At 37.4% G+C, this 144,179-nt stretch overlaps 1 protein-coding gene across 1 annotated transcript; it reads right to left on the bottom strand.

Moving 5' to 3' along the window:
• Positions 1 to 54,024: 54,024 nt before the first annotated feature.
• LOC150076000 (EF-hand domain-containing family member C2-like) lies at positions 54,025 to 139,274 on the bottom strand. The gene is made up of 8 exons (XM_090387229.1): positions 139,161 to 139,274; positions 114,592 to 114,696; positions 110,924 to 111,062; positions 103,606 to 103,768; positions 84,016 to 84,158; positions 73,272 to 73,471; positions 65,036 to 65,163; positions 54,025 to 54,226 (listed from the first exon to the last, which is right to left on the bottom strand). Exons 1-8 carry the CDS (start codon positions 139,272 to 139,274, stop codon positions 54,025 to 54,027), a joined length of 1,194 nt encoding a protein of 397 aa, XP_090243355.1.
• Positions 139,275 to 144,179: the final 4,905 nt, after the last annotated feature.

The following is a 144,179-nucleotide window of genomic DNA, read 5'->3' as shown; positions in this document are numbered from 1 at the left end:
GTTTTTTTTTTTTTTTGTGTTCTTCAGGGTTGCTGTCACTTTTTTTTTTTTTTTTTTGTTGTTGTTTCGTGTTTTACAGTGACATTGTTTTTTTTTTTTTCTTTTGCACCACGAGAAAATCTAAATATATATATATATATTATTTTTTAAAATTTTTTTTTATTATTATTTTTTTATTTATTTTTTTTTTCTCTCTCTCTCTCCTCTGGAGTGGGCCCCTAGAAGAATCTGGCCCACCTTTTGGCAACATCAGGTGGATCAGAGTCTCGTATTGAGACAGTACGTGTTTAGCTGGGACTGGCCCACCTTCCCGTGGTGTGGACGAGTACCCAGAATCATCTGTCCAGGTGACTGATGCTTCTGGTAGCCAAGTGGCCAGAACAGAACAGAACACACACAAAATACACACAAACCGACGTCATACACATTTCTGGCCCATTTGTAGAGATACTGATCTTCACAGAGATACGAGGCGGAGTTGAACTAATGTTCTAGGAGCCACCCCTTACAAAAACACATGTCCACATATAGACCCCACCAGATCCTGAGATGGTGCCTGATTTCTTCACCTTCTCTGCGCCTTACACACACACACACACACACACACACACACACACACACACACACACACACACACACACACACACACACACACACACACACACACACACACACACAGACAGACAGACAGACATCCTCCTCGGCAAATGATGTCCTTTTCCAGAAAGCCTGCAAACATTTCACAAGTTATGCATTATTTTAGGCTGTGATGTGTTGGAAAATCGTCCTTTTCAGTTCTCCCAAGCCACAGGACTTCAGTTACTTTGTGCCCATTGGTTTGCTGTTCTAGTCTGGAGAATGATTTTTGTTTAAATACAATTTAATTTGCAATTAAAATTAATAAGATTAACAAATTTAATTGACAATACTACACTAAGCTAATACACTGGTGTGCAAAACTTAAGGACCAACACTATTTCTAAAGGTTACAACTGCAAAATCCTTAACTTAAGGTACTCTTTAGTGATGAGAGTATAGTCTCAGCAGCTATTCTGGACATCCGCTAATCTGGCGAGAGGTTGGCATGTGGTATCGTCCCGCAAACATCACTGAAAGGGATCGATATGGCGGTCGAGGTGTTCTCATCTGGGAAGGCGTTATCTTGGATGGAAGTACACAACTCCAGATACTAGAAGGGAGTACTGTAACCAGTGCACACTACTGTACTGAGGTAATCCTTCCCCATGTGGGTCTGTTCCGAGGTGCCATTGGCCCCGAGTTCGTGTTTATGGATGATAACACCACATCCCATCGCACTGCAGCTGTTGATATGATTTTGGAAAGTGAGGAGATTGTTCGTATGGATTGGCCTGCCCCTTTCTGGCGATCTAAATTCCATCGAACACATATGGGTCGCTCTTGGGAGACGCTTAGCGGCACGTCCTCACCCACAAGAAAATGCTCACCAGCTGAAGATGGCGCTGAGAGAGGAATGGACGATGTCGACGTTACCGCAAGAACTTATCAACATTGTTCTAAGTATGGACAGGCGATGCAAAGCTTGCATCGACATTAGTGGGGGGCATATATCTTACTGAGGACCACCTCTTCCCTTTGTTCCATCTTTGGCAGCCAGTGCTATGTTGCCATTTTTGAATAAAGTCCCTCTGTACCGTTTTGTTTCTGTTGTTGTGTCGGTGTTGTTTCCTTCATGATTTCTATACCTCACGAGGTTCCTTTGATATGCTTTTCCCATATCTAGGCCACTGGATATGGGAAAAGCATATCAAAGCATATCATATGAGAAGCTACAGGTAAAAACCTGACTGGCCCTTTAATTTTGCATATCAGTATACATTCATAAATGTAGTGATATGTATTATGCTATCTAGTTTTACATTATACCTTACTCTGTCAAGTTTAAGATATATATTCTGCTATACTGTAGCAATCACAATGTTAAATTAGTGATATCCTTAGCTAAACAGAAAAAAGATATATGCCCATCAAATGATTAGAAACTTTGAGCTACTTATTTATCACAATTAAAACCCTACTATTTTTCTGCACTATTGGTTATGTGCTACAATACGTGCCAAAACACTGATACAATAGTGGTAAGAGTAGTGAGCCGTAACTTCCAAAATCACTAGCTAAATTTAAAATATAAGCTAAAAAATGTGACCAAGACTCTTTAATCTATTTGTAAAACACAATTTAATATGTCAATTAATCAAGTTGGTAAAAATTTCCAAAAAACTTCTGTTTGCATGAGCTTAAAATTTCTGTGCCCTGGTATTTATAATCTCGTTTAAAGACTACAATAACCTTAAAGAAGGAAAGAAAATCCTGTACACCCTCTCCCACCTTCAACTTATTTTATACAGTAGAAACTTCAGCTGTTTGCGAAATGAAGCCAAAATTGAGCTTTTCAGAAAATGGATTTCTTCTGTGGCGAAAGAAGAGTACAAAGACACATACCAAACAGATGGAAAAATAATATATTGCAACACGTGCAATAAAGAGGTACGTAAATTAATTAATATATATAATATCGGTGTAGATACACCAGAGACAACTCTTAAAGAACAACTACGATATTAGTGTTAAAGGCATCATTTCGTCTGTATCTCATATTGTGTTCTTCCTTCACAACGAGTTGCCAACGTATAGCAATACCTCGAACAAGTGAAGCTTCACTAATAGAGAAGACTATTGTTACTTATTCTCAGTGAGTACCACCACCCAGACGGCACCGTTTCAAAGCTAGTTGGCTTTTCATCGGTGGGTGGGCAGGTATTGCAAGTGAAACGTTACTTATTCGAGGTAGTGCAATTCATGGCAACTCGTTTTGAAGGAAGAGCACAATATGAGATACAGACGAAATGATGCCTTTCACACTACTATCGTAGTTGTTCTTTAAGAGTTATCTATGGTGTATCTACACCAATATTATATAGAATCTTAAACTCTTAAATATTATACCTTGTTGCATTTAGTTTATTTAAGCAAATTAATTAATTACCTGGTAATAGATCGATCATAATTTTTATTTTTGGATGCTTCGATATATGGGCATTCCATATATAGTGTGTTGTCTGACACTCCAGGTGATGTCACCTGACCTCAGAAACAATCCAACACATCATGCAGGATGCAAGGTGATCACCCAAATGTAGTACACTCATAGATATGACCAGGGGCGGCTCGTCCATAGGCAATGCAGCACCCCTAGCTATTTAAATCTAGATATACAGTAAACACAGTTATATGAAATTCTGTGAAGAACAATGCAACGCAATGAATATTAACAGGCCTGCATATAGTATGCACATCCTCTATCTCCAGTAATCATTTCAATAATAAACGAATAAAAACACGAAATCGTTTCCAACTTTGAAGTTTAATTGACTGTAGGCATCACTGTGCCCAGGCAGTGACACATTTTACATTCATGTGAATATCTGGTAGTTGGTTGCCATTGGCAACTTGCTAATATACTTTTTTATAGGTGAAACCAATCAAAGTCACTGTAAAGCGCGCAGTGCAGTTTTCATTGTTGATCATGATGGGTGTGTAGCCACAATGTCGGTGTCTTTTTGTTATTCGCCCAAATTCCCATTAAGTAACTAAATAAAATCAGTGTTAAGTCAATACTCAACATTCAACAGTGTAATTATGTAATTACAGTTTAATTGCGAATTGAGCTTGAACTTGGTAAGTTGAAGTTATATTATGAGCTGATGTGTAAGTAAAACATTATTTCTACGACATACGATTTTATGAAATTTAATTCAATCATGGCCTCCATGCTTCACCATGAAGTAAATCGCGTGACAGTGAATAAACTTCAGCAACTTAGTTTTTCACAATCATCTCTCCAAGAAAAAAATGCGATTAAAAACGAAGGCCACCCCATACCAAAGATTCAAATTTCTCAGCGGGAAATAAGTAATAATAAGAAATATATTCGCAGTTTTAAAACTGAATGGTACCAAAGGAAAAAGTTGCTTTGTGATCGTGAAGTTAAAAATGCATTGTTTTGTTATCCCTGTTTACTATTCTTTTTTTTTTTTTTTTTTTTTTTTTATGAAAACCCCAAACACGAAACGTATTAAAACGTATAGTACAGTACTTAGTACCGTGCATGGGTTGAAGGAGAAGTATGGGGGGAGGGGGCTGCCAGAAACTTTGCTCTAGAAACATGGGTTTCACCACTTCAAGCCTCCAATAAGCAAAGTGGTGGTATTTCACCGGTTGATGAAAGTCATCTACCACCTTTAACGTGGACAAAAAGTGGCTTTACAGACATAAACAGCATGAAAGAAAAAAAACTCTAAAACATGAGAGTTCGAAGAAACATATTGATAATGTGATTTCACAATCACTTTTAGGAAGTGCCCACCAAATATGGAGGATGCAGAAAGGTCAGGGAATGACCACCACATATCCCCGGAGCAATATGGCCTTAGTTGCTAATGCTCCTAAAAACCAAATAACAAACAAACAAATAAACAATGTGCTATCATCAGCAAAACTATGGATAGGATTTCCAGTCAATGGAAGGTGATTAATATACAAGAGAAAAAGAGTGGGGGAAACAACTGAACCTTGGGGGAAACCAGCATTAGTGGAGAAGTTAGACGACAGAGAGCCATCTACAATCACACTCAGTGAGCGACCAATTGCAAAAAACAGTTGGCAAACCATAAGTTAGAAGTTTGTTTAGAAGACCTTTAGGCCAAACACGATTGAAAGCCTTTGAGATGTCAAGAGCAACTGCTTGTGTTTCACCGAACATTGAATTTGTCCAAAAATGGGTAACATAGGCCAGAATATCACCAGTGGATCGACGCCGACAAAATCCATTCTGAAGATCGTTGATCAGATGGAAGGTTTCTAGGTAGTTTAAGGGTTGGCGGTTAATTGATTTTTCAGTTACTTTAGAAAGAGTAGAAGTAATTGCAATGGTAAGATGGGAGGGATTTGTCACCCTTTTTAGGAACTGGCTGGATATGAGCAAATTTTCAAGCAGAAGGAAAAACACCTTTGGAATAAGAAAGTGAAAAAAGGCAGCAAAGAATAGTAGTAAGTTCAGCAGCACAGGTGTTGAGAACAGGTGGAGAAATACCATCAGGACCTGGAGCTTTCTTAGCATCAAGTTTCGTCAAAATCCGTCTGACATCCTTTTGAAGAAAGATCACAGGAGGCATTGAATGGAGCGTGTTGGGAATGGTAGAAGTTGTTTTACAAAGATCATTAATACATGAGTTGAAAGAAAAATGGGATTCTAGCAGGTCAGCTTTACCTTGGCTGAAGTGACAACAAAACCATCTCGTTTTGACAGAGGTGGGAGCAGAGATGGGCAAAAGTTGTGGCCAATAGCTTTGGCAAGAGACCAGAATGCTTGGCTACCATTAGGGCAAGAAGCAAGTTTTCTATTCTTAGCCTGTTCAAAATCAAGTCTGGACTGATTAATAACTGATTTACAATTGTTACGAGCTTTGGTGTAGGCAGAAAAATAAACTGAAGAATTAGAAACAAGCCAATTACAAAATGCAACTTTCTTCTCTTGAACAGCCTTAGCACAGTTATTGGAAAACCAAGGTTTAGATAAAGGACAAGGTTTTAAATTGGAGTGTGGAATAAAGGATTCAATTTCTACAAGAATAATTTCACTGACATGATCTGAGCAAATATTGACACCAGAAGTTTTGAAACAGTAATCCAACCAAGGAAAAGAAAAATCTCGCAGCTGATGCCATTTTGTATTCTTGTAATGGCAAACAACATGAGGTTGGGAATAGCCATGAGATAAAGGCTCCGTTGGAGAAGAGACAATCACCAAGTTGTGATTGAGTTGAGAAGACAGAGAGCGGTAATCAATGGATACTGCTCATCGTGGACTAATGTTATTAGTGGAGTCCCTCAGGGTTCAGTGTTGGGTCCATTGTTGTTTTCTGTATTTATAAATGATACTGATGATGGTATATCAGGCTTAATGTCCAAGTTTGCACACAATACAAAGGTTAGCAAGGTTGTTAAGGACACTACTGACGCTATGCTGCTGCAACAGGATTTGGAAAGGTTGTGCAGATGGGCTGAGAGGTGGCAAATGAAGTTTAACATTGATAAATGTAAAGTACTACATATGGGAAACAGCAACCCCAGAGCAACGTATCAACTCTGTTTTACTACACTGACAGTGGTAGAGAATGAAAAGGACCTGGGGGTAACTGTGCAGGCAGATATGAAGTTCTCCGAGCAGTGCAGATGGGCTGCAAAAGTAGCTCATGGTGTCTTGTCAATGATATACAGAAATTTTTCTAGCAGGGATAAGGAGGTGATTATTCTCTTGTATAAGGCAATGGTCAGGCCACACCTTGAGTACTGTATACAGGTCTGGAGGCCTCATTTCAAGAAGAATATAGAGCTGCTGGAATGAGTACAGAGAAGAGCAACAAGATTAGTGAATGGAACAAAGGGTTGCTCTTACGAAGAAAGGCTTAAGTTTTACAAATTACAGTGTCTGGAGACTAGGCACCGCCGAGGTGATCTGATAGAGGTGTATATAGCATTAAATGGTTTGAACATGCTCAATGCTGATGGGATACTTCCTTTTGCTCAGAATAATCACTTGAGAGGGCATAAATTCAAATTGAGGAAAGACAGATGTAGGATAGATGTGCAGAAATTTGCCTTTAGCCAGCGGGTAGTTGGTTGGTGGAACGACTTCCATCCCTTGTTGTCAAAGTTGATAGCCTAAATAAATTTAAGGCTCAGCTGGACAGGTATTTCGAACGAACGGAGGGGTAGAAGTGGAAGTTTTTTTTTTTTTTTTTTTTTTTTGGCTGATGCTGTATAAGCTTGCTTTCTTGCATCATATGCCTCTACTAATGCTAATGCTAATGTTTATGCCATATCACTCTGTAATATGTAATGAATATATGACATCATTAACCTTTTGGTCCCTGACTGACATCCCCTGGTCCTGTTCCACCTGTCTTTATTACACAATGTACATCCTGTTTCTCTGACAATTGTGTCATCTAGAATTATAATTTCTTGGGTGACCAGCACTTTCTTTCTCTGGTGTCCCATCCCTGAAGCCAGATGCAACGAGTAAAGGTTCTAGCATTGAGTTGGACAGGTGTCCGATGAGCTTCGTAATTTAACTTATTCCAATTTTTTTTTTTAAATTGTTTAACCGAGTTCAACTTAATATATTTTAGGTATGGTTCTTAAAATTCTATTTGCTTTATTGCTTTCAATTTTTGTTTTTCCTATTGTTCTACCATCTTCTATGCTTGGAGACCTATACTAAGAACACATTACTGTTTTCTGAATACATTGTTGATAAAGTTATTTTTTATATATATATAGTGTATATACATATGCAAAAACAGAATAAGAGACACATAAAGAGAGTAGACAAAATTAGGGAAGGTAAACGAGCAGAATGAATGAGAGAGAGAGAGAGAGAGAGAGAGAGAGAGAGAGAGAGAGAGAGAGAGAGAGTTTTATTAATCTGTGCTTTTATGTCTGCATTAAAGTATGTAAGTTCTTTTTTGAACTGTAAAGATGAAAAAATTGAACTTTATCACAAGAAACTTTAAAAGATCCTGTAAAACTTCCAGCACAAAAGAAAGAATTTAAGCACCAATTTATTTTCATTTCCACCTGCAAATCATCAGTTACGAGTTGACATGAGAAACCATGCATTGGTCTGCTACCAAGAATGCCTATCCTTTTTTCTGTCTTCAATGGATAACATCAACATTCATTTCCATGCAGTTTGCAATATTTTCTTATGCTAGGTCACATTTTTATGACAGTAGAGATCTAGGCCATTTCCCATTTCTGTTAGCATCAAAGTACTACTGCAGAATATCAACTGGAGTTGAACCTGGGAGTAGTTCACATTCAGTGGAAAATTTTAAAATTGACAACTCAGTAAGGACCTTGAAAAATAGCTAAAGAATAAAATCCTTAAACATTTGTGAACAAAAAAAAAAAAAAAAAAAAACCACTAATTATAGATCAAACAATTCAAACCACAAAAACTAGACAACAAACAAAGCACAAAAAGAGCTTTGAATTGTTTGAACTTTTTTGCACTATGTTTGCCTTTTGTCACTGGTGTTCTTTGGTGGACACAGTTCACTCTCTGTATATTTTTGATGAGTGATTATGGAATAGTAAATAGATCAAATAAAATTCCTTCCATACATTTCCATCCACAGAAAGTGGTCAACTGGAAATTTTCTTTTGTGCAATTCTACTGACATCTACAATAGCCAACTTTCTTTTTGCCATCTTTAAAAACAGTAAGCAATTCTTTTAAAAAGGATTTCTGTTATTTAGTGTTATCACTTTGTTTGGTGGTGTGCACTATGTACATAGTGCACTAGTACCTCAAAAGTATTGTAGGATGCTTATTACCAGTACATGATTTCAAAACATATAATAGAAATTACATAAATACTCTTTACTGTACAAGAGAAATTAAACAGTACTGTTGTACAAGTCCTTCATGAGGAGAAGACAGGCCAGAGAATTAACCCAAATTTGGGAAATCTTAATTGCTCATAAAAAAATGTTTAATAAAGATGATACTATAAAATTATGGGAGTTGCTATAAAGTAAATTGTATTTTGTATAAAGGTTACAGTTTACTCATATAACCACTTAAAAATTGATGATGTTTCTGAATGCAATGTTGAATTCTATGGAGATATTAGGTTTGAGGAGGTGGCTAGGAAGATTGAAGACATCAAGCTGGAATGTGAGTACGAATTCTAGAAGCTTCCCACAGTGGGAGCCCACTTTGTCAGTGGAGGAGGAGGAGCATCAAAGGGCAGAGATAGGCAGTTGGTGTTCATTCCAATGAGGACCTCTGCAGAAGCTAACAGGGGGAGGGTCAATTGAAGATACTGGATGGTGTCATTCGTATCCTCATGCAGTCTAGCATAGATAGAGATCAGGTGGAGACAGCCCAGTTTTCTGAAAATTTGGGCACAAGTGCCAAGCAGATGAATTGAGAGTTGATTTTGGTGACAGCGATAATTGCAGCCCAAGGGGTGTCTGTAGAACATTTTATGATCCTGTAATTTCTGGGGTATCCCTGGACTTTTAAAAATTGGGAATATGCTCCTGAAGAAGGATTATGTCAATATTTTGTTCTTCTGCGAGGAGTTTGATCTGGTCAACAACAATTCTGGACTGCTGGGCATTTATTTGAAGGAACTGGAGCTCTGAGTGAGGGATTCTATTAAGGCATAGGGCTGTAATTTGTTTTTTGTTGGATGAAATGCTTAGTTTTTAAGTAACTGGCCAAGTGGAATCTTAGATGGAATGAAAGTACTCCAGCTTGGCAGACTTGCAATTGCAACTGTATGCAGATCAGATCTTGGCTATGATTTGGGCATTCCTTATATTCATGGCCCTTCTGTGCTCAGTGTCCAAAGGTAGATTCAGTTTGGATACAGGTGTGAGTAGAGTGCCCAAAGTGGAGACACTTGAAGGCATGGAGCAGCCATTGATTCAGGGGAACATTTCCTGGAATCAGCCATTGATTCTAGGAAGTGTTCCTAGAATCAGTGGCTGCTCCGCACCAAATAAACTATTCTGCAGCTTTTAGCTACTCTAGGTCTTGGGCGATAGTTCAGGCTCCAATTGCATGCTGTATTGGACTTAGATTTTGTGGAGTATTTAAGTGAGAGGTCTTCCCTGGGAACATATTCTTGTAGATTTTGCTGGCAAAGCTCCTCAATAAGATTTTCAGGGAGGAGCACCTTATCAACATCAAGGAGGACAATGGCTGGTCCCTTTCTCCTAGGGGCTTCAGCTTTCATTCCAATGTTTTTAACCCCTGGGTACTATATTTGGGCCTCCTCTCTGGTCACAGTTTCTATGATGATTACAGGGTTCCTGGTTTTCCTTATACTCTTGTTACTAACCTTTTGCATCTGGGATTTAAGTTTGGACATAACAGTTTGCTTAACTGCCTTGCTGGTGTCAATAGGGAAATCTTCAGTAGGTCGGATGATGACCAGGTTTTGTTATCTGAGAGCAGGTAGATGATCCTTGATGTTTGTGATGGTTTATTTGGGGTTGGAGTTCTCAGAAAAAGAGCAGGGGCACTGTAGCATTTGATTTTTCTGTTTCCATTCATCAAGCAAGTAAAAGATCTATCTGTGCCCTGTAGTACTCATTATTTTGGGCCAAGACAATAATGGCCACGAGGCAGTGTATTGTGTCTGTAAACTGCATGCATTCTGTGGCCAGTTTTTTTGTTTTGAGGAATGAAAAACCATGAATACTTGATGAAACCAACTAATTCTGCCATTGAGAAAAAAGTTACTGTTGAAATGTCATTTGAATTCAGAATGCATTTCAGAATTTTTATTTTTAATGCTATTTCAAAGTAGAGAAAATTTCTGAACACCCTCATTCTTTAACCATATCAACTCTGACTAACACCCCGCCATCACATCATAAGGTTACAGACCTTGTAGCATAATAATTTTGTTACTTAAAATACTTGTTTCCACTTTTTTTTTTTTTTGCACTTTTAATAGGAACCACTTTTCGTGAGGAATGATACCCATAAAACACACTTCACCTAAGTCTGCTACTATCAGTATATGTATTCTACTTCATTTTTGAAGTAAGTTTCACATTTGTTCTATTTGATGCAGATGATATAGTTTTGCTAGTTACTACTAAGCCGAGGTGCCTCCGTAGCCAGGTGGGAAGGAGCTGCAGTGCATAGCACGCTTCTTGATTAGACCGGGGTTCGAGCCCATCACCACCAAATATGGAGGATGCGGAAATGACCACTGCATATCCCGGAGCAATATAGCCTTAGTTGCTAATGCTCCTAAAAACCAAATAACAAACAAACAAACTACTAAGCCTAAATTACAAATACAGTTGCATTTCATATTGCAAAAAATTCTAAAAATATTTACCTGAAAAATCTGCTTAAACTTAAAATGCTTCATTTTAAATTAAGTTACATCTGAAATACTGTATACCAGTATATTTTGTGCTACCAACTAAAAATGCTTCATTATTTTTTAAAATTTATTTTTATTTATTTTTATTAATATAATTATTAATTTTTTTTAAAGTTTATTCCAATAATTGATTAATCTTTGGCTGAATGCAAATTTTCACATCTCTATTCTGCAACTATCCTTTTCCAATTTAAATTTATGCCTTTTGTATTTCATCCCAGAAACAGTAAGGATGCCATCAACATACTTGCCCTTTTAAAGCCTTATAGATGTCAATCACATCACTTCATACACGGTCCTCCATGTATGGTTAGGTCACTCCATATATGCATAGTTTCTAGAGACTATAATATACAGAATCCCAGTATTTCTTGGTAAGAATATCCTTTTGTGCCCCAACTAATCTTGCTGCTTATATCTTAGCCCTTTTAACATATCTATGTCCTTCCTAAAATGAGGTTTCCCAGTTGGGAAACCTCATTTTAGGAAGGACATAGATATGTTATATGATATGCAGTATTTCAGATGTAGTCTAACCATTGCCTTATACAACAGGATAATTACCTCTTTGTTCCTGCTGGAAAAGTTCCTGTATATAATTGATAAAACTCCGTGAGCTGTTCTAGCAGATTGTTTGCATTGCAAAGAGAATTTCATGTAAGATTGTACAACAATTACTCCTAGATCTTTTTCATACTCCACTACATTGAGTTTGGTATGTTATTCTAGGATTACTGTTATCCAGATGATGCCATTCTTGGATTACTGCTATCCACATGGTATTATTCTTGAATTACTGCCATCTAAATGCAGTATCTTGCATTTATTATTGTTAAACCCCAATTGTTATTTTACAGCCCATCTGCTTAATTTATCCAGAGCCCTCTTGAAGGAGCATACCCTGATTACTATCATTACCCACTGTGCCCATCACAGTACAGGGCCCAACACTGACCTCTGCAGAACTCCTCTTGTCAATTTTGGGGGGAAGGGAGGGAGGGAAACAATTTATAATTTTGACACTATGTGTAAAATCCTATACTTCTGACCACATCAGAGCCAGGAACTGATATGAAACAAGAATGATGCAGCATCACATCTGACACATTCCAGATTCATGAATAGGCACAATATGGCTCAGGAGGCCCTTGTGCCAAAAATCCTCAATTACAACAACAACACATTCCAGACTAGTACCATCCACGTCTCTATTCATAAGCAAGTTGTTTTTAGTTTTAGTGTAGTCAGCAACTACACTAACAACAACCTGCTCAATGTCATAATGAAGTAAGGTTTCTAATATTTTAAGAGTATGGATACACAGACACATGTATAACACATTCTTGTTTATTAAAATATCTTTAATCAAGTGCTGGTTATGCTCAAGTTTCTTGCAATGCAAGCATCTGACAGGTGACCGACTTTGTATTTTATTTATGGGAAAAGTTTTTGGATAATTCTGTTTGCAATTGACTACTATATCATGTTTTCTTAATAGATTTCCATACTAGTTTATCTATTTTTTTGGTAGAAAAAAATGCAAAGTTTTACAAATGTTATTTAAAAAAACAAAAAAAAATTAATTAAAGTCACAGTCATAAATTATACACATGAAACTAAGAGTCACTTACATTTACCATTGCAGAAAACAGTTAAGAGCATGAAATTTAATTATGCATGAGTATATATTTCTACTTATTACATACGTAATCAGAAATATGCAGCAACTTTTATTAATTTGGCTGGAAAAAAACAAACATTACAGCAAACATGTGACTATTTGGCCCTTCTATTTTCAAGTTGATAAAATTGCATATGCCCACATATATACTTATATATGTAGAATTTAGAATTTAACTTACCATATAAAAATTCAATAGTTTTACATAACAAAAGCACTGAAAAACTGGAAAATTTATTACTTATTCACAACCAAAGCTCTACAGGAAAATAATTACAAGGGCTGGAGGGAAAAAACAGCTCTTATGTGATTTTATGTTCACTTGTTTTCAGCTAATTATTCTGGGAAAGTCATAAAATATTCTCTCCCAAGGCTGAGGCTATGCTTTATTCAGAAAGTTAGACAGTGTAATTGCTACATTTACTTGAATTAAAATGGCTTGACACCACTTTTTTTAAATCCACAGAATTTTATTTGTTACTTCTAGGAAAGGGACTAAAATAATAATGCCATTTCTTGGAAATAGACTAAACTAATAATGACACTTCTAGGAAAGAGACAAACTAGAATGGCAACCATTCAATGAAATCAAAAAATCAGAGTGGTAGCGATGAGGTGCAATGCACCAGAGTAAACTGAAAGTTGAAACTGTGAAAACTGTAAAATATAACTTAAAAAAACAACTGGAGTAAAACTAGGTGTATATTTAGGAAGGCAGAGAAAGTTTTGGTCATTAAATTTCAACAAAAAAAAAGTGTAAAACTTTTTCTCACATGTCACCTGATTGGTCTTACACAACCAGTGCTAAATTAAGTGTTTTATCAGTTTAATAACTTACTGAATTAGTCATTATTTTATATAAATAAATTTATTAAAAAAAAGTTGAAATCATAAATACAAAATTGATCTAAAAGTACAAAAAAGTGTAAATAATTTGTTTCATACTTAAATTTTCATAAATATTAATTATGCTTCCTCAGATATGTACAAGTTTATTATTACCAGGACAGGCTGGATAATATGCTTCCTCAAAAATTTTGAACATTATGCTTCAGTATTTTCTTCTTTGCCAAAGCTGCCATATGTTATATCTTCAATAAATTTAATGTATCTAATCCTGCTAAGTGCTTTAACCTTTATAATTCCTATCCAGTTGATATCCAGCTGTTAAGAAATATGAAAATATGAAATTTATTTTTTCAGAATAGAGGCAGAGAATGTACCAATAAAAATTTTTAAGTTTCAGTATATTTAATATTAAAATGGTTATTTTGCCTTATCATCAAATGAACTACTGATCTGGAAGGATTGTTGAGAAAAGAAAAGAAGGATGATATTTTCTTGAGAAAAGTTCAGATAACTATCCAGGTGGTGTGTACTCAAGAGGTGAGGTTATAACTTTTCTGTGTATATCACAACACTAAAATATAAAGGTCTGGCTAATTTCTAGATACCAGTTTTCCATGATATCTAAATCAGTGTACCTAATCTTAATGGTACTATTATTCATATATAGTTTTTAACCCTCCATTCATCACAGATTGGAAAAAGATGATCATATGGAATTTATTAGAATCTTTTAGAAGCTTTTAGCATCAGCACTAGTTGAGGCATATGATGCAAGAAAGCAAGCTTATATTATATAGCATCAGCCAAAAAAAAACCTTCCCATTACACCCATGCATTCACTCCAAATGTTTGTCTAGTTCAGCCTTAATTTTATTTAAGCTATCAACTTCCACAACAACAGATGGAAGTCTGTTCCAGTAATCAACTACCCACTGGCTAAAGGCAAACGTCCACATCTATTCTACAACTGTCTTTCCTCAATTTGTATCTATGTTCAATCAGGTTCTTAATCTGAGCAAGCAGAAGTATCCCATCAGCACTGAGCCTGCTTAAACCATTCAAGGCCTTATACATCTCAATCAGATCACCTCGCAGGTACCTAGTCTCCAGATTCTGGAACTTGCAGAACTCAAGCCCCTCTCTTGGTAAGAGCACCCCATTTGTTCCTCTCACCATTCTTGTTGCCCTTCTCTGCACTCATTGTAGAAACTCTACATCCTTCCTAAAATGAGGCTTCCAGACCTGTACGCAGTACTCAGAGTGTGGCCTGACTATTGCCTTATACAAGGGCATAATTTACCTCCTTGTCTTTATTAGCAAAGTTCCTATATATCATTGACAAAACTCCATGACCTGGTCTGGCAGATCGTCTTCACTGCTCAGAGAACTTCATATCTGACTGTACAATTATCCCCAGAGCTTTTTCATTCTCTACCACCCTGAGTGTGGTACCATACAGTTGGTACATTTCTCTTGGGTTACTGCTACCCATATGCAGTACTTTGCATTTGTCAATGTTAAACTGTGTTCCCCTCACCAATCTTGCTACCACTTCTCAGCCCATTTGCCTAACTTTTCTAGATCCTAATGCAGTAGCAAACTGTCTTTACTGTCACTAACAACCCTGCCAACCTTTGTATCATCTGCAAACTTGGACATTGTCTGATATACTTTCATCGATATCATTGATAAATACACAAAACAGCAATAGGCCCAGCACCGTACCCTGGAGGACTCCACTAATAACATTAGTCCACATAGAGCAGTGTCCATTTATTACCACTTTCTCCCATCTCCCACTCAACCATCCCTTTTATCCATTGCAGCAACTTGCCCTTAATGCCATACTGCTCCAATTTGTAAAGCAGTCTTCCATGTGCAACAGTATCAAAAGCTTTCCTGAAATCTAAGTATATCATATAAAACTTATTTTTTGCATTCAGTTCCTTTGTAACCACATCGTAGTATTCAATCAAATTGGTCAGACAAGACTTCCCCTTAACAAACCCATGCTGTGGCTGAACTATTACTGCAGTCTTGTCTAGGTGATCCTGCATCACTTCTTTAACCAGTGATTCCATTATTTTTCCTGGAACAGAAGTTAAACTACCAGGTCTATAATTATTTGTGTCGCCCTTTGAACCCATTTTGTGAATTGGGGATACATTTGCACATCTCCAGTCCATGGGGGACCTCCCCTGAATCTAAGGATGATCTCATAATTATGGCTAAAGGTTTGCTAACTTCCTTCACTGCCTCCTTCAATATAACTAGATAGATTCCATTCACCCCAGGTGCCTTTTTTATGTTTAACTCCAACGATTTCTCCTCCACTTTGCTTTTTCTCTCCGTTATTACAAAATAATTACTCCCTGTTAGAGGTTAGTAAACTTCTGTCCTCCTCTTCCTTAGAAAATGCAAAATACTCATTCAGTTTATCAGCTATCTGACCAGGATCATCAACAGTCAAATCACCAATATCAAGTGCACCAATCTCATTTATCCCCTTCCTCCTAGAGTTTACGTAAGTAAAGAAGTCTTTGTTGTTTTTCTTTGCATCCTTTGCCAAGGATTTATTGTAATCAGCTTGTTTGTTATTTGGTTTTTAGGAGCATTAACAACTAAGGCCATATTGCTCCAGGGATATGCAGTGGTCATTCCCTGATCTTTCCGCATCCTCCATATTTGGTGGGCACGGGCTTGAACCCCGGTGTAATCAAGAAGCGTGTGCTACGCACTGCTGCTCCTGCCCACCTGGCTACTGTAATCAGTCTTGGCTTGCCTAACCTCTTACTTGATTACAGACTAGCTTATATCTGCCATAGGCTTTTGTGTCACCTGATAATTTACATGCATCCACACATTTTTCTTTTCTGCCACGACCCTCATTAGTTCAACTGACATTCATTTAGGTCTAAATATTAAATAGTATTTCTTAGTTGGTATGAAAAGCCTAGTAGCTTCCAAGATTAATTCCTTGAAAGCTTCCCATACAGAATTCGTTGTTTTAAACATTCAGTTGATCCCAATGTAGTCATCTTTATGAAAACAAAAACCCTTCCCTTTACCCTTGATGGTAGTTACATCTTTAAGTAAATCACACATCAGTACACTGTGATCACTGTCACCTATTGGTTCCTTTATCAGCAAATTTTTAATGCCTGAATATTTGCTGCTGATAATCAGATCACGAGAAGAGTATTACTCCTTCTGATTGCCCTGAAAACATGTTGCTATAGAAAACAATCCTCCAATAAATCCACAAAAGTCTTGCTAGCATGCGAGTGATCAACCCACAAATTCCAGTCAATATCTGGACAGTTAAAAACCCCCATTACAAGACATTCTGATTTACTGGCCCACTCTATTTTTCTGCCCAATTGTTCATTCTACTCATCAGAGTCATTAGGCCTATGACACACTCCAACTCTTATTTTTCCTTTCACGGTGTTTATGTCACACCAAACTGACTCAACACTGCCCTGTTCATCCATATCAACTGGATGCACTTCCTAATATTTTATGTGTTAGCATTAGTAGAGGCATACAATGTGACAAAAAGCAAGCTTATGCAGCATCAGCCAAAAAACAACCCTCCCATTTCACCACTCCATTCGTTCCAAATGCCCATCCAGCTCAGCCTTAAATTTATTTAGGCTATCAACTTCCACAACAAAAGATGGAAGTCTTTCCACCAATCAATCAATCGCTGGCTAATGACAAATTTCCACACATCTACTCTGCAACTGTCTTTCCTCAATTTGAATCAATCCCTCACTCATGTTCTTAATCTGAGCAAGAGGAAGAATCCCAATAGCATTCAGCTTGCTCAATCCATCAAGGCCTTACACACCTCAATAAGATCACCTCGCAGGCAGGTGCCTACTCTCCAGGCACTGCATTTTGCAGAACTTAAGCCTTTCTTAGTAAGAGCACCCATTTATTCCCCTCACCAATCTTGTTGCCCTTCTTTCTACTTGTTCTAGTAACTCTACATCATTCCTAAAATGAGGCCTCTAGACCTGTACACAGTACTCTAGATGTGGCCTGATCATTGCCTTGTATAACGGAATATTCACCTCACAGTTCCTACTAGCAAAATTCCTATATATCATTGACAAGACTCCATGACCTGCCCTGGCAGCCCCTTTGCACTGGTCAGAGAACTTCATATTTGACTGCACAATTACCCCCAGGTCTTTTTCACTTTCCACTTCCCTGAGTGTAGTACCAAACAGTTGGTACATTTCTCTTCGGTTATTGCTACCCATATGCAGTACTTCGCATTTGTCAATGTTAAACTTCAGTTGCCACTTCTTCACCCATTTGCCCAACTTATCTAGACCCAGTTGGAGTAGCATACTGTCTTTACTGTCTTTAACAACCCTGCCAACCTTTGTATCATCTGCAAACTTGGACATTAATCATGATATACCTTCATCAATATCACTGGCGAATACACAAAACTACAATAGACCCAGAACCGAATCCTGCGGAACTCCATTAATAACATTTTTCCATGAAGAGCAGTGTCCATTGATTACCACTCTCTGTCGTCTCCCACTCAACCACCCCTTTATCCATTGTAACTATAATTTGCTGCTATGGATAAGGGGATGGTTGAGTGGCAGAAGACAGAGAGTGGTAATCAATGGACACTGCTCAACATGGACTAATGTTATTAGTGGAGTTCCTCAGGGTTCAGTGTTGGGTCCGTTGTTGTTTTCGGTGTTTATGAATATTGATGATGGTATATCAAGTTTAATGTCCAAGTTTGCAGATGATACAAAGGTTGGCAGGGTTGTTAAGGACACTACTGACGCTATGCTGCTGCAATAGGATCTGGAAAGGTTGAACAGATGGGCTGAGAGGTGGCAAATGAAGTTTAACACTGACAAATGTAAAGTACTACATATGGGAAACTAACTCCAGAGCAACGTATCAACTCTGTTGTACTACACTGACAGTGGTGGAGAATGAAAAGGACCTGAGGGTAATTGTGCAGGCAGATATGAAGTTCTCTGAGCAGTGCAGACGAGCTGCAAGAGTAGCTCATGGTGTCTTGTCAATGATATACAGGAAATTTTCTAGCAGGGATAAGGAGGTGATTATTCCCTTGTATAAGGCAATGGTTAGGCCACATCGTGAGTACTGTATACAGGTCTGGAGGCCTCATTTCAAGAAGGATGTAGAGCAGCTGGAACGGGTACAGAGAAGGGCAACAAGATTAGTGAATGGAACAAAGGGTTGCTCTTACGAAGAAAGGCTTAAGTTTTGCAAATTACAGAGTCTGGAGACTAGGCACCGGCGAGGTGATCTGATAGAGGTGTATAAGGCTTTGAATGGTTTGAGCATGCTCAATGCCAATGGGATTCTTCCTCTTGCTCAGAATAATCACCTCAGAGGGCATAAATTCAAATTGAGGAAGGACGGAGGTCGGATAGATGTGCGGAAATTTGCCTTTGGCCAGTGGGTGGTTGGTTGGTGGAACCGACTTCCATCACTTGTTGTTGAAGTTGATAGCCTAAACAAATTTAAGGCTCAACTGGACAGGTATTTCGAATGAACGGAGGGGTGAAATGGGAGTGGTGTGTGTTTTTTTTTTTTTTTTGGCTGATGCTGAATAAGCTTGCTTTCTTGCATCATATGCCTCTACTAATGCTAATGCTAACAACTTACCCTTAATGCCATACATCTCCAATTTTTACAGCAATCTTACATGCAACAGTATCAAAAGCTTTCCTAAAATCCAAGTATATGATAAAATTATTTTCGACATTCAGTTCCTTTGAGAAGTATCCAATATAATCTTTGTGAAGTATCCAATCAAATTGGTCAGACAAGACCTCCCTTTAACAAACTCACGCTGTGTCTTAACTGTTACTGCCGTCATGTCAAGATGATCTTGCAATGCTTCTTTTACCAATGACTGCATTATTTTCCCCCGAACAGATGTTAAACTAACAGGTCTATAATTATTTGCATCACCCTTTGAACCCCATTTGTGAATTGGTGATACATTTGCACACCTCCAGTCCATGGGGACCTCCCCTGAGTTCAAGGAAGCTCTCATAATTATGTCTAAGGGTTTGCTTACTTCCTTTGTTGCCTCCTTTAATATAACTGGATAGATCCTACCCACCCCAGATGTTTAACTTCAACAAATTCTCCTCCACTTTGCTCTCAGTTATTACAAAATCACTTAGCTCCCTGTTAGAGTTTGATAAACTTCTGGCATTGCACTCATTGAATAACTCCTCATGTGTGAATGTAGATGCAAAATACTCATTCAGTTTATCAGCTACCTGAGCATGATCATCAATAGTCAACCCATTCATGTTAAGTGGTCCAATCTGATTCATCCCTTTCCTTCTAGATATACGTCAGTAAAGAATTCTTTGCTGTTTTTCTTTGCATCCTTTGCTAAAGATTTCTCGTAATCTGCCTTTGCCTTCCTAATCTCCTTTGTGACTTGGTTACAGACCAGCTTATATCTATCATAGGCTTCCATGTCACCCATTAATTTATATGTATCCCACTATATTTCTTAGTTGGTATGTAAAGCCTAGTAGCTTATAAGATAAGTTCTTTGAATGCTTCCCATTTTGAATTTGCTGTTGGTAACATCATCAGTTGGTCCCACGGCAGATATGAAGTTCTCTGAGCAATGTAGATGGGCTGCAAGAGAAGCTCATGGTGTCTTGTCAATGATATACAGGAATTTTTCTAGCAGGGATAAGGAGGTGATTATTCCCTTGTATAAGGCAATGGTCAGGCCACACCTTGAGTACTGTATACAGGTCTGGAGGCTTCATTTCAAGAAGGATGTAGAGCTGCTGGAACGAGTGCAGAGAAGGGCAACAAGATTAGTGAATGGAACAAAGGGTTGCTCTTACGAAGAAAGGCTTAAGTTTTGCAAATTACAGTGTCTTGAGACTAGGCACCGGTGAGGTGATCTGATAGAGGTGTATAAAGCTTTTAATGCTTTGAGCATGCTCAAAGCTGATGGGATTCTTCCTCTTGCTCAGAATAATCATCTGAGAGGGCATAAATTCAAATTGAGGAAAGACAGGTGTAGGATGGATGTGTGGAAATTTGCCTTTAGCCAGTGGGTAGTTACTTGTTGTAAGAGACTTCCATCCCTTGTTGTGGAAGTTGATAGCCTAAATAAATTTAAGGCTCAGCTGGACATGTATTTCGAACGAACAGAGGAGTGAAGTGGAAGAGTGTTTTTTTTTTTTTTTTTTTTTTTGCTGATGCTGTATAAGATTGCTTTCTTGCATCATATGCCTCTACTAATGCTAATGCTAAAAACTATTAAAATGACAATTTTAATAGTGTTTAGGTGTAAATGGATGTCAGATGAACTAATGAGACATATGGCAAAGAATAAAAATGCATGGGATACATATAAATTAACATGTGACAGAGAAGCCTATGATAGATATAAGCTGGTCTGTAACCAAGTCACAAAAGCGGTTAGGCAGGCGAAGGCAGATTACTAGAAATCTTTGGCAAAGGATGCAAAAAGTTCTTTACTTATGTAAACTCTAGAAGGAAGGGGATGAATCAGATTGGTCCACTTGATATCGATGGTTCAACTGTTGATGATCCTGCTCAGGTAGCTAACAAACTAAATGAATATTTTGCATCGACATTCACACATGAGTAGTTATTCAGTGAGGAAAATGCCAGAGGTGTATTCAACTCTGGCAGTAAGCTAGATAATCTTGTAATAACTGAGAGTAAAGTGGAGGAGAAATTGTTGAAGATAAACACAAGAAAGGCACCTGGGGTGGATGGGATCTATCCAGTTATATTAAAGGATGCAGCAAAGGAAGTAAGCACACCCTTAGCCATAATTATGAGAGCTTTTTTGAACTCAGGGGAGGTACCCATAGACTGGAGATGTGCAAATGTGACCCCAATTCACAAAGGAGAATCAAAGGCTGACACAAGTAATTATAGACCTGTGAGTTTAACCTCTCTTCCAGGAAAATTAAAGGATGCACTGGTTAAAGAAGCACTGCAGGATCATCTAGACAAGACTTCAGTTATAGCTAGGACACAGCATGGTTTTGTTAAGGGAAAGTCTTGCCTGACCAATTTGATTGGATATTATGATGCAGTAAAATGTCCCACTGTATAGAATTTAAATACCGTCTCAGACCATTGTAGTCGCCTTTACGAAAGCTATAACCCTTCCCTTTACCCCTGATGGTAGTTACCTCTTTGAGTAAATCCCACTTCAGCACACTGTGATCACTGCCACCTAGTGGTTCCTTTATCAGCAGATTCTTAATGCATAAAGAATAACTACTGATAATCAAATCAAGAGTATTACTGCCTCTAGTTGCCTCCTGAACATGCTGATGTAGAAAACAATCATCCAATAAATCCACAAAAGCTTTGCTAGTGTGTGAGTGACCAACCCACAAATTCCAGTCAACATCTGCGAAATTAAAATCCCCCATTATAAGACACTCTGATTTACTGGCCCACTCTATTTCCCTGTACAGTTTCTTATTATACTCATCAGAGTCATTAGGCGAATAGCACACTCCTACTCTCAATTTTGATCTCCCAATGCTTATGTCACACCAAACTGACTCAACACTGCACTGTCCAGCAATGTCGACTGGCTTCACTTCTTATGTATTTCTTAACTAATAGCCTAACCCCTCCTCTCTTCCTATCCTGTCTATCCTTTCTGTAGACGTTGTACTCCCCAAATTCCAGTTCTGCATTCCTTATTTCTGTGTGACACAACGTCTGATATCCCAACAATTTCTGCCTTTGATGCTTTGAGCAATACCTCAAATTCATAAAATTTATTTACCAAACTGCTAGCATTGGTGTACACACAAGTATAGCATTAGCATTAGTAGAGGCATATGATGCAAGAAAGCAAGCTTATGCGGCATCAGCCAAAAAAAAAAAAAAAAAACACAACCACTACTCCCATTTCACCCCTCAGTTCGTTCAAAGTACTGTCCAGCTGAGCCTTAAATTTGTTTAGGCTATCAACTTCAACAACAAGTGATGGAAGTCTATTCCACAAACCAACTGCCCGCTGGCTAAAGGCAAATTTCCGCACATCTATCCGACATCCGTCCTTCCTCAATTTGAATTTATGCCCTCTCAAGTGATTATTCTGAGCAAGAGAAAGAATCCCATCGGCATTGAGCATGCTCAAGCCATTCAAAGCCTTATACACCTCTATCAGATCACCTCGCCGATGCCTAGTCTTCAGACTCTGTAATTTGCAAAACTTAAGCCTTTCTTCGTAAGAGCAACCCTTTGTTCCATTCACTAATCTTGTTGCCCTTCTCTGTACTCGTTCCAACAGCTCTACATCCTTCTTGAAATGAGGCCTCCAGACCTGTATACAGTACTCAAGGTGTGGCCTGACCAATGCCTTATACAAGAGAATAATCATATCCCTATTCCTGCTAGAATAATTCCTGTATATCATTCACAAGACACCATAAGCTACTCTTGCAGCTCGTCTGCACTGCTCAGAGAACTTCATATCTGCCTGCACAATTATCCCCAAGTCCTTTTTATTCTCTACCACTGTCAGCGTAGTACCACAGAGTTAATACGTTGATCTGGTGTTACTGTACCCATATGTAGTACTTTACATTTGCCAATGTTAAACTTCATTTGCCACCTCTCAGCCCATCTGCTCAACCTTTCCAGATCCTGTTGCAGCAGCATTGCATCAGTAGTGCCTTTAACAACCCTGCCAACCTTTGTATCGTCTGCAAACTTGGACATTAAACTTGATATACCATCATCAATATCATTTATAAATACAGAAAACAACAATGGATCCAACACTGAACCCTGAGGAACTCCACTAATAACATTAGTCCACGTTGAGCAGTGTCCATTGATTACAACTCTCTGTCTTCTGCCACTCAACCATCCCTTTATCCATAGCAGCAATTTGCCTCCAATTTGTGCAGCAGTCTTCCATGCGCAACAGTATCAAAAGCCTTTCTAAGATCTAAATATATAATATCAAAGTTATTCCCTGCATCCAGTTCTTTTGTGACTACATCATAGTATCCAATCAAATTGGTCAGACAAGACCTGCCCTTAACAAAACCATGCTGTGTCTGAGCTATAACTGAATTCTTCTCCAGATGATCCTGCAGTTCTTCTTTAACCAGTGCCTCCATTAATTTTCCTGGAACCGAAGTGAAACCAACAGGTCTCTAATTACTTTGAACCTCCTTTGTGAATTGGACAGCTTTGAACAACCTTTGAACCTCCTTTGAACAGCCTTTGAACCTCCTTTGTGAATTGGGGTTACATTTGCACATCTCCAGTCTATGGGTGCCACCCCTGAGTCCAAAGAAGCTCTCATAATTATGGCTAGGGGTTTTCTTACTTCCTTTGCTGCCTCCTTTAATATAACTGGATAGATCCCATCCACCCCGGGTGCCTTTTTTATGTTTATCCTCAACGATTTCTCCTCCACTTTCCTCTCAGTTATTAGAAAATCATCTAGCTCGCTGCCAATGTTTACTTCACCTATGACATTCCCCTTCCTGAATAACTCCTCATGTGTGAATGTAGATGCAAAATACTTGTTTAGATTGTTAGCCACCTGAGCAGGATCCTCAACTGTTGAACCATCAACATCCAGTTGACCAATCTGATTCATCCCTTTCCTTCTTGAGTTTAAATAGGTAAAGAACTCTTTTCTGTTTTTCTTTGCATCCTTTACCAAGGATTTCTCATAATCTGCCTTTGCCTGCCTAATCTCCTTTGTGACTTGGTTACAGACCAACTTATATCTATCATAGGCTTCCATGTCACCCATTAATTTGTATGTATCCCATGCATTTTTCTTCTCTGCCATATGTCTCATTAGTTCATCTGACAACCATTTAGGCCTGAAACTTGAACAATATTTCTTGGTTGGTATGTAAAGCCTGGTAGCTTCCAAGATTAGTTCCTTGAATGCTTCCCATTTTGAATTTGCTGTTGGTAACATCATCAGTTGGTCCCACTGTATAGAATTTAAATACTGTCTCAGATCATCATAGTCGCCTTTATGAAAGCAAAATCCTTCCCTTTACCTCTGATGGTAGTTACCTCCTTGAGTAAATCCCACTTCAGCACACTGTGATCACTGCACCTAGTGGTTCCTTTATCTGAAGATTCTTAATGCATGAAGAATCACTACTGATAATCAGATCAAGAGTATTACTCACTCTAGTTGCCTCCCGAACATGCTGGTGTAGAAAACAATCATCCAATAAATCCAGAAAAGCCTTGCTAGTGTGTGAGTGACCAACCCACAAATTCCAGTCAATATCTGGAAAATTAAAATCCCCCATTATAAGACTCTCTGATTTACTGGCCCATTCTATTTCCCTGTACAGTATCTTATTATACTCATCAGGGTCATTAGGCCTATAGCACACTCCTACTCTCAATTTTGATCTCCCAATGCTTATGTCACACCAAACTGACTCGACACTGCACTCTCCAGCGATGTCCACTGGCTTCACTTCCTTGGATTTTATGTATTTCTTAACTAATAGCATAACCCCTCCTCCCTTCCTATCCTGTCTATCCTTTCTGTAGACGTTGTACTCACAAAATTCCAGTTCTGCATTCCTTATACCTGTGTGACACCACGTCTCTGATGTCCTAACAATATCTGCCTTTGATGTTTTGAGCAATACCTCAAATTCATCAAATTTATTTACTGAACTCCTAGCATTGGTGTACACGCAAGTATACATGCATCTATTTCTATTCTTAGCTACCCTAACACAACCCATGTGTTTACTTGTACCGCAATGACTTCCAGCAGTCTCTGAAATATCCTGCATCTTGTTTTTCAGGCTTCTGTTCATTCCAATAGAAGCAGTGCAGGAATCTCTTTCACCTCTGCCAGTGGCTACTGTTAATCTATTCATCTTTGTCTCCCCCCAGCTAGCAGTTTTCCGACCCACCTAACACTGCCTCGATAGCATCAGCAAATATCCTTGCACCCTTTCTATTTAAGTGTATCCCATCCCTGTAGAAGCAATCTCTCCTGTTAACAAGTACAGTCCAGGCTGAAAAAAATTCTACCCCTTGAGCCTTGCACAATCTTTCCAGGGTCGAATTGATCGACAAGGCTCTCATCATATACTCCCTCCTATCGTGTCTGTGCAGAATTGCAGACACTTTCAAATTCAACCCTACTTCACGGCTTTTTTTCAACAGTGACCTGTACTTGTTAAGTAATTCCGCTGGTCTCCTACTCTTAATATCATTAGTGCCAACGTGTACAACTTATATCACCTTTTGTGCCCTTAAAAGATGATATCCGCTTTACAACGTCATCAACCTTTGCCCCTGGCAGACATACCCTGGTCCTGTTCCACCTATCATTTTTACAAAGCATGTTCCCCGTTTCCCTGACAATAGAGTCACCAACAACTACTAGCACCTGTTCTATACATGCACCTGTTCCTATTCTTAGCTACCCTAACACAACCCATGTGTTTACTTGTACCGCAATGACTCCCAGCAGTCTCTGAAATATCCTGCATCATGTTTTCCAGGTGTCTGCTCATTCCAATAGAAGCAGTGCAAGAATCACTTTCACCTCTGCCAGTGGCTACTGTTAATCTATTATTTTTTATTATTATTCTATATATTTAAGTCTAACCTATCTAGTACGTAGTTAACACAACATGTCCATTCCCACAATCATAATCAACTGACTGATTCAGCTATTACTATAATTAAATTGGACTCTAATTATAAAATTCTTCAAAATGAAGATTTAGTTATTGAATGGTTTCGTCGACACATGTCATTGAACGTGTTAAACACAAAACTCCCAATCAACCTCTCTCCTATTTGGGACTTGCCACAAATAAAGTTCCCACGTGCACTGAATTGCATCTAGGGTAATAGTTCTTCTCATTAATAATGTTCGCATTTCTCTTCTCACAAAGCTAACTGAAGACGAATATCAAAAGTTGCTCATGCACAACTATTGGCTTTTTATTAATAATTAATCTATTCAAGGTTATTCCCACCTTTACAATTTTAATTGACAACCGTGGAATGGAATGTACATTTCTTTCTTACGTGTATATTTTAATGAGTTTAAATTAATTCCATGTTTAATTTTTAAATTTAAATTGAACCACGACTTCAGTGATTTAGTACAAGTAAGTCTCTCACTCTTATTAGTTATGTGTCTTCTATAACTCATCACATCCAAGCAGATTCATTAAGAGATGAGTGCTGTAAATTAAGTGATGCTACTTTAATATATATATACTATACAGTGTATTGCACTTTCTTTTGTGCCTGTTTTTCTTTCACTATTTGTTGTGTCACATCTTAGAGCACTACCTTCTGACATTACTCAATGTCAATTATTTTGAGTTTCACTAAACAATGGAGCAATCATTTATATCATTTTTTCCATCTTGTTTTATTTAACATTATTTTTTAAATTTAGAAATGAAGTCATATTCATCTTGTTTATCTTAAATTTCCATTAACAGAGGTAATTCAGCTACTTAAAATTATCCTTCTTAATTGCAAAATACTCACACTAATAGGTGTTGGAGAACAAATATCTGCTGGATTATTTCTCCAATCTAATGAATGAACCACATCAGAATAGTCTATTTTACCCTCATTATTTAATGGGATGCTGAAATAAATCAATAAAATTATTAGAAAAAGTGCAATAAATAGAGTAGTAGTTAAAAAGAATGATAAACATAAAATGTCTTGCCTTGTTGAAAGGAAATATACGAATAATACTGTATATAAATACAATAGTAATTACACAACAGAAAAATACTTTTTTTTATTTAATTTAGAAAGAAAGAAGAGAGAGAGAGAGAAAAAAGAAAAATCTGTAACAAAAAAGAAATATCAATTAATTGGTTGATTGGTTGTTTCAGAGTAAATGTTGAAGCAACCAAGGATATAAGGCACCTGTATATCATGTCTCTACGTTGCATGTATTCCATTGTTGGTTTGGTTCTGTTTGCAAGATTAAAACTATGTAACAAGGGTTACATAGTTTTTCAACTAACTTGACCATGGAGTGAAAAAAAGCCTGTAAATATTCTTCCCATTCAACAGGAATTGAACCAGGCATTTTTGAAATATGGAATAATTTCTAATAGCTCTTAAGGTATTATTAAGAGCTATTAAAAGGACATTAAGCTGTTATCCCAGCTAAATCTGTTAATGTTCTCACCCCCATTAATACATAATGCCAAATCAATTGGCATTTAAAGTTAATCACTTTTTGGTGTGACTGAAGTACAGTGAAAAACTTAATTTGTTAAAAAAGAATTATAATAATTATATAACATCAGCCAAAAGGTCATTTCATTCTTGTAATACAAATTAATAGAATTTTAACTGACGGCAGTGTTTAGTATATAATTAAAGCCAAAGAACCGTAAGAAAATTACTAGAAATAACATAACAATTTTGGATAATGTAATTGGCTAGGCCATCATAATCAGAATAGTTGGCTATTCTGATTAGGTCATCTACTAGTCAGCTAAGATTTTATCTTGATGTTAGTTTGCCAAATGTGTAATATATTATTAACTTAGAATGAGTAGTTTTGGAGCAGAAACAAGATTTATTCATGAAACACTCTTAAAGGCAAAGCAAGAAGTTATACATATAAATGAAATGTCCCTCTTTCTCTCTCACACACACACACACACACACACACACACACACACACACACACACACACACACACACACACACACACACAGTAATTAAAAAGTAACTTTACTACTCCAATCATTTATAACAACTTAATTGGTTGCATGAAAAAAAACAAATGATGTGAAAACTAAAAGAAATATATGAAATTTGTTTTTCATTGGTTTTCAGTTGTGTTTATTGCATCAGAGGCACAGCTGTGGGAAAGCAGAAATGACAGGTTCCACAGAGGCAGAGAAAGTAGAATATATATTTTAATTTTAGGAAATTAAAAGCACAGTAAAAGTTTTGTACATAGTTCAACAGAAGTCGTACTAGTGAACTTTCTGCATATGAATGACACAGAAATTTTCAGTAAACTGGATTGTGAAAAAAACTGGTTGTTTTATTATGAGCAATGAAATAGCAGAATAAATGAGACAGGAATTTCTTGAAAGGCTGAAAAAATCTATGCACTATACTAACTGTAAACTATTTATTTGATCAGTTATATATATATATATATATTCTGGAGAAGCTATTAGGGTTTCCACAACCACCTGTTTAAAAAGTGGCAGATTGGAGGCGACAACTAAGACTGTACAAATATAGTGTTATATTCAATTACGGAGAGTGATAGAGAAACAAAAAAACGTTCTATGTTGACATATTGGCGCAACTTGAAAATGACAAACACACTCAATCATGTTTCAAGTGGCAAGTGTACCTTCCATGTTATTGGAAAAGTGAACAGTCATAACATTAGAAAGTGGGGTAGTGAAAAGAATAATGGGTACAACTGATGTCTTCTGTGCAATGAATTCAACAAAAGATGAATGTGCTCATGAAATTTCTGTTACCACAAATCAATGACCCTGAATAAAAAGTTTTAAAAAAGATGGTGATCTCACTATTAACTGAAAAAGTGAGAGATTTCTAAATCAGCAATCAAGAGTGACGGATCAGTGGTGACCATCTTGGGAGAGGGGGAGAGCCTCCTTATTCACAAATCTAATCCCACTTGATTTCTTTTCATGGAGTTTCATAAAATATGCAGTTTATACCTGCCAGATTACCACAACAGACCAGTTAAGTGAAGGAAAGTATTACTATTGTTATCAGCCAAATAGCTCCAGACACGATTCAGAAAGTGTTGGAGGCAATTGAAGTGTTTGCTGTATCACCTCCAGCACCCATATTAGGCAAGTATAAACTTGGTTTCTCTTCATTGTTATGTCATTTGTTTTCCTGTAGAAAATAAAATTATAAATTTTGAAGTTGCAAAGCTGCTATTTATTAACTTTTCTATATACTGTATATTGTACAGGTGGTCTGTGATATATGTGGATCTATTAAATCCTTAGCAAAGCTTATTATCTTAGTACTCACCTTTATTGATTTTTCCATATGCCTGGTTAGTGTTGTGTATTCTAAATTCTGATAATCTCATTAATGGTGATATTAGTTTTACGAGAAATGCTGATAGGTTGGTAAAAGTTGATTTTTTTTGTATGAAATTATGGGCTGCATGGGGTGATTTATTTTATGTAGTTTAACTGTCCCAAACATATGTGGTAGGATGTTATTCCGAATACCTACGTTTTGTAAGGTGTGCGTAGATCAATTTATTTTTGGGCCCTAAGCGTCTGAGGAGATTATCGGATTGATTTTTTTTAGTCTAGTGATTGTATTTTATAGGTATCCTCATCAGAAAGAATCTCTTGGATTTTTTTTTTTTTTGACGTATGTGGATTTATCTAAAATTACTATTGTGTCACCCTTATCTGTTTCTGAATGATGATGATGTTGTTGTCTCTCCTGAATTTTTGGAGGATCATTAACTGTTGTGTATTCATGTTGGGGCATGTTGTAATGTTTGAATTAATAATCCTGTTTGTTTTGTGCATTAAGCGATTCTTATCAGGATGATTCTTATTAATAGCAAAATTGAACCTGTATTCGAGGGCAGATAATTGTGTAGGTGTGAAAGATTTCAAAGAGAGGTTTACAACTGATGTTGGTTGGGATTTATGTGTTCTGCATGTGAGTGTATTCCATTTTTTATTGTGTCTCCGGTTTATTGTGTGTTGTTTTGTTCTAAAAATTTAGCCCATGTATCCTGTGACATGTCTTTTTAACAAAAATTTGTAATAGTGGATTTTATTAGTAAATTGTATTTTTAAATTCATGTCTTACTATAGCTAATGAGGTCTGATGTATGATGTAAGGATATTTTTTACATTTTTCTCATGTATATATAAGAGCAAATTTTGGAATTACATCATAATCAAGGCATTTCTTAAGGAATTAATATATAATTTACTAGTAAAATATTTGATGAGAATTTTGGAGTATTCATAAGTTTTGTTTAACATTAATGCATCCATGTGGTTGAAATAAAAGTAATTTGGAATACATTTAATGAGTACTAAGATAATAAGCTTTGCTAAGGATTTAATAGATAATCAAACAGTACTTCAAGCTTAAGCTGTACAATTAATCAACATGTGGATCTGTATTTATATCACTATAATAAGGTGAAAATAATAGGTGGTTCAAGATAATTCACTAAGTCTACCTATTCCATACTCATGCAATAAAAGTGAGTGAGAAGAAGAAAGCCTAGTGATTAACCTTGGGGCACTTATTGTTTTCCTCCTTTCTATAGTGAATTTCCACCCATATTATTACTTACATCATTATGACTCACACTTAAGGCAGCCTGGTCTACAGTTAAAAAAATATATTATATTCACAAAAGTATTTTTATTATTCACCAATTTATTTTTCTGTATTCAAAGTATTACCAGTACAGGAAAATAAGAATAAAATTTACATATGTGAAGTTTTAAAAATTAATTTTATAACAATAATATCATAAGTATAAAAAACGATTTTTTAAAAATACATTCAGTCTGATTTGAATTTATTAATAATAAGTTCCAACTCAGTTCTTCTAATTATGCAAACAAAAAAATATTCATTACACAGTCAATCTGCTTCCCAAAGCACACCAATGCTCTGGGAAGCAGATTGACTGTGGATTCACAAATATCTGTGTACAGTGTCTTTTTTGGTGATTTAAGCATTTTTAATATCTTTCATCTTTAAAAATGGCTAACAAAAAAAAAAAAAAAAGAAGAAGGTATATTCATGTTGATGAATTATAGAATAGAACCTGTTCTATACTCATTGATAAACGAAAACATCTTTCCTTTTATCAACTGATAAAAGAAAAGGTCAGTGCCTAGTGATCACACTGTAAAGAAACAAAAAAGAAAGGCTGTTATCTCCTGATTTATGAACAGCATGCATTCCTCACAACTGGTTCATAAACTAAGTCCTTTATAACAGTGTGTAGAGTAGTTTCGCCACTTGTCACTAATTTGGACAGGTCTTGTTCGAATCCAGCCTGTGACTTCAGTTAATTGCTCTCAGGCAGAGGAAGTAGAGACAAAGTTTAAGTGACTTGAATGTAACGTGATAGTCAGTGCCAGATGCACCAGTATGAGTATCTTGGAAACTGTAATCCCCTGAAGTTTTTCCTAAAAACAGTGTCTCAGGTGTATTGAAATTGGTCAAGTTACCTAATAACATACAGTCAACAGCAATCTCTTGGTCAGAAACAGCTAGTTAATGAGAGGCAGCTATTAGGAGCTGATAACAGAATGGCAGGATAACATAATGGCTATAGTCAGTCAAACAACAACAAAGTACAAGCAAGTACTTACTGTATCTTGTCACATATGGATATTGCAGCCTGTGACCAAACTAGATTCCATTCTTGTCAGCAAAAGACAAGATGGTAATGTTAGAGTCAGCTTAGGATCACCAATGTTGGACAGTGAAGATTGCAAAAACATTGCCTGTTCTGAAGAATCCTGGTTTCTGCTATCTCTCTCTCAGATGGGAAGACTAGAATATGGGGAAAACAGCATGATTCCATGGACCCATCCTAGCAGGTGCTAGAAGTGTAGGATGGTAGTGGAGATATAATGGCATAGGGATGTTTTTGTAATGTACATTGGGGTCCCTTGACACCAGTGAAACAAATTTTGAATGCTACAGGTTATCTGAAAATTGTTTTTTGATCAGGTGAATCCCTTCAAGGCTGCAGTCATCCATCTGTGAATAGATTCTTCTAACAGGATAATATGCCACATACAAGAACACGAGGGTGAATTCCTACTGTGGTGTCCTCTCCAATCACTTGAGCACTTGTGGGATGACTTGGACACAAGCTCTCTGGAGTACAAATTTGCAACTGCATTCCTGTGGCATGCTTTTGATACGTCATTTAGTCCACCCCACAACAAATCCAGGCCGTTTTGAGAGCTAAAGGGGAACCTATTCACTATTTGATAGATGTAATAATAATAGTAATTGAGTTATGTGATGCAAGAAAGCAAGTGCATGAGCTTATGTAGCATCAGCCAAAAAACCAATTTCGTACATCCATTCACTCTAAAAAAAGTTTGTCCAGTTCCTCCTTGAATTTATTTAAGCTATCAACTTCCACGACGATAGATGAAAGTTTGTTCTAGCAATTAACCATCAGCTGGCTAAAGGCAAATTTCTGCACATCTATTCTACAACTGTCTTTCCTCAATTTGAATTTATGCCCCCTCAGGCTCATAATCTGAGCAAGCAGAAAAATCCCAACAGAATTCAGTTTGCTCAACCCATTTAAGGCCTTATACACCTCAATCAGATCACCTTGCAGGTACCTAGTCTCCAGCTGCTGTAATTTGCAGAATTTAAGCCTTTCTTGGTAAGAGGACCCATTCATTCCACTCACCAATCTTGTTGCCCTACTCTGTACACACTCAAACAACTCTACATCCTTCCTAAAATGAGGCCTACAGACCTGTATGCAATACTCAAGACATGGCCTGACCATTGCCTTATACAAAGGGACAATCACCTCCTTTTTCTCTACAAGCAAAATTCCTGTATATCATTGACAATACCCCATGACCTGCTATGGCAGCCTGTCTGCATTGCTTAGAAAACTTCATCTCTGACTACACAATTACTCCTAGATCTTTTTTCATTTTCTACCACCCTAAGTGCAGTACCACACAGTTGATACATTTTCCTGAGATTACTTCTACCCATATGCAGTACAGTTGGTCCTCGTATAACACGTGTTTACATTACACGAATTCGATCATACATGATTTATAAATAGGGGAACGATATCTTATATAACACGAACCGAATTCGCTTATGCACGATTCGCCTTTGTGTTTACAAGAAATGGCAGTCGAACGCGGAATCACCCCAACCGAACGCAACACGATAGGAATGAAGAAGATTCTGAAAATGTATTTATGTGTTTTATATCAGTGAAGGGGAAACACATTTCACCATAATAACATAAAAACCAACACAATTCCAGCTATCGATATAATCACAAATGCAATTAGATGGAGTTTACTACCAGTTTATAACAGATTCCACTAGCAGAAACGAAACTGGAAATTGTTTTTATTGTTTTATGGTAGTAACCTCCAGAAATGTGCTTTAGTAAAATGTAGGGTGTTAATAGTAATCTCGGCCTTTACGGTGTTGTTTATTCAGTTGCTATACGTGCGCAGCTTTGTTTATGTGTATTAAGCGTGCCTCCTCGTTTTGTAATTGCGCTTTATTCCCTAAAAATTAGTAAAATACTTAAAAGGGGTGAAAAGGAAGCGTCCTGGCGAAGACACTGCAGATTCAGAGAGAAAAAGAAAAGCAATATCGATAAACAGAGGCGGACTGGATCAAAAATTCTTACCCGGGAAAATTTATAGTGGCCTCATACTACGGTTTATGGCCAAAATCACACCGGCCTCCGGCCCACCGGGGTTTCCCGGGTAAGGCTTATGGCCAGTCTGCCTCTGTCGATAGAGAAAAAAATATGAAATTGTGAAATGCTTTGAGCGAAATGAAAAACCATGTGATATTGCACATGCTACAGACCTAAATGAGGCAATGCCGAGAATTACAAAGAATGTGGAGAAAATAAAAACAACTTTCATAGCGGGAACAACTCAAAGTGTAATTAAAATCCATTAGATTAAGACAAGAATTGGAAGAGATGGAACGGCTGTCATCTGTTTGGATAGAAAATCAAACAAAAAACAAGTTTTCTTACGATAGAAGCAAAAGCATTAGCAATATTTTATTACTTAATAGTCGTAATAAAATACGTAAGTATTTTATTACGACTATTTTATTTAATATAATAAATTTTTTACGAATAAAATACGTATTTTATTCGTAAAAAATACTTTTTAGTATTAAAAAATACTAAAAATACTTTATTTATTTATTATATTATAATAAAATATAATATTATATTTTTTATTACGTATTTTAATCGTTATAAAATACGTAAGTATTTTATAACGATTAAAATTACCCGATTATTTATTGTGTTTGGTAATGTTTTGGTTCCAAATGTTTGTTCAATCTTGGGTGGTCGGCACCTAACCCCACTTTTCCCATAGAGCCTGTTGTTTATATTGCATGATTTTGCATTGCACGAGGGTTTCTAGGAACACAACTATCGTGCTATACGAGGACAGACTGTACTTTGCATTTGTCAATGTTAAAACTTCAGTTGCCACTTCTCAGTCCATCTGCCCAAATTTTTTTGATCCTGTTGCAGTAGCATACTGCCATTACTGTCATTAACAACCCTGCCAACCCTGTATCAACTGCAAACTTCGACATTAGGCCTGATATACCTTCATTAATATCACTGATAAATATACAAAAATAACACCGAACCCTGGGGGACTCCACTAATAACATTAGTCCACGAAGAGCAGCATCCACTGATTACCACTCTCTGTTTTCCCCACTCAACAACCCTTTTATCCTTTTTAGCACCTTACCCTTAATACCACACTGCTCCAATTTGTATAGTAGTCTTACATGTGCAACTGTTAAAAGCTTTCCTGAAATCCAAGTATATGATATCAAAATTATTTTTGGCATTCACAATTTTACAATCATAGTATCCAATCAAATTTGTCAAACAAGACTTTCCCTTAACAAATCCATGCTGTGTCTGAATTATTACTGCAGTCTTGTCTAGATGATTCTGCAATGCATCTTTAACAAGTGACTCCATTATTTTCCCCAGAACAGAAGTTAAACTAACTGGTCTGTAATTACATGTGTCATCCTTAGATCTCCCTTTGTGAATTGGGGATACATTTGCACATCTCCAGTCCGTGGGGACTTCCTCTGAGTCCAAGGATGCTCTCATAATTATGGCTAAGCATTTGCTTACTTCCTTTACTGCCTCCTTTAATATAACTGGATAGATCCCATCCACCCCAGGTATGTTTAACTTCAATTTCTCCTCCATTCTGCTCTCAGTTATTACAAAATCATTAAGTGGCATTTTCCTCCCTTAATAACTCCTCATGTGTGAATGTAGATGCAATATAACTAATAATGAAGTGGCTACCAAGTGCATACAATACATGCATATACAGGGTTATTCACTACCAGTGCTACAAACTTGCAGGAGGTGTAGGGGGCACAAAGACGAATCGGAATCACATAGCATTTCAGGGTCCGAAATGCCTTCATCATGTGGGAGGTCGCGTGAACAAGTGCATACAATACATGCATATACAGGGTTATTCACTACCAGTGCTACAAACTTGCAGGAGGTGTAGGGGGCACAAAGACGAATCGGAATCACATAGCATTTCAGGGTCCGAAATGCCTTCATCATGTGGGAGGTCGCGTGAACAAAGAAGCAAAGAAAAAGAACAGAAACAGCAACTCATTAGTGTAACAGAAATCATTTTAATGACAAGTTTTACATTGGCAAAAAGCCATGCTACAGAAGGTGTTTGAAAGTTTGACCAGAAGCAGTCACACAGGCTTCACACGTCGCTGCATGGAATCCCTAATGTTCTGGAAGATTCCTGGCGTGTCTCGAATCTCCCCGGCAGCTACAGAGATACAAGTGATGAGGTCTTCAACTGAATCAACGGGGGTCTCATACACCAATGTCTTCATTTGACACCAGCAGAAGAAGTCCAGGCATGATAGGTCCGGCGATCTAGCAGGCCAATGAACCGGACCACCATGACCTATCCAATGCTGTCCAAATGTAACGTTTAGGTGTTGGCGGACATCATTGGTGTAATGTGGGGGAGCCCCATCATGCTGGAACCACATTGAGTGGCGCAACGACTGAGGAACATGTGCTTCTTCAATAAGTTTGGGCAGGACTTGCTGTAGAAAGATCAAGTATGCCCTACCATCCAGACGAGGGGGCAGAAGGTACGGTCCAATGAGGTGGTCTACAACAATGCCGGCCCAAACATTGACAGAGAAACGGTGTTGAGTTGCACATGTTCGCGTACCATGGGGGTTCTCCAAAGCCCATAAATGGGCATTATGTTGATTGAAGGTTCCCTCTCTTGTGAAACTTGCCTCGTCCGTGAACAATATGGACTCAGCAAATGCGATGTCTGCCGCACTCTGTTGAAGAAACCAAGTAGCAAAAGTCCTCCGGAGTGGATAATCCGCAGGCTCCAATGATTGGACGCGTTGCAGATGGTATGAACTCATTTGGTTTGTTGACAGTATCCTTCATACAGTGGAATAGGAAATACCCAATCGTTGGTCTATCGCTTGAGTACTCGTACTCGGATTGCCTTCTGCAAGACGTAGGACATTCTCCTCATTGTCTGGTGTCCTCGTCGTTCACTCTCGATTCATGGTACCTCTCATGAAACAACTAGTCTCACGTAACGTAACCTTCTGTGCACACGTGCGAAAATCATATGATGAGGAGCATGCCTGTGTGGGAAACGTCCCTGTTATAGGCGCAGAGCAGCGCGCCCATTATAGTCTGCAGCTCCATATGCGAGGTGCATATTGGCCAGTTCAACGTTTGAATACTCGTCCATCCTACTGCCTCAGAAATTGGTTCGCAAATGCTGACTTCCAGTGGGATTGCTGTTCACGCGACCTCCCGTTCAACGTCCTCTACCGCATGACGACGGCATTTCGGACCCTGTAATGCTATGTGATTCCGATTCGTCTTTGTGTCCCCTACACCTCCTGCAAGTTTGTCACACTGGTAGTGAATCACCCTGTATATAGAACACCATTAATCCAGACTTGACGGGACTGCACTCTGTCTGGATCAATCGGAAGCTATCCTCAACGTACCAGTTTTTATTTTAAAGTTACTAAATAATAAAGTTTTAACTAAATTGGTTTTTATATTAAATTAATAAAACAATATTTTAAAGTAAAAATTATAAAAAGTAAAAGAATATGGTAAGTAAATAAAATACTGTAAAAAGCAATAAAGTTTTAATGTAGAACACTAAATATTACACAAAATTAAACACAAAAATATTACAACACAAAACAAATAACTATTTTCGAGAAGTTTACTTGGAATAATCCTCAATGTTTTTTTGCTTTAATTTTGAAACTCGCTTTCGGGCCACACGATCTCGCAGACACTTCAAGGTTGATGTGTCATCCTGTCTCTTGAAATAAATCAGTAGCAGCTTCTCCAGTATTCTGGTTGCTTCAGTGTGACTCGCGCTAGTTGTTTCCTCACACACTTCATCATTGGAGTTGTCGTCTTCATTAGCTTGCACGATGTCTTCCTCAGTGAGCATCTACTGTCCTAGATCATTATCAGTGCCTCCGTAGCCAGGTGGGCAGGAGCGCAGTGCGTAGCACATGCTTCTTGATTAGACCGGGGTTCGAGCCCGTGACCACTAAATACAGAGGATGCGGAAAGGTCAGGGAATGACCACTGCATATCCCCGGAGCAATATGACCTTAGTTGCTAATGCTCCTAAAAACCAAATAACAAACAACAGATCATTAGCAACAGATCATAGCAACATTATCCATGGGGCAATGTCTTCATTTGTTATATATCTGAACAACCCCCTAAACATTGAAAGGACTGAACAAAATCATTATCATCCTTGTCATCATCAGGATCCAAAGAAATATCCATTTCTTCCTGAAATATTTCCATTAGAACATCAGGCCAAAGTTTTTTCCAGCATTTGATAAGGGTAGTCTTGTCAGTTTCATCCCAAGCTGCAGCAGAAAAATAAATGACTGTCTTTATGTTGACATTTTTAAGAAGGTCCATAAAGTTTGATTTTTCTTCAAGCGCCTCTTGTTGTTCTAACAGGTGATTTAAATGATTTAAATTTAGTAGTATAACATTATTTTGTGATTTTCTGATTAATTTGGTGTATTTATTCTTTACTCGGCCTTGTAATTGCATAAAAGTATCGGTAAAGGTTTCCACGTGTTTCAACTCCGCTAACCGTTCGTAATTTTCCCGCCTTTGTGATACGATATACCGTACTAGATAGCGTTAGTTGAACTTCGTTAGCAGTTAAATTGTACGTTTAAATAAATACATATAACGACTTAGATTACAAACGTAATATAATTAATTTTATTTAACATAATTAATTATACATATAACCACTTAGGTTACGTAACATAAATAATTAGTAAAAACAAATAATTAATACATAACTTGATACGAAAGTTATATAAAGGGATTTCGCAGATAACACTCGTTACTGAAACGTAAATATTTCGTAGATAACACTCGTTACTGAAACGTAAATATTCCGTAGATAACACTCGTTACTGAAACATAAATATAGCGTTATAACTGTGTTTGGATACAAGTTTAGGATTTAATTTTGTACAGAAATTGAAATTTTATTGAAAGTAAATCTAAATCATGACTCAAACCAGAGCAGCAAAGCAAAGGGCTCAAGCTAATGGGAATGCTGTGGACCAGGGGAGAACTGAGGGGGGCAGTTGTCCTCTGAATCACAGCCTTGTAAGATGCACTATTTGCTTGATGTTTGCGGAGCAGTCAAGTATGGGACATGATACTGCCATGGGGGATGTCTTTGTGTGTGTGCGATGCAAGGAGTGTAAGGAGATAAGGCGACAACTCAGCGTTGTTATGGGCCTATATGAGAGCTTGAAGGATAGGGTGGATGCCCTCGAAGGATTACAAGTGAGGGGCCCATCAAGCTCTCAGCTGCCCACACCAATGCCAGAGCTTGCACTTGGTCATCGCGGAACACAGCGGCAACCCCCAAGGCAGAATGCGCTGGTCCCAAAGGAACTAGTAGTTGTTGGTGACTCTATTGTCAGGGAAACGGGAAACATGCTTTGTAAAAAGGATAGGTGGAATAGGACCAGGGTATGTCTGCCAGGGGCAAAAGTTGATGACGTTGTAGAGCGGATATCATCTTTTAAGGGCACAAAAGGTGATATAGTTGTACACGTTGGCACTAATGACATTAAGAGTAGGAGACCGGCGGAATTACTTGACAAGTACAGGTCACTGATGAAAAAAAGCCGTGAATTAGGGTTGAAATTGAAAGTGTCTGCAATTCTGCCCAGACACGATAGGAGGGAGTATATGATGAGAGCCCTGTCAATCAATTCGGCCCTGGAAAGATTGTGCAGGGCTCAAGGGGTAGAATTTTTTTCAGCCTGGTCTGTACTTGTTAACAGGAGAGACTGCTTCTACAGGGATGGGATACACTTAAATAGAAAGGGTGCAAGAATGTTTGCTGATGCTATCGAGGCAATGTTAGGTGGGTCGGAAAACTGCTAGATTGGGGGGATACAAGGACTAATAGATTAACAGTAGCCACTGGCAGAGGTGAAAGTGATTCTTGCACTGCTTCTATTGGAATGAGCCGCAGCCTGGAAAATAAGATGCAGGATATTTCAGAGACTGCTGGGAATCATTGGGGTACAAGTAAACACATGGGTTGTGTTAGGGTAGCTAAGAAAAAGAACAGGTGCATGTATACTTGTGTGTACACCAATGCTAGGAGTTTAGTAAATAAATTTGATGAATTTGAGGTATTGCTCAAAACATCAAAGGCAGATATTGTGGGGATTTCAGAGACGTGGTGTCACACAGATATAAGAAATGCAGAACTGGAATTTGGGGAGTACAATGTCTACAGAAAGGATAGACAGGATAGGAAGGGAGGAGGGGTTATGCTATTAGTTAAAAAACACATAAAATCCAAGGAAGTGAAGCCAGTCGACATCGCTGGACAGTGCAGTGTCGAGTCAGTTTGGTGTGACATAAGCATTGGGAGATCAAAATTGAGAGTAGGAGTGTGCTATAGGCCTAATGACTCTGATGAGTATAATAAGAAACTGTTCGGAGAAATAGAGTGGGCCAGTAAATCAGAGAGTCTTATAATGGGGGATTTTAATTTCCCAGATATTGACTGGAATTTGGGGGCTGGTCACTCACACAGTAGCAAGGCTTTTGTGGATTTATTGGATGATTGTTTTCTACATCAGCATGTTCGGGAGGCAACTAGAGGGAGTAATACTCTTGATTTGATTATCAGTAGTGATTCTTCATGCATTAAGAATCTGCAGATAAATGAACCACTTGGTGGCAGTGATCACAGTGTGCTGAAGTGGGAGTTACTCAAAGAGGTAACTACCATTAGGGGTAAAGGGAAGGGGTATTGCTTTCGTAAAGGCGACTACAATGGACTGAGACAGTATTTAAATTCTATACAGTGGGATCAACTGATGATATTGCCAACAGCAAATTCAAAATGGGAAGCATTCAAAGAACTTATTGTGGAAGCTACTAGGCTTTACATACCAACTAAGAAATATTGTTCAAGGTTTAGGCCTAAATGGTTGTCAGATGAACTAATAAGGCATATGGCAGAGAAGAAAAATGCATGGGATACATACAAATTAACACGTGACACGGACGCCTATGATAGATACAAGTTGATCTGTAACCAAGTTACAAAGGAGGTTAGGCAGGCGAAGGCAGATTACGAGAGATCCTTGGCAAGGGATGCGAAGAAAAACAGCAAAGAGTTCTTTACTTATGTAAACTCTAGAAGGAAGGGGATGAATCAGATTGGTCCACTTGAGATCGATGGGTCAACTGTTGATGACCCTGCTCGGGTAGCTAACAAACTAAATGAATATTTTGCATCGACATTCACACATGAGGAGTTATTCAGCGAGGGGAATGCCAGAGGTGTATTCAACTCTAGCAGTAAGCTAGAGAATCTTGTAATAACTGAGAGCAAAGTGGAGGAGAAATTGTTGAAGATAAACACAAGAAAGGCACCTGGGGTGGATGGGATCTATCCAGTTATATTAAAGGAGGCAGCAAAGGAGGTAAGCAAACCCTTAGCCATAATTATGAGAGCTTCCCTGGACTCAGGGGAGGTACCCATTGACTGGAGATGTGCAAATGTGACCCCAATTCACAAAGGGGGATCAAAGGCTGACACAAGTAATTATAGACCTGTGAGTTTAACTTCTGTTCCCGGAAAATTAATGGAGGCACTGGTGAAAGAAGCACTGCAGGATCATCTAGACAAGACTTCAGTTATAGCTAGGACACAGCATGGTTTTGTTAAGGGGAAGTCTTGCCTGACCAATTTGATTGGATACTATGATGCAGTCACAAAAGAACTGGATGCAGGGAATAACTTTGATATTATATACTTGGATCTTAGAAAGGCTTTTGATACTGTTGCACATGGAAGACTGCTGCACAAATTGGAGCAGTGTGGCATTGGAGGCAAGTTGCTGCTATGGATAAAGGGGTGGTTGAGGGGGAGAAGACAGAGAGTGGTAATCAATGGACACTGCTCATCGTGGACTAATGTTATTAGTGGAGTCCCTCAGGGTTCAGTATTGGGGCCTTTATTGTTTTCTGTATTTATAAATGATATTGATGATGGTATATCAGGCTTAATGTCCAAGTTTGCAGACGATACGAAGGTTGGCAGGGTTGTCAAGGACACTACTGACACTATGCTGCTGCAACAGGATTTGGAAAGGTTGAGCAGATGGGCTTCGAGGTGGCAAATGAAGTTTAACATTGACAAATGTAAAGTACTACATATGGGAAACAGCAACCCCAGAGCAACGTATCAACTCTGTGGTACTACACTGACAGTGGTAGAGAATGAAAGGGACCTGGGGGTGGTGGTGCAGGCAGATATGAAGTTCTCTGAGCAGTGCAGACGAGCTGCAAGAGTAGCTCATGGTGTATTGTCAATGATATATAGGAATTTTTCTAGCAGGGATAAGGAGGTGATTATTCCCTTGTATAAGGCAATGGTCAGGCCACACCTAGAGTACTGTATACAGGCCTGGAGGCCTCATTTCAGGAAGGATGTAGAGCTGCTGGAACGAGTACAGAGAAGGGCAACTAGATTGGTGAATGGGACAAAGGGGTTCTCTTACGAAGAAAGGCTTAAGTTTTGCAAATTACAGTGTCTGGAAACTAGGTACCAGCGGGGTGATCTGATAGAGGTGTACAAAGCCTTGAATGGTTTGAGCATGCTCAATGCTGATGGGATTCTTCCTCTAGCTCAGAAAAATCACCTGAGAGGGCATAAATTCAAATTGAGGAAAGACAGATGTAGGATAGATGTGCGGAAATTTGCCTTTAGCCAGCGGGTGGTTGGTGGGTGGAACAGACTTCCATCCCTTGTCGTGGAAGTTGATAGCCTAAATAAGTTTAAGGGTCAGCTGGACAGGTATTTCGAACGAACAGAGGGGTGAAGTGGAAGTGGTTATTTTTATTTATTTATGTTACTTTTTTTTTTTTTTTTTTTTTTTTTTTTTGGCTGATGCTGCATAAGCTTGCTTTCTTGCATCAAATGCCTCTACTAATGCTAATGCTAAAAATGCTAACAGTGCTATTATCAACTTCTTTCTGTAACTTCTTTCGCAGCCTCTATAACTCCTTGATCAATAGGCTGTAACAGTGCAGTAACATTGGGTGGCAAAAATTTTACAGTTACTGCTTAGTATACATGCACCCTTTATCCCTGCTCTTCTTGTTTACAATGATGTCATTAATATAAACTTAGCTAGGTGAGTTCATGCTTGTAAATATATCGTATAATTTTCAGAAAACTCATGTCAGTTATTTTTATAATCATTTCCAAAATTTTTTTGTCGATAGTTAGAATTTCTCCCCTGACGGAAAATCCAGTCCAGATTAACATGATTCTACTGTGTGTGTGTGTGTGTGTGTGTGTGTGTGTGTGTGTGTGTGTGTGTGTGTGTGTGTGTGTGTGTGTGTGTGTGTGTTGTTATTGTTATTTGGTTTTTAGGAGCATTAGCAACTGAGGCCATATTGCTCCGGGGTACATTATGAATTATAAATATTATAGAGTGATCTATAATAATATTTATAATATTATTATAGATCACTATAATAATAATACAGAGTGATCAAAAAAACTCTATACACGAATGATGTACTACTGAAATATTACTATTTCTTATGACAAATCTATTAATTATAAAAATATAAAAGGAATTTTATCTTTAAAATAAACATAGAAAATGGCTTTCAATACATTTCAAACAAATACTGGCTACTAAAAGCTTAAGCATGAGGGAAAGGGGATAAGCTGAACAGGCACTGAGGGTCAATGAAAATTAAAAATTATCTTGGCCATTTTCCAAGGAGGGACTGCTTTCTCTATGGTATATTAGGGATTTTCAAAGATGCATATTAAAGTTTTGATCACCCTTATATATATATATATATATTTCATTAAAAAAAATTATCAAAAAATGAATGATACCACTTACTCATTAACAAATCTTCTCACAATGTCTTTTGGCAGTGGAATAGGATAAGCACGGAATGCAATATAAAACTGTGAAGGTGGTAGAGAGCCAGTTCTTTAAACAAAAAATAAAGAGAAAAATGAAGTCAGGTTACTAAATGTGATATCCTTTTTCTAATATAACATGATGTAATGATATACCTAAGTATACATGAAATATTGTAATAACATTAATTTATTGTGCATTATCAAAACCATTCTTGAATATATGCTGCCCTACAATTAATGTCTGCATACCCCTCTGTATCAACAGATATGTCCAGCTATCAAGCTGGACATATCCTACCCAAATACCATATGTCAGACAACTTAAAATATGATCATAGGCCTTTGAGGAAACAATTGTAAATGCAAGATGCACACTCAATGGAGCTAACAGACATCAAGAGCAGAATGATGATTGGTTACCACGTAAACATTCAATCTGTATGTGACATTTTAATAGCACTGAATATTCCCAGGTCAACAACTGGTGATTTTATCTGCAAACGGAAGCTGAGTGATGCTGAAACTGTCATGAAATGACCTGGAACACCTCCGAAGCTGATCGCAACAGGAGAGCCCTGCAAAGAATTGAGTGACAATGTCGATCAGCTAGGAAGTCAGATTAACATTGCCATGGCACACACACACACACACACACACACACACACACACACACACACACACACACACACACACACACACACACACACACACACACACACAGACTCTCAGTGAAACAATTGGGACACATATCAGTACCAGTAAAGAGTGCAGTATGCTGCATGACATTGGTTGCCACTGTTGGGCAGAAGTCCACAAGCCACTAAACACTCTGACTAATGTCAAATGCTGTCTAGCTTGGTGTAAGGCCAGCTGTTCTTGGAGTGATGAATCACAGTACTGTGGTGATTGTGCCTGAGTATGGCAGCTGCCTGGAGAATGCTACCTACTGAACTGTATTGTCTCAACAATGAAATTTGGTGGAGGCAGAGTGATTGGTTGGGGTGTTTTTCATGATTTGGCCTGAGATCATTGGTTGTTATGGACAAAATAATGAATGCCGAGGTCTATAAATTTGTCTGGACAATAATGCATTAATTACATTGTGGCAGGGCAGCACATCAGGGAAGGACGATACCTGTATCAGCATGACAATGCTTCATGTCATACTGCTTGCATTATGGACTGATTTGACGACACAAAATCAAAAAGTTAGACTTGCTAGCCCAGAGTCCTGACCTAAATCCTATAGACAACCGCTGGGATGAACTGTATCATTGTTTGCATGTGAGGAGTGAATGCCCAAAAAACAGAGCCAAAATGTTTACTGCTTTGAAGGCTGAATGGAGAAAAATACTGGACATTTATAAAAAACTGGTGGAGAGATTTCCATGGAGACTAGAGGTTGTCAAAAAAGCTAAAGGTTTCAGCATGCTATAGTTTTCTTGAAATAAAGGTTATTTGTAGATATGCAAGAATCCAGATATTAATGGTAGAGCAGTGTATGCCTTAGTACAATCTCAAATTTTAGTTTTGCATCTGCAAAGACAAACATGTATCATTCAAAAAGTCACAACAAGGAATCAAGGTTGTGATGTTAACCAGAATTTTATTTAATTTTTTTAAAAATTTTTGTTATAAAATTATGCAATTAAACAAGATTTCAAACTTCATTGAGAGTTTTGAAAATTAGTTACTTGAATATTATGGCATGCAGATCACAATGTATAGTTTAATGAGTTCAGTGTATATACAGACCATTTGTTGATAGGCGGGATAAAATCATGCTGTGAATGTTATTTTTTTTTTAAATTTCTTTTTGAAAAAAAAAAAAAAAGAAAACGAAGATGTAAATGAGAAAGATTATCACTGGGAATACAGTTTAGATATAGGTAAATTAATCACTGAACAACTTATTTTCAACAAATAAATTATGCAGACAATTTATGCAAGATATATTGCATATAGTCTTATAAGCAATTAATGTAGCAGAACAATGGGGATTGTGATGCACTTGTATTTAATAGTATAATGTATATTTTAAATTATCTAGAGTACGGTTCTTACACTATGAGTTGTGATCCCCCGCCCAAGGGGATGTGAGCAACTTAGAAAGGACTTACAAATTTTTTTCAAAATTTTTCAAACACATTAAATGAAGAAACTTCTATAAAGGAAGAAAGTGGAAGTGGTGGAAGAAAAGAAACAGTTTGGCATTGCGAGACATGCTCAGAACTACAGAACAACATTCCAAAGCTGGATCAGTTATAATGTGTCAAAAACATTCCCAGGGGCTCACATCTGGTGAGTATGGGCTTGGCACACCCAGGGTCCTGAGCTGGATATCATCATTCTTCTCTTTCTTGGTGATTTCCTTCTACTTTTGTCTCTCTCTTTCTCTCTCTCTCTCTTAGGGTAACTTGGGAATTATTTTTTGGCTGGTGCAACATAAGTCTCAGGTCAGTTGAAGTGTATTTTACCTGTTTATTTTTACTGTGTATATCTGTTCAGAAATTTTTTTTTCTCTTTTTTAAACATACTTTGTAGTCATTAGTTATTTATTCTAAGTGAATTACAGTTCCTTGATTTTATATGGAAACAAAATTAAGGAAGCAGTAATTATCTAGAGAGGAGAAACGGAAAATTTAGTCATTTGTTATTCCTAATGATCTTTACCTACTGGTGGGTGGATACTCTCCCTCCATCAAAAGGATTGTCAACAGCATGAAAGAAAGAAAGAATCAAAATGTAGGTGCAGTGAGTTCTGCTATAACCCAGTACATGTGTTCCTAAAAATCTCCGCATTATGGCACTATGAGCATTAAGAACAACAGGACTTATGGGAAAAATAGGGTTAAGGGCACTAAAAAAAAAAAAAAGTTCAGTGTGGTAAGTAAAACACAAAAAAGTTATAAACCCAATAAAATTGCTAACACAGGTTTAAACATCTTAAATTTCTAATAAATAAATAAATATTACAGTAAATATAGCACTGTAATATATATGTACTAATTGGCATTTCTGTTCACTGACATTTTTCTTTTATTTTTTGGATTGTAAAATTTAAAACAGCAAAAAAGATAAGCAATCACTAGTGATGAAGAGGGCATGCACAAATTGCACAAGTGAGATATGCAGTAAAAACTTAATGTAATTAGTAGTAGTAGTAGTAGTAGTAGCATATGATGCAATAAAGCAAGCGTATGAGCTTATGCAATATCAGCCAAAAAAAAAAAAAAAAAAAATTACAAAACAATCCCCTCTAAATATCTGTCCAGTTCCTACTTAAATTTATTTCACCTATCAACTTCCACAATGACAGATGAAAGTTTGTTCCAGCAATTAACCACCCGCTGGCTAAAGGCAAATTTCCGCACATCTACTCTACATCTGTCCTTCCTCAATTTCAATTTATGCCCCCTTTAGGTTTGTAATCTGAACAAGTGGAAGAATCCCATCAGAATTCAGCATACTCAACCCATTCAAGGCCTTATACACCTCAATCAGATCACCTTGCAGGTGCCTAGTCTCCAGCTGCTGCAATTTGCAGAACTTAAGCCTCTCTTGGTAAGAGGATCCCTTTATTTCCCTCACCAATCTTGTTGCCCTTCTCTGTACATCCTCAAGCAAATCTACATCCTTCCTAAAATGAGGTCTCCAGACCTGCATGCAGTACTCAAAGCGTGGCCTGACCATTGCCTTATACAGAGGGACAATCACCTCCGTTTCCCTGCTAACAAAATTCCTGTATATCATTGACAACACCCCATGACCTGCCCTGGCACCCTGTATGTATTGCTCAGAAAACTTCATATCTGACTGCACAATTACTCCCAGGTCTTTTTCATTTCAAGTGTAGTATCACACAGTTGGTACATTTCTCTGGGGTTACTTCTATCCATATGCAGTACTTTGCATTTTTCAATGTTAAACTTCAGTCTCCACTTCTCAGCCCATCTGCCCAAATTTTCTAGATCCTGTTGCAGTAACACACTGCCATCTGTCATTAACAACCCTGCCAACCTTTGTATCGTCTGCAAACTTCGATAATAAGCCTGATATACCTTCATCAATATCACTGATAAATATACAAAACAACAGTGGACCCAACACCGAACCCTGTGGGACTCCACTAATAACATTAGTCCATAAAGAGCAGCACCCATTGATTACCACCCTCTGTTTTCTCGCACTCAACCATCCTTTTATCCATTATAGTAACTTACCCTTAATACCATTCTGCTCCAATTTGTACAGTAGTCTTCCATGCGCAACAGTGTCAAAAGCTTTCCTAAAATCCAAGTATATGATATCAAAATTATTTTTTGCATCCAGTTCCTTTGTAAGCACATCATAATAACCAATCGGATTTGTCAGACAAGACTTTCCCTTAACAAACCCATGCTGTGTCGGAATTATTGCTGCAGTCTTGTCTAGATGATCCTGCAATGCATTTTTAACCAGTGGCTCCATTATTTTACCCGGAAAAGAAGTTAAACTAACTGGTCTGTAATTACTCGTGTCGCCCTTCGATCCCCCTTTGTGAATTGGGGACACATTTGCACATCTCCATTCCATGGGGACTTCACCTGAGTCCAAGGATGCTCTCATAATTATGGCTAAGGGTTTGCTTACTTCCTTTGCCACCTCCTTTAATATAACTGGATAGATCCCATCCACCCCAGGTGCCTTTCTTATGTTTAACTTCAACAATTTCTCCTCCACTTTGTTCTCAGTTATTACAAAATCATTAAGCACCCTGTTACAATTTTATAACCTTGTGGCACTTTCAAACCTTAATAACTCCTCATGTGTGAATGTAGATGCAAAATACTCATTCAGTTTGTTTGCTATCTGATCAGGATCATCAACAGTAGAACCATCGATATCAAGTGGACCAATCAGATTCATCCCCTTCCTTTTAGAGTTTATATAAGTAAAGAAATCCTTGCTGTTTTTCTTAGCATCCTTTGCCAAAGATTTCTCGCAATCTGCCTTCGCCTGCCTAACCTCCTTTGTGACTTGATTACAGACTAGCTTATATATATCATAGGCATCTGTGTCGCCTGATAATTTATATGCATCCCATGCATTTTTCTTCTCTGCCATAAGTCTCGTTAGTTCATTTGACAACCATTTAGGCCTAAACCTTGAACAATATTTCTTAATAGGTATGAAACGTTTATTAAAACGTTTAAGCTTCCTATTAAAAATGGGAATGAACAGCAGACTCCGAAAATTTATTTATGTTTTTTATACGATTGAAGATTTCATGGAATGGGAAACACATTTCACCATAATAATGTAAAACCCCACAGAATTCCAGCTGTCGGTATTATCGCAAATGCAATAAGATCGAGTTTATACCGTTTATAATTAGATTGCACTAACAGAAAAGCTCCATAAATGGGACCTGCAAATTGTTTTTATTGTTTTATGATAGTGACCTCCAAAAATGTTCACCTCTGTTCACACTATCACACCTCATGAAATTTCTATTGAAACTGAAAAATGCGAGCTCCTGGAAACATGAGTTGTCAATATCTTGTGAATACAGCGAATGACAACAGTGTGTCTCCAATCAATACAACTACAGTAAATGGGAAATACAGCTCTCACACATTCGACGTTTGACATTTTTTAAGCTTCATAAACTTGTAAGTATTGCTAGGCAGGTCGCTATGTTCAGCTTGGTGCTGGGTTTTGCATTCACCTGGTATTACTTTTAGCCAAAATAGCGCATGAGCCAACATTAAAATCGCATTATACTCGCATTGATCCCTAATATATCAGTGGCATTGGAGCAAATTTGTTTTGCCAAAATGTGTCTTATAGCAGAACTGACTGTATATGTTTCCATCCAGTGTAGGGCTAGGCAGCTAGCTCCATGCTGTTTTTCATCTCACAAGAGCTTTCTGCATGAGACAACACCTTTTACTTTTCCTCCTCATATCAGACTAAAACTCTTCAAAGAGGCAGTTTTCATCCAACAACACAGAGGCCTAATCAGCCTTCCATTATCACCTTCCCCTTGGAGGTGATTTAAACTAAACCATGTAGAGAAGCTTGAATGGACTTCAGACCCTTACCGGAAGATTCAAATTAAACCTGACCCACTGAGGTTAGTCAGATGGCCCTGTGGAATTTGACTGCAGTGCTATTCGAACAATGGAATCTATTGGACTGTTCTTTGTCTGGACCATCATGCTCCACAAAGGACCTTGCTTTGTGTTCTGATTATGCTGTGCAATATGCATGTTACTGGACAAATTAACATATGAATGCAGCCATTTTATTTTTTAAAATGTAATACGCCTAATTCTGTTTTTGCACATACTTTTTTTACATGAATTTGATTTAACACGAATTCAAAATAAATATTTTATACTCTTTTTATGCGAGTCATTTTGATTTAACATGATTTCTATGAATTTTTTTTTGCCTAAATTCTAAGAAAAATTTATTTATTTGTGGCATATTAGTATCATTTCTATATTACACGCACAATAGATTGGATAACAGCTAGTTTGTGCGTTTTGAAACGCGTGCTTTTGTTTACCAATGTGTATATCTAGGTATCTATGAATCATCAATGTTTTTATTGAATTTGGTGCACATCTACGGTATTCTTGCATTGTATCTTCGGAAGACATTTAGTAGTAAGCTCTATTTCAGAGTGAAAGAATCTTTAGTGAAATTTATGCACATATAAATTTATTAATTTTGCCGATAGTCAATAAATTGTAAGTTTACAAATTTTTCATACCTTTTTTTATTAATTATAACTGAAATATTTTTCGGTAGCCCTTTTATAATTTCGAATAATTCACCTATTACCAAAATGAAAAGGAAAGCGATTTCTTTGGAACTTAAAATTCAAATTTTAGATCGTCTTGCAACTGGACAAGGGGCTACATCTGTAGAAAAGCATTTTGGTGTACATGAAGCTACCGTAAGAACTATTAAGAAAAATGAAGCTGCAATTAGGAAGTCGGTATGTTCTGGAATAAAAGTAAGTGTTAATTCATCATCATATACAAGAGATACTGTCAAGGAAAAAATGGAAAAGGCTCTGGTAATATGGATAGCAGATCAGTCACAAAAAAGAGTACCAGTAGATGGAAATGCCATCAAGCAAACAGCACTAAGAATTTACAGACAGATTAAAGAAAAGGAGCCAAGCACTTCATCTCAGCTAAACAGAAAGTATGAATTTTCTGCGAGTACAGGTTGAATGACAGGGTTTCTTAAAAGGAATGCTTTTCATAATATAAAAATTGAAGGTGAAACTGTATCTGCAGATGAATCGGCTGCTAAAGTATTTCTACAGGAACTTGCAAAAATTATTGAAGATGGAGGATACACTCCTGATCAAGTGTGGAATACAGATGAAACTGGTTTCTTCTGGAAATTAATGCCAAACAGAACGTATGTAGCCAAATTGCAGAAAACTGCTGGTGGTTTTAAGGTAGCTAAGGATCGTGTGACCTTATTATTTTCCTCCAACGCTTCAGGAGATCGTATGTTGAAACCACTGCTGGTAAATCAAGCCCTAAACCCACGTTCAATGAAAGGTGTAGATATCAATAAACTGCCTGTTCACTGGATGGCAAACAAGAAGGCCTGGGTGACCACTGCTATCTTTACAGAATGGTTCAACAAATGTTTCGTCCCAGAAGTTAGACGTTATATGAATTTGAAAGGTCTCGAATTTAAAGTTCTTCTGATTCTTGACAATGCACCCGGCCATCCTGTCTTGGAACACCCAAACGTACAAATTTTATTTATGCCACCTAATACTACATCTTTGATACAACCGTTAGACCAAGGTATAATTGCGACAATTAAAACATACTACGTAAAACGAACATTCCAACACGTTTTGGACAAACTGAATAATGAAACACTAACAGTCATTGATGTGTGGAAGAAATTCTCAATTATCGATTGTATCAATCAAGTTGGATTAGCGTTAACTGAATTAAAACCAACAACTTTAAATGCATGTTGGAAAGCGGTTTGGCCACAATGTGTAAAAAGCAAAGATCCCATCATCCTTAATACGACCGAATTTCCCAACATCATTACAATGGCACACAAAATTGGTGGAGAAAGATTCGATGATCTATCGTTTGAAGATATTGATGAATTGTTAACCGACAAAGCCCTAAGCGAAGATGAAATATTAGAGGTTGTCCTTGGGACTCCTTATCCCACAGAATGTAGTGATAATGAAGAAAAAGATCCTGTTCTAAATGCAGATTTAATAAAAGAAGGTCTGGAACTGGCCAGAAAATTAGGTAATCATTTTGTCAAACGTGACCCTAATGAGGGACATGCTGGGAAGTTTCAATGTGAACTGAAGTTGTTGACAGCCTCCTACAGAGAATTATATAATGGCCTAACCAAAACACGAACACAACGATTAATAACTGAATTTGTTCGTAAAACCGGTGAAACATCATCACCAGAGGAGACTTGTGCTGATTTTGCTCAAGAGATCACAGAAAGAATTTCATTAATAGAGGAAGAAGACGATGTCCACAACATTTCTAGTGATAGCAGTGATATTCCAGTCATGCGCAAACATATGCGCCGTTTATTATCAGAAAGTGAAAATGAATAAAATCTTGTTATGTATAAAACAGATTTTTTTTGTTCATGAAGAATTTTTTTCATTTCATATGCATACAAATTTACTTTAATACATTTTCATTACATATTATTACATGTGCATTTTGTTGAAATAAAATAATAAGCTTAAAAGGAATATTTTTATGTGTTTTTTTTAAATTATTTTTACTGATTTTTTAGATCCGGAACCAATCTTCTTTTCTTCCATAAATACAATGTCTTTTTTTTACACGAATTTTTTTTACACATATTTTTCAGGAACGTACTAACGTGTAAAAACAGAATTAGGTGTACTTATGTATGGATGCTGATTTCAACTTCATTAAGCCTAAATCAGTATCCACATATAAACAGTGATATTTGCATTTGTTTGAGCTTTTATTGTATTCTTTATACATATTTAATAATATTACTGCACTGTTTAACTAATGCATGACCTATGTGTCTACATCTCTTCTGTCTTGGATTTGAAATTAATAAATAACTCTATGTTCATAAATCATGAAATAAGGCTACTATCCATCCATTCAGAAAATCAACCACTTGCTCTTTACCATGTGCAATCCTGATCTCCCTGCTTCTAAAGGATGTGAGTTTGTTTTAATTTTGGAAAGTAGGAGGGAGGGGTCTCACTGTATTTTCTGTGTGTTAAATGACAAAGCAGCTAAGGATATGATGCAGTGGTATATTGTGTCTAAAATAGCACATATTCTTTAGTTGGTTTGCCCGTTGGATGAAAACCTGAGTTTACAGGAGATAAGCCATGCAACCCTTTCTTAAGACTGACTACCTCAGCCACCACATGAAAAAAGCGAATAAAAGTTCCTCTAGAGATGAGATTTGAACTCAGACTTTCCATATGTTGTAGAAGAACAATGATTGCAGCCATTGTGCTAACCATGGAGGTGCAGGATATGAGCCTAAATGTAGCTACTGTTAGTAATTTGTTAATTTTAGACTCTAATTTTAGTAGTTTTATTACCAGTTTAAGGTAGAGCATGACTTAGTTATTCAGCTTCTGAAGAAGGCAAGAGAGCTGCTGCAATTCAAGGCTTTGATTCAAATTAAATCTGATTCAAAATAGTTTTTTGAATTACATTTCATATATTTCATGAGCAATATGCATATAACAAATGCTTGGTTAGCTGTTCATTTCTTCTACTATTTTTCTGTAGCAAAGATGATAAACCACTGATACTGGTACCAATGTTTGACCATTGTTGTTAGATTTTTGCCACCCATTTTTGCTTAATAAACACTCATTCACCTGAAACAGATATAATAAAGCACAGATATCTTATCCTTAAGTACCATCTCATATAATTGCAAGAAAGAAATAATTTAAGATGGTGCTTAAGCAGAGCTCTGAGTTTTTCATAATACATAAATATCAGAAAAAACTAATGTAATTCTTAAATAATTAAACATGATAACAGAAACTACTTTACTTCTCAGGATCATAATGTTCAAATGTTAACTGAAGCTTTTCAAAATCACTGAATCCTTTTTTCCTTAATTCTGTTTGAAGAAATGAAATATAAAATGCCATTGGCACTCTTTTATCATCATTTTCAGCATAATAACGTCCCACTGTCAACATTTCATTTTCTATAAGTTTCTCAGGAATGTTCTGAAGAATAATCTCCCTAAAAGAGTGAATTAAAAAAAAAAAAGTATGCCTCTGGAGAGGAAATGCATATGAAATTTATGAGGATAGCATTATTTAAGATTTAACACTACTTAAAAAATGAATTAAAAAAAAAAAAAAAAACAGGCATAGCTACATAACTTACAAAAAAGGCATAGTACATTTAAACAGGAATAGCATTCAAAAAATAAATATGGAGTTTCAAATGGTAAAAAAATAATGAAAATATAAAAACTAAATAAGAATAAGTAAACTAGTATGAATAAACATTTCATTAAGTATGTGTATACTTATTCTTATTTATTAATATTATTATTTTTTAGCATTGAAAACTCTGTAAACATTCAGAATTGGAGACATGTTTATATAAACTTCTTTTTTTTTCATTATTTTCAGGTCCTCAATTGATTCTGGAACTCATGTTTTGAAACATGTAACATATATAAAACATATATAAAACACGTTTTTGTTCATGAAGAAAGAAAATTGTTTACAAATATGAGGTACAACCCACATTGCAATATAGGAATGATAGAAACAATGACAGTTTTGTTTGAGGGAAAAACTGATGTAATCCTTAAAGCTGTGAATTTTTAATGAAAAATGTGATGAGCATAAAGAACAAATTCTTTTTGTTCAGAAATGTGGATTCCTGAAGGACAGTGTTAGTTCAAACTAAATAAAAAAAATAATAAAGGCAGATGGAGGACCATAACAAAAGAGGATGCACCGCTTGCTTTATGAATGTTATTGAGATATTTTACAAGATATTTTCTGTAGAACTCATTCTAGAATGTCAATTTTGTCAGACTACAATTTACTATGGTTTGCTAATGTTCATTATCATGATATATTACATCAGCATTAGCAAGGGCACACGATGCAAGAAAACAAGCTTATATAGCATCAGCCAATGCACGCACACACGCATGCACACGCACGTATGCACGCACGTGCACACACACACACACGCACATACACACACATATAGCCTTCTCATTTCACCATCCACTCACTCCAAATGTTTGTCCAGTTCTGCCTTGAATCTGTTTAAGCTACCAACTTCTACAATGATAGATGGAAGTTTTTTCCAGCAATCAACTACCCGCTGGCTAAATGCAAACTTCCGCACATCTATCCCACAACTGTCTTTCCTCAATTTGAATTTATGCCCACCTCTCAGATGATTATTCTGAGCAAGAGGAAGAATCCCATCAGCATTGAGCATGCTCAAACCATTCAAGATTTTATTCACCTCGATCAGATCACCTCCAGGTGCCTAGTCTCCAGACACTGTAATTTGCAAAACTTAAGCCTTTCTTCGTAAGAGCAACCCTTTTTCCATTCACTAATCTTGTAGCCAATGATATACAGAAAAATTCCTGTATATCATTGACAAGACACCATGAGCTACTCTTGCAGACTGTCTGCACTGCTCAGAAAACTTCATATCTGCCTGCACAATTACTCCAGGTCCTTTTCATTCTCTGCCACTGTGTGTAGTACCACAGAGTTGATACGTTGCTCTGGGGTTGCTGTTTCCCATACGAAGTACTTTACATTTGTCAATGTTAAACTTTATTTGCCACCTCTCAGCCCATCTGCTCAACCTTTCCAGATCCTGTTGCAGCAGCATAGCATCAGTAGTGTCCTTAACAATCCTCTGACCTTTGTATTGTCCGAAAACTTGAACATTAAGTCTGATATACCATCATCAATATCATTGATGAATACAGAAAACAACAATGGACCCAACACTGAACCCAGGGGGACTCCACTAATAACAATAGTCCACGAAGAGCAGTGTTCATTGATTACCACTCTCTGTCTTCTCCCACTCAACCATCCTTTTATCCATAGCAGCAATTTGCCTCCAGTGTCACTCTGCTCCAATTTGCGCAGCAGTCTTCCATGTGCAACAGTATCAAAAGCCTTTCTAAGATCCAAATATATGATATAAAAATTATTCTTTATATCCAGTTCCTTTGTCACTACATCATAGTATCCAATCAAATTGATCAGACAAGACTTTATTAAACATATATATGAATATTATGTTCTATGTAAGGTTATTTAGTTAAGAGACATATATATTCTCTGGAACCAGCAATTCTGAAAGTTTAAATTATTACTGCTGTACACTGTGAAAGAAGAAGATGAAAATGGAGGAAGGAAAAGGAAAGATTCTAAATGAGTGAGTAGAGTGTCACCTCAAGTTTTTAGAAGCTAGCAATAACACCATATCAGAATGTGACTGTTCATTTTCATAGTAAGGATAATGAGTTAAAATGGAGGAATAAATTTCCTGAAATGATGAGCATAATAAGTTATGGGATATAATAAGATAATGATGAACATAAGAAAAGAGAATGTTGATATGAACTTGCTCTATCATTTTCCTTTATATAAATAAACGTTCTTTTTACTTATGCTGAATAAAAGCAGAAACAAACTTATTACATTATATGCCTGCTCAAGCATAAATTTTGAACAAGCAATGGCTGGTATGAAGAGATAACACTTTAAGTAAAATGCTGAAAACCAAAAGGTCTACTCCAGGTATCGTTTTTCTAAAGAGAGGAATGTTGGGTTGTCCACACTGAAAGGAGGTAAGAAATTTATATTGTTATCAATGATTTGCATGGGGAGCCATAGTATAAAAGATTGTTCTGAAGATTGCAAAATTTGGTTTCAAATGTGGCCATCTTAAAGGAGTAACATAGGGTATTTAAAGAAGTGCATGGAAATATAATTTCGGAGATATTTAAATGTGTCTAGTTTGTGAGATAATATTTTTGTCTGTGGTAGAAAAATTATTTGTTTAGATATAAGTAAGCTTAAAGGTGGCCACCATATCCTTTTATAAGCTGTTAGAACACACCTTTTATTTTTTGTTAGAGAGGTATCAAATTGATAAAAACAAAAGTTCAAAAAAGAGTTTCAAAAAGATTCCTCATGCAAAGAGGAATCTTTTTGAAATAGAAAAATTTACCATTATTTTTTTGACAAACATATTTCACTCTCATAAATACTGTGTTATTTTGTCGCTAATACTGTGTTATTTTATTGAATTTTGGAAGGCAGGAAGAATGTTATGAAAAAACTTTGCATTCTGTTTTCTGATATGTAAGTGAATTAGCATCACAAATCAGAGCATAGTTTTAGTATTAGTATTAATAGTGGCAAATTATGCAGGAAAGCAAACTTATACAGCATCAGCAAAAAAATAAACAAAAAAACCAATACTTCTCAAATCACCCATCCATCCCTTATAAAAGTTTGTCTCATTATTCCTTGAATTCCTCCTGAAAACCCCAAAATGTTTGCATTTGATGACTTGAATTTATTTATTATTTACTATGCTCCTGGCATTAATTTATTTATTATTATTAATATTATTATAATATTTATTATATTATTATTTTTTTTTTTTGCTATGCTCCTAGCATTAATGCAGATGCAAGTAAACATGTTGTTGCTGTTTGAAGTTTTACGGTGCAACGGCAACTAAAAGCCATTTAGCTGTGCAAAACAATAGTAGAAGATATCGGGTGTTATTAAAAGTGAGATGTGTATTTTGTGGGATTTAAACACTATATTCTGTCATAGCATTTTATCTTTTTTAGAAAAGTGAAAACTGCATTAATGTCAGACCTGTTTTCTAAAATTTGTTGCAAAGAAAGAATGATTTGGGCCGCATGCCTTGATAAGAATGTGGTTTGCCATACTCCATTATAGAGAGGGCAGTCAACTGTGATATGCTGGACTGTTACATGAGCATGGCAGTTCAGACAGAAAGGCGGATCTGAGGAAGAAAGAAGATAAAAGTGAGTAAGGTGCGTATGTCCTACTCGAAGTCTTGAAAGCGTGACTTCTTCCTTTCGGTTCAAGCGGAAGCTAGATGGCCAAGACTGGAGATCCGATTTAATCTGAAGGAGTTTGTTGCCTTCTTGGTTTTTCCAGATGGTTTGCCAGTGATCCATACTTCTTATTATTATAAAACTTTTATAGTTAGTGAAAGGGATTTTGAAAGAAGGATCAACTAGTTCCCTAGTAGATTTGGTTGCATGGTCAGCAAGTAAACATGAAACTGTTTTTATTATTAGTAATCTTAACAAAGCTCATGTATTTGTTTTTTCCACTAGTGACACCAACAAGTCTTGAAATCCCAGACACCTTGTTTTCCAGCATGTTCTACCCCATAAGCCTTGAACAGTTTCTCCAGTGCTAAACTGACTGATAAGGCTCTTATTATGTACTCCCTCCTATCCTGTCTGGGCTGAATTGCATTCCAATTCTAAAACTCAACTTTTTCTCAACATCACTCTGTACTTGTCAATCTAACATTGCCCCGGGGGCAATGCTGGGGCATCTTCGGAAAGTTTATTCATGCCAGTGAGTAAGAATGCCTTGTTTCTGTGCGAGTCACAGGAGTTATTGTTCTTTCCGTGTGCTCAGAGGCTGACAGCCTATAGCCTGCTACTCATACCTCCGTGAAGTTCGGGGTGGGCAGGTGAGGGGGCTGTTGTTGTTATTTGGTTTTTAGGAGCATTAGCAACTAAGGCCATACTGCTCTGGGAATATGCTGTGGTCATTCCCTGACCTTTCCGCATCCTCCGTATTTGGTAGTCACTGGCTTGAACCCTGGTCTAATCAAGAAGCATGTGCTATGCACTGCTGCTCCTGCCCACCTAGCTACGGAGGCGCCAGGTGAGGGGGAACCCCTTGCCTGGCTGACGTGAGCAGAAGGCATAGGGGGACGAGGTCTCTGTGTTTATTTAAGTTGAGTTTCTTTAAGAACTCAAGAGGGGTAAAATTTCCTCTCCTGAGTTATTTTGGAGCATTTCCGTGCCCTCGGAAATTGCTGTTAAGCCTAAAGTTGACACGAGTCAGCTTTAGGCTTAACCGGGGACCATCACCGGTTAAACTTGGGTGGTGTGAGTTTTAACAACACAGAGGAGAGTATTCTCATGTTTTTAGTAAAATTCGATTTGAGTTGAGTTGCAGATTAAAGGCTCTTTGCTCTCTTACACTTAACTATTTACTTATTGTAAATAGTTGATTGTTTGAAATTTTTGGCATTCAATTTTTAATTGTAAATTTTGAATTTTATATTATACATAACGTCTTCCTCAAGTGAGGTCAATGTGATTGGTGATAAGGAATTATTGGCAGCAACCAGTGAGGTTACAGAAGATGAATGGGAGAAGATTACACAGGAGATATTGACACAAGCCTGAGTTAACTGAAATTGAGGTTTTTACAGGAAGGTAATTGCAAAGAACACCAGTGAAGGCAAGGTAAATTTCAATGCCAGGCCCATCTCAGGAATCTCAAAAGGGAACTAAGAAAAAGAAAAGGAATCAACTGGATATAATTTCCGATGGTGTTAAACAAGGTTTGCAATTGATACAAAGATTGGCAGAGTTGTTAACGACAGTAATGACAGTATGCTACTCCAACTGGATCTAGATAAGTTGGGAAAATAGGCTGAGAAGTGGCAACTGGAGTTTAACATTGACAAATGCAAAGTACTGCATATGGGTAGCAATAACCGAAGAGAAATGTACCAACTGAGTGGTACTACACTCAGGGAAGTGGAAAGTGAAAAAGACCTGTGGGTAATTGTGCAGCCAAATATGAATTTCACTGAGCAGTGCAGACAGGCTGCCAGGGCAGGTCACAGAGTCTGGTGAATGATATATAGGAATTTTGCTAGCAGGGACAGGGAGGTAATAATCCTATTATACACGGCAATGGTCAGGTCAGTGCCCCTAAGAACCTGAGGGAGCACAGTTTCAAATTGAGGAAAGATAGTTGTAGAATAGATGTGTGGTTATGTTGTTATTTGTTGTTGTTATTTTGGTTTTTAGGAGCATTAGCAACTAAGGCCATATTGCTCCGGGAATATGCGGTGGTCATTCCACTGACCTTTCCGCATCCTCCGTATTTGGTGGTGACGGGCTCGAACCCCGGTCTAATCAAGAAGCGTGTGCTACGCACTGCTGCTCCTTCCCACCTGGCTACGGAGGCGCCGATAGATGTGTGGAAATTTGCCTTTAGCCAGTGGGCAGTTGATTGGTGGAACAGGCTTCCATCTCTTGTTGTGGAAGCTAATAGCCTAAAAATTTTAAGGCTGAGCTGGACGAGCATTTGGAATGAATGGAGAGATGAAATCGGAGGGTTTTTTTTTTTCTGGCTGATGCTGCATAAGCTTGCTTTCTTGCATTGTATGCCTCTACTAATGCTAAAGTGGAAAAGATAAGAGTAAGAAAAGCATTAGCAGTAGCAAGGCACATTATGCAAGAAAGCAAGGTTATATAGCATCAGCCCAATAAAAAAAAAAAAAAAAAACGTTATTTCACCCATCCACTCGCTCCAAATGTTTGTCAAGTTCTGCCTTGAATCTGTTTAAGCTATAAACTTCTACAATGATAGATGGAAGTTTGTTCCAGCAATCAACCACCTGCTGGCTAAAGGCAAACTGCCGCACATCTATCCTACAGCCGACTTTCCTCAATGCTGGGGCAATAGAATAATGCCCTCTCAGGCGATTATTCTAAGCAAGAGGAAGAAACCCATCAGCATTGAGCATGCTCAACCTATTCAAGGATTTATACACCTCAATCAGATCATCTTGCAGGTGCTTTTGTAATAGCAACCCTTTGTTCCATTCACTAATCTTGTTGCCCTTCTCTGTACTTGTTTCAAAAGCTCTACGTCGTACTTAAAATGTTGTTATTGTTTGGTTTTTAGGAGTTAGCAACTAAGGCCATATGGCTCCGGGGATATGCGGTGGTCATTCTCTGACCTTTCCAAATCCTCCGTATTTGTGGTCATGGGCTCGAACCCCGGTCTAATCAAGAAGCGTGTGCTATGCACTGCTGCTCCTGCCCATCTGGCTACAGAGGCGCCTTAAAATGAAGCCTCCAGACATGTATACAGTACTCAAGGTGTGGCCTGACCATTGCCTTATACAAGGGGATAATCACCTCTTTATCCCTGCTAGAAAAATTCCTTTATATCATTGACAAGGCACCATAAGCTACTCTTGCAGACCATCTGCACTGCTCAGAAAACTTCATATCTGCTTGCCCCAGATCCTTTTCATTCTCTACCACTGTCAGTGTAGTACCACAGAGTTGATACCTTACTCTGGGGTTACTGTTTCCCATATGTAGTACTTTACATTTGTCATTAGTAAATTAATAAGAGGAGTTTACCTCAATATAGTACGAAAAGCATTGTCAGCTTCAGGAAGGAAGATCGTTTTGAATATTTTCGTTATTCTTTTAATTGCGTTAATTTGAATTTTAATTGTTTTGAATTGATTTTGAATTGTGTTAAATTGATTATTTAATTATTTATATTTTACTTTAATTATTTATATTTTACTTTAATGGACCGGTAAGTTGTCGATTTTTTCGTTTTTTCCGTTTTAATTTCTGGAGGGTATCATACGGAAGTGTTCCACGTACTATATTGAGGTAAACTCCTCTTATTAATTTACTAATATTATTATCAACGTAGAACATATTGAGTATTACAGCTCTGATTCATACTATTTACATTTGTCAATATTAAACTTCATTTACCACCTCTCAGCCCATCTGCTCAACTTTTCTAGATCCTATTGCAACAGCATACTGTCATTAGTGTCATTAACAACCCTGCCAACCTTCGTATTATCTGCAAACTTGGATGTTAAGCCTGATATACCATCATAAATATCATTTATAAATACAAAAAACAACAATGGACCCAACACTGAACCCTGAGGGACTCCACTAATAACATTAGTCCACAAAGAGCAGTGTCCATTGATTACCACTCTCTGGGCGCCTCCGTAGCTAGGTGGGAAGGAGCAGCAGTGCATAGCACACGCTTCTTGATTAGACCAGGGTTCGAGCCCGTCACCACCAAATACAGATGATGCGGAATGGTCAAGGGAATGACCACCGCATATTCCCAGAGCAATATGGCCTTAGTTGCTAATGCTCCTAAAAACCAAATAACAAACAAACAACAACCACTCTCTGTATTCTCCCACACAACCATCCCTTTATCCATAGCAGCAATTTGCCTCCAATGCCACACTGCTTCAATTTGTGCAGCAGTCTTCCATGTGCCACAGTATCAAAGGCCTTTCTAAGATCCAAATATATGATATCAAATTTATTCTTTGCATCCAGTTCCTTTGTGACTACATCATAGTATCCAATCAAATTGGTCAGACAAGACTTCCCCTTAACAAACCCATGCTGTGTCACAGCTATAACTGAAGTCTGTGTCTAGATGATCCTGCAATGCTTTTTTAACCAGTGCCTCCATTAATTTCCCTGGAACAGAAGTTAAACTAACAGGTCTGTAATTACCTGTGTTTCCCTTTGATCCTCCTTTGTGGATTGGGGTCACATTTGCAAATCTGCAGTCCATGGAAGCTCTCATAATTATGGCTAAGGGTTTGCTTACTTCCTTTGCTGCCTCCTTTAATATAACTGGATAGATTCCATCCACCCCAGGTGCCTTTCTTATGTTTATCTTCAACAATTTCTCCTCCTCTTTAGTCTCAGTTATTACAAGATTATCTAGCTTACTGCCAGAGTTGAATACATCTCTGGCATTCCCCTCCCTGAATAACTCCTCATATGTGAATGCAGATGCAGATGCAAAATATTCATTTAGTTTGTTAGCTACCTGAGCAGGATCATCAACAGTTGAACCATCGATATCAAGTGGACCAATCTGATTCATCCCCTTCCTTCTAGAGTTTACATAAGTAAAGAACTCTTTGCTGTTTTTCTTTGCATCCTTTGCCAAAGATTTCTTGTAATCTGCCTTCGCCTGCCTAACCTCCTTTGTGACTTGGTTACAGACCAGCTTATATCTATCATAGCTTCTGTGTCACCTGTTATTTTATATATATCCCATTCATTTTTCTTCTCTGTCACATGTCTAATTAGTTCATCTGACATCAATTTAGGCCTAAATCTTGAACAATATTTCTTAGTTGGTATGAAAAGCCTAGTAGCTTCCAAGATTAATTCTTTGAATGCTTCCCATTTTGAATTTGTTGCTGGTAATCAGTTGATCTCACCATATAGAATTTAAATACTGTCTTAGACCACTGTAGTCACCTTTATGAAAGCAAAAACCCTTCCCTTTACTCCTGATGGTAGTTACCTCTTTGAGTAAATCTCACTTCAGCACACTGTGATCACTGCCACCAATGGTTCCTTTATCTGCAGGTTCTTAATGCATGAAGAATCAATATCTGGGAAATTAAAATCCCCCATTATAAGACTCTCTGAGTCTTATAATGGGGGATTTTAGTTGTTAGTGTGTTAATAAGTTAGTCCTATATACAAAAAGAAAGGTGTCTTGCCTTTCTTTCAAGTGAGCTAACTTCTTTACTTCAGAAGAGCAAAATTAAATAACTTTACGAAAATAACACTATACTAAAATCAACCCCTCTATTAAGTAAATTGCTTTCGAAATCACTCAGGAATCGCTATAGTCACTCGCTTGGCACTCGGGGCCGAGGCTGCTCCTAACTCCTATACTAATACAACTAATTACATTTGTAAAAGACGAGGAAGGTATAGTAGAAGATGATGATAATGATTATAATTTTTAAATGCAGCTGTAAAAGGTAGGAATGTCCCATTTGATGATTTCAAAGAAACAATTTTAAACATGAAAGGTTGAAAAATTTTATAGTTCATAATTAACCTGTTGTGGAAGAGACATGCTTTAACTCACAGCAGCCGCATTACTGGTGCAGGCAATTTTCTTGTGATTATGTTGAATCAGTGAATCGTCAAACTTGGAGGTGAGATAAGAGCCAACAAACTGGTAAATTATGACTATATTACACTATGGTCATCATTCATTATAATATCCGGCAACAAGAATTCTTATGGCAAATGTAATCTAACAAGGACCTGTTAACCTAAATATTTTCAGTTCCTCTGAGCTCTTTATCAAAGTGAAACTAAATGGAATCAACTAAATTAGTAAAATGAATAAAGACAAAATTTTCACTGTTATAAATGATTTCAGACCTAGGAGCCATAGATTTAGGAAGTTTGTTTTTTTTATCCAGAAACTTGTTAATTACTAGAATAAGTTACTTCTTTAGGTAGCTGAAGCTGATAGACTGGGGATATTCAAAGGTGCTGGATAGTTACCCATATGAGGAGGAATCACGTTTGTAATTTATTTTCATTTTTATTTTTATGTATTTATATATTTTATTTTATTATTCTTTTACTGTTTATTTTTTGGCTGATGCAGCAAAATCTTTTGGCTTACTTTCACTATGGCTAATGCTAATATCATTAGCCATATGTTGTAATTTCATAATAACATTACTAATAACACTAATAAATAAAACTAATATATAAAGGACAAGGGTTATCTGACTACAAAACAAAGCAAGGCTAGTTGAATAAAGAGAATCATAGATGGATTCTTTTCAGGTGCCTGTGGTCTAATGGGAGCTGAATATCTGGGCACATTTTTCTGGCAGTTTTGTAATGTTGTAACTGGGATATAACTAGTGGCATCTAATGATGTGTCCATGTCACAGGTTTGATTCATGGAGAACATTTCGAACAATTAAAAAATATATATTTCATTTATTGACTAACTTTTGTGTCATATCATATATGAGAGAAAAAAAAAATAAAGAAAAATGAAAAACAACTGTTTCGGTTATTTTTCCACACAAATTTTTCATATTATTTTGTGTTTAAAATATGTTACAAGTCATTTAAAAAAATTTTTTTGCACATATCATACTTACCTAAACTTTTCATATCTTATTATTCCTTGAGTACTATGAGCCTCAAATTTCTGTTTCATTTCATAAACTTTGTCTAACAGCCAGTTTCTTAGTTTGCTCATTATCAGCTTGATGTTTGAATACGGAAACTGAAAACAGAGCAAGAGAGAAGACATTATAAACAGATGTTATAAAATTAATATCTATAGTAGGGACAGGGAGGTGATAATCCCTGTTTATTCTTATACAGATAACAGGCCCTCTCTGACAGTATAGTGGTTTTGCCTCTTGTCACTCATTTGGAGAGATCTCAGTTTGAATCCTGTCAATGGATGGAGGAATTTGTGAAGGTATCTTCATTTGGGCTTTAGTTAGCCAATCAATCTCAGGTGGAAGGAATAGGTTTTTTCCCTATAAGTTTTTCCCGGTATCTCAGCCCACACAATATACATATCAGCATGTGAAGACACATTTGTATAGGCATAATTCTTCAAACAGGCCTCTGAGGTTGGGTATGTTCATATTGTAGTTTTAAATGTTTTTCACCAACCTTATGTAGAAATAAAACACAAAGAAAACAAAAACTGGAATCTTGATAACTGTATTTATAATAAGTTATATTTGTCTGTATTTACAATAAATTATATTTAACTTTACAACTAAAATATATACATATAAAATATACATTAAAATATACTGGGTTAAGAACAATAAAATACATTAAAATATACTAAATTAAAATCGATAAAACCAAAGCTTTCGAAGGCTCCTGCCTTCTTCTTCAGCGGTATTTTCTTTGTTCTGCGGTGCGTCTTTAAATACCAGCAGGTTCACGGTACTCATCACGTGTTTCATTCCCACGTGTTCCGTTCTCTTGTGTTACGGAATCGGAAGTGGCTCGAGAGTGGGTCATGTGGAACCGTTCATCTCTTCTGAGGATAGTAGCCTCAAAGAGGGGATGGATCCGCATTCCTCTATCTCTATTAATGTTCACTGTGGAACAGATCCGCAAACTCTCAAGCCACTTCCGGTCCAGAACTTATTCGCCCGATCGGTGATGATAGCCTCGTCCGGGGAGATGTGGTGCTGCTTCTCCCAAAAATGCTCGGCCACGGCGGACTTACCATAGTCCGCAGGATAGGAAGATAGAGTATGAATGTGTCACGACGGATCTTACAAAATGTGGCTACCCCCAGAGGATTATAGAAAAATATATTAAAGGAAATCAGAGGAGAGGCAAATCTTTTACGCCAGTATCCACTGCATATATTCCCTACTATCCGGGTCTAACCGATCACATAACTAGAATACTAAGAAATTATCAGACACGTTGTGTGCAGCTTCCGGGGCGGAGGCTGCACACAATCGTGTCACGAGTAAAGGACCCCATTCAAAAAGAGAATGCAAGTGGGGTCGTATACAGTATTAGATGCCTGGATTGTGGGGAGTGTTATGTAGGGGAAACAAAATGCCGTCTCAAAGACCGTCTGGGGGAGCACACTAAGGCAATAAGAAGTGCGGACTATGGTAAGTCCGCCGTGGCCGAGCATTTTTTGGAGAAGCAGCACCACATCTCCCCGGACGAGGCTATCATCACCGATCGGGCGAATAAGTTCTGGGACCGGAAGTGGCTTGAGAGTTTGCGGATCTGTTCCACAGTGAACATTAATAGAGATAGAGGAATGCGGATCCATCCCCTCTTTGAGGCTACTATCCTCAGAAGGGATGAACGGTTCCACATGACCCACTCTCGAGCCACTTCCGATTCCGTAACACAAGAGAACGGAACACGTGGGAATGAAACACGTGATGAGTACCGTGAACCTGCTGGTATTTAAAGACGCACCGCAGAACAAAGAAAATACCACTGAAGAAGAAGGCAGGAGTCTTCGAAAGCTTTGGTTTTATTGATTTTAATTTAGTATATTTTAATGTATTTTATTGTTCTTAACCCAGTATATTTTAATGTATATTTTATATGTATATATTTTAGTTGTAAAGTTAAATATAATTTATTGTAAATACAGACAAATATAACTTATTATAAATACAGTTATCAAGATTCCAGTTTTTGTTTTCTTTGTGTTTTATTTCTACATAAGGTTGGTGAAAAACATTTAAAACTACAATATGTATAGGCATAATGCACAATCATGCAATATATTCCAGTTGCTGATGTTCCTAAAACCCAATGCCATTTCACAGATAGTTTTTTTATATTTTCATCATTTTATTACTGTATACTAGATACAGTAATAAAATTTATTACTGTATATAGCTTAATAATAAAGATGATAGGCCACTATAGCTGGGTGGTAAAATGTGGGACTGCACAAGTAGCTGCACTTTGAGCGACAATGCAATTTTTTGTATTCTCTTTCTATCTTGTGGAGGCCTCTGATCATGTGATCATCTCAGAGAATAAACAGAAAATTTATTTATTTATTATCTATTGTCTGTCATTGCCCAATAAATGTTTATTTAATTTGATGGTTTTTAAGAAGACTAAATAAATGGAGCAACCTCTCTTAATATGCGTATTAGCAGTTCACAGATTGGAAATAAATATCGGAAAGTCTATATAAAGGTGATATGCATGAGCCTCAATTAAGAAACTATTAGAATAATGCTGTTTTGCTCCAATCCAAATATTTCTTATTAGTTAACACTAAAATTAAAAGTTATTCTGGCATATTGTAGTAGGCCAATATACTTCAGAGTTGTTCATCTGATAATTAAGAGTATTCTACAGTAAGCCCAATAATAAATTATTTGTCTGCTGCTTGATGCTATTGGCCTCAAACTAAACTCTTACAAAGGAGTTACATCTGAGTAATTTCTTAATTTCCAATCACAAAAAACATTAAATTGGCATATATTGGATAACGCAAAATAAATTCAGCTGGAAATCACCTTGACCTTGGGTTACTTTCAGATCATGATTAACCTTCCAAGAACATTTTAAGCAAAGTAGGGGAAAGATGTACATGGCACTCTTGAAAATTAAGAAAGAGCTTACAGGGTGGCATGATCCCAAGAAGACAACCCACAACACAATCCAATGATGCTTTATGGCCCTATGGGCATGAAGATGACACAGCCAATACTTTCTTGGCATTAAATACTACATTTATCACAATGTACACAGCTCATAGTAAACAATTTACCATCTCCAGTTTTCTTCACACAAATTACAATTCCTTGGAAGCAGCAAATTTTGCTAAGAAACCATCTCTTCATTGCACTAACAAAGAGTAGAATTAACTCTGTGAACATTTCCTTGTGTTAGGAACATTATACAGGAGGAGAAATTATCTCTAAATACTTCTGAAGACTATCTGGCATGAAAGGTTTTTTTTTCCAGCAGCTCTCTGGGTGTGCTTAATACCCTGAAAATTTATGCAGGAAACCTCTATTAAAACGAAGTATACAGAAAACAGATCAATGAAGAAATAACATGGACTCTTTTCTTGCAAAGTGATCCCAAGAGCAAGAGTTACTCCAACAGGAGTAACCACTATCCAAACAGCAAGCTTTTTCCTTATGAAGTTATAATCCAGAACTATAAAGAACACCTCTGGCAGCAAACTATGAAATTTTAGTTTAAAATAAAAAAGTTTATTTTATATTTCAGTCTTGGAGCCTCCAAGATTGAATCTCCGAACACGAAAGAGCACTCCATTCCGCAGATTCAGAACACTTGGCAATCGCAGAGAACTTCTGGTCATACCAGCACAACCTTGATCTGCGCCGCAACATTGAAATTATTAGCCAATCCCAACACTACCGTCATTGCATCTGGTTGGAATCGCTCCACATTTCCTGTTGTCAAGGTGCCTTTAACTGAAATAAAGGAGGACACATCCATCCCATCATGGAAGCAGTTATCCTCCAGAATGATAAATGTTGGCACATGCATCATACTCAAACAATATAGTTACAGTCACAAGTCTCTACCATTAGCATTACCATTACCATTAATAGAGGCATATGATGCAAGAAAGCAAGCTTATGCAGCATCAGCCAAAAAAAGAAAAAAACTCTCCCATTTCACCCCTCTGTTTGTTCCAAATACCTGTCCAGCTCAGCCTTAAATTTATTTATTTAGACTATCAACTTCCATAACAAAGGATGGAAGTCTGTTCCACCAACCAACTACCCGCTGGCCAAAGGCAAACTTCCGCACATCTATCCTACATCTGTCTTTCCTAAATTCGAATTTATGCTCTCTCAGGAGATTATTCTGAGCAAGTGGAAGAATCCCATCAGCATTGAGCATGCTCAAACCATTCAAAGCTTTATACACCTCAATCAGATCACCTTGCAGGTGCCTAGTCTCCAGACACTAATTTGCAAAATTTAAGCCTTTCTTCGTAAGAGAAACCCGAGACTACTCCCAACAACTGATTGTTACCTGCACCCGTGTCACATGTTACACTTTGCATGATCACCATGGCCGAACACCTGGTATTCTTTATTTTATAATAACGTTCTTTCCCCAACTGAAGAAGGATTACGCAAGTCCAAAAGCATTTGGTAGATTTATCTTATTTTGTTTTATTCACTTAACTTGCCTTTAAATAGTATTCAAGGATTTTTACACAAACCTTGTACTTTCTTTATCCGTCCCTCTGGTGCGACTGAAGTATACAGGCACTCCCCAGCTTATGTAATACTCGACTTATGGAAATTCGACTTTACGTAAGTTTTTTCCAGGCGGTGCAAATTTTAAAAAATCATGGAAACATATTTTGTATCTTGTAGGAATAAATGGAGGTATCATGAAAATATCGTAATGTGAACCCAATAACACATTGATTTTTTTTGGTAATTCGTTCCAAGACCTCACCTCAGAAGTTGAAATTTTTGCTATATAACTAAGCTGTTCATCTCTCTAAAAGGTCAATTTTATAATGGAAATTGCACTACACTTTCATCGTTATCATATGTTCCATTATAAGAATCAATTTTGAATGCCCTTGTGATATTTTTCTAAAACACATTTCTGGAGGACACTATCATAAAACAATAAAAACAGTTTCCACTTTCCGGTTTATTTGGCTTTTCCGTTAGTGCAATCTATTATAAATGGATAGTAAACTCAATCTTATTGTATTTGCGATAATACCAATAACTGGAATTCTGTTGGTTTTTACATTACAGTATTCTGGTGAAAGGAATTCCCCTTCACAGAAATCTTCAATCATAAATAAATTTTCAGAATCTTCTCTTCGTTCCTATTTACTTATTACAATGGTGAAGGGAAAGGGACCAACGGAAAGTGCAAGTGTTGGCAGTGCTAGGAAATGAAACAAAATTGATTTAGAAATGAAGAAGATTAATTAAGAAATATGAAGCAGGACAAATGTAGCATTAGTAGAGGGATATGATGCAAGAAAGCAAGCTTATGCAGCATCAACAAAAAAAAAAAAAATAAATAAATAACTCCCATTTCACCCCTCCGTTCGTTCAAAATACCTGTCCAGCTGAGCCTTAAATTTATTTAAGGCTCAGCTGGACAGGTATTCCACAACAAGGGATGGAAGTCTGTTCCACCAGCCAACTACCCGCTGGCTAAAGGCAAATTTCCGCACATCTATCTTACATCTGTCTTTCCTCAATTTGAATTTATGCCCTCTCGGAAGCAAGAAGTATTTATGAAGATATTAAGGATAAGTACGGCGAACCCCAAGCCAAGTTCATGGCAAGCAACGGGTGGTTTAATAGGTTCAAGCATCACACTAGTTTCGAAAATGTTAAAGTATGTGGTGAAGCTGCAGAATGTGCAGCTTTACCACATCTGTATGTATCTGCAGCTGTAGAATGACCGGTGCCGATTCTGCAGCTACAGAGAAATTTTGTGATGTGTTGGGAAAAAACTCCCTTCTAAATCTCCACAGCCCTAAACTTCCGCAGCGGCATGCTTATCAGCTGAAGAGTTAATTCTGGCAACGATGCTGGAAAGGTAAAACTTGTTCACATGATGCCTGTCTTCTCTCTCTTTTTGTAATTTGTAATTTGGAAATTTTTGTAATATTGTACACTTTTGTCATTTTTCCTGTGCATGAGATAAAAAAATTGAATAAATAATTTTCTTCACATGTTCATTGAACTTTTCTTTTGTGCTTCAATCAAATTCAGCATGAAAAATTCTGACTTACATAGAGTTCCGTGGAAGGCAACCCTTACATAACATTAGCATTAGCAAGGGCACATGATTCAAGAAAGCAAGCTTACATAGCATCAGCCAAAAAAAAAAAAAAAACACACACACACACATACACCCTTCTTCTCATTTCACCCATCCACTCACTCCAAATGTTTGTCTAGTTCTGCCTTGAATCTGTTTAAGCTAACAACTTTTACAACGACAAATGGAAATTTGTTCCAGCAATCAACCACCCGCTGGCTAAAGGCAAACTTCTGTACATCTATCCCACAACTGTCTTTCCTCAATTTGAATTTATGCTCTCTCAGGCGATTATTCTGAGCAAGAGGAAAAACCCATCAGCATTGAGAATGCTCAAACCATTCAAGGCTTTATACACCTCAGAACAAAAGGAAATTATGAGCTACATCCAACTTTTCAGCAACTAACAGAAAACGTCTACATAGAGTCCTCAGAGTAAATCCATTCAAGTTTGAGAGTTTGGATGCCAACCATTCCTTAATTCCATTTTTTGATGTTCAGCTAAAATCACAGTTTGAAATATATGCATCCTGTAAGTGGTTTCATTACAAAAATAAATAGTTAAAATTAACACAGAGTTAATATATTCCATTTAGGACATCACTTGGATTGCTTAATTCTTAAATTATACAGAAAAAATATATACTCCATGTGAAATAAACAAAATAATTATTTTACTGATCTAAACTGATTTGTTTTCTGCATTTATAATACATGAAAATTATATTAAATAATTGTATAATACTCCACACATTTGATATACTAAATAAATTTGCTATATGCTGCTGTTTTCTGAAAATACACTGGGCTTCTGTTTTCAACTCATTCATTAGTTACCATGCCCCTGTCAATGTCAGTTACTTTTCTCACCACATTTGAAAACAGAAACCCAAAATGGGATCACAAACATCCCCAGTAAATTAATGTAGTGCACTGAATGTATTAGGTGCATGGAAAATTTTACATTACAGAAATCAGTAAACTAATTATTTTGACCATAAAGCATTTAGGGCTGAAGCCTCAAGCTATGGAAAAGTCTAGACTTTGTATAAGTATAGTGCAAAAGCATCAATAATACATAGCCAAATCTGAATTAACAGAATGTTAGCAAAATATCTCATATTCATAATATGAGATATAACTTAAAACGATGCCGTTTTGCTAACATTCTGTTAATTCAGATTTGGCTATGTATTATTGATGCTTTTGTCCTATACTTATACTAATTATTTTGTTAATTTCACATAGAAAAGTGTTGTATTAATAGACAATTAGTGTAATTTATTTATTATTAAAAAGTATAAGTTACAGGAGTTAATAACAGATGTTTTTACAGATAACAAAATTTAAAAAGTTTTAAATTACAAATAAATTTTAAAAACAGCTTGAATTACAAATAATTTTTAAAAAAAAAAGTCATATTGTTATATTACTTCATCCAAGTTTCTTGCGACGACTTACTAACTGGTTAAAATAAATTTATTAAAATAAAAGTGATATATACATAAGATAAAACAGAAATAAAATAAGATAAAAGCATTAAAATACAATAAGATAAAAGTATTAAAATATAATATAAAAGTATTAAAATATAATATAATATATAATATTAAAATACATAGTAGCTTTCGAAGTGAAGTGCCTCTTCATCAGCTAATCTGTGAATGGTGTACTTCGGTATACATTGAGAGTTACAATAGCACAAGTCAGCTGGGCATGATCATGTATCACAAGTCTGGTGTTGGTAAAGCAGAATTACATACACGTGATGAGCGCTGGCGATCAATATTTTAACTATCAATATATACCGAAGTACACCATTCGAAAGCTACTATGTATTTTAACACTTTTATCTTATTTTATTTCTGTTTTACCTTATGTATATATCATTTTTATTTTAATAAATTTATTTTAACCAGTTAGTCAGTCATCGCAAGAAACTTGGATGATATAATGCAACCCAATGCACAAGGCCTGTTTTCTAATGTTATATTACTGTCAAAATATAACAATGATAGTTTAGATTATGAGATTATGTAAACAATATTATGGCAATACAGAATTTACCAGATCTGTATGCTCCTCCATATAATTTAAAGTGTAATTATCAGCATCAAAAAGAAAGTAATCCTGGCCTCGTAGTCGAAGAGTTGCCCCTACATAGAGATCCTGAGGTTTATAATATATGGGTGGTCCTGCCTCACCTAATGCAGGAGAATCTGGCCTTTTGATATTACTTCGCTGCATATGCTTACCTTCCATTATTCCTAAAAAAATTAAAAGTGAATTTGGTATTAAAAATAGCATTTCCACACATGGTGGTCCTTATAACAGCCAAGTAATACACCATTGAATAATGAAAATTTTCTTGTTTCTAAAAATAAAATTGGCATCAATCATAATTTTTTTTTTTTTTTTTCAAGGTATAACTACTGTTCTTGATGCTTTAAAACAAGAAAAAAGATCCTCCAAAATTTTGCAGTGTGTTCAAAATTAGTGATCAAAACTAAATATCTAAGATTAATTAACTATTCAGTAATAGTTTTTGCCATTATTATCCCATTTCTTTTTCAAGATTTTGGAGTAAAAATTATAACACAATAAATGAAAAAGTTCAGATTCAGAGAAACTGGCTACCCTCATGCAAGTCTAAAGCAAAGGAAACTAGGCTTGTTCAGCCATGTTTTGACTAAAAAATCAAATATTTACACCTATAGTAAATAGATGCAAATGCTGGAAATAACTAACCTTAATTAAACAAGATCAGATACTGGTTGGTTGGTTGGTTGGTTGGTTGGTTGGTTGGTTGGTTGGTTGGTTGGTTGGTTGGTGGCTGGGAATTTTTTGGAACAGTGACTACTTTGGTTGTAATGCAACAGTTCATAATTTTGAATATTAAATTACCCAAACGTTCTGTTAATTTCAACAACCTTTTCACATAATTTTAAAATCTACCAAAAACTTTTTAGTGTCTAAACAGTTTTGTGCTAAAACTATTTATAAAATATAAATAGTTTTAGCACAATTAATTGATAATTAATTTAATTAATATTTATAATTAAAATATTAATTAAAATTAATATTTTAATAATTTAAAATTTTAATAATTTTAAAATTAATATTAAAACATAAAAGTTAAATACTTTTATGTTTAGTTGCATATTAAAACAAAAAATACTGAAAAATTCTTAATTAAGGCCATTACTTTTGGGAAGCTCGGAGAAAGAATCAGAAATGTCTAATCAGTGTGAACCATCATATGCATTGTTTTTGTATTACAGGTACTGCAGAACAAAGTGATTAACATTCCGAAAAAATAAAAACTGTTACAGCAGGTAACACTTTATACAAATGTAAGGATTATTAATAGAATGCACACCTTGAGCAACACTACTGAAACTATTGCTAAGTGACAACTATCTCTATGCATCAACATATTGCAAAAGCAGGCAGATGAACACATACCTTTCCAATTCATCTGGCATCTGGCAAAGTAGTGCTGCTCCATTCTGCCCTAAGTGCTATAAAGGTGAAACCCATTATAACGCAATGGTCGGGGGGCCAAAGGACTCCTGACCATCTTTGACCCCCCCCACGATGGTCAGGAGGTCCAAAGAATCACATTGCAAATTAAAGGCATTTTTCTAAATTCTAGAAAAATTCTAGAATGATTCTAGCCATTTTTTAGCATTCAAACTTCATACATACTATCAATTTTGCTTGTTTTTTTTTTTTTTTTTGTTTTTTTTTTGTGTGATAACTGAACTACTATGTCTAAAAAAAATCGCACAAAGAATAATAATGGAAATAATATGCAATTGTGTTGTTTCAATCTTTTATTGATACAATGAACAATAAAGTATTTAAAAAACCAATATTCATTAACACGATAAACATACATCTTTTATCAAAAAAAAACTGCTTTTCCACAAGGTTGTATTTACTGTTATGTTTGTGTTTTGAAATTAACTAATGATCGAAATTCTGGGAGAAAAAGAAAAACATAATGCACTTCGCATTTTTTCAACTACTGAGTAGATATAAGCGAACAAACATTTGTAAATTTTACTCATTACTTTCAAGTCTTTCATATTTAAAAAAAAAACTGTAACAAGGGTTGACTGTTTCACATTGCATCTCTTTGTTTCTTTTTAATAAGTTCAATAAGGCATTTTAGCTGTAAAATTGAAAGGAAATCTACCTTTTCTGTTTCAATAAATTTCAGTTCAGTTTGCAAACCAGCAAGTGCCTCCACAATACAAAGTCAACAAGTAAAGTTACAAGTCATTTATTACTGTTTTTATGGAAATTATTATTATTAGCCATGCAGTGCAAGGAAGCCTGAGGCTTATGCTGCACCAGCCAAAAAAAATTTGAGTTACCCATTCAGATAGATAGATAGAGAGAGAGAAAGAGAGAGAGAGAGAGAGAGAGAGAGAGAGAGAGAGAGAGAGAGAGAGAGAGAGAGAGAGAGAGAGAGGAGGAGGAGGAGGTAATCACCAAGGAAGAGAAGAATGATAATATTCAGCTCAGGACCCTGGGTGTGCCAGTAACTAAAAACATGTTTCAACTGACAAAATAAGAGAGCCATGCTTGCATCGCGTTATAAGCAGATTCACATTCTAAAGAATCATGTTTTAACAGGTTTCAGCTATGGCCCACATCGGTGTACATCTCTATAATGTATATATAGTGCTCTTCCAGATGCTATCCAAGTAGAACCCTATAGGGTTCTTCTTGGATAGCATCTGGAAATGTGGATCTGCCTTTCTGGAACATTTCTTCTAAATTAATAATAAGTAGTCACAAAGCATTAAAGCATTCATGGTAAGAAGGAGGGGTCAAAACGTTCTGAGAGCAGAGTATAAAAGACATAGGTACATATTCTGTTTTTTATTTTCAACATACACATCTAAAGTTCAATATACTTATAGGATTTAATCTGCAAGGATTTTAATCCATCAAAAAAAAAAAAAATCTTCAGGTTGGGCATCCAACCATGCTTCCACAGCTGCTTTTAGCTCTTTGCCATCTTTAAAATTACAAAAATGAGACTTATGGTTTCTGAACCAATAATAGTCACTTGGGGTCAGATCTGGACAGTACTGGGGGAAGGGGGGAGATTAATTGTTCAAATTTATATTCATGAATTTTAGCCAGTGTAACTCAGACTTTGTGCACGAGTGCACTGTCACAAAATCTGATGACCTAACTGTCTTATTTCTTGAATTGCAGTTTTTAACTCTGGCATAAGGCACACATAATATTTCTGTTACGGTTTTAGGTGCAAGGTAATCAATTAACAACAATCCTTTTGTGACCCTGAATATTGAGGCCAACATTTTTCCGGCTGATCGTAGGGTCAGAATCCTTTCTGGGTTAGGTGATCCCTTGCCGACCGGGCTAGCCTGGTGGGTAAAGTGCCTGCCTGGCAACCCAAAGGTCGCGGGTTCGAATCCTGCCTCGGGCTTGGATCAAAGTACTGCAAAAACCTTGGGAGCTGCATTATGGCCACAGAAGCCAATGCACTAACCACTAACTACTTGGGAGCTGCATTATGGCCACAGAAGCCGATGCACTAACAACTACCAAAAAAAAAAAAAAAAAAAAAAAGGTGATCCCTTGTGTTTCCACTGCATGCTTTCTAATTTGGATTCATCACCAGTCACCAAATGGTATAAAAATCTATCTGGATTAGCAAGACTTAATTTTAAATTCTCCTTTAATGGCTCTACCTCTGATGTTTCACAATGGAAAGGTTTCTGGGAATTCATCTTAAACAAATTTCGGACATTCCCAAATGCTCATGTATTATTATTAATTATTATTATTAATATCCATATGATGCAAGGAAGCCTGAGGCTTATGCTGCACCAGAGGCCTGAGGCTTATGCTGCACCAGTATTATCATTGAAATGCTTCGATGGGAAATGCAAAGTACTTTTTCATGTTCAGACACTTTTAATTCTTCTGTTTTTTGAATTTTTTCTTCAACAATGAAACTTGTTTCATATGGCTAACTAGACTTGGATCATCCTTAACACATTCACTGCTTATTGATACAAATGTGCAGCACTGGATTTTTAATCCATTTGGAGGGGAACCAGCTTACTTTTAAAACTTTTTCTTGCAATTTGACAGAAGAAAAACCAGATGTTTTTGTCAAGCAGACATCGCTGGAGGCTGATTAATTCAGTCATAATAAGAGGAAAGCTCAAAAATGTCTCTGCTCCTTCCAATCGGGATTGACTTGATCTTGTGGTTTTCAATTCCAAGTCAAAAAGGTTGTTGAAAATCTAGCAGCGAAAGTGTTAAATTTAACATTAGCATTAGTAGAGGCATATGATGCAAGAAAGCAAGCTTATGCAGCATCAGCCAAAAAAAAAAAAAAAAAAAAAAACACTTCCACTTCACCCCTCCGTTCGTTCAAAATACCTGTCCAGCTGAGCCTTAAATTTATTTAGACTATCAACTTCCACAACAATGGATGGAAGTCTCTTACACCAACCAACTACCCGCTGGCTAAAGGCAAATTTCTGCACATCTATCCTATATCTGTCTTTCCTCAATCTCAATTTATGCCCTCCCAGGTGATTATTCTGAGCAAGAGGGAGAATCCCATCAGCATTGAGCATGCTCAAACTATTCAAGGCTTTAAACACCTCTATTGGATCACCTCGCTGGTGCCTAGTCTATAGACACTGTAATTTGCAAAATTTAAGCCTTTCTTCATAAGAGCAAACCTTTGTAGCATTCACTAATCATGTTGCCCTTCTCTGTACTCGTTCCAGCAGCTCTACATCCTTCATGAAATGAGGCGTAGAGACCTGTATACAGTACTCAAGGTGTGGCCTGACCATTACCTTATACAAGGGAATAATCACATCCTTATCCCTGCTAGAAAAATTCCACTAAATCATTGACAAGACAACATGAGCTACACTTGCAGCCCATCTGCATTGCTCAGAGAACTTCATATCTGCCTGCACAATTACCCCCAGGTCCTTTTCATTCTCTACCACTGTCAGTGTAGTAAAACAGAGTTGATACGTTGCTCTGGGGTTGCTGTTTCCCATTTGTAGAACTTTACATTTGTCAATGTTAAACTTCATTTGCCACCTCTCAGCCCATCTGCTCAATCTTTCCAAATCCCGTTGCAGCAGCATAGCATCAGTAGTGTCCTTAACAAGCTGTTAAGTCTGTATCGTCTGCAAACTTGGACATTAAGCTTGATATACCATCATCAATATCATTTATAAATAGAGAAAACAATAATGGACCCAACACTGAACAATGAGGGACTCCACTAATAACATTAGTCCACAATGAGCAGTGTCCATTGATTACCACTCTCTGTCTTCTGCCCCTAACCACCCCTTTATCCACAGCAGCAATTTGCCTCCAATGCCACACTGCTCCAATTTGTGCAGCAGTCTTCCATGTGCAACAGTATCAAAAACCTTTCTAAGATCCAAGTATATAATATCAAAGTTATTCCCTGCATCCAGTTCTTTTGTGACTACATCATAGTATCCGATCAAATTGGTTAAGCAAGACTTCCCCTTAACAAAACCATGCTGTGTCCAAGCTATAACTGAAATCTTGTCTGGATGACTGCACTGCTTCTATTGGAATGAGCAGCAGCCTGGAAAATAAGATGCAGGATATTTCAGAAACTGCTGGGAACCATTGCGGTACAGGTAAACACATGGGTTGTGTTAGGGTAGCTAAGAAAAAGAACAGGTGCATGTATACTTGCATGTACACCAATGCTAGGAGTTTAGTAAATAAATTTGATGAATTTGAGGTATTGCTCAAAACATCGAAGGCAGATATTGTTGGGATATCAGAGACGTGGCGTCACACAGATATAAGGAATGCAGAACTGGAATTTGGGGAGTACAACATCTACAGAAAGAATAGACAGGATAGGAAGGGAGGAGGGGGTTATGCTATTAGTTAAGAAATACATAAAATACAAGGAAGTGAAGCCAGTCGACATCGCTGGACAGTGCAGTGTCGAGTCAGTTTGGTGTGACATAAGCATTGGGAAATCAAAATTGAGAGTAGAAGTGTGCTATAGGCCTAATGACTCTGATGAGTATAATAAGAAACTGTACAGGGAAATAGAGTGGGCCTGTAAATCAGAGAGTCTTATAATGGGAGATTTTAATTTCCCAGATATTGACTGGAATTTGGGGGCTGGTCACTCACACACTAGCAAGGCTTTTGTGGATTTATTGGATGATTGTTATCTACATCAGCATGTTTGGGAGGCAACTAGAGGGAGGAATACTCTTGATTTGATTATCTGCAGTGATTCTTCATGCATTAAGAATCTGCAGATAAATGAACCACTAGGTGGCAGTGATCACAGTGTGCTGAAGTGGGAGTTACTCAAAGAGGTAACTACCATTAGGGGTAAAGGGAAGGGTTATTGCTTTCGTAAAGGCGACTACGATGGACTGAGACAGTATTTAAATTCTGCACAGTGGGACCAACTGATGATGTTACCAACAGCAAATGAAAAATGGGAAGCATTCAAAGAACGTATCTTGGAAGCTACTAGACTTTACATACCAACTAAGAAATATTGTTCAAGGTTTAGGCCTAAATGGATGTCAGATTAACTAATGAGGCATATGGCAGAGAAGAAACATGCATGGGATACATACAAATTAACACATGACACAGAAGCCTATGATAGATACAAGTTAATCTGTAACCAAGTTACAAAGGAGGTTAGGCAGGCGAAGGCAGATTACGAGAAATCTTTGGCAAGGGATGCAAAGAAAAACAGCAAAGAGTTCTTTACTTATGTAAACTCTAGAAGGAAGGGGATGAATCAGATTGGTCCACTTGATATCGATGGGTCAACTGTTGATGATCCTGCTCAGGTAGCTAACAAACTAAATGAATATTTTGCATCGACATTCACACATGAGGAGTTATTTAGTTAGGGGAATGCCAGAGGTGTATTCAACTCTAGCAGTAAGCTAGAGAATCTTGTAATAACTGAGAGTAAAGTGGAGGAGAAATTGTTGAGGATAAACACAAGAAAGGCACCCGGGGTGGATGGGATCTATCCAGTTATATTAAAGGAGGCAGCAGAGGAAGTAAGCAAACCCTTAGCCATAATTATGAGAGCTTCCTTGGACTCAGGGGAGGTACCCACAGACTGGAGATGTGCAAATGTGACCCCAATTCACAAAGGAGGATCAAAGGCTGACACAAGTAATTATAGACCTGTGAGTTTAATTTCTGTTCCAGGAAAATTAATGGAGGCACTGGTTAAAGAAGCACTGCAGGATCATTTAGACAAGACTTCAGTTATAGCTCGGACACAGCATGGTTTTAAAATCTCGTCCTTTATCTAAACCTTGGTTTTCCAATAAATGTGCTAAGGCTGTCCAAGAGAAGAATGTTGCATATCGTAATTGGCTTGTTTCTAATTCTTCAGTTTCATTTTCTGCATACACCAAAGCTCGCAACAATTGTTAAGCAGTTATTAATCAGTCCAAACTAGAGTTTGAACAGGCTATGAGTAGAAAACTTGCTTCTTGCCCTAATGGTAGCCGAGCATTCTGGTCTCTTGCCAAAGCTATTGGCCGCAACTTTTGCCCATCTCTGCTCCCACCTCTGTCCAAACCAGATGGTTCTGTTGTCACTTCAGCCAAGGATAAAGCTGACCTGCTAGCATCCCATTTTTCTTTGAGCTCATGTATTAATGATCTTGGTAAAACACCTCCCACCATTCCTAACACGCTCCATTCAATGCCTCCTGTGGTCTTCCGTCAAAAGGATATCAGAAGGATTTTGATGAATCTTGATGCTAAGGAAGCTCCAGGTCCTGATGGTATTTCTCCACTTGTTCTCAAAACCTGTGCTCCTGAACTTACTCCTATTCTTTGCCGGCTTTTTTCACTTTCTTATTCCAAAGGTGTTTTTCCTTCTGCTTGGAAATTTGCTCATATCCAGCCAGTTCCTAAAAATGGTGACAAATCCCTCCCATCCAATTATCGTCCCATTGCAATACTTCTACTCTTTCTAAAGTAATGGAGAAATCAATTAACTGCCAACTCTTAAACTACCTAGAAACCTTCCGTCTGATCAACGATCGCCAGTATGGATTCCGTCAGTGTCGATCCACTGGTGATATTCTGGCTTATGTTACCCATTTATGGACTAATTCAATGGAAAGGTTCGGTGAAACACAAGTAGTTGCTCTTGACATCTCAAAGGCTTTTGATCTTGTTTGGCATAAAGGTCTTCTAAACAAGCTTCCATCTTATGGTTTGCCAACTGTTTTTAGTAATTGGTTATCCAGTTTTCTCTCTGATCGCTCACTGAGGGTGATGGTAGATGGCTCTCTGTCTTCTAACTTCTCCACTAATGCCGGTGTCCCCCAAGGTTCAGTTCTTTCCCCCACTCTTTTCCTCTTGTATATCAATGACTTTCTTCCATTGACTGGAAATCCTATCCATAGTTTTGCCGATGATAGCACATTGCATTCAACTTTCCATTTTGAGAAACCTTGTCCAGTTCAATCAGCTTCAAGTTCTCGAAAATCTGCTGCCAATTCCTTAAATGCCGATCTTCAGGTAATTCTCCAGTGGGGCAAAGACAACTTAGTTGATTTCAACCCTTCTAAAACTCAATCTTGTCTTATATATGTCACAAAAAGGATTCTTCTGCTCCTATGCTTATCATTAGTGACACTCCGATTTCTAGGCAAAATGATATATCTCTTTTGGGGATTACCCTGACTTCTAATCTCTCTTGGCACAAGCACATTACAAATATTGCTTCCTCTGCATCTAAAAAACTTGGTTTTCTCTTTCGCTCTCGGCGTTACTTTTCTCCCAATCAGCTGCTCACTCTGTATAAATCGCAAATCCGCCCTGCCATGGAATATTGTTCTCACATCTGGGGTGGTGCCCCCAAAACCTCTCTCAGGCTTCTTGATTCCATTCAGAAGAGGGCAGTTAGGTTAATTAATGATTCATCTGTAACAGAGTCTCTCCACTCGCTTTCTCATAGACGCACTGTTTCTGCTGCATGCCTCTTCTACAGATACTTCCGTGGGTACTGTTCTTCTGAATTGGCTTCTATAATTCCCGCTCTCTCTTTCAAAACAGTCCGAACACGTGCCGCCACCAGCCAACATCCATTTACTGTCCAACTTCAAACCCACAGAACCAACTTTTCATCTTCCTCATTTATTCATTCAACTGCCGTTTTCTGGAACAACCTTCCTTCATACGTATTTCCTGAAAATTACAATCTACAGAAGTTCAAGTCCAATATCAACAAATATCTTCTTTCGTCTTCTCAACCTCCAACCCAAGCACGGTACTAAGTACTATAGGTTATAATACCTCTCGTGTTTGGGGTTCTCATAAAAAAAAAAAAAAAAAAAAGGGGAAGTCTTGCTTGACCAATTTGATTGGATACTATGATGCAGTCACAAAGGAACTGGATGCAGGGAATAACTTTGATATTATATACTTGGATCTTAGAAAGGCTTTTGATACTGTTGCACATGGAAGACTGCTGCACAAATTGGAGCACTGTGACATTGGAGGCAATTTGCTGCTGTGGATAAAGGGGTGGCTGAGGGGGAGAAGACAGAGAGTGGTAATCAATGGACACTGCTCGTCGTGGACTAATGTTATTAGTGGAGTTCCTCAGGGCTCAGTGTTGGGTCCATTATTGTTTTCTGTATTTATAAATGATATTGATGATGGTATATCAAGCTTAATGTCCAAGTTTGCAGACGATACAGAGGTAGGCAAGGTTGTCAAGGACATTACTGACACTATGCTGCTGCAACAGGATCTGGAAAGGTTGAGCAGATGGGCTGAAAGGTGGCAAATGAAGTTTAACATTGACAAATGTAAAGTACTACACATGGGAAACAGCAACCCCAGAGCAACGTATCAACTCTGTGGTACTACACTGACAGTGGTAGAGAATGAAAGGGACCTGGGGGTGGTGGTGCAGGCAGATATGAAGTTCTCTGAGCAGTGCAGACGGGCTGCAAGGGTAGCTCATGGTGTCTTGTCAATGATATATAGGAATTTTTCTAGCAGGGATAAGGAGGTGATTATTCCCTTGTATAAGGCAATGTTTAGGCCACACCTAGAGTACTGTATACAGGTCTGGAGGCCTCATTTCAAGAAGGATGTAGAGCTGCTGGAACGAGTACAGAGAAGGGCAACAAGATTAGTGAATGGAACAAAGGGGTGCTCTTATGAAGAAAGGCTTAAGTTTTGCAAATTACAGTGTCTGGAGACTAGGCACCAGCGAGGTGATCTGATAGAGGTGTATAAAGACTTGAATGGTTTTGAAGAATCCCATCAGCATTGAGCATGCTCAATGCTGATGGGATTCTTCCTCTCGCTCAGAATAATCACCTGAGAGGGTATAAATTCAAATTGAGGAAAGACAGATGTAGGATAGACGTGCGGAAATTTGCCTTTAGCCAGCAGGTGGTTGGGTGGTGGAACAGACTTCCATCCCTTGTCGTGGAAGTTGATTGCCTAAATACGTTTAAGGCTCAGCTGGACAGGTATCTCGAACGAACAGAGGGGTGAAGTGGAAGTGGTTTTTTTTTTTTTTTTTTTGGCTGATGCTGCATAAGCTTGTTTTCTTGCATCAAATGCCTCTAGTAATGCTAATGCTAATGCGATATGAATACAAAGTCTTATGATATCATTTCATATGGAATGAAATAAATATTTTATTAAATAAACAATTCTTTAAGTAAAGGAATAGTGCATTTTTTTTTTTTCAAAATTAAATTACATACCTGAGTTCTCTTGTCTTGGTTCATACACCTGGATGGAATCGTCTGACAAATAATAGCTTACCAGAAAGTAACGACTGGCAGTAATGGCATTGTCTGAGACAATGCTAGCTGCATACCTTAATTTGTTGCTGACAAATCCCACTCTACAGAATAAAAAATATAAGAAAAAAAAATGTATCTGTATAAGTCAAGTTGATGCATCCTACTGAAGGAAATGTTATGCTCACAGAAAATAGAACTGTCTTGTTAATGTTGCAAATATGATTGATTAATATGGTTTGTACACTAATATATGAAAAGAAAACAATTCTGAAAGCTATTATTTTAAATAAACATTTAAAACACAGCAGTAGCCACATGTACAGACTAATATTAATCTTATATTAATATTTATTATCAATATCTTTCTATATATTAAAAACGTTTTCCTCTGAGTGATATTTATTTGAACCAATGGGAGAAGAGGGTGGGGAAATTACGTCATTACAAATGTGCAAGTAAATAATTACACTGTTGTCTTCCATTGAAAGACAACTGCCTCCATAACGTTTAACAACCTTGTGCATGAGGTTGGTGAACGTTATGGCATCATTTGATGTTCCATTGTAATATTAGCTGATGAAGAGACCCGATATAGTTTGTACATTTGTAAATAGTTTAGTATTTTATAAATATTTTAAATATTTGTATAGTTTGTAAATGTTTTAGTTTAATATTTTAGTCCTGCTCTTTCGGATGCAACAATATTCCTCATGCATTATGGAACCCAAAGCAAAAGGCCTTTTCCTAAGTGACCTAGGTAAATGCAGGTAAATAATTACATAGTGATATTTATTCAACGTTGAGAATGCCGCATGGTGGGGTTGACAATGGGAGAAGAAGGATGCGGTTCACATGGTACAAGTGGGCAGGGCTATTATGTCACTACAAATACACAGGTAAATAATTACATAGGTCATTTCCTGATTAGATATCGAATAGTGCATTTCAACAGGTGTGTCTTTTACTTAGAAAAGATTTGACTTACGGCATCATACTTCTACATTTTATGTCGAGAAATGTGTGCGGGGGTTGGCGAGCAAAGCAACCAGGGGCGAACACCCCTGGTCAATATTATTAATATTTATCTAATTTTATTTATTAATATTTATGTTACCTTATTCATCAATATTATAAATATTTATCTTATAAACAGACAGGTCAGTGCCATTGCATCATGTTTGTATACAGTGAACTACCAAAGTAGATAAATTGGCATCATTTTAATTATATCTCATATTGTGAAAACCTTCACAATGAGTTGCCCAGGGCAACTTCTATAGGTGACCACTGTAGTCACCTATATGAAAGCAAAACCCCTTCCTTTATCACTAAAGGTAGTTACACCTTTAAGTAAATTCCGCAAAAATACACTGTGATCACTGCCATCTAGTGGTTTTTTTTATCTGCAGATTCGCAATGTATGAATAATCACTGCTGATAATCAGATCAGGAATATTACTTTCTCTCTCTCTGGTTGCCTCTCGAACATGATGCTGTAGAAAACAGTCACCCAATAAATCCACAAGTCTTGCTAGTGTGCGAGTGACCAATCCACAAGTTCCAGTCAATACCTTGAAAGTTATAATCTCCCATTATAAGACATTCTTTCCGTGACCAACATTGCCCGGAATATATCCGGGCAATGTTGCTCAAGAAGCTACAAGATCTCGTTCTAGCTATGTTCAATAGTGTTCCTGGTAATAAGGTAAGTGATTCTATTAAAGTTGCTCAGCTTAACTGCCAACAGTCTATTTTGGTTCTAAATGATTTAGCCAAATATATTTCTGAGAAAAAAATTCCATATTCTTGGTCTACAGGAACTTTATACCTACAAGGTTTGTTGTTTGTTATTTGGTTTTTAGGAGCATTAGCAACTAAGGCCATATTGCTCCAGGGATATGCGGTGGTCATTCCCTGACCTTTCTGCATCCTCCGTATTTGGTGGTCATGGGCTCGACCCCTGGCCTAATCAAGAAGCTTGTGCTATGCACTGCTGCTCCCACCTGGCTAGGGAGGCACCTTGCCTACAAGGGCAAAGTAAAGAGTCTCGCCTTCTGTTATAGGGTTGTTCAGTCCAACACTCATGTTTCTGGTGTTGGAGATCATTCTGTGGCCAGGGTTTGGGAAGCCCTGGTTGTTGTGGATCCTCTAATTACCATACCTAGAGTTAATCAATTATGTTCAACTCATGCAGTGAAACTGATATTCGGGTGACACTCAAGTCAAGTGGACCCAAGTTCGGCAAAATCCGGACAGTCTGTGACAGCCAAATCCTCTGCTTGCACCTTCACGATGGTGGGACTGTTAGTAATCCTGGGTTTAACCCCCATGCACAAGCACAGTGTGGGTGACTACCCAGGTGTGAACCAACGTAAGCAGGGGTCAAGGTGTGGCACCCACACCACATGGAGAATGCCACCCCTCTTTGTTACCAGGCAATACTAGGTGGTAGATGACTCCCATTAATCAGTGCAACACCACCACTTTGCTTATTGGAGGCTTGAAGTGGTAGAATTTATTATTTTTTATTTTATTTTATTATCATTAGCTATATGGTGCAAGGAAGCCTGAGGCTTATGCCGCACCAGCCAAAAAAAAATTCCCTAATTACCCTGAGAGAGAGAGAGAGAGAGAGAGAGAGAGAGAGAGAGAGAGAGAGAGTGTCAAAAGTAGAAGGGAATCACCAAGAAAGAGAAGAATGATGATATCCAGCTCAGAACCCTGGGTGTGCCAAGCCCATACTCACCAGATGTGAGGCCCTGGGGTTAATCCATGTTTAGTCTCCAGAGCTAAGTTCCAGTCAACACTTCCCCATCTCTTAAATCATGCAGTATGACTGATGACTTTTGAGGTTATGATGGACATCATGGCGAGATCCAATCTTCCTTAGATTTCAAGGGTACAGCTCTAAAACAGTGTTCGCAGGCCGGCCACTAGTTAGTACACCGGACTGAACCTATTGGTAACTCTTTAGGAGGCTTCCGGATCAGCTAGTGTATATATCTTGCTACCTTACTCTGCCACATAGTGACTGGAGGGAGTCCGAGTAGTGTGTATATTGGGGCATTGTCAAGGCCACATTATGTCAAGGATCTGGGTATATTCTTACCATGTGTACGCCATATACAAAAATTTTATTACTTCATACAGCATGTCCTGGCCACTTTTTCTTACTATTGAATACCCCATGAATTGTCAAACTAATAGAGTAAGCTTATCTGCGAAAAGATCTAAACCTACCAAACACTTCCTAGTTCATTTCACAAATATACGTGGTCTCAATTCTAATCCTAATTCTCAACGATGTCCATTTCCACTTGCAGTCTGCCAAACCCCATGTACTTTTTCTGACAGAATCTCACTTATTGGTTGATTCAACTACTGCTCATCTCAGTTGCCCAAATTATTTGCTGTAGTAGTAGTATTAGCATTAGCATTAGTAGAGGCATATGATGCAAGAAAGCAAGCTTATTCAGCATCAGCCAAAAAAAAAAAAAAAAAAAAAAAAACACACACACCACTCCCATTTCACCCCTCCGTTCGTTCGAAATACCTGTCCAGTTGAGCTTTAAATTTGTTTAGGCTATCAACTTCAACAACAAGTGATGGAAGTCGGTTCCACCAACCAACCACCCGCTGGCCAAAGGCAAATTTCCGCACATCTATCCGACATCCGTCCTTCCTCAATTTGAATTTATGCCCTCTGAGCTGATTATTCTGAGCAAGATGAAGAATCCCATTGGCATTGAGCATGCTCAAACCATTCAAAGCCTTATACACCTCTATCAGATCACCTCGCCGGTGCCTAGTCTCCAGACTCTGTAATTTGCAAAACTTAAGCCTTTCTTCGTAAGAGCAACCCTTTGTTCCATTCACTAATCTTGTTGCCCTTCTTTGTACCCATTCCAGCAGCTCTACATCCTTCTTGAAATGAGGCCTCCAGACCTGTAAACAGTACTCAAGATGTGGCCTAACCATTGCCTTATACAATGGAATAATCACCTCCTTATCCCTGCTAGAAAAATTCCTGTATATCATTGACAAGACACCATGAGCTACTCTTGCAGCTCTGCACTGCTCAGAGAACTTCATATCTGCCTGCACAATTACCCCCAGGTCCTTTTCATTCTCCACCACTGTCAGTGTAGTACCGCAGAGTTGATACGTTGCTCTGGGGTTATTGTTTCCCATATGTAGTACTTTACATTTGTCAATGTTAAACTTCATTTGCCACCTCTCAGCCCATCTGTTCAACCTTTCCAGATCCTGTTGCAGCAGCATAGCGTCAGTAGTGTCCTTAACAACCCTGCCAACCTTTGTATCATCTGCAAACTTGGGCATTAAACTTGATATCCCATCATCAATATCATTCATAAACACCGAAAACAACAACGGACCCAACACTGAACCCTGAGGAACTCCACTAATAACATTAGTCCACGTTGAGCAGTGTCCATTGATTACCACTCTCTGTCTTCTGCCACTCAACCATCCCCTTATCCATAGCAGCAATTTTGCCTCCAATGCCACACTGCTCCAATTTGTGCAGCAGTCTTCCATGTGCAACAGTATCAAAAGCCTTTCTAAGATCCAAATATATAATATCAAAGTTATTCCCTGCATCCAGTTCTTTTGTGACTACATCATAGTATCCAATCAAATTGGTCAGGCAAGACCTGCCCTTAACAAAACCATGCTGCGTCTGAGCTATAACTGAATTCTTCTCTAGATGATCCTGCAGTGCTTCTTTAACCAGTGACTGCATTATTTTACCCAGAACAGAAGTTAAACTAACTGGTCTGTAATTACTTGTGTCACCCTTCGATCCCCTTTGTGAATTGGGGACACATTTGCACATCTCCAGTCCATGGGGACCTCCCCTGAGTCCAAAGATTTGTACTCATGCGAAAGGAATCTTTATGATTCCTTTCGCCTCAAAGGTGGTAATTGTGTATATGTCCGTTACGATATTCCCTGTCAGAGACTTGGTAATTTGGAATCTCCTTGTTTCGAACTTCTCTACCTTAAAATCTCTCCAACTCAATTCAAATTCATCTGTTGTCTCTACCATTCTCCAAACTCCACTAATCACTTGGAGCTCTTCGACTTCCTCTCTTTGCAACTCTACTTTCTCTAGTCCAACTTTCCTAACAGTGAGGTAATTTTCCTTGATGATTTTAATGTTCAAAACTCCAGCTGGCTTCCGTTTTCTAGTCACACCAACCCAGCTGGTCGAGATGCTGAGGCTTTTGCAGTTACTAATGACCTTGCACAGATTGTTCATTTACCTACAAGAATACTGGACAATCCTAATCATGCAGCCAACATGCTTGATCTTTTTCTCACAAACAACCCTTCTAAGTACACGGTCGAAGTGAGAGGTCATTTGGCACTTCAGATCACAACTTGGTGATTGTCTCTTCTTCAATGGAGCCTTTATCTCATGACCATTCCCAACCTCATGTTGGTTGGCATAACAAGAATACAAAATGGGGTCACCTGCAAGATTTGTTTTATACTTTTCCTTGGTCAGGCTACTGTTTCAAAACTTGTGATGTCAACATTTGCTCAGATTGTGGTCTGTGAAATTATTCTTATAGGAATGGAATCCTTTATCCCACATTTCATTTTAAAATTTCGTCTTTTATCTAAACCTTGGTTTTCCAATAAATGTGCTAAGGCCATTCAGGACAAGAATGTTGCATATCGTAATTGGCTTGTTTCCAATTCTTCAGTTTCATTTTCTGCCTACACCAAAGATCGCAACAATTGTAATGCAGTTATTAATCAATCCAAACTAGATTTTGAACAGGCTAAGAGTAGAAAACTTGCTCCTTGCCCTAATGGTAGTCGAGCATTCTGGTCTCTTGCTAAAGCTATTGACTGCAACTTTTTCCCATCTCTGCTCCCACCTCTGTCAAAACCAGATGGTTCTGTTGTCACTGTGGCCAAGGATAAAGCTGACTTGCTAGCATCCTCATTTTTCTTCCAACTCATGTATTAATGATCTTGGTAAAACACCTCAAACCATTCCCAACATGCTCTAGTCAATGCATGCTGTGGTCTTCTGTCGAAAGGATGTTAGAAGGATTTTGACAAATCTGGATGCTAAGAAAGCTCCAGGTCCCGATGGTATTTTTCCACTTGTTCTTAAAATCTGTGCTCCGGAACTTACTCCTGTTCTTTGCCGCCTTTTTTCACTTTCTTATTCCAAAGGTGTTTTTCCTCCTGCTTGGAAATTTTCTCATATCCAGCACGTCCCTAAAAAGGGTGACAAATCCCTCCCATCCAATTATCATCCCATTGCAATTATTTCTACTCTTTCTAAAGTAATGGTAAAATAAATTAACTGCCAACTCAATCTACCTAGAAACCTTCCGTCTGATCAACGATCACCAGTATGGATTCTGTCAGTGCGATCCACTTGTGATATTCTGGCTTATTATTATTATTATTATTATTATTACTAGCCAAATGGTGCAAGGAAGCCTGAGGCTTATGCTGCAATAGCCAAAAAAAAAATTCTGTTACCCTGAGAGAGAGAGAGAGAGAGAGAGAGAGAGAGAGAGAGAGAGAGAGAGAAGGGAATCACCAAGAAAGAGAAGAATGATGATATCCGGCTAAGGACCCTGAGTGTACCAAGCCCATACTCACCAGATATGAGCCCCTATGGTTATGTTACCCATTTATGGACAAATTCAATGGAAAATTTCGGTGAAACACAAACAGTTGCTCTTGACATCTCAAAGGCTTTCGATCGTGTTTGGAATAAAGGTCTTCTAAACAAGCTTCCATCTTATGGTTTGCCAACTGTTTTTTGCAATTAGTTATCCAGTTTTCTCTCTGATCGCTCACTGAGGGTGATGGTAGATGGCTCTTTGTCTTCTAACTTCTCCAATAATTCTGGTGTCCCCCGAGGTTCAGTTCTTTCCCCCACTCTTTTTCTCTTGTATATTAATGACCTTCTTCCATTGACTGGAATCCTAACCATAGTTTTGCCGATGATAGCACATTGCATTCCATTTTCCATTTTGAGAAACCTTGCCCTGGTCAATCAGCTTCAACTTCTTTAATATCTGCTACCAATTCCTTAAATGCTGATCTCCAGGTAATTCTCCAGTGGGGCAAAGATAATTTAGTTGATTTCAATCCTTCTAAACTCAGTTGTCTTATATCTCGCAAAAAGGATTCTTCTGCTCCTATGCTTATCTTTGGTGACTCTTCGATTTCTAGGCAAATTGATATATCTCTTTTGGGGATTACCCTGACTTCTAATCTCTCTTGGCACAAGCACATATCAAATATTGCTTCCTCTGCATCTAACAAACTTGGTTTTCTCTTTCGCTCTTGCCTTTACTTTTCCTCCAAACAGGTGTTCACTCTGTACAAATCACAAATCCACCCTACCATGGAATATTGTTCCCACATCTGTGGTAGTGTCCCCAAAACCTCTCTCAGGTTTCTAGATTCTATTCAGAAGAGGGCAATTAGGTTAATTAATGACTCATCTCTAACAGAGTCCGTCCACTCACTGTCTCATAGATGTACTCTTTCTGCTGCATGCCTTTTCTACAGATACTTCCATGGGCACTGTCTTTCCGAATTGGTTCCAAAATTCCTGCTCTCTCTCTCTCTCTCTCTTTAAAAACAGTCAGAACACATGCCACCACCATCCAACATCCATTTACTGTCCAACTTCAAACTTGCAGAACCAACTTTTCATCTTCCTTGTTTATTCATTCAACTGCTGTTTTCTGGAACAGCTTTCCTTCATATGTATTCCTGAAAATTACAGTCTACAGAAGTTCAAGTCGAATGTGAACAAATATATTCTTTATTCTTCTCAACCTCCAAACCAAGCACGGTATTAAGTACTATAAGTTCCAATACCTCTCATGTTTGGGGTTTTCATTGAAAAAAAATAAATAAATAAATGTGCTGGCTACTTCTCGGGCTTGTAGGACTATTGCTTTCTCTGTCCTCCAAGTCATTACTGGTAAAGTTCCTATTAAATTTGAAGTGATTTTTAGTTACCTTCAATATTGTAGAAGAGAAGGTATTCCTTCTGTGCTGGATTAATATTATTTAAATTTAGATCTTCCCATAAAGTTGGATATTCAACATATAAGAGATCAATTTCTTTCTGAATGGCAGCTTGACTGGATTAATGGATCTACAGGTCGTACCACTTTTATATTCTTCCCAAAGGTCATTGAAATTAATAAATAAAATTTAGCTTGGTTTTCTCCTGGTCTTTATGCTACTTTTTTGTTTTCTGGTCATGGAATTTTGAATGAAAAATTGTTCTCCTTGGGTCTTGCTCTTCCCCAAATTGTTCCTGTGGTGTGGTGTGGTAGAATCTGCCACTCTCCTAATTTTTGATTGTATTCAGTACATTGACTTTAGGTCTGAATTTCAACTGATCACTGGGGTTTTTCATATTGATGATCGTCCAAAATTGGTAGAGATTTTAGAAAACTAAAATGCTTTTTCCATGTTTTTGGAAAAAATCTTCACACATAAGAGATTGGCTTCTCTGGATTTATAGTTCTGTCTTTTCTTTGCTTTGGATTTAAAGCTACTGTTTTTCAGCACTGTTGCTTGTTTGATAAAATTTTGGTTGCTCTGGTTTGGTTGCTTGGGGTGCTGTTTTTCTTTTTTCATGTTTTTGTTGTCCCCCTCTTGCTTTTTTTTTTTTTAATGAAATGTGTGGTTCTGGTTATTGTCAACAGCTCTGGATCGAGTATAATGAGTATATATCTGAGTAATCGAGTATACACGATGTATATAATGATTTGAGTTAAATCTTGCTATTATTATTAATGAATTCTTGAACTAAGCTTCTCTGTAATTAATGTAAAAAATTGTTTGTTTTTGTTGTCTAATGTGGGTGGCAGTAAACTTTTATCTTGTTGAATTATTGTTTAATGTTAAATTATTTTGTACAATTATTTAAATGTATTTTGATAATTACTTGATGTTTTGTGTGGTAATTCTAGCTTATTATTAGTAGTATCTATGTAAGCTTCTTTTGCATTCCTCAATTAGTGCTGTGAATAATGGGAATTGAATATTGCAGTTTCTGCGCCTTACATGGTTCCAACTGTAAACTACGATAATATCGTGAACTGTCTTCTAAGGGTTATAAAATTACTATGTTGTTAATAATGTAAATATTATTTTGTTGTCTCTGCGGGTTGCAGAGAGCCATTTCGTTTGTTGGCTAATTGTATTTTGTTAATTCACCTTGTTTCGTTTGTAAATTATATATGATACATTACTTTAAATTGTAATGTTCTTAATAATGTAAATATCATCCTGTTGTTTCTGTAGGTTACGGAGGGCCATTGTGTTTAGTTGGCTAATTGTATTTAGCTAATTCACCTTGTTCTGTTGATGAATTGTTCATGCTAATTATTTTTAGCTGGTGATTCGGGGTTTTAGTGGTTATTTCACCCATAGCTTGGGTCATATATCTTTGGCAGCAGGGGTTCTGTTGTCTTAATAACTTTAATAGTTGTTTAAACTTGAACTTATTTAAAATGATTTTATGCGAGTTACCGCATAAAGGGTTTTAGATTTCATGACCTGTTTTATCGTTTAACATCTATTTGATTGTTTGTGCTTATAGTTTCAGATGAACTTGTATATTATTAGCATTAGCATTAGTAGAGGCATATGATGAAAGAAAGCAAGCTTATGCAGCACCAGCCAAAAAAAAAAACAAAAAACTTCCACTTCACCCCTCCATTCGTTTAAAATACCTGTCCAGCTCAGCCTTAAATTTATTTAGGCTATCAACTTCCAAAACAAGGGATGGAAGTCTGTTCCACCAAACAACTACCCACTGGCTAAAGACAAATTTCCACACATCTATCCTACATCTGTCTTTCCTCAATTTGAATTTATGCCCTCTCAGGTGACTATTCTGAGCAAGAGGAAGGATCCCATCAGCATTGAGCATGCTCAAACCATTCAAGGCATTATTAGCATTAGCATTAGCATTAGTAGAGGCATTTGATGCAAGAAAGCAAGCTTATGCAGCATCAGCCAAAAAAAAAAAAAAAAAAAAAAAAAAAAAAGTAACATAAATAAATAAAAATAACCACTTCCACTTCACCCCTCTGTTCGTTCGAAATACCTGTCCAGCTGAGCCTTAAACTTATTTAGGCTATCAACTTCCACGACAAGGGATGGAAGTCTGTTCCACCCACCAACCACCCGCTGGCTAAAGGCAAATTTCCGCACATCTATCCTACATCTGTCTTTCCTCAATTTAAATTTATGCCCTCTCAGGTGATTTTTCTGAGCTAGAGGAAGAATCCCATCAGCATTGAGCATGCTCAAACCATTCAAGGCTTTGTACACCTCTATCAGATCACCCCGCTGGTGCCTAGTTTCCAGACACTGTAATTTGCAAAACTTAAGCCTTTCTTCGTAAGAGAACCCCTTTGTCCCATTCACCAATCTAGTTGCCCTTCTCTGTACTCGTTCCAGCAACTCTACATCCTTCCTGAAATGAGGCCTCCAGGCCTGTATACAGTACTCTAGGTGTGGCCTGACCATTGCCTTATACAAGGGAATAATCACCTCCTTATCCCTGCTAGAAAAATTCCTATATATCATTGACAATACACCATGAGCTACTCTTGCAGCTCGTCTGCACTGCTCAGAGAACTTCATATCTGCCTGCACCACCACCCCCAGGTCCCTTTCATTCTCTACCACTGTCAGTGTAGTACCACAGAGTTGATACGTTGCTCTGGGGTTGCTGTTTCCCATGTGTAGTACTTTACATTTGTCAATGTTAAACTTCATTTGCCACCTCGAAGCCCATCTGCTCAACCTTTCCAAATCCTGTTGCAGAAGCATAGTGTCAGTAGTGTCCTTGACAACCCTGCCAACCTTCGTATCGTCTGCAAACTTGGACATTAAGCCTGATATACCATCATCAATATCATTTATAAATACAGAAAACAATAAAGGCCCCAATACTGAACCCTGAGGGACTCCACTAATAACATCAGTCCACGATGAGCAGTGTCCATTGATTACCACTCTCTGTCTTCTCCCCCTCAACCACCCCTTTATCCATAGCAGCAACTTGCCTCCAATGCCACACTGCTCCAATTTGTGCAGCAGTCTTCCATGTGCAACAGTATCAAAAGCCTTTCTAAGATCCAAGTATATAATATCAAAGTTATTCCCTGCATCCAGTTCTTTTGTGACTGCATCATAGTATCCAATCAAATTGGTCAGGCAAGACTTCCCCTTAACAAAACCATGCTGTGTCCTAGCTATAACTGACGTCTTGTCTAGATGATTCTGCAGTGCTTCTTTCACCAGTGCCTCCATTAATTTTCCGGGAACAGAAGTTAAACTCACAGGTCTATAATTACTTGTGTCAGCCTTTGATCCCCCTTTGTGAATTGGGGTCACATTTGCACATCTCCAGTCAATGGGTACCTCCCCTGAGTCCAAGGAAGCTCTCATAATTATGTCTAAGGGTTTGCTTACCTCCTTTGCTGCCTCCTTTAATATAACTGGATAGATCCCATCCACCCCAGGTGCCTTTCTTGTGTTTATCTTCAACAATTTCTCCTCCACTTTGCTCTCAGTTATTACAAGATTCTCTAGCTTACTGCTAGAGTTGAATACACCTCTGGCATTCCCCTCGCTGAATAACTCCTCATGTGTGAATGTCGATGCAAAATATTCATTTAGTTTGTTAGCTACCCGAGCAGGGTCATCAACAGTTGACCCATCGATCTCAAGTGGACCAATCTGATTCATCCCCTTCCTTCTAGAGTTTACATAAGTAAAGAACTCTTTGCTGTTTTTCTTCGCATCCCTTGCCAAGGATCTCTCGTAATCTGCCTTCGCCTGCCTAACCTCCTTTGTAACTTGGTTACAGATCAACTTGTATCTATCATAGGCGTCCGTGTCACGTGTTAATTTGTATGTATCCCATGCATTTTTCTTCTCTGCCATATGCCTCATTAGTTCATCTGACAACCATTTAGGCCTAAACCTTGAACAATATTTCTTAGTTGGTATGTAAAGCCTAGTAGCTTCCACGATAAGTTCTTTGAATGCTTCCCATTTTGAATTTGCTGTTGGCAATATCATCAGTTGATCCCACTGTATAGAATTTAAATACTGTCTCAGTCCATTGTAGTCGCCTTTACGAAAGCAATACCCCTTCCCTTTACCCCTAATGGTAGTTACCTCTTTGAGTAACTCCCACTTCAGCACACTGTGATCACTGCCACCAAGTGGTTCATTTATCTGCAGATTCTTAATGCATGAAGAAATGCATTATACACCTCTATCAGATCACCTCGCAGGTGCCTAGTCTCTATACACTGTAATTTGCAAAACTTAAGCCTTTCTTCGTAAGAGCAACTCTTTGTTCCATTCACTAATCTTGTTGCACTTCTCTGTACTCGTTCCAACAGTTCTACATCCTTCTTGAAATGAATCCTCCAGACCTGTATACAGTACTCAAGGTGTGGCCTAACCATTGTCTTATACAAGGGAATAATCACCTCCTTATCCCTGCTAGAAAAATTCCTGTATATCATTGACAAGACACCACGAGATAGCTACTCTTGCAGCCCGTCTGCACTGCTCAGAGAACTTCATATCTGACTGCACAATTACCTCCAGGTCCTTTTCATTCTGTACCACTGTCAGTGTAGTACAACAGAGTTGATACATTGCTCTGGGGTTGCTGTTTCCCATATGTAGTACTTTACATTTGTCAATGTTAAACTTCATTTGCCACATCTCAGCCCATTTGCTCAACCTTTCCATATCCTGTTGCAGCAGCGTAGCGTCAGTAGTGTCCTTAACAACCCTGCCAACCTTTGTATCGTCTGCAAACTTGGACATTAAGCTTGATATACCATCATCAATATTATTTATAAATACAGAAAACAATAATGGACCCAACACTGAACCCTGAGGGACTCCACTAATAATGTTATTCCATGATGAGCAGTATCCATTGATTACCACTCTCTGTCTTCTCCCCCTCAACCACCCCTTTATCCATAGCAGCAATTTGCCTCCAATGCCACACTGCTCCAATTTGTGCAGCAGTCTTTCATGTGCAACAGTATCAAAAGCCTTTCTAACATCCAAGTATATAATATCAAAGTTATTCCCTGAATCCAGCTCTTTTGTGACTGCATCATAGTATCCAATCAAATTGGTCAGGCAAGACTTCCCCTTAACAAAACCATGCTGGGTCTGAGCTATAACTGAAGTCTTGTCTAGATGATCCTGTAGTGCTTCTTTAACCAATGCCTCCATTAAATTTCCTAGAACTTAAGTTAAACTAACAGGTCTATAATTACTTGTGTCAGCCTTTGATTCTCCTTTGTTTGTTTGTTTGTTTGTTTGTTATTTGGTTTTTAGGAGCATTAGCAACTAAGGCCATATTGCTCCGGAATATGCGGTGGTCATTCCCTGACCTTTCCGCATCCTCCGTATTTGGTGGTGACGGGCTCGAACCCTGGTCTAATCAAGAAGCGTGTGCTACGCACTGCTGCTCCTTCCCACCTGGCTACGGAGGCGCCTTCCTCCTTTGTGAATTGATGTCACATTTGCACACCTCGTCTATGAATACTTCCCCTGAGTCCAAGGAAGCTCTCATAATTATGGCTAAGGGTTTGCTTCCTTCCTTTGCTGGCTCCTTTAATATAACTGGGTAGATTCCATCCACCCCAGGTGCCTTTCTTGTGTTTACCTTCAACAATTTCTCCTCCACTTTACTCTCAGTTATTACAAGATTATCTAGCTTAGTGCCAGAGTTGAATACATCTCTGGCATTCCCCTCGCTGAATAACTCCTCATGTGTGAATGTCGATGCAAAATATTCATTTAGTTTGTTGAGCAGGATCATCAAAAGTTGAACCATCGATATCAAGTGGACCAATCTGATTCATCCCCTTCCTTCTAGAGTTTACAAAGTAAAGAACTCTTTGCTGTTTTTGTTTGCATCCATTGCCAAAGATTTCTCACAATCTGCCTTTGCCTGCCTAACCTCCTTTGTGACTTGGTTACAGACCAGCTTATATCTATCACAGGCTTCTGTGTAATGTGTTAATTTATATGTATCCCATGCATTTTTCTTCTCTGCCATGTGTCTCATTAGTTAATCTGACATCCATTTAGGCCTAAATCTTGAAAAATATTTCTTAGCTGGTATGTAAAGCCTAGTAGTTTCCAAGATAAGTTCTTTTAATCCTTCTCATTGGTCCTACTGTATAGTATTCTACTGTATAGAATAGTTGGTCCTACTGTATAGAATTTAAATACTGTCTCAGATCATCGTAGTCGCTTTTACGAAAGCAATAACCCTTCCCTTTATCCCTGATGGTAGTTACCTCTCTGAGTAAATCCCATTTCAGCACACTGGGATCTCTGCCACCTAATGGTTCCTTTATCTGCAGATTCTTAATGCATGAAGAATCACTACTGATAATCAAATCAAGAGTATTACTCCCTCTAGTTGCCTCTCGAACATGTTGATGTAGAAAACAATCATCCAATAAATCCACAAAAGCCTTGCTAGTGTGTGAGTGACCAACCCACAAATTCCAGTCAATATCTGGGAAATTAAAATCCCCCATTATAAGACTCTCTGATTTACTGGCCCATTCTATTTCCCTGTACAGTATCTTATTATACTCATCAGAGTCATTAGGCCTATAGCACACTCCTGCTCTCAATTTTGATCTCCCAATGCTTATGTCACACCAAACTGAGTCAACACTGCACTGTCCAGCGATGTCCACTGGCTTCACTTCCTTGGATTTTATGTATTTCTTAACTAATAGCATAACCCCTCCTCCCTTCCTATCCTGTCTATCCTTTCTGTAGACGTTGTACTCCCCAAATTCCAGTTCTGCATTCCTTATATCTGTGTGACACTACATATCCGCCTTTGATGCTTTGAGCAATACCTCAAATTCATCAAATTTATTTACCAAACTCCTAGCATTAGTGTACACACACAAGTATACATGCACCTGTTCTTATTCTTAGCTACCCTAACACAACCCATGTGTTTACTTGTACCGCAATGACTCCTAGCAGTGTCTGAAATATCCTGCATCTTGTTTTCGAGGCTTCTGCTCATTCCAATAGAAGCAGTGCAAGAATCACTTTCACCTCTGCCTACGGCTACTGTTAAACTATTAGTCCTTGTATTCCCCCAAGCTATCAGTTTTCCAATCCACCTAACACTGCCTCGATAGCATCAGCAAATATTCTTGCACCCTTTCTATTTAAGTGTATCCCTTCATTGTAGAAGCAGTCTCTCCTGTTAAGAAGAGAAGTTGTAGAAGAATTATAGAAGTTGTCGTGGCTGTTTAGTAATTTGCCATCAGTACTGGTTGAGGATTCTCAACATTAGTGTTTTCTTCTTGTTTTGTTTGGATGTTTCTGTCGTGACAGCCTGTATTATGTTGGCTGGCTTGACCCTGATCCTAGTTTGTGGTGTCGGGTTGTGTTCAGACTATCACTTGTTAAAATGCAAAATACTTCTTGATTATTATTTTAAGTTAAATTTTAAGTTGCCTATGGACTTGCTCTCTGATTGTGTCTTGGGTTTTGGAAGTGGTATTAGATTAATTACCTTGTTATGTGTTGTTACCTTGCATTAATCGTGTTGTAGTTGGGGGTTTTGCTAATTAATTGGCTGTTTTAGTTGTAAGTTTTTCAAGGTTTTGTAATCTTATTGATTTCCAGTCTTTTGATTGGTTATTGGTATGATTCTTGCCTTGTTGTTTTTGGAGTTTTAAATTTGATTTTAAGTCATTACCTGTCCTAATGGTTGATATTATCACTGGGTTTATCATGATTACTGGGTAAAATTGATTGTATGTATGTATAACTGTTGATATTTAGTTTTTAATTATATGTTCCTTGTAGTCTTCTTACTTTTCTCTTTTATCTTCTTCTTCTTATATTTCTAGAGGATATCTCTATTCCTCTTCTCTCCTGTTCCTTTTTCTTCATCCTGTCTGCCCTTTTCCCTTCTTCCTTTCTAAATTATTATTATGTGTCTCTTGATAGTAGAACCTGGCTGCTTCCTCGTGGGATGGGAGTCAGGGGATAGGGGAGCCTTTGTTCTCCTGCCCCCTGACTGCTAAATGCCAGGTGCCAGCTTACAACATATAACAAAACAAACATTAATATACACATAAAGATACAAACATTTCATTAGATCTCTTCTTTTTTTTTTTAATGCTGGCCTTGGCACTTTGCCGTTAGATGACTCGGTGGTATATAGGGGAAACCCTGGTTACCGCCTTTACTTTGAAGAATACTTTGAATACTTTGTACTTTGTCCTTTCTGTACACATTGTACTCCCCATATTCCAATTCTGCATTCTTTATATCTGTGTGACACCACAACTCTGATATCCCAACAACATCCACCTTTGATCTTGACCAGCACTTCAAATTCATCAAATTTATTTATTATACTCCCAGCATTGTTGTACATGAATGTATACATGCACCTGTTCTTACTCTTAGTTACCCTAACACAACCCATGTATTTACTTGTTCTATGATGACTCCCAGCAGCTCTTGAAATCTCCAGCAATCTGCTCTCCAGGCTGCTGCTGCTCATTACAATAGAAGAAGTGCAAGAATCAGTTATGCCTCTGCTAGCAGCTACTGTTAATCTTTTAGTCTGTGAATCCACCCTCCCCCAACAAGCTAACAGTTTTTCCTAACACTGCCTCGATAGCATTAGCAAATATTCTTGCACCCTTTCTATTTAAATAAATCCCATCCCTGTAGAAGCAGTCTCACCTGTTAGCAAGCACAGACTATGCTGAAAAAAATTCTACCCCCATGAGCCTTGCACAATCTCTCCAGGACCAAATTGACTGACAAGGCTCTCATCGTATACTTCCTCCCTATCGTGTCTGAGCAGAATCGCAGACACTTTCAAATTTAACCCTAACTCGCAACTTTTTTTCAACATTGACCTGTACTTCTTAAGTGAATCTGCAGATCTCTTATTCTTAAGGTCATTAGTACCAACGAGTACAATATCGCCTTTTGTGCCCTTAAAAGATATCTGCTCTGCACTGTCATCGACTTTTGCCCCTGGCAGACATAACCTAGGTAGTGGAGCATGCTTGGAAGTGAGAAATCATTAATTAACTTGTCTATCCTCCTTTGGATAGAATCTAGGTAGTGCCATCAAAGGAAGCATTGGTGGCATCACTCCAGATATGAAACAATATTCCACGGTTAGGGTAGATTTGAGATTTGTACAGAGTCACTAGTTGCATATAAAAAAAAGCAGTGCTGAGAACATAAAAGAAAACCCAGTTTTTTAATGCAGAGGAAGCAATATTTGTGATGTGCTTATGCCAGGAGAAATTAGAAGTCTGGGATTACCTTGACTTCTAACCTCAGAGATATGTAATCCTGCCTAGAAATCTTACTTGTTTAAGATGAGCACGAGAGCAGCAGATTATTTTTTGTGAGAAATAAAGTTTTAGAAGGAAAAAGTAAACAAGTTTTCTTCTGCTATTAGCACTGAAGGAACTGGTAGATATTGGTAAAATTATATCTGTTTTTGAAGATGCTCATGACAGTAGTACTATCATCTGCACTTTGTCATGATGTATAGTACATGCACAGGAGGAAAAATAAGAGCAGATAAAAGAACAGGATCTTGTATATAGCAGCATTAGTTGAGAAGTTCTAAGACAGAGTGCGCCACCATTACATGTAGTGAGCAGTCATACAGAGAACTGGCATTCCAACTGCAAAAATCAGACATACAATTGGAGCTTATTTAGAAGGCTTTTATGTTAAATACAATCAGAAGCATCTGAAGTATAAGTAAGCACCTATTTTAGTTACTCCAAATGTTTCCATGGAATGTGTCCATAAATGAGCATGTGGATTGACAATGACAGAATACATATTGACAATGACAGAATACATATTGACAATAATTAATGTGATGGAAAGTTTCAAGACAAAACTGTATGGGACAATAAAGGTCTGCCAGCCTTTTTTAGGAAGTGTCTGTATATGAGCACATTTACAAGCAGAAACAGAAACACCAGTGAAAAAAGATTACATAAGAAGCACACAGCTAATAGCTTTGGCAAGAGAACAGAAAGTTTAACTACCATTTGAACAAGAAGTAAGTTTCCTAATCTTGGCCTTTTCAAAATAAACTTTGAATTTATTAAAGCTTATTAGCAACAGTTGAGAACTTTAGTTTAGATAAAGAACAAATGTTCAAGGTGCAATAAGAGATAAAGGACTCCATCCCTATGAGAATAATTTCACTGACATGATTTGTGCAAATGTTATATCTGAAATGGTATTCTAGACAAGGAAAAGAGGAACAGAGCTCAGAGAATAGCCATGTGATGGAGGCTACTGTGGAAGAGACCATCACCAAGTAGTGATGGTCTCTTTTCCAAGAGATAGTCTTCCTTTGATCAAAACTGCATGATTTTTTTTTTTTTTTTTGGCTGATGCTGTATAAGCTTGCTTTCTTGCATCAAATGCCTCTACTAATGCTAATGTTATTGAAGGGTACAAAATTAACAGTGTCATTGAAGGGTAGCTGGTAAGGAAAAGGTCAAACCCATGAGATGTGTGGGTAGGATTGTGTGATATTCTAGTAGGTAAATAAACATGTTGTGTGTGGTCATTAGTAAAGCAAAAGCCTCAGTATTCTAACAAGTGGGTAAGTATAACTAGAAAACTGAAGCCAATTGATACTGAGATTATGAACATTAAATCACCAAGGAAAATAGGTTTACAGTTGAGAAAAGTAAATTTGGAGAAAGCAGAGTTTCAAAAAAAAGAAAGTCGAGTTTCCAAAAGTTCCAAGTGATTTGTAGAGTTTTGAGAACAATAGAGGAAACAAATTCAATTTTACAGATTGGGATGAAGGGATTTTCCAAGGAGAACAAAAAAGAAGATTCCAGGTTAGGAAGTCTCTGACAAGGAATATCAGAATAGACATATGCACAAATGCCATCTTTAAAGTGGGAGGAATAATAGAACAAATAATCAGGATAAATGGGCAAGTCATAAGTAAGTGAGGCAACCAATAATTGAGATTCTGTTAGAAAAAATAAGTGGGACTTGGCAAGCTAGACATGGAAGTGGACATTACTGAGATTAGAACTGTGCCTACATATATCTGTTAAGGGAATTAGGAAGTTACTGGGAGATTTTCTTTCTACACCACTGATCATCCAGCATCAATGCTGGATGATCAGTAGTGTAGAAAGCAGCGCACGTCCGTGCAACAACAATGACGCATGATTAACGTGCCTCACTCAGCTCGTTGTATTTTTGTATTTAATTTGTCAGTTGACGAAGAGACACGCGTCTCGAAAGCTACTGATTTTTGTTAGTATATATTTGTATTAAACTGGATTATAACTTACGTGTATGTTATTATAGTAAAACTTATACTAATAGTTATTAATAACTTAGCAATATCTTAGTTTTACAGTAACAGCCACATTTTCTACTTACTTGTCATGCTGATAAAATTTAATTAGATCTTTTTTTGCTGGTCTTGGTATTAAATACAAAACATTCTGAAGGGAATCTTCTTCAAGTCCAAATAAATTATGAGGAGGAATTAATTTTGGAACAGGAAAAGGCTCTGGTGAATCAACTGGAATTGGAACCATTTCTAGAGAGAGAGAGAGAGAGATCGAAAGAGAAAAGTTTTAATACAGATCTCTATCTGGCAATCCAATTCAACTTAAAAAAACTAAAAATTTAGGGAATTTTCACTATTCATTCCTCAGGTAGCTGGTAAGGAAAAGAGCTCAGGTAAAATGATAAAATATATGGCAATGATTTTAAACAAATAAGAAATCTGTCTAATTATAACTATGCTAATTCCATCTATTAGAATATTAATCTGAAAAACTAGTAATAAGTATACTGGCATTCACATAAAGGATAATCTGGAAACTAAACATTTGAGGGTAGTGGAGCATGAAGAAGACCTGGGAGTAATTGTGCAGTCAGAAATGAAGTTTTCTGAGCAGTGAAAATAGGCTGCCAGGACAGCAAATGTTTTTTGTTTTCTATGGAACAGATAGATATACAGGAATTTTGCTAGCAGGGATAAGGAGGTGATTATTCCATTGTATAACGCAATGGTCAGGCCACTTGAGTACTGCATACAGGGATGGAGACCTCATTTTAGGAAGGATACAAAGCTGCTGTAATGGTACAGAGAAGGGCAACAAGATTGGTTAGGGGAATAAAGTGGCTCTTTATAAGAAAGGCTCGAGTTCTGCAAATTGCAGCATCTGCAGACTAGGCCCCTGCAAAGTGATCTGATTGAGGTGTTTAAGGCTTTGAATGGATTAAGTAAGCTCAGTGTTGATGGGATTCTTCCCCTTGCTCAGACTGCACAAACAAGGTGGCACTTGCCTAACTCACATAGTAATTTTATTGCAGATCAGTGTATACTTACTGTAGGTTTTTGTGTCCTCTGATAATTTATAATCAACCAATAAATTTTTTATCTCTGTCATTTTTATTTTCTGTGTTAGCAGTTCATCTTACATTCATTTAAGTTTAAACCTTGAATAACACTGCTTAGTTGGCAGAAAAGGCTTAGCAGCTTTTACAGTTACTTCTTTGAACACTTCACATTTAGAATTTGCAATTGTTAACATCATCATTAGTCGCACAGAAAAGATTATTAAAACCATCTATGCATATTGTAGTTATCTATATGAAAGAAAAATCCCTTCTCTCTGTACTTGACAGGAGTAAACTTCACTTTCACTTCTTGCCTCTCTAAGCTGGTGTAGAAAGTGGTAATCCAATAAATTCAGAAAAGTTCTGCTTTTTTTGTGACCAGTTTCACGAACACACCAGTTTCAGTCAATATTTGGAAAGTTAAAATCTGCCATTATAAGATGTCCTGATTTACTGGCCCATTCTATTTGTCTGTATAGTTGTTCATTATACTCATCACAGTTATTTGGCCTATAACATACTTCTAATCCCATTTTTGTTTAGTTTGAGTCACACCAAACTGACTCAACGTTATCTTGACAGCCCATATAATGGGCTATCTTAGATTCTATGCACTTCTTAACCAAGAGTATAGCTTCTCCTTGTCTTCTGATATTGCTGTCCTTTCTGTACACATTGTACTCCCAATATTCAAATTTTGCTTCCTCCATATCTGAGTGGCACCATGTTTCTGATATCTTTATGTCAGCATTTGATGACTTAATCAATATTTCAAATTTGTCAAATCTTATTATTATACTCTTAGCATTAGTGTACAATGCATGTATATGTGCACCTGTTTTTGCTATTAGTAATCTTAATATGGGTCTATGTCTATTTGGTGCACAACAGTTTGGGGTATGAGACAATTTGGTATACAACAGTTTGGTGTATATGAAAATTTGGCAAGTACAGTCAGTCCTCGTATAGCACGATAGTTGTGTCCCTAGAAACCCTCGTGCAATGCAAAATTGTGCAATATAAACAACAGGCCCTATGTAAAAAATAGGGTTAGGTGCCGACCACCCAAGATTGAACACACATTTGTAACCAAAACATTACCAAACATGATAAATAATCATAATAAAATACGTATTTTATTATGACTATTACGTAATAAAATATTGCTAATGCTTTTGCTTCTATTGTAAGCAAACTTGTTTTTTGTTTGATTTTCTCTCCAAACAGATGACAGCCGTTCCATCTCTTCCAATTCTTTGTGTCTTAATCTAATGGATTTTAATTACACTTTGAGTTGTTCCTGCTATGAAAGTTTTTATTTTCTCTGCATTCTTTGTAATTCTCGGCATTGCCTCATTTAGGTCTCGAGCACGTGTAATATCACATGGAATTTCATGTGATATTACACGTGCAATTTCATTTCACTCAAAGCATTTCACAATTTCATATTTTTTCTCTATCGACAGAGGCGGACTGGCCATAAGCCTTACCAGGGAAACCACGGTGGGTCAGAGGCTGGTGGGCACCTCCGTAGCCAGGTGGGAAGGAGCAGCAGTGCGTAGCACACGCTTCTTGATTAGACCGGGGTTCGAGCCCGTCACCACCAAATAAGGATGCAGAAAGGTCAGGGAATGCCCACCGCATATCCCGGAGCAATATGGCCTTAGTTGCTAATGCTCCTAAAAACCAAATAACAAACAAACAAACAGAGGCCGGTGTGATTTTGGTCATAAACCATAGTATGAGGCCACTATAAATTTTCTCGGGTAAGAATTTTTGACCCAGTCTGCCTCTGTTTATCGATATTGCTTTTCTTTTTCTCTCTGAATCTGTAGTGTCTTCACCAGGATGCTTCCTTTTCACACCTTTTAAGTATTTTACTCATTTTTATTTGTTTATGCTTGATACACATAAACAAAGCTGCGTGCGTGTAGCAACTGAATAAACAACACCGTAAAGGCAGAGATACACTATTAACATCTCACATTTTACAAAAGCACATTTCTAGGGGTTACTACCATAAAACAATAAAAACAATTTCCAGTTGCATTTCTGCTAGTGGAATCTGTTATAAACTGGTAGTAAACTCGATCTAATTGCATTTGCGATTATACTGATAGCTGGAATTGTGTTTTGGTTTTTACGTTATTATGGTGAAATGTGTTTCCCCTTCACTGATATAAAAAACATAAATACATTTTCAGAACCTTCTCTTCATTCCTATTGTGTTGCGTTCGGTTGGGGTGATTCTGCGTTCAACTGCCATTTCTTGTAAAAACAAAGGCGAATCATGCATAAACGAATTCGGTTCATGCTATATAAGATATCGTTCCCCTACTTATAAATCGTGTATGACCAAATTCGTGTAGTGTAAACACGTGTTATACAAGGACTGACTGTACAGTGGTTCAGTGAATTCTATGCAAGAACTATGGCAAGGCAAGACTAAAAATGCAAAAAATGTTGCATCAAATTGTCTCATACACTGAACTAAGCTTGATGTTTGTTATTTGGAGCATTAGTAACTAAGGCCATATTGCTCCGGGGATATGCGGTGGTCATTCCCTGACCTTTCCGCATCCTCCATATTTGGTGGTCATGGGCTTGAACCCCGGTCTAATCAAGAAGCATGTGCTATGCACTGCTGCTCCTGCCCACCTGGCTACGGAGGCACCATACACTGAACTGTCATATGCCAAATTGTCCCATACACTGAACTGTCATATTCCAAATTGTCTTATACATTGAACTGTCATGCACCAAACTGTCACTTACACTGAACTGTCCTGCACCAAACTGTCGCATACACCGAACTGTCCTGCACCAAACTGATGTGCTCCACCAGACACAACCCATATATTTGCCTGTCCCATGAGGACCTCCCAGCAGGTTACCTAATCCTGAAACTTTGTTTACCAGGCTGTAGTATGCTCCAATAGAAGTGGTGCAAGATCAACTTTACCTCTGCTTGCAGCTGCCATTAAACTTCCTGTATCCAACTACCTAGCAATTTTCTGACCCACCTAACACTGCCTGGACAGCATCAGCAAATATCCTTTCCCACTTTCTACACTGGTATGCAAAATTTAAGGACCAGTCAGGTTTTCACCTGTAGCCTCTCATAGGAGTGGCCTGGATATAGGAAAAGCATACCAAAGGAACCTCATGAGGTACAGAAATCATGAAGGAAACAACACCGACACAACAATGGAAACAAAATGGTACAGAGGGACTTTATTCAAAAATGGCAACATAGCACTGGCTGCCATAATACGGATGCATCACTGCCAAAGATGGAACAAAGGGAAGAGGTGGGCCTCAGTAGGAGATATGGCCACCCCTAATGTCAATGCAGGTTTTGCACCATCTGTCCATACTTAGAACAATGTTGTTGATAAGTTCTTGTGGTAACATCATCCAATCCTCTGTCAGCACCATCTTCAGCTGGTAAACATTTTCTGGTGGGTGTGGAGGTGCTGCTAGGCATCTCCCCAGAGCATCCCACATGTGTTTGATGGAATTTAGATCAGCGGAATGGGCAGGCCAATCATCCATACAATACAACAGCTGCAGTATGATGGGGTGTGGCGTTATCATCCATAAACAAAAACTCGAGGCCAATGGTACCTTGGAACAGATGCACATGGGGAAGGATTACCTCAGTAAAGTGCACTGATTACAGTACCGATTACAGTACCGCCTTCCAGTATATGGAGTTGTGTATGTCCATCCAAGATAACGCCTCCCCAGATGAGAACACCTCAACCGCCCTATTGATCCCTTTCAGTGATTTTACGGGGTGATGCCGTGTGCCAACCTCTCACCATATTAGCTGACATCGAGAATCGCTGCTGAGACTGAATCTACTCTCATCAGTAAAGAGTACCTTAAGTAAAGATTTTGTGGTTGTAACCTTTAGAAATAGTGTTGGTCCTTAAGGTTTACACACCAGTGTATTATCGCTTTCTTGAAAAACAGTTTCTCCTATTAACAAGTATAGACCATGCTAAGAAAATTTCTACCCCTGGAGCCATGCAAAATCTCTCCAGGACTGAATTGATTGATAAGGTTCTCATCATTTAAAAGGTGTGTCTGAAAAGTTTTAGAACTGATTTTTTTAAAACAATACTAGCAGCAGCATACTGTTGAACCTATTCACTATCAAGTCTGAACTGACTCTGTACCAAGTTTCATCAGTATGCACAAAGGCATTGTTCTGGAAAGTCGTTGTTGTTGTTATGGGGGGTTAATGGCACATAAGCTGCTATAGCTATAATTCCTGGAAAGTCATGTTCAAGTTGGCGCAGTAAAATGATGTCATCATGGATTCAAGGATTCAGCAAAGAGCAAAGAGTAGTGATAAAATTTTGTTTTCAAGCTGGAAAAAGTACAACTAAAACAGTTGCAATGGTGAATGCAGTTTATGAACATGAAGCACTATCATAATCCAACATTTTTTGCTGGTATGTGTAGTTCTGTAAAGGGTGGGAGAATATTTAGGATGATGCGTGGAGTGGCTGTCCATCCCAGTCTCGTACAGACTCGACCACTGAAAAAGTTTGGCAGCTGTTAATGGAAGATCATCACCTGTCCCTCCAAATGATAGCAGACCAGCTTCACATCAGCAAGGATACCATGCATTTGATTATTGTCAAAGATTTCAAAAATAGGAAAGTGTGCTTGCACTTTGTGCTGAATGCACTGATGACAAAACAGAAGAGGAACAAGTTGTTGTGTGTCAAGATTTGATTGAGATGGCAGATAGTGATCCAGACTTTTTAAAAAAATTATAACTGGTGATGAATCCTGGTGCTTTGTGTACGAATCCAAAACAAAAAGACAATCAGCTGCATGGGTTGGAGAAAATTTTCAGAGGCAAAAGAAATTCTGGTTACAAAAGTCTTGAGCCAAAACAATGTTGTAATTTTGATTGACAAGTTGTGCACAAAGAATTTGTACTGGAAGGACAGACAATCAACTCTAAATTGATTGTCTGTTGAAGAGAATTCAGGTTAGGCCAGGTGGGGTTGAGTCAGGTGAATGGGTCTTGCTTCACAACAATGTGCCTTCACACAACATGACCTTTGTCAAACAGCTTCTCACACAGAAGGGTATTACAGTGCTTCCATCTCCCATATTCTCTGGCTTTGGCACCTACTGATTATATTCTGTTTCCCAAAATGAAATTCCATCTGAAGGGGCACCATTTTGACAGCATTTCAGAGATCCAAACAAGCATGATAGGGGGAGTTAAACAAGGTTCCACAGAGCCATTTAGAAGCTGCATGATGATGCAAAGAGTTGTATCAAGTTACAAGGAATGTACTTTGAAGATTGAATAGTAATAAATATTTTTCCTTGAGATTTTGATTTTTTATGAATGTAGTCCTAAAACTTTTCAGAAAAACCTTGTACTCCCTTCTATCATATCTGGACAAAATTCCAGACATTTTCAAATTTAATCTTAATGCATGCCTTTTTCTCAACATTGCCTGTACTTCTTAAATAAATCCTCAGACTATCTGTTCTTAATATCATTGGCACAAATATGTAAAACAATATCACTTTTTGTGCCCTTAAAAGATAACTGTTCCACATCATTAACTTTTGTCCCAGCAGACAAAGATTTCGGAGTGTAAACAAATAGTTTATTTTTATTTATTTTATATCTTTTGTGGACAATATATTAAATGTTTCTTCAGTTGCTATTTGCTGTTTCCACATCTTTTACTTAATCTGTAATCAAACTACATTCTTTACTAAATTCATAATATTCTCATAAATGTAATTCTGCTTTATTACTGGCAGTGATATAGGTAATGCTCATGATGGGTTGAATGGGTTGAGCATGCTGAATTCTGATGGGATCCTTCCACTTGTTCAGATTACGAACCTAAGGGGGCATAAATTCAAATTGAGAAAAGACAGATGTAGAATAGATGTGCGGAAATTTGCCTTTAGCCAGTGGGTGGTTAATTGCTGGAACAAACTTCCATCTGTCATTGTGGAAGTTGATAGGTTAAATAAATTTAAGGAGGAACTGAACAGACATTTGGAGAGAATGGTGTGATTTTTTTTTTTTTGGCTGATGCTGCATAAGCCCATACACTTGCTTTCTTGCATCACATGCCACTACTACTACTACTACTACGTGTTTATAAACAAATAAATGGCAACAAGGACTCATTTGTTTTTACTTATCATCTAAGATTTTACACTGAGTTGTTATGGTTGATTAGTGAATAGGCAATAAATCCAAATTCACTACTACAGTATTATTATATTTTATTTTGCATGTATATAATAAACATAAATAAAAACAAATAAAGAATGTTTTTGTGCTTACCAACACCATATTTTTTGCGGTAAAATTCTTTAGTAAATCCATCACAATCATAAAGAAAAAATTTGCGGCCCATTACATGGACTACAGCCCCAACGTAAAGATCACTATCTTTATAATAAGTAATTTTTCTGGCTGTTACCTGGTTTAATAAATAAATATAAAATTTATAAGTAAATAAATGAACACACACACACACACACACACACACACACACACACACACACACACACACACACACACACACACACACACACACACACACACACACACACACACACACACGACATCTCAAAAAAAAGTTATCACAATTTAACAGGAACAAGAGGTCCAAAGAAGACCAAGATGAAAATTTTTCCAACAAGACCATGGCATCTTGCCCATCTTGCTGAAAAACATTTCATTGTTGTTCACTTCCTCAAATAACAGATATAATGATGGTAGTTAAGAAGTTTAGACAGCAGTCAGTATCTAAACTGTTTGATTGAAAAAAAAACAGCATGATTAGATATGCACTGTGCAGTGCAACACATTTGTTACTCTTCATATATATAATGAATCCAGTAAAGATATGTCATAACTGACAGTTTTCCTCCCCTTTTTTTGGCTGGAATGTGTTATGAGAGCAGCAATATATCAATAGCTTAAAAGTGATAAGAAGGAGCAAAAAAATTTGTGATTTTCAGGGTTTGGTTCCACGAGACCAGGCAGTTTTAAGAAAATTGTCTTTTGCTTCAAAGCCAGATTAATCATTGGCAGAAAAATGTATCTATAATGATTACTGGCTGTGATATAGGTAATGCCTTCTTGATGCCTTTCAAATGAACTTTTGAAGAAAAGTAATTCATGTGTTTCTATCTAGGTAACGCAAAGTTGTTTCCAATATTTGGATCAATGTAGCTCATTAAATGAACTATTACTGAAGTTTCTTGAAGTACTTGTCACACCCACAGAGCATAATGGTAACATTATGCTCTGTGGGTGTGAGAGAGCATAGTGGTAACATTATCCAAAGACATGCTATACTCCACAATGGATATATAATAATTTGATTAGCACTATTATTAAATCGAGAAAGACAACTGAATCCCAGATGTTATACAATAGAGAATCAGAAAAATTCTTATATTTTCTTATACACTGTGATTCCTCTCTCTTTCTCCCTTTCAATATTTTGCTCATACAATAAACAATTTTCTATATAAGAACTGGGGGATTCAAATTCATAATGAACAAAAAATATGTCTTTATATCTTGTAGTGAATTTTTTTGCCATGACGTTTGAAAAATAATTTTTTTTAGTAGTAGGTATTAGAAATTTCTTCTTTACAGGACAGGCAAGTAATTAGAATATCTATTTACTTAGAAAAGTAAGAACAATAGGGCAGCCATATTTTTCATTTATTTTGTAATCTCCATAATCAAAATTTGGCTCTTATCCATAACAGCTTCATTCTTAAAGCTAAACTCTAAGTAACTTGCCTCTAAAATAATGGGATAATCATTATTTCATAAGTTTTTTCTTTCCCTTTTCTAATTTAGTGTAATATTATACTCTAGTTTCAAGAATATGCTTCTTTGAGTAAATTACACATGACCATTGTAAACCACCCAAATTAAGCCTACAGCAGCAGCCAATTTTTTATAAAGACCTTGTGATCAAAAATGGGTATTTTTTATTGGTGAACTTTTTCTTGTATATATATATATATATATATAATCATATAAATTAGAATAAGGTTTAAAATAAAATCAAAAATAAGGTTTTTGATTTTCGCTGCATCAGGACCACCGCTGTTCAATTCCCTGCATTGGCGGTTCGATCTGTGGATCGGTGTGGCGGACTGATCTTGCGGTCGTTTCGCCTTTGCGGTGATTTGTTTAGCGTTCGAAATGCAGCGATTCCCTGACCATTATTGGCCTTGTGGTCCTCTGTTGAGATGGGGCATAATGGTCAGTCTATATTTTATATTTTTGTTTTGTTGTGTATGGTTTAAATCTCTGTTTGGTGATATTTCACATTAATTTGGACCTGGTGCCCATCAGAGGGGGCACCGCTAAATTTCTATTTAATTGGCTTTAAATTTTAATGAATTATTATTCGTATAATTAGATTTTCTAAATTAATTTAGAGTTTCCATTGCAATATTCTTACTCCCTCTCTCTTCCCTCCCTGTTTAGATTTGAATTTAGGTTTAATTTTGTTTTTTCGCTCTAGTCTTGCCGTACTGCTGGTATTATTTTGTTTTATTTTAAACCTTATTCTAATTTATATGATTATATTTCAAGCATCATGTAGAGGAATATGCTTTTTGCTGCCTCTGATGTGTGCTGTACTCTCCTTTTATTTTTATTTTTATTAAGTAATACTTCTTTTTCAACATTATTTAAATATAATTATGTCACATGATAGTATTGGGCGAATTGCTAACGCTGTGCCTGTACTGCCATCTATAGTTTATTCATTTATATAAACGGGTTAAGTGTATTTGTGTCAGTAGTGTGGCTTTGCACTGGAGTGCTTTTGTCTGTTCTATTTTTGATTTTCGCTGCATCAGGACCACCGCTGTTCAATTCCCTGCATTGGCGGTTCGATCTGTGGATCGGTGTGGCGGACTGATCTTGCGGTCGTTTCGCCTTTGCGGTGATTTGTTTAGCGTTCGAAATGCAGCGATTCCCTGACCATTATTGGCCTTGTGGTCCTCTGTTGAGATGGGGCATAATGGTCAGTCTATATTTTATATTTTTGTTTTGTTGTGTATGGTTTAAATCTCTGTTTGGTGATATTTCACATTAATTTGGACCTGGTGCCCATCAGAGGGGGCACTGCTAAATTTCTATTTAATTGGCTTTAAATTTTAATGAATTATTATTCGTATAATTAGATTTTCTAAATTAATTTAGAGTTTCCATTGCAATATTCTTACTCCCTCTCTCTTCCCTCCCTGTTTAGATTTGAATTTAGGTTTAATTTTGTTTTTTCGCTCTAGTCTTGCCGTACTGCTGGTATTATTTTGTTTTATTTTAAACCTTATTCTAATTTATATGATTATATTTCAAGCATCATGTAGAGGAATATGCTTTTTGCTGCCTCTGATGTGTGCTGTACTCTCCTTTTATTTTTATTTTTATTAAGTAATACTTCTTTTTCAACATTATTTAAATATAATTATATATATATATATATATATATATATATATATATATATATATATATATATATATATATATATATCATTTTATTTCTGAAAGCAAAAACATCAATCTGTTGACAAGCAAAGCAAAAACCACTTTTTATTAAAAAAGAAAAGTTTTTTTGCTTTCTTGTATCCACATAAAAAAAAACACTTTTTTATGTGGATGCAAGATGAACCCAAAACTTGCCAAATGCACAATATTTTATCAAAATAGTGAGATGTGCAATTGGAGAGTTATAAGTAACCAAGAAGAAAAATTGCCATGTTGTAGTGCACCTAATGATAACTTATTAGGTGCACTAATAAGTTATTAAAATAATGACCAAATATTTATATCTAAAATTTAATACTTTAGTATTCATTTCATTCTTACCAAGGAAGTCAGAGTAACCAATATTAAAAAAAGTAAATTAGTTTTAAATGCTTTTAAAAATTTTCTGAAATATCACGCACACGTACACACACACAACTTACTGGGTTGTTATCCAAAATATATTTCTGTTCTCTTTCTTTTTTTGCTGATATGTTGAGGAGAGTTCGTGATGCCATCTCACCTACATGAGGTAATGGTTCCACATCCTATATAGTGAAAATATAAGAGCTTTAACGTTCTCACCTATTTATAAGAAGGTTTTATGAGTAATGCTTTAATACTAAAAGTATGGTAATGATTCTGATCTTTGAGCATTTTTAAGTCATTGTACCTTTTTTATATAAATTATAATTTTCTATGGATTCATGACTTTTATAAAATGTAGCTTTCTACATGTTTTAATCTTTTTTTTATTTTTTTGAAAATAAAGAATACATACAAAGTGTTATACCTATAAGTACAGATGTGGTCAATTTGACCATAACAAATTTTCCTCAAATGTAATCAGATCATACTTCTTTATGTTTGTGTACTGGCACACAAACATACTTCTTTATGTTTGTGTGCCAGTACAATCCCAATGCATCTGTGATTAGTGAGTGTAAACTGTTAAGAAATATAACTGCAGTATAACTGCACTAATTTCCTTTTGTTATTCTGTGCTATTTATAGGTTATGTTGGGTTATGTTAGTTTAAATTATGGGCTTACATTATGGCAAGCTCTAGATTATTTATCAGAACTGGGCAAACTATCTGAAAATGATTCAGATGTACCTAGTAATGATAATGCCTACTATAAGATTAATTTTGATCTAGACTTAATACTTGAAAGTATTTAGCATCTTAAAATAATCAAACTTTTAGAACTCTCAGAAACTTGTAAATGAGCCATCAAATTCTGAGCAATTGATTACGCAGAAACAAACAGGCAGAGATGAAACAAAACAAGTTTTTCAGAGTGAGAAAATGACAAAGAGAAAGAAATTTCGAGATTACAAATTTTCACCCATCTGAAATTTGGAATAATTTTATAAAAAATTGCAGAATGTGTTACACTCCAGGTGAAACAATATCTACTGAAGAATGATTGCTTCTGACAAAAGCTAGGTGCCAATTTAATCTGTCTATGGTAAATAAACTTTACATATTTGGCATCAAACTGTGGCTAATTTACTGATTTGCTATGCTGTCTACATAGATTATGCAGCTGTGAAGAAAAAAGTAAGGATTGTAACTGCTGACAATTTTTTCCTTGGTTTTCCTATTACCTTACCCATGCTCCTGAGTGAGAGAGAGAGAGAGAGAGAGAGAGAGAGAAAGAAGAAAAGGAACCTGATTGTAAAGTTTTATAATTGAACAAAATATGCCTTGAATATAATTGAACAAAATATGCCTTGAATATAATTGAACAAAATATGTCATGATCAGGCAACATGAAAATATTCTGTCAAAGAATATTTCCATATCACATGATCAATATGTTCTATATGACATTACAAGTTTTCTATAATATATTGAATCTAGTTGCATAATTATGTGGATTATTTATCAAAAAATTATTATATAATATCGGTGTAAATACACCATAGTTAACCCATAGATTTGAGCTACGATTGTAGCGTAGAAGGCATCGTTTTAATTGTATCTCATAATGTGGTTGCCTTCACAACAAGATAGCTACTATTGAATTACTTCAAATAAATAACGCTTCTCTAGTAGAGAAGACTACTGTTATTTATTTTCAGCGTACCACCACCCAGACGATCGTTTCGAAGCTTTTTGGCTTCGTCATCAGTGGGCGGGTAGGTAATACAACAAGCCATCTCAGTTGCAAAGTTATATCCATATTATGGGAGATGCCAGAAGGGTGTGGTGGTAATGTATTTGGAAAATTAAATGCACTAGGCATAATCCTTATGGGTTTTGATAATTAACTATATAATATCGGTGTAAATACACCATAGTTAACCCATGTGAAGGCAACCACATTATGAGATACAATTAAAACGATGCCTTCTACGCTACAATCGTAGCTCAAATCTATGGGTTAACTATGGTGTATTTACACCGATATTATATAGTTAATTATCAAAACCCATAAGGATTATGCCTAGTGCATTTAATTTTCCAAATACATTACCACCACACCCTTCTGGCATCTCTCATAATGTGGATATAACTTCGCAACTGAGATGGCTTGTTGTATTACCTATCCGCCCACTGATGATGAAGCCAAAAAGGTTCGAAACGATCGTCTAGTTTGTGAATTGTTTCGTTCATTGGTGTTCTACTCGTTCTGAAGGTTGAAGAAAGTGTCCGATCGCATCAAGAGGTTAGCGGCGGTCCTTTCAGCTGAGGTTTCCCCGTTGTGGGGAACCTCCTTTAGGAGGGTAGTAAGTGATTGATTTTCTTTTGTTTTACGTTTCTTTGGAATTTATTTCTGCCAAGTTAGATATTTTCTTTTTTCGTTTTGCTGGTGTCAGGCAGGACACGGGATTTTTTAACTATTCATTTTCCTTAAGGAACCGAGATTAATTATGGCACAGTTCTTTTTTAGAGAAAGAACAGTGGAGTTTCAGACTACAGAGGTTTGTCCAATTAGAGAGGTAATGCGGGGAGTGACTCAGGTTGTTTCGGTTCACGAGATAAAAGGATTAACTCCATTACCGAGGCAGAAATATCAGTTGGTCTTGAAAACAATAGAGGCAAGAGAAAAGGTTTTGAAAGGGTTTTCTATTAGAAACGTAATGATCAAACCTGTGCAAATTGGTAACATACGCAAAGTGGTTACTATTGACAGGTTTCCGGTAGAAATGTCTAACAGTCCTATCGAGAGTTTTTTTAACAAGTTTGGTAAGGTTGTTAAGATTCATAGGAAAGAATACGAGGAATGGCCAGGTGTGGAAACAGGTACGGTGCAAATTCATATTGACATGAAAACGCCCGTGCCAAACATCATCGATTTGATGGGTCATAGGTTATTAATAAATTACCCAGGAGTTCAGAAAGTTTGTTTGAGGTGCGGAGGTAAAGACCATTTGGGAGCAGAATGCCAAAAATCACGTTGTTTTAATTGTGATGGCACCGGTCATATTACGGCCAACTGCCTTAATAATTGTAAGAAATGCGGAGCTCCGGAACGCACATTTGCCGAAAGAGTTGCTGGTGGGGGAGGACAGCAGAAAGCGAGCGAGCCGCTAAAAGATATGCCTAACACTGAGAGCACGGAAACTATAGTAGCGCAGAGGGGTGAGACGCAGATTAAAGAAATCACACCAACGTTTTACAATAGCGTATGATATGTCGGTAACACAATCGGAACACGCAGAACTAACCGAGGTTATGGAAGCGGAAAACACAGTACAAAATGTACATAAACGGGGGGAGAAGGAAGAAATAAGTGGTAAAACTAAAAGAGCAAAAGGGGGAACAGAGGAAATTCAAGAAGAGACTGAAACAAAACAAACAGAGGGGGAAGAGGTATCAATTTTGTCAGGTGGTAAGAAAGATTGCAAAACACTTTCGGGGTCTGATTCGGATTCAGATGGCATACAAACAAGGGAATACGAAGGAATAGAATGGTTAAATGTAATAGGAAATACAAAAGAATACAGGGAATATAGGCGAAGCTAGGCAGAAATTGTTAAAACTTGAGGAGAACCGAATTTTCTTTGGAATGAAAACGAGGAGGGTCAGGTAGTTAATATTCAGTTCACCTGGGGTGATTTCGTTATTTCTAATATTAAAAACAAGAATGTTGGAGATCTCACCGCATTGCTCACTAGTAACAAGTTAAAATTAAATGCGGAACATAGGAATATCTTAGCAGAAGTTCTAGTAAAGTTCTGCTCATAATGTCCGGAATAACATTTATGTCGTTAAATGTACAGGGTTTGAGAGCGATTAACAAACAAAGGATGATATGGCAAATTATGATGAACATGGGGGTGAAGATTTGGTTTCTACAAGAAACCCACTTCGGCAGCTTAGCAGACATCCAGCAGTTTCAAAACAGATACCGGTTGTTAGGATTTTGGAACAAATCGATCCACAGGGATGGGAATAGTAGTGGTTCCCCCAATTTTAGGGACTGTACGACTGGCAGGTAGGGATACAGAAGGTCGGGTTGTGGCAGTGGATTGGAGTTATGGGGGGCGGCGCACAATTAGACTAATCTGTGTATATAGTCCAAATTCCACTTTAGAAAGGAAAACTCTGTTTCAGGGGCTGGGCAATTATATGAGGGGGGTGCAGTGGATTATAATGGCAGGGGACTGGAACTGCGTTCCTGACCCTATTAGGGACAAAATTCTGGCGGGTGCCCCGCATCATGGTACAGGGGGGTTCGTGAATTAATCGAGGTTTGTACTAAATTAGACTTGGTAGACGTCCTGAGGGATAAAAATCCGGGGAAACGAGCGGCCACAAGAATAGCCAATAATATAGGAACTAGGATAGATCGCATTTATGTAACAAGTCAGTTGAAGGATAAGATAACAATGATACGGCATGTGAAATTTGCGGGAGGTCGACAAGTTTCAGATCACATGGCAGTAATGTGGAAGGGAGATTTATTTACGAACGTTAGTCTGGGTAATGGTTATTGGAAGCTCAACCCAGCAGTTCTGGAGAGAGAGAGAGGACTGGGACTTTACAACAGTTATTAAACAGATAGTAGAGCAAGGTAGAAATGAGTGGGAAATGTCGGCGAAAATTAAAGAAAGTGCTAAATCATTTTATTACTCCAAAATTAAGGAAAGAAACGAACAATGCAGAAATAGACTGAAAGATCTCCTACAAGAAAAAAGAATTTACCACCGGTGCGGGGATGAAAGTGCAACAGCGGAAGTACAAGCGATTATTGACGGTATAATATTGGAAGAAGAGAAAGAAAAGGTGCGAAAAATACAGCTGAAATTTAGGGAGGCTGATAGTCCTTCAGCTGCGTTTTACCAAAGAAGACTAAGGTTAAATAATTTAGCCAAAACTGTTCAGGAAATTACAGACGATGACAACACACATTCAACAACGCTAACTATTATGAATAGTTTTGTAAATTACTATGAAAAAGAGCTTGCTTTGCAAAAAAAAGAGAGAGACAACTCCATTTGGACGATTGGACAATTCACACCCGAGCAGAAAGCATTACAGGACATGGAAATAATTATGGGGGAACTAACCGTGGCTCTAAAATCATGTAAATTATGACGCGTGCCGGGACCGGATGGTTTGGGGTTTGAATTTTATAAGAAATTTTGGAACTTGTTAGCGCCTATTCTTCTGGCCGTCTTTAACAAATTTTTTCAGGAAGGGGTTGTACCCGAAGGCGTTTTAAATGCCTATACTACTTTCATTCCGAAGCATGGACGGGATTTAACGAAAATTGCTAACTGGAGACCTATAATGTTGGCTAATTGTGACTATAAAATATTTGCAAAGATTTTGATAACTAAGTTAAAATGCGACGTAACCCAGGTAGTTAGAAGCACACAGTGCTATGGTATACCGGGGAGGCGGATAGAATATAACCTTTGGCTATTAAAAGATATATTAGAATATCGGAAACGAAAGAGTTACAATTTAGCGTTAGTGGCAATCGACCTAGAAAAGGCTTTCAATAGAATTGACCACAACTACCTTTTCTCTATAATTAAAGATACGAACGTAGGGTCTCAGTTGTTTACAGTCCTGAGAAATCTATATACACGTAGTAGCACGCGACTTTTGGTAAATGGAGAAATTTCGAAAAACATTAAAATTGATAGGGGAGTAAAACAAGGATGTCCGCTTAGTCCTTTGTTATTTACGTTAGCACTGGAACCACTACTGGGAAGAATAGATAGAACTGAAGCCATTCAGGGGATACCGTTGCCAAAGCCGGCAGAGCAGTGTAAATGTATAGTGTATGCGGATGAAGTTACCGCCACTCTCACTACGAGTTATGCGGTGGAAGAATTTATGTCACTCGTTACTTCTTTTGGTAAAAAGTTGGGGTTAAACATAAACGAAGATAAAACTAGGATAAAATTGTTAGGGGAATGGGTACATCGGCCTGTACCACAACGAGAAGTGGAGTCGAATAAATCGATTCAAATATTGGGAGTTCCGTTTAGAGTCCCATGCTACTTGTAGGAGGGCTCACCACTAAAATATGGGAAAGTTTAAAAGAGTGGGAAGTGGGACAATTTTCTTTTGAGAACAAATCCATTATTGTTAGAACCGTAATTCTTCCTAAAATCTTATACACTGTGTTCATAACAGGAATCACAGCTAGGACAATGAGACGATTTTACGTTCCAACATTTCAGTTTCTATGGGGAGGAAAACGGCAAGAAATAGCGCAGAAATTTTTATTTTTACCGTGGGAAGATGGGGGAATAAGTATTCCAAAAATTAATTTGAGGTGTAGCTGTAAGAGGCTGCTGGATGTGGCTAATATGGTGCAATCTAACCATTTAGTAGCAGTACTGATAAAATATTTTATGGGATTTAATACAGCCTTAATTAAAGGCGGCAATTATCTAGGGCCAAAAGCAGAGACAATTCCTATATATTACAAAAAAATTCGGGATATGTGCACGCAGTTAAGGGAGAAAGATATAGATCCTTTTAAGGGGGGGGGGTTTAAAACGACTCTACTGGACACTGTTTAACTCAGAAAATCCAGAAAAGCCAAATTTAGAAAATAATGCCCAGTTGTTTTTTAAAAATTTAAAAATTGGCGGAAACTACCCGTCGCATATTGACTTTTCGTGGAGGGTTGGTTACGGAAACATACCAGTGAACGATATCACGTATAGATTTAGTCAGACAGGCAACAGATTATGCCAATTTTGTACCAAAATTGAAACAGTGTACCATTTATTTTATTACTGTCGATTCGCGCAGGAAGTTTGGAAAAGAATTTGTAGATTTTTGAGGATGAGACAGTTCACACTAGAGGAGGTAATTTACTTGCAATTCGATCTTCGATCATCCCTTGGGCAAGAAAAAAATGTTCACTATATTTTTAATTACAGAGGCAAAATATCATGTGTGGAAGCTTCGAAAACGGAAAAGGTTTGGGACCTTTAGGGGATATCTTTGGGATTTGAAACAAACAATGTCTGCTTCCATGCAAAGGTTTTTACAGTTGGAAAAATGGCGTTTAGGGTCTGATAAGTTTCTGAAAAGGTGGGGAGAGCCACCTCTTCTGTGCAGTTTGGTTGGAGATGAGGTTCATCTAAAGTACTGGTTTTAGTTATTTGAGAGGAAAAAAAAAAAAAAAAAAAGCACCACCTGGGTTTTTTTTTCGTTCATTACAAAATTCAGTTTTCTTGATAAAAAAATCTAGATGTCTTAGGTTCTCATCAAAACAGTTCCATGATATAGGTTTGAATTTTATAACTCAAAATTTGTTTGGTTAAATAGATCTAGTCCAATGGGTTTTTTCACATTTAATTCACAATAGCTTTGAAACGATCGTCTAAATTTAGATTTTTTATGATTTAGATTTGAATTTTATAATTCATTTGTTTGGTTTAATAGATTTGGTCCAATGGGTTTTTTTTTCACATGAAATTCACAAACGATCGTCTGGGTGGTGGTACGCTGAAAATAAATAACAGTAGTCTTCTCTACTAGAGAAGCGTTATTTATTTGAAGTAATTCAATAGTAGCTATCTTGTTGTGAAGGCAACCACATTATGAGATACAATTAAAACGATGCCTTCTACGCTACAATCGTAGCTCAAATCTATGGGTTAACTATGGTGTATTTACACCAATATTACATAGTTAATTATCAAAACCCATAAGGATTATGCCTAATGCATTTAATTTTCCAAATATATAAAATTATTGAAGATTAAATGCACAAGGCATAAAATGATATGGGTTTAAATTAACTATATAATATCGGTGTGAATTAGCATTAGCATTAGCAAAGGCACATGATGCAAGAAAGCCAGCTTATATAGCCAGCATCAGCCAAAAAAAAAAAAAAAAAACCCTTATTTCACCCATCCACTTGCTCCAAATGTTTGTCAAGTTCTGCCTTGAATCTATTTAAGCTATCAACTTCTAACCATAGTTTACCCATAAATTAAACTACATATGTAGTGTGAAAGGCATATTACTCATAAATTAAACGTAGTGTGTTTCAAGAGGAACCACTTGTGGTTCCTTTTGAAACATTATTGTGGAACCACTTCTCAACTGTGATGGCATGTTTGCGTTATCTGGGTACCTGCCCACCTACCGATGGTAGGCCAACAGCTTTGAAACAGTGCCATATGGGTGGTATCCACAGAGATTAAATAACAGTAGCCTTCTCTACTAGAGAAGCGTTACTTATTCGAAGTAGTGCAATACCTGGTATCTCGTTGTGAAGGTAGCCACAATATGAGATACAATTAAAATGATGCCTTTCAAACTACATACGTAGTTTAATTTATGGGTAAACTATGGTGTATCTACACCGATATTATATAATCATAAAATTATAAACTCAAATATCTTTTGAAGAAAATTTATTTTGCAAATGGTTGAAGAGCTGCAATAAATATCACTGAGTTTGCTATAGTACTGGAGCTCCTTTCTGTAATACTTACAGAGTTTAATTTTATATTTAATTAGAAGTATGAATAAGTATTGCTTTTTTAATAATTACACTATGTTAATTATTCTTTATATAAAGAATAATTAAGTCTTTTTTTTATTAAACTGTAATCACATTTTTAAAACTTAAATAAAGAACAATGATAAGAAACACTGCTAACTTTCACACATAGTCAAACTAACAGTTGTTGTACTGGTAAGAAATGAAACATTCCCCTCTAACCATTCTTATAGGAAATAAGAGTAGTTGGAGGAGGATGATGCATTTATTTCCAGTTCTGACAAAAAAGCACACTTGGATTATGTTTGCATGGAAAAAGAATACCCATGAATATTTAAACCTATAAGATTTGAATATGTATGTATGTATGTATTTAACTGTCGAAGGGTGGCACCCGGACATACATCCATCTCCACCAATTTATCATATAACATATTCTCATAATGGCCTGTTAGTGTAAGTGTGTGTACACGTGTGTGTAATGTGTTATAAGTGAAACAGGCTACTCTGTCACCAGGTGATAGTCCATTGGGCAATTACCACCTGGTGCCCATCCCTGGCACGAGGAGCTATGCCTGGATCTATTAGCTCTGGCTGTGCATATTGCACCTAAATCCCGCACCCACCAGTAAGGGTGCAAGACTGGTGGGTGCCAGCAGTCCCGCTCCTGGGGTGCCCACACCCAAATATTTAAATATTTGGATTATTTCCAAATATTTAAATATTTGGGTTTTTTTTTCCAGTTCTGACAAAAAAGCACACTTGGATTATGTTTGCATGGAAAAAGAATACCCATGAATATTTAAACCTATAAGATTTGAATAGCCTGACTTGACTTGTGTTTATTCAAAATATCCCCAATCCCTTTCAGGTTAGAAGGTGAACAATCATGCTGTCACTATTATGTTAGCCAATGACCAGATGGAGTCATAATAATAGTGACAAAATTATTCACTAACTGACCCAAGAGGGTTGAGAATATTTTGAATTAGTACTCCTGTCATTATTATTATCATCATTATAACTGTTATACTGTCAAAGAGTTTGTCGGTGTAGAGTCCTCTGGAAGTGTTAACATTTATGTTCTGTCCAGCCTCTTATCTGATAGCTGTTTGGTTTGGTTTTTGTTTTTTTTAGGAGCATTAGCAACTAAGGCCATATTGCTCTGGAGATATGCGGTGGTCATTCCCTGACCTTTCCGCACCTTCCATATTTGGTGGTCACGGGCTCGAACCCCCGTCTAATCAAGAAGCATGTGCTATGCACTGCTGTTCCTGCCCACCTGGCTATGGAGGCGCCTATAGCTGTTTGGAAAATCTATTTTTAAAGGTTACAGGATGCACCATAAACATTAATGCTATATAAAGAGCATGGGAAATGATTCCTTGGGCAAAAATAAGCGAAAAATGTTCTTTAAAGTTTTTCAATCTGATGCTGAAGATATTCATAAAACTATTGACTGCTCAGTGGACTCTACCCTGACTACTGACCACTACCCTAACTGCTAATTTTCCCTACTTAATCGGACTGCTCCTTATTGATAGTTTATATGACTCCCTCAATGGACATTCTTCAATACACAACTGGACTGTTCCTTATTGTGGACCTTGGTCTTACAGGATGGTTTTCTTTTACTATATAGTACACAACTGCTCTGAATGATATTGCACAAATTGGCCTGTCTCCACATGGCAAGGATAATAACTAGACACTGGTAACTGTTTACTGCTGTTGTCTAGGCTAAATGACCAATCATTAAAAATGAACATCACACTGTGGTACACAGACACAACTTCACTGATTGGCTTTATATAGTATGATACTTACACATGACAGTTATACTCCGAGTTTTCCCTGTCCAGCTGGAACCATACATGTCATAAATAAATTCATGGTTGATGATGTTCCATCAATGGAGAAGTGATTTTCATTGAAAAGTTAGTTCAAAAGCATGACTTAATAGGTGATATGCTTAGCCAGGTGCTCTACAATATGGTTCCAACAAGATGACACTCCTCTGTATTCCAGCATTCCTGCCTGCCATTACCTCAATACCACACTTCCCTAGGAGATGAAGAGATTGTGGTCAAGCTACAAGACTGATAAGTCTTATAGCTTGACCACACAGAGTGCCAGCGCCTCCGTAGCCAGGTGGGAAGGAGCAGCAGTGCGTAGTACACGCTTCTTGATTAGACCGGGGTTCGAGCCCGTCACCACCAAATACGGAGCATGCGGAAAGGTCAGGGAATGACCATCGCACCGGAGCAATATGGCCTTAGTTGCTAATGCTCCTAAAAACCAAATAACATAACAACACAGAGTGCCTGATTTATATTTACTGGATTATTTCCTCTAGGGGCATTTGAAGGAACAGATTTATGCAGATTGAGTTTCAAGCTTAGAAGATTTAACTGTTTTTTTTTTTTTTTTTTGATTTGGTAGTTGTTGGCGCATCGGCTTCTGTGGCCATATTGCACCTCCCAAGGTTTTTTTGCAGTACTTTGATCCAAGCCCGAGGCGGGAATCGAACCCGCGACCTTTGGGTTGCCGGGCTGGTACTTTACCCACTCGGCTAGCCCGGTCGGCGATTTAACTGTGCAATTCCAAGAAGCCATATTAGTAATAGTACTGGCAGTGGAAAATGATGCAAGAAAGGAAGCTCATACAGCATCAGCCAAAATTAAATAAATATATAACAAAATTTAAGGCAAATTTCCATCCTTCCTTAATTTAAATTTATGCCCACTCACGTGCGCAATCTAAGCAAGAGGAAAGATTTCATTAGCATTGAGCTTAAGCAATCCATTTAAAGCCATTGACACCTTAATTAAATCTCCTCACAGGTGCCTAGTCTCCAGGTGCTGCAGTTTGCAGAACTGAAACCTTTCTTGGTAGGAGCACCCTTGTGTTCCCTTCACCAATCTGGTTGCACTGTTGCAACAATCTGGAGATTGTGGCAACAGTGCACCCATTCCAGCAGTTCTACATCTGTCCTAAAGTGAGGTCTCTAGGCCTGTATACAGTATTCAAAGTGTGGCCTGCCCAATGCCTTATACAATGGGATAATCACCTTCTTATCCATGCTGGAAAAGTTCCTGCATAACAATGACAAAACCCATGAGCTGTCCTGGCAGCCTGTCTGTACTGTTCAGAGATTTTTCAGAGGCATTTTTCCCTCTCATCTATCTTCAGTATGGCACCAGGGCTGGATTTCCCATTGTGCACCGTAGGCACAATGTCTAAGGCCTACAAAATTTTTAGGGCCTATGAAGGAAGGGAAAAATTAAGAAAAAAAACAACAGCTCACTCTTTTCACTGTGACTAATGAAAAATAAGCTGTGAAAACGTGTGGAATCAACTATAGGAGCTTCAATTCATAATAGAACTGCTCCATCAGTTGAGGTGGTTTGTCATTTATTATAGTTGAAAAGTGGGTAAAAACGTTTTACCTCCCTTTTAAGCTCATTTCGGAATAAAAGTGTCTAGGGCCTACCAACGCCAAAATCCAGCCCTGCATGGCACTACACAGTTTGTACATTAATCTGGGATTATGCAGTATCTTGAATTCGTCAATGTTAACATTCAATTGCCACTTCTCAGCCCATCAGCCTAATTTTCCTAGATCTTGATGCAATAGCATATCCCGATAACTGTCAATAACCACCCAGACAACCCTCATCTGCAAACTCAGACATAAAACCTAATATGCCTTCATCAATACAATTAATAAACACAAAAAATTACAATAGATGCAGAATTGAATCCTGTGGAACACCACTAATAACATTAGCCCATGAAGAGAAGTGCCCACTGATAACTGCTCTCTGTTTTCTCCTACTCAAACATCCCTTTATCCACAGCTATAAATTGCCCTTAACCACCACACTGCTCCAGTTTGTAGAGTAGTCTTTTATGTGCACTGTATCAAAAGCTTTTCTAAAATCCAAGTATACAATGTCAAAATTAATTTTTGCATCTAGTTCCTTTTTTACTGCATCATAGTATCCAATCAGATTGGTTAGACAAAATTGCCCTTTAACAAATCCATGCTGTGGCTGCAGTATAACTGCATTCCTGTCTGGATGGGCCTGCATTACTTCTTTGACCAGCAAACTCCGGTATTTTCCCTGGAACAGAAATCAAGTTAACAGGTTTGTAATTACTCATGTTGTCCTTTGATTCCCCCCCCCCTTTGTGAATTGGGCATACATTTGCACATCTCTAGTTCAAAAGGACCTCCCTTGAATCCAAGGATGATATAATTAAGGGTAAAGGTTTGCTTACCTCTTTTGCTGTCTCCCTCAATATAATGGACAGATTCTATCAACCCTTTCCCAGTATCTTTTTTTTTTTTTTTCACATTTTGCTTCAACAATTTCTCTTCCACTTTCCTCTCAGTTATCACAAAATCATTTAGCTCCCTGTCAGAGATTATAAACTTCTAACATCCCCTTCCATAAAAAATACCTCCTGTGTGAATGTCGATGCGAAATATCTATTCAGTCTGTCAGCAACCTTAGCAACATATCAACAGTTAAACCATTCACATTTAGTGGACCAAGTGTGCACTTCAACCATTCACATCTAGTGGACCAAGGGTGGACCAAGTGGGAGTATCACATATGGTGTTTATCCAAAATTCACACAGAATTTAGTCTATTTGGCTTTACAATTTACTGAGTGATGATTCTAATTCTGATAACATAACAATTTAAAACTGGAAGTGTCTGTGGAGTCAACTAATGAGATGACCGAGTTCTGTGCCTGCTTCAACTGGACTTACCTCACTCAACAGTTGGATCATTTCTGTTTATTTTGTGGTTCTATTAGCCATTTTTCAGGGTCAAAGCATAAATGACAGGAGCAATATTGCACCTTTAAGGTTAGCATTAGCATTAGTAGAGGCATATGATGCAAGAAAGCAAGCTTATGCAGCATCAGCCAAAAAAAAAAAAAAAAAAAAAAACATTCCCATTTCACCCCTCCATTTGTTCGAAATTATTATTATTATTATTATTATTATTATTATTATTATTATTACCAGCCACATGGTGAAAGGAAGCCTGAGGCTTATGCTGCACCAGCCTAGCCAAAAAAAAAAAAAAATTTCCCCAAGTTACCCTGAGAGAGAGAGAGAGAGAGAGGGAGAGAGAGCCAAAAGTAGAAGGGAATCACCAAGAAAGAGAAGAATGATGATATCCAGCTCAGGACCCTAGGTGTGCCAAGCCCATACTCACCAGATGTGAGCCCCTTATTTTTTTACAACAGACTCAGCATTTGGATTAAATATGAATACAATAATTTAAATTATTATAAAAGTATCTCGGTGCCATGAACATATGTAGACCACTCATCTTCTGTCACTAAGTTTGCAATATTTGAAAGAACTCAAATTGAAATATTTTCTGATATTATTTTCCAATATAGTATTTCACAATTAAGAATGAAATTATAAAGTTCCTCATTTTCAACTATTTGATGCTTCATCTCCAAAACTGATTGGCACACTTTGTCTATAATGGATCCTTGTCATAATTTCATGTATATAATATTCTTTTCCAACATAATTCAAAGTTTCGTTTAGTAAAGAATAACAGGTGCAAAAACATCAAAACTTTTATATTATTATTATTATGTTGTTTGTTTGTTTGTTATTTGGTTTTTAGGAGCATTAGCAACTAAGGCCATATTGCTCCGGGATATACGGTGGTCATTCCATGACCTTTCCGCATTCTCCATATTTGGTGGTGACGGGCTCGAACCCCGGTCTAATCAAGAAGCGTGTGCTACGCACTGCTGCTCCTTCCCACCTGGCTACGGAGGCGCCTTTATTTTATTATTATTAGCCATATGGTACAAAGTGCCTCCATAGCCAGGCGGGCAGGAGCAGCAGTGCATAGCACACGCTTCTTGATTAGACCAGAGTTCTAGCCCATGAGCCACCAAATACGGAGGATGCGGAAAGGCAGGAAATCACCACCGCATATACCTGTCCAACCAACTACCCGCTGGCTAAAGGCAAATTTCCACACATCTATCCTACATCTGTCTTTCCTCAATTTGAATTTATGCCCTCTCAGGTGTTTATTCTGAGCAAGAGGAAGAATCCCATCAGCATTGAGCATGCTCAAACCATTCAAGGCTTTATATACCTCTATCAGATCACCTCGCCAGTGCCTAGTCTCCAGACACTGTAATTTGCAAAACTTAAGCCTTTCTTCATAAGATCAACCCTTTGTTCCATTCACTAATCTTGTTGCCCTTCTCTGTACTCGTTCCAGCAGCTCTACATCCTTCTTGAAATGAGGCCTCCAGACCTGTATACAGTAAACAATGACAGTACTCCAGACCTGTATACAGGTTGCTTCAATGTTTGCTAACTTAGGCTCAAATCTTTAATTGTATCACTAGCATAGGATCAGAAAATGTTTTTTAATACATTAAAATTGGTTAATGTGAAAAATTTTATTGACATAATTTTCAAAAATGATTTGTTGGGATTTGGTTAACAAACTTAGGATAGCATGAAAAAGTTTTTCATCCTACAATCTTCATTTCAAAATATCAATTGCTTCATCTGTTTCTTTATTTTAAACGACACCAAAAACTACTGGAAACTTGTTCACAAAAATTTAAAATTTGAAAATGATGCACCACAAATTTATGAAATTTGTGCAAACACAGCATTTACAGGGATATAATTTTTCAATGGAAACTTGCACACCACGTAGTTACATGAAGAATAAAGTACTTCCTCATTGAGCAAAAGAACAGAATCTTCTCTTGTTTTATACTCTCCATAAGCTTGGCATTGACTAAATCAGAATCATTCTTCTGACTTGATCTGCTATGGTAATCAATGTCCAAAATTGAAGTGGAAAATATGAAAACTCTTAGTAAAAGAAATTTGCATATAACATTCTTCAATATCTAGAAGTAACAACCTCAGTAGACAGATTTTTGGATTTTCAAAAGTTAGCATAACATTTAAAAGAAAAGCCAGATTATTCAAGCCAGAAGAGAGAAATATGAGCAGACTTTCTGCATGAGTGAAGATAAGTTACCTAGAATTATCAGTTTGCTTGGCCTGTTTAGAATTACTTTTACCAGAAGTTTGCAATTCAAAAGTTTTTTTTCTTGAGTTCATCAATTTGTCTTTATTCAAAAGTTTTGGATCATGAACCAGATTTGAATATGAGTCTGTGTCACTTGCGTGTGACTACTCATTGTACTTTTCAATTTGATAACTCTAAAAAGTGCTCATATAGTTTATTATTATTATTATTATTATTATTAGCCATATGGTACAAGGAAGCCTGAGGCTTATGCTGCACCAGCCAAAAAAAAAAAAAAAATTCCCGAGTTACCCCATGTGTGTGTGTGTGTGTGTGTGTGTGTGTGTGTGTGTGTGTGTGTGTGTGTGTGTGTGTGTGTGAGAGAGAGAGAGAGAGAGAGAGAGAGAGAGAGAGAGAGAGAGAGAGAGAGAGAGAGAGAAGTAGAAAGGCATCACCAAGAAAGAGAAGAATGATGATATCCAGCTCAGGACCCTAGGTTTGCCAAGCCCATACTCACCAGATGTGAGCCCCCGGGGTATTTTCTTCTCACTGCTTCTAACTTCTTCTTTAAACAGACTTGTTAAAGGTTGCCACAGTTCTACCAGTCTAGTTAGACATTTAGCCAAAGACACACATGCTTAAAAATCTTTTTTTTCTTCTACAGAATGTATTACTTTAAATTGTCCAAATCTATCTTTCCTTTTAGCACTTTTTTCTAGATAGCAGTGAATTATCAACAAGTATTCATCCACTTTCACAGGAAGGCATGCAGCTCCTTTTCAGTACACAAATTAATAAGATGGCAAGGGCAGCCTATTACCATCAAGTGCTCAATCTCTTCTCATAATACCCTTGCTAATTCAGTTTTTATATCTACCATAATAAGTGCATTATCAACATTAAGTTTCAGTGTTTAAAGGAATCTCACATGCTTTCAGATTATTCAGAAGATGTCCAATGTTGTCACTTTCCAATTCTGGCACTAAACACAAACTACTTTTCATTTGCTGTTTTTTTATTATTTTTTTAGGCACATTTGTGTGCATATATATATATGACCCAAAACATTGTGACCACCTACCTAATATGATGTTGGTCCTCCATGTGCAGCCAAAACAGCTCGTACTCAGTGAGGCATGGATGCTACAAGATTTCTAAATGTGTCTTGTGGTATCTGGTACCAACACGTAACCAGCAGATCCTTTAACTCCTGTATGGTATGTGGTTGAGATGCCGCAGATCGGAGTTGCTGTTCCAACACAAACCACAGATGCTCGATGGAATTGATGCTGGGGAATTTGGAGGCCAGGGCAATACCTGGAAGTCTTCCTCATGTTCTGTGAACCAGTCTCGAACAATCCGGGTGGAGTGACATGGTGCATTATCCTGCTGAAAGACAGCACCACCAGAAGGGGAAGACCATTGCCATGAAAGGGTGTACCTGGTCAGCAATGATGTTTAGGTAGGTGGTAGACATCAGAGTTGCTGGCACATAGATGACTTGACCCAGGGTACCACAGCAGAACATCGCCCAAAGCATGACACCGCCAACACCAACTTGTTTTTGTCCCACGGTGTTTTTCATACTGTGTCCTGACCCGCGCATGTGCCGTAGTTCACCTGCACTTGCTTTGATTTGCATAACGGCTTGCTGGTCATAATGTTTTGGCTCATCACTATATATATATATGTACATATATATATATATATACACCAATGAGCCAAAACATTATGACCAGCGAGTCATTATGCAAATCAAAGCAAGTGCAGGTGAACTACGGCACGTGCGTGTGTCAGGACTCAGTACGAAAAACACCTGATACTGAGCTTGTTAATCAGTGTTACTCTTGTTCTTCAGATGGGAAAGGCAGTGGACTTAAGTGAGTTTGACAAAGGCCAAATTGTAATGGCCAGATGACTGGGTCAGAGCATATCCGAAATGGCACGGCTGGTGAGGTGCTCATGGTTAGCCATGGTTAGTACCTACCGAAAGTGGTCTGAGGAGGGAAACCCACGAACCGCAGGCAAGGTGTTGGACGACCACAGCTCATCGATGCTCGAGGTAAGTGAAGGCTCTCCTGGATGTATATATATATATCGCCCATATATATTATGACCACCTACCCTATACTGCATTGGACCACCACTAGCATGGATAACAGTCGCTATTCACCTAGGCATTGACTCCATAAGATGTTCAAAGGAATCTGCAGCTAAGCTGCCAGCAAGGCTTTCCACAATGTTAGAAGAGATGATAGCTGTGTATCCATATGCCTCATTTCCCATTCCAAAACATCCCACAGGTGTTCAATTTGATTGAGGTTAGGTGAAATTGGAGGCAATCAAGATGGGTGATATCTTCGCTCTATTCCTCAAACCACTTGCATGCAGTGTGGCCCGATGACATGACACATTATCATCTCGGAACATCTCATTTCTGTCCGGAGAAAAAGGCAAAATGGCAAGGTGTACATGGTCCCCTAAGTGCTGCCAGCAGACCTCACCAGTGAAACATTGGCCCATATGCACCAGGGGTCCTAGTTCTTGCTAGCAAAATAAGTCCCATATTAAGCAACCATCACCACCAGCCAGGATAGTGGGCACCATGCACAATGAATCCAGGACTCATATTGCTTGTGCCACACATGAAGACATCCATCAGTGCGTTGCGCCAGGTATTTGGAGTTATCCGACAAGCACACTCATTTATAGTCCTCCAGCGTCCAAACAATGTGTTGCTGACACCAGAACATTTGCCATTGATGATGATCAATGGAGAGGAGAGCATGTCTTTTGGGTTGTCTGCTGTGGAATTCCATACGTCTGTGTGCTGCACATTGCCATAGGAATACTGTTCTTGCATTCTCCAAATTGTAGTGCGATGTCAACTGTCGCAGAGTAAACTGATGTTCAGCCCATGCAATGCATTGCACCCTTCTCTCACCACTAATATGCAGCTTGCGTAATCCTTTACAATTCTGTTGGTTTGACCCCATTCTTTGTGCACCTTAACCACAGTGGGTTGTGAACAACCGAGAGGAGTGCTGTTTCTGATATGGAAGCCCCCGACACACGAGCTTCCACAATCATATGCTTTTGAAATTCCATATCTTTACAACTTCCCATAACTGCTATTTTATCGCTTTTGACTTGCATGATGAGATGAAATCACCACTGTCTAGTGTACGAAGCTGTTCAGCTTTTTATACTGTGAGCTATGCAGCATAGTCCATTACGGATGGAGTGGTCATAATTCAATAATCACTGAGTGTATTTAAATATATATATGCATATGCTCCTGTTGTCTTCACCATATGCATGTAAAAATTTGATTCCCAGTGGAGAGATAGTCCTGAAATTTTATATTTGGGTCTTTTAAAAATATCTGTTGATCAATTCCAAATTTCATTAAAATTGCACAAATAGAAATCCAGGAATTATTATTTCTTTTTTCCATACAATTTGTTTGTAAAAAAGAAACTCATAGATTAAATGTAGTTTTGATGCAGTACAGTTAGCCTTAGACACCTGTTTCATGTGTATTGTTATGTAAGACGTTTGAACATGGTGCTTACTGTGTATATATATATATATAATCCAATTAATCCAAAAATTAAATAGAGAGATAGAAATTAATAAAAATATATATTAAAAATAATATTTGGCTAAGTTCTTTTTCACTCTACTGGTTCTCTCTCTCTCTATATATATATATATAGAGAGAGAGAGAGAAAGACAAAAAAAAAAATATAGAAAAGAATAATACATATTATACAGTTATAATTAAACTGAATGGCTAAGTTTGGAGAATATATTTATTAAGTGTTCTAACTAGTTAGAACATTTAATAAATAGTTTTATTAAGTATTGTATAAAGTTATAATCTTAATAATTAATCGATAAGGAGACAACTATATCTGCATTTCACTTTAACTAATCACATAAAAAGAAAAAAAAATTGAATTAATTTAAGAAAAAAAATTATAATGTGTGTGAAATGTAATGCACTGTACATTTAACTAACTTTAATGGGATAAAGTTTGGAAATACCTTGATTACTATAATATGGCCCATTTTTCACAGTCATCACTACTGCTTCTCTTTCTATCCCTGAAATTTCACTAACAATGCCTGCTGCTGTTTTTGTTTTTCCACAACTGTAATTTTTGCTATTTCACTATAGGAAATAACATTTTTGAACAACATGCCTGTATGATCAGCACAACTCAGAGGAAGATTATGTTAATAGGAAGGAAGAAATAAGGAAGATTATATTAATCTCATTACAAGAAGACTCTTGGAATGAGATTATAAGTGCTGGGAAGCAGAATTTTTAAGCTCGTGTAAACAGATATGTTTTTTGGAAATTTTTACCATCTTCTTGATTAATTAAAATATTAAACTGTGTTTTACAAATAGATTAAATAGTTTTAGTCATGTTTGTTAGCTTATTTTTTAAATTTAGCTAGTGATTTTATAAGTTACAACCATTACTCATTCCACTATTGTATCGATGTTTTGGCACGAATATTGTAGCACATAACCAGTAGTGCAGAGGATTAGTGGGGTTTTATTGTGATAAATAAGTAGTTTAAACATTCTAATTACTGGGCATATATCTTTTTTGTGTTTAGCTAAGGATATAATTAATATTGTGATCTTTACAGTATAGCGTAACTATATCTTGAACTTGATAGTGTTATACACAGCATAAAACTAGATAGTATAATACGCATCACTGCAATAGGAATCTATCAGATTAGTGTAGTATTGTCAACTAATCAATTAAATCTATTAACCTTATTAATTTTCATTGTTAATCAGTTAAATTGTATTTAAAGGGAAATCATGCCCCAGACTAGAGCAGCAAAGCAACAGGCACAAGGTAGTGGAAGAGGTGTAGCTTGGGGGAGAACCATAGGGGGTGATTCTCCAATGCATCACAGCCTAAAAAAATGTACAACTTATGAAATGTTTGCAGACTTTCTGGAACAGGACATGATCTGGCCAAGGAGAATGTGTTTGTTTGTGCTAGGTGCAGAGAGTGTGAAGAAATTAGGTGCCAACTGAGTGTTCTAATGAGCACCTATGAGAATTTCAAGAGTAGGCTAGGTACCCTTTAAGGATTAAAATGAGGGCTGATCAAGCTCTCAGCTGATCAACTCAATGCCAGAGCTCACTCTTGTGCATAAGGCAACACAATGGCAATCTACAAGGGAAATGCGCTGGTCACACAGGATCTAGTTATTGTCGCTGACTCTGTCAGGGACAAGGGAAATATACTGTGCAAAAGGTAAAGGTGGAATAGGACCAGGGTATATCTGCCAGGGTCCAAAGTTTATGACATTGTAGAGCAGATATCGTATCTTAAGAGCACAAAAGGTTATACTGTGGTACACATTGCACTAATGACATTAATTTGGCCCTGGAGAGATTGTGCAAGGCTCAAGGGGTAGAATTTTTCTCAGCCTGGTCTGTACTTGTTAACAGGAGAGACTATTCTACAGGGATGGGATACATTTAAATAGAAAGGGTGCAAGAATATTTGCTCTGATGCTATCAAGGCAGTGTTAGGTGGGTCAGAAAACTGCTAGATCGGGGGGGGGGATACACAGACTAATAGATTAACAGTAACCACTGGCAGAGGTGAAAGTGATTCTTGCACTGCTTCTATTGGAATGAGCAGCAGCCTGAAAAACAAGATGCAGGGGATTTCAAAGACTGCTGGGAGTCATTGTGCTACAAGTAAACACATGGCTTATATTAGGGTAGCTAAGAATAGGAACAGGTGCATGCGTACACTGATGCTAGGAGTTTGGTAAATAAATTTGATGAATTTGAGGTGTTGGTCAAAACATCAAAGGCTGATATTGTTGGGATGAGACGTGGTGTCACAGAATTAGAATTTCGGGAATACAATGTGTACAGGAAGGAAATACATTTTGGATGGGAGGAGGGGTAATGTTATTAGTTAAGAGACACATAAAATCCAAGGAGGCACAGCCAGTCGACATCGCTGGACAGTGCAGTGTTGAGTCAGTTTGGTGTGACATAAACACTGGGAAATCAAAATTGAGAGTAGGAGCGTGTTATAGGCCTAATGATTCTGATGAGTATAATAAAAAACTGTACAGGAAAATGGAGTGAGCCAGTAAATTGGAGAGTCTTATAATGGGGGATTTAAATTTCCCAGAGATTGACTGGAATTTGTGGGTTGGTCACTCACACACTAGCAAGAATTTTGTGGATTTATTGAATGATTGTTTTCTACATCAGCATGTTCGGGAGGCAACTAGAGGGAGTAATACTCTTGATTTGATTATCAGCAGTGATTCTTCATGCATTAAGAATCTGCAGATAAATGAACCACTAGGTGGCAGTGATCACAGTGTGCTGAAGTGGGATTTACTCAAAGAGGTAACTACCATCAGGGGTAAAGGGAAGGGTTTTTGCTTTCGTAAAGGTCACAACGGTGGTCTGAGAAAGTATTTAAATTCTATATTGTGGGACCAACTGATGATGTTACCAACAGCTAATTCAAAATGGGAAGCATTCAAAGAATTTATCTTGGAAGCAACTAGGCTTTACATACCAACTAAGAAATATTGTTCAAGGTTTAGGCTTAAATGGATGTCAGATGAACTAATGAGACACATAGCAGAGAAGAATGTGGTTTTGTTTGGAGCATTAGCAACTAAGGAGGCAGAGAAGAAAAATGCATGCGATACATATAAATTAACATGTGACACAGAAGCCTATGATAGATATAAGCTGGTCTGTAACCAAGTCACAAAGAAGGTTAGGCAAGCAAAGACCGACCGGGCCAGCCAGGTGGGTAAAGTGCCTGCCTGGTAACCCAAAGGTCGCAAATGTAAAAACTTTGGGAGGTGCATTATGGACACAGAAGCCGATGCGCCAACAACTAACAAAAGAAAAAAAAAAAAAAAAAAGGAAGCAAAGGCAGATTATGAGGAATCTTTGGCAAACGACACAAAGTAAAGCAGCAAAAAGTTCTTTACCTATGTAAACTCTAGAAGGAAGGGGATGAATCAGATTGGTCCACTTGATATCGATGGTTCAACTGTTGATGATCCTGCTCAGTTAGCTAACAAACTAAATGAATATTTTGCATCTACATTCACACACGAGGAGTTATTTAGGGAAGGGAATGCCAGAGGTGAACTAAACTCTGGCAGTGAGCTAGATGATTTTGTAATAACTGAGAGCAAAATGGAGTACAAATTGTTGAAGATAAACATAAGAAAGGCACCTGGGGTGGATGGGATCTATCCAGTTATATTAAAGAATGCAGCAAAGGAAGTAAGCAAACCCTTAGCCATAATTATGAGAGCTTCCTTGGACTCAGGGGAGGTATCCATGGACTGGAGATGTGCAAATGTGACCCCAATTCACAAAGGAGGATCAAAGGGCAACACAAGTAATTATAGACCTGTTAGTTTAACTTCTGTTCCAGGGAAATTAATGGAGGCACTGGTTAAAGAAGCACTGCAGGATCATCTAGACAAGACTTCAGTTATAGCTTTGACACAGAATGGGTTTGTTAAGGGGAAGTCTTGTCTGACCAATTTTATTGGATACTATGATGTGGTCACAAAGCAACTGGATGCAGGGAATAACTTTGATATCATATATTTGGATCTTAGAAAGGCTTTTGATACTGTTGCACATGGAAGAATGCTGCATAAATTGGAGCAGTGCAGCACTGGAGGCAAATTGCTGCTATGGACAAAGGGATGGTTGAGTGGGAGAAGATAGAGAGTGGTAATCAATGGACACTGCTCTTCATGGATAATGTTATTAGTGGAGTCTCTCAAGGTTCAGTGTTGGGTCCATTGTTGTTTTCTGTATTTATAAATGATACTGATGATGGTATATCAGGCTTAATGTCGAAGTTTGCAGATGATACAAAGGTTGGCAGAGCTGTTAATGACACTAATGACAGTATGCTGCTGCAACAGGATCTATAAAAGTTGAGCAGATGGGCTGAGTGGTGGCAAATGAAGTTGAACATCGACAAATGTAAATACTACATATGGGAAACAGTAACTCCACAGTAATGTATCAACTCTGTGGTACTACACTGACAGTGGTATAGAATGAAAAGGACCTGGGGGTAATTGTGCAGGCAGATATGAAGTTTTCTGAGCAGTGCAGACAGTGGTCTGCAAGAGTAGCTCATGATGTCTTGTCAATGATATATATAGGAATTTTTCTAGCACGGATAAGGAGGTGATTATCCCCTTGTATAAGGTGATGGTCAGGCCACACCTTGAGTACTGTATACAGATCTGGAGGCCTCATTTCAAGAAGGATGTACAGCTGCTGGAACGAGTACAGAGAAGGGCACAACAAGATTAGGGAATGGAATAAAGGGTTGCTCTTACGAAGAAAGGCTTAAGTTTTGCAGATTACAGTGTTTGGAGACTAGGCACCTGTGAGGTGATCTGATCGAGGTGTATAAAAATTGAATGGTTTGAGCATACTCAATGCTGATCGGATTCTTCCTCTTGCTCAGAATAATCACATGAGAGGGATTAAATTCAAATTGAGGAAAGACAGTTTTGGGTAGATGTGCAGAAGTTTGCCTTTAGCCAGCAGGGAGTTGTTTGGTGGAACAGACTTCCATCTTTTGTTGTGGAAGTTGATAGCCTAAATAAAATTAAGGCTGAGCTGGACAGGTATTTGGAACAAATGGAAGGGTGAAATCGGAGCTTTTTTTTTGGATGATGCTGCATAAGCTGGCTTTCTTGCACCGTGTGCCTCTGCTAATGCTAATAATTCACAAATGAGTTATACCTTAAATGACATGCTAGTTTTGTCTTTTTAATATTTATAATTTTTTTTGAGGAATTGTTTTTGTATGAGTTGTAATGCAAATACACCAAATAATTCCTGTATCCAGTATATTTAATTTTGAGTCACCTCATATATCTAGCATAGTATGAATAATTTCAAAGACCTTACAAATCTATAGGATAAAATATATTTCTTTACCTTTGGCATTCTTTGTCGACGATAAAAAGTGGAACAAGCATCTCTTCCTGAATTGGGTGGAATTATATGTATAATCTCAACTGTATCATTATCTAGGTAATACAGCAGGATCATCTTATGTTTATCTCCATACAAATTTGCTCGGTCATCCCATGTGCAGTAAAATCTTAAAACTTTTCCATTATATTCTAGAAACTGACCAAGAGTATCTTGCTTCTCAAAAGGTTTCCTGGGTGCTGTATTATCATCCATCTGAAATATGAATATAAGTTAAACTAATCTGTAAGATTCAATATAATTCAATTTTAATGTATGAAAAAATAAATTGTGACATGAGCTGATAACTATAAGATACAATACATAAAAGTTACAAAACATAAATGAAAATATACAAGTAAAATAACTTGTATTTGTAACTAGTAAAATAACTTAACACCTATAAATAATATAAAAAAAAAATCAACTTACTTTTAATTATATAAGTTAAATAATAGAATATACAAAGGTGAAAGAAACCTAAAGTTCTATTTATTGCTTATGATAACAAGCAAGTACATAACATTAAAAGATTACACATATTTACATTATTACACTGCATTTATTATCTTGATTAACAGCATAATATTTCAGAACCTCTGCCAGTTCCTTTTTCAGATACACCACTACTCTCAGTGATTGGGATGTCACATCTTGATAACTGAGTAATAGCATAAGAATCTGTAGTTATCTCTTAAAGAAAATAATAGCTGACCAGGCTAGCCATGTGGGTAAAGTGCCTGCCTGGCAACCCAAAGGTCGAAGGTTCGATTCCCGCCTCGGGCTTGGATATCAGAATGGTGCCGCACTATCCACTTAGATCTCAGAGCCACGATACACAAAGGAAGCAGGAAAAAACTGGTTCCTTCGTGTATTGCTCATATCATACGATAAAAAAAAACACGAAAATAATGCATAAAGTAAATGCTTCTTTTAAAGTGACATTTATAAATGCTGAACATAGATGTTCGATTTGTAAAAATTAGAAAGACAAATGTGATTTGTCTGAGATTACTGTAGGAAAAAAGTTCACTAATTATACCATGAAATGCTACTGCAGCAAATTAATGCAATAATTTGGTTTATACCTATCAAGGTATTCTCTTACATAAAACCCAGATACCCTAACAATTAAATTAAAATAAAATCATAGAAATAGCAAATGAACTAAAGTGACACTCACCCCTAGCAGCGAAAATAAAGAATGATTAATTTCTTGAACAAACTTCAATTTGGTGTGGTGAAGTAGGCAGTTCAAATAAATTTAAGAACCCTCTTTTAAGAGAACATTAGTCCTTGTGAATTCCAAAAGGACTATAGGGGATGAATCAGATTGGTCCACTTGATATTAATGGTTCAACTATTGATGATCCTGCTAGGAGCTGAAAAACTGAATGAGTATTTTGTATCTACATTTACACATGAGGAATTCTGTAAAGAAGGATAAGACAAGTAAACTAAACTCTAACAGGGAGCTAAATCATTTTGTAATAACTGAGAGCAAAGTGGAGGAGAAATTGTTGAAGTTAAACATAAAAAGAGCACCTGCGTTTGATTGAATCTATCCAGTTAGCATTAGCATTAGTGGAGGCATATGATGCAAGAAAGCAATCTTATGCAGCATCAGCCAAAAAAAAAAAAAAAAAAATTCCCATTTCACCCCTCTGTTTGTTCGAAATACCAGTCCAGCTGAGCCTTAAATTTATTTACGCTATCAGCTTCCACAACAAGGGATGGAAGTCTGTTCCACCAACCAACTACCAGCTGGCTAAAGGCAAATTTCCGCACATTTATCCTACATCTGTCTTTCCTCAGTTTGAATTTATGCCCTCTCATGTGATTATTCTGAGCAAGAGGATGAATCACATCGGCACTGAGCATGCTCAAACCATTCAAGGCTTTATACACCTCTATCAAATCACCTCGCCGGTGCCTAGTCACCAGACACTGCAAGTTTCAAAACTTAAGCCTTTCTTCGTAAGAGCAACCCTTTGTTCTATTCACTAATCTTGTTGCCCTTCTTTGTACTCATTCCAGCAGCTCTACATTCTTCTTGAAACGAGGCCTCCAGAGCTGTTACAGTACTCAAGGTGTGGCCTGACCATTACCTTATACAAGAGAATAATCACCTCCTTATCCCTGCTAGAAAAATTCCTGTATATCATTGACAAGACACCATGAGCTACTCTTGCAGCACCATCTGCACTGGTCAGAGAACTTCATATCTCCCTGCACAATTACCCTCAGGTCCTTTTCATTCTCTACCACTGTCAGTGTAGTACCACGGAGTTGATACGTTGCTCTTGGGTTACTGTTTCTCATATGTAGTACTTTACATTTGTCAATGTTAACTTCATTTGCTACCTCTCAGCCGATCTGCTCAACCTTTCCAGATCCTGTTGCAGCAGCATAGTGTCAGTAGTGTCCTTGACAACCCTGCCAACCTTTGTGTCATCTGCAAACTTGGACATTAAGCTTGATATACCATCATCAATATCATTTATAAATACAGAAAGCAACAATGGACCCAACACTGAACCCTGAGGAACTCCACTAATAACATTAGTCCACGATGAGCAGTGTCCATTGATTACCACTTTCTGTCTTCTCCCCCTCACCCATCCCTTTATCCATAGCAGCAATTTGCCCCAATGCCACACTCCTCCAATTTGTGCAGCAGTCCTCCATGTGCAACACTATCAAAAGCCTTTCTAAGATCCAAATATATAATATCAAAGTTATTCCCTGCATCCAGTTCTTTTGTGACTGCATCATAGTATCCAATCAAATTGGTCAGGCAAGACTTTCCCTTAACAAAATCATGCTGTGTCTGAGCTATAACCGAAGTCTTGTCTAGATGCTCCTGCAGTGCTTCTTTAACTCGTGCCTCTATTAATTTTCCTGGGACAGAAGTTAAATTCACAGGTCTATAATTACTTGTGTCAGCCTTTGATCCTCCTTTGTGAATTGGGGTTACATTTGCACATCTCCAGTCTGTGGGTACCTCCCCTGAGTCCAAGGAAGCTCTCATAATTATGGCTAACGGATTGCTTACTTCCTTTGCTGCCTCCTTTAATATAACTGCATAGATCCCATCTACCCCATGTGCCTTTCTTGTGTTTATCTTCAACAATTTCTCCTCCACTTTACTCTCAGTTATTACAAGATTATCTAGCTTACTGCCAGATTTGAATATACCTCTAGCATTCCCCTAACTGAATAACTCCTCATGTGTGAATGTCGATGCAAAATATTCATTTAGTTTGTTAGCTACCTGAGCAGGATCATCAACAGTTGAACCATCGATATCAAGTGGACCAATCTGATTCATCTCCATCCTTCTAGAGTTTATATAAGTAAAGAACTCTTTGCTGTTTTTCTTTGCGTCCTTTGCCAAAGATTTCTCATAATCTTCCTATGCCTGCCTAATCTCCTTTGTGACTTGGTTACAGACGAGCTTATATCTATCATAGGCTTCCATGTCACCCATTAATTTATATGTATCCCTTGCATTTTTCTTCTCTGCAATATGTCTCATTAGTTCATCTGACATCCATTTAGGCCTAAACTTTGAACAATATTTCTTAGTTAGTATGTAAAGCCTTGTAGCTTCCAAGATAAGTTCTTTGAATGCTTCCCATTTTGAATTTGCTGTTGGTAACATCATCGGTTGGTCCCACTGTATAGAATTTAAATACAGTCTCAGACCATCGTAGTCGCCTTTACGAAAGCAATAACCCTTCCTTTTACCCCTGATGGTAGTTACCTCTTTGAGTAAATCCCACTTCAGCACACTGTGATCACTGCCATCTAGTGGTTCCTTTATCTACAGATTCTTAATGCATGAAGAATCACTACTGATAATCAGATAAAGAGTATTACTCCCTCTAGTTGCCTCCCGAACATGCTGATGTAGAAAACAATCGTCCAATAAATCCACAAAAGCCTTGCTAGTGTGTGAGTGACCAGCCCCCAAATTCCAGTCAATATCTGGGAAATTAAAATCCCCCATTATTAGACTTTCTGATTTACTGGCCCACTCTATTTCCCGGTACAGTTTCTTATTATACTCATCAGGGTCATTAGGCCTATAGCACACTCCTACTCTCAATTTTGATCTCCCAATGCCTATGTCACACCAAACTGACTCGCACTGCACTGTCCAGCAATGTTGACTGGCTTCACTTCCTTGGATTTTATGTGTTTCTTAATAAACTAATAGCATAACCCCTCCTCCCTTCCTGTCCTGTCTACCCTTTCTGTACACATTGTACTCCCCAAATTCCATTTCTGCATTCCTTATATCTGTGTGACACCACGTCTCTGATACCACAACAATATCTGCCTTTGATGTTTTGAGCAATACTTCAGATTCACCAAATTTATTTACCAAACTCCTAGCATTGGTGTACATGCAAGTATACATGCACCTGTTCCTATTCTTAGCTACCCTAACACAACCCATGTGTTCACTTGTACCGCAATGACTCCCAGAAGTCTCTGAAATATCCTGCATCTTGTTTTCCAGGCTGCTGCTCATTCCAATAGAAGCAGTGCAAGAATCACTTTCACCTCTGCCAGTGGCTACTGTTAATCTATTAGTCCTTGTATCCCCACCAAGCTAGCAATTTTCCGATCCACCTAATACTGTCTCAATAGAATCAGCAAATATTCTTGCACCCTTTCTATTTACGTGTATCATTTCTATTTAAGTTATACTGAAGCAGGCAGCAATGGAAATAAACAAACCCTTAGCCATAATTATGAGAGCATTCTTAGATTCAGGGGAGGTCCCCATGGACTGGAGATGTGTACATGTATCCCCAATTCACAAAGGGGTTGTTCAAACTGTGACACAAATAATTATAGACCTGTTAGTTTAACTTCTATTCTGGGAAAATAATGGAGTCACTGACTAAACAAGCATTGCAGGATTATCTAGACAAGGCTGCAGTAATAGTTCAGGCAAAGCATGGGTTTGTT

The sequence above is a fragment of the Mastigoproctus giganteus genome, chromosome 13 (assembly GCF_048544385.1).
Source record: "Mastigoproctus giganteus isolate SK-2022 chromosome 13, ASM4854438v1, whole genome shotgun sequence".
Taxonomy (NCBI): Eukaryota; Metazoa; Arthropoda; class Arachnida; order Uropygi; family Thelyphonidae; genus Mastigoproctus; species Mastigoproctus giganteus.
Note: the sequence above shows the minus strand (reverse complement) of the source record. Positions and strands in the feature narration are given on the sequence as shown.

What these genes read in the sequence shown, in the direction of transcription:
- LOC150076000 (XM_090387229.1), bottom strand. Translation starts at nt 139,274, where the DNA reads ATGATCCTGCTGTATTACCTAGATAATGATACAGTTGAGATTATACAT. An exon ending in ATATTTTGGATAACAACCCA is followed by an intron (nt 111,063 to 114,591) that starts GTAAGTTGTGTG and finishes TTATTAAACCAG; the next exon opens with GTAACAGCCAGAAAAATTAC. An exon ending in TGGAGGAGCATACAGATCTG is followed by an intron (nt 65,164 to 73,271) that starts GTAAATTCTGTA and finishes CTCTGTTTTCAG; the next exon opens with TTTCCGTATTCAAACATCAA.